The 139102-nt window shown below is 51.9% G+C and overlaps 3 protein-coding genes across 12 annotated transcripts; 2 read left to right on the top strand and 1 right to left on the bottom strand.

Moving 5' to 3' along the window:
- Positions 1-19022: 19022 nt before the first annotated feature.
- COL16A1 (collagen type XVI alpha 1 chain) lies at positions 19023-70160 on the top strand. 9 transcript variants are annotated; one of them, XM_033422326.2, is made up of 72 exons: positions 19028-19511; positions 21088-21194; positions 23118-23192; positions 23300-23417; positions 24281-24404; positions 24715-24981; positions 25600-25680; positions 25861-25986; positions 26795-26848; positions 27150-27176; positions 27723-27758; positions 28770-28796; positions 29884-29946; positions 30216-30257; positions 30359-30403; positions 30500-30535; positions 30909-30971; positions 31346-31390; positions 31475-31570; positions 31749-31787; positions 32409-32453; positions 32580-32615; positions 33113-33223; positions 33630-33665; positions 33894-33929; positions 34009-34119; positions 34477-34521; positions 36350-36385; positions 36507-36551; positions 36851-36982; positions 37763-37798; positions 38024-38131; positions 38448-38570; positions 38678-38731; positions 38949-38990; positions 39297-39332; positions 39418-39471; positions 40019-40087; positions 42181-42234; positions 42326-42352; positions 43054-43113; positions 43295-43342; positions 43475-43528; positions 47124-47177; positions 47401-47433; positions 49547-49663; positions 49749-49790; positions 49872-49958; positions 50733-50777; positions 51650-51694; positions 53421-53474; positions 54049-54102; positions 54655-54708; positions 56229-56273; positions 56384-56437; positions 56723-56758; positions 57116-57178; positions 59565-59636; positions 59846-59899; positions 60562-60606; positions 60813-60857; positions 61175-61228; positions 61655-61708; positions 63748-63798; positions 64156-64245; positions 65749-65784; positions 66362-66406; positions 67285-67473; positions 67837-67903; positions 68654-68830; positions 69011-69088; positions 69820-70160. In XM_033422326.2, the coding sequence occupies exons 2-72, from the start codon at positions 21122-21124 to the stop codon at positions 70020-70022; spliced, it is 4878 nt and encodes a 1625-aa protein (XP_033278217.1). In that variant the 5' UTR covers positions 19028-19511; positions 21088-21121; the 3' UTR covers positions 70023-70160. The 9 variants fall into 9 exon arrangements, with proteins under 9 accessions (XP_033278220.1, XP_033278219.1, XP_033278222.1 ...); XM_033422327.2 differs by having other exon boundaries at positions 19030-19511; positions 33633-33665; XM_049711999.1 differs by lacking the exon at positions 19028-19511 and adding an exon at positions 21782-21868.
- Positions 70161-76838: 6678 nt separating this feature from the next.
- On the top strand, positions 76839-93900 carry PEF1 (penta-EF-hand domain containing 1). Of its 2 annotated transcripts, XM_004266543.3 has the most exons (5): positions 76840-76996; positions 85585-85903; positions 90344-90499; positions 91024-91167; positions 92878-93900. In XM_004266543.3, the coding sequence occupies exons 1-5, from the start codon at positions 76973-76975 to the stop codon at positions 93105-93107; spliced, it is 873 nt and encodes a 290-aa protein (XP_004266591.1). In that variant the 5' UTR covers positions 76840-76972; the 3' UTR covers positions 93108-93900. The 2 variants fall into 2 exon arrangements, with proteins under 2 accessions (XP_033278223.1, XP_004266591.1); XM_033422332.2 differs by lacking the exon at positions 91024-91167 and having other exon boundaries at positions 76839-76996.
- Positions 93901-94685: 785 nt separating this feature from the next.
- HCRTR1 (hypocretin receptor 1) lies at positions 94686-105244 on the bottom strand. The gene is made up of 7 exons (XM_033422333.2): positions 104334-105244; positions 103966-104144; positions 102543-102786; positions 102054-102169; positions 99965-100191; positions 98673-98794; positions 94686-96973 (listed from the first exon to the last, which is right to left on the bottom strand). Exons 1-7 carry the CDS (start codon positions 104530-104532, stop codon positions 96783-96785), a joined length of 1278 nt encoding a protein of 425 aa, XP_033278224.1. The 5' UTR covers positions 104533-105244; the 3' UTR covers positions 94686-96782.
- Between the last annotated feature and the right edge of the window lie 33858 nt (positions 105245-139102).

The following is a 139102-nucleotide window of genomic DNA, read 5'->3' on the forward strand; positions in this document are numbered from 1 at the left end:
CTTGCTGCGTCTCTTTGGACAGGTCACTGGACCCTGTCTGACTTGGGTTTCCTTATCTGTAGTCCTGATTGTCCTTTGTTTGGGCTAATATCTAACAACCTGTCATGTCTTTCCTAGACTTGAATTTCTCATCTCATTGTCCTCCTTATTCTCTCTGCCTCCAGTCGCTACCTAGCTCTGGGGTGATCTTTCCAAAATGCACATCTGGCCAGGTCACTGCCCTCCCTGCTCAGAAGGCTTCCAAGGACCCTAGAAACTGCCTAGAATGCAAGGCCTTTAGTGATGTGGCCCTTGCCTACCTCTCCTGGCCCATCTCTCTCACCTCCATGCTTTTGCACATGCCATTCCTTCTGCCTGGAACTTTCGCCTGCTCACACTGGCAACTTCCCCTTCAGCCTTCCAGATCTAGCCCCAGTGGCCCCCCTCTGTGAAGCTGCCCCTGAGTTCCCCGCCTCAGCAGTCAGCACTCGCTGGGCTTCCACAGCCCCGGCACACGCTTTCACTCTCACACTGCTTGCACAGAATGGCTATCATCTGTGTCAGCCTGGTTTGGGTTTGTGCACTCAGCCGAGGGCTCCATGTGGAGCAGGCCTCAGTGGCTCTTTACTGAGTGAACAGATGGAATGCACACATCTCTCGGAACATTGGTTTTCCCATCTGCAAAATGGGGATACCGATAATCCTTACCCAGCCTTCCTCACTGGGTATCCAGAACATGACATGAGATTATTCCTGGGGAGGCTTTTGCAGGTGGTATCCACCCCTCCCACAGTTTTTCCTTCCTGGGCCTCTGTGCTATATATATTAGGACCCCGGGTGGGAAGGCAGCCCTGGGTGCTGTCCAGGGTGCTGAATGGGACGCTGCCCTCCCAAGCAATAAGGAGACAGACCTAGAAGCTCACCCAAGCTCACCTGCAGCCTTTCCGTGCCTTGCAGGCTGTGGCAAGGTCACGGGTGAGCAGACCACCCCTACTTTCATAAGACCATACCCTGGGGAATGTCCAACAAAAATATAATGCAAATTACATATGTAATTTAAAACTTTCCAGTAGCTATTTTTAAAAATTATTCATTTATTTTTGGCTGCTTTGGGTCTTCGTTGCTGCACGCGGGCTTTCTCTAGTTGCAGAGAGCAGGGGCTACTCTTCGTTGAGGTGCACAGACTTCTCATTGTGGTGGCTTCTCTTGTTGCGGAGCCCAGGCTCTAGGCGCGTGGGCTTCAGTAGTTGTGGCACGTGGGCTCAGTAGTTGTGGCTCCCGGGCTCCAGAGCGCAGGCTCAGTAGTTGTGGCACGCAGGCTTAGTTCCTCCGCGACACGTGGGATCTTCCCAGACGAGGGATCGAACCTGTGTCCCCTGCATTGGTAGGCGGATTCTTAACCACTGCACCAGCAGGGAAGTCCAGTAGCTATTTTTAAAAGGAAAAGATGAAATTCATTTTAATAACATATTTAACCCACTATATCAAAAATACTATCATTTTAACACATAATGAATATAGATGATTATGGATGAGATACTTAACATTCTTGTTCCATACTGTCTCTGAAACCCAGTGTGTGCATCACATGTACAGCACATCTCAATTCAGAAGAGCCACGTGCTGAGGACTCGGTAACCACGTGGCTAGTGGCTATCAAATTGGACAGCATAGCTCTAGACACAACAAACGCAGTGACCTTGGGCAAATCAATGACCTCTGAAAAGGAGGTAGGAGTACTACCTGCTTCACTGGGTCATGGGAGCGTTCATGGAGGTGATGTAAAGCAGGTTCCCAGCACAGCGCCAGCACCAAGGAGGCCCTAAGTCCGTGTTCCTGGAATCTGGGTATTCAGGGGACACAAGCGGGCGGGGAGGGGGTGTTGGGGAAGTAGGAGGAAGTCCCGAGGAGTCCTGTGCACTGGTGTCAGGTCGACCTCAGCAGGGCTGGGGGAAGGGCACCCCCCCTCACCCCTACATCACCCCCACAGCCTGTCTTCCTTTTTCCCACCTGCAGCCCCGCCCCTGGGAGAAGGGAGACAGGTTAGGAATGGCACTTGGACAGACACGTTAAACTCATCTGGGTTTAATTCACTTCCACTATGCACCAATTAAAAGGAAACTAGGTGACCCAGGTGGCCTGAGGGAGAACCTGTGTGCAGGCTGCTGCCAACTTCCGTCTCTCTGGACTTATTTCCCTTGAGGCTTCCTCTTGCCCACCCCCCGGGCAGCCCTGGGTCCAGGAGTTGAGGCTTTTTAGAGCCAGTCCCCAGTACCCCCCATTATTCCTCCCTGCACTCCTCCAAGAACACCCACCCCAGGAACACCCCTGCCCTCTCAGGCCCTCAAAACACATGCTAAGTGTCCAGGTCAGAGGAGACTCCAGTAAGGGTTTTGGCATTTCAGACTAGTGGGAAGCCAAGAAGGGTGTGGGGCAGCGGGTGGCATGATCAGATTTAATAGGATGGCTCTGGGTGGATGGGCAATGGATGGGGGGCAGTTACTGAAGAGTGAGATGGATGCAGAGAGACCGGTGAAGAGACCATCCATACAAAGGAAACTTTAACTTAGGATGCTACGGAGGGAGCATGGAATCTCTATGTATGCAATGGTGGAATTGTCAGCCCCTGGTATGGACGGTATCAGAAGAAGCCAAGGGTGGCTTGTGGGCTTCTGTCTTACACACCTGGATGGATGACCAGGCCATTGAATTTGGAGGCCAGGAAGAGGACCAGCTTTGGCGGGGGACAGTCATGACTTTCACCTAGAACATGTTAACCTTGCAATACCTCGGAGATAGTCATGGGGGAATTTCAAGTAGGAAGTAGATGGTTAGACATGTAGGACTAGATTTCAGGAGAAGGGCGGGACGAGAGTTACTGGCATGGCAGGAAGCCGTATTGGAGCAGGCTGTAGAGTGAGTGGGAGGTGAAGAAATTAAGACAGGATAGACAATTCTTGAAGTGGAGTTATGAAAAGAGGGAGAAAGGTCAGGGGCCACTGTTGGCTCTGAAGGTGAATTAGCTGGAGAGGATGATGGAATGTTTCCAAGAATGGAGAGGCCATCCTTACCCCCTCCCCAAGATCCTACGTAATGACAGACCAAAAATAACCAGCCCTACCACCCTGGGAGGCAGGATCCTGAGACCTGATGATGGATATCATCACAGAGATTGATTCTGCTCATTTGTTGGGCTGCAGGCCAGCCGCGGTTCCTGAAGGAGGGTCGGGGAGGATAGGGGTGGGCATTCAGCAAAACCGTGGCTCCAAGGTCTTCTGGGAGGGGGGAACTTTAGACTCCATAGGGAGCTCCCAGGCACAAGGTGGAGGTATAGATCCAGTGCCCTGGGCTCTCTGCAGCCCTTGTCCCTGCTCCTTCTGACCAGGCAGGAGCAGGGGTGAGCCATCCCCACAGTCTCAGCTCCCCACGGGGCCTGCTTCAGGCTGGTGTGTCCCCATCCCCTGCCGTGGCACGGCACAGCCCCAGCCATCCATCCGGTCATCCCCAGAGTCAACCAAAAAAGTCAATATTTAATTTGGGCACCATGTTAATGCCATCGATTGCCACCTCCCCTCCTCCACTTCCTCAGGCTCATTTGTCTCTTCCCACCCATGGAGTGGAGGGGGGCAGTACTGGAACCCAGTGGAGGCAGAGCTCAGCCTGGGTCGGATTGGGAAAACTGGCCTGCATGTAGGGATGCTGCCCTTAGCCACCCAGGTTCCCATTCTCCCTGAGAATCACTGACCTGCTTTGTTTGAGTTTCCTGAGCCCTCTCTCCAGTGAGGAGGAGGCCAGGAGGTCCACATTCCTCCCAGGCGGGGACTGAGCCTAACTCCTTGCAGGGTCCATACACAGAGCAGGTGTGGTTGCCATGGAGGGAAGGATAGAAACCGTGAAGTATACCAACGTGGGGGAAAAGTGAGGGCAAATCCTAAGACCCAGAACCCGAGGGCTGTGCCGGCTCAGGCTTCTAGAGCCCCTCCTGGGTGCCCACTGCTGTACCCGTGTGATGCTGTGGAACCCACACAAGGACCTTAGATGAAGGTCCATCTCTAGACCTCAGAGAGGGGCTTGGGGGAGAGTTGAGCTTAGAGGCCTAGAGCTCAGCTGGGCAGCGAAAGAGGCCGAGGGGAGGGCAGGGTCCAGCTCCACTGTTTGTTCTTGTCAGCTCTGTGGGTCCAGATACGGGCAGGTAGGCTGTACCCTTTGGTGTTCTTCCCCAGCCCAGCCCACCCACCCCCAGGAAGGGAATGGAGTCTGCTTTGGGGGCCAGGCTTGTGCTCAAACCACAACTCCATCCCCAACTTGCTGAGAGGCCTTGGGAAAGTTAAATAACCTCTCTGAGCCTTAGATTCCTCTTCTGAGAAGTTTCTTAGGGCTTGGATCACTTTTTACAGTTTCAGAGGGTCAGGGATGGGCAGGGGCAAGCCTTGGTGGCCCAAGGGGGTATTACCAGAGTTCTCACACTGAGCAGCTGCCCACTGGTACAGCCTTGAGAAGCTGCCAGCAACGCTGCTATGAGGCTGCTCGCTATCAGGCCTGGGCCACCGTGGCACCCTTGGTGCTCCTCGTTATCCTGAGCTGAAGAGCCAAGACCATGTCACCAAGGGGACAGTCAGGCCAGGCCTGCCATCTAGCACCTGGGTGACCCAACAGGCAGTCCAGCTTGGGGCACCAGCAAGGTGGCAGCAACACACGTACACACACACACACACACACACACGCGCGCGCGCGCGGGAAGAAATGCTGCTTCAGTGAACTTATCCACAGTTTTGCAATTGAAAAATCCCAAAAGAAGTTGTTTTCATTTCAGCATACACGTAAGTATTATGCTTCAGGGGTTGCTATCATTTCTATTATGAATCATGTATGGGGAGTATTACGACATCTAGAAGTCTTAGTCTGGCCCAGGTGACTCCCATCCTGAGCTGCCCAGAGATTCCTCAGCAGCCCAGCTGACCCACTCGGAGCCACTCCGTCAAGCCTTGAGCCAGAAGAGGCTGGTTTGGTCATTCATTTATTCAGTAAACATTGTCCAATGCCAAATTGTGCCAGGCCCTGAGCTGGGCACTGACAAGGTAAAGATGAGGAAGACATACTTTCTAAGAAGGATACCAAGGAGGAAGGAAGCAGGGGGAAGGGATGGATTTTGTTTTTTCTGCCCAAAACCTTCCAGGGACCTCTCGTTGCTCTTAGAATAAAAGTTAAGTTTCCTCACAGTGGCCCAAGAGGCAGGGCCTGATGTCCCTGCCTATCACTCCGACAGAGCTCCAGCCACATGGCCTCCTTTGTGCTCCTCGAACACATTTCATGGTTTCTCCCACCCCAGGGCCTTTGCATATGCTATACCTACCCCTTGAAAGGCTCTTCCCTGGTTATCTGCTTTGCTGGCTCATCTTTTGATTGAAGCTCTGATGCCACCTCCTGCATACCCCTTGCCCTTCTGGGCCATTTTCTATCACATCACCCTAATCCTTCCATAGTGCCACTTCTCCCAATGTGGAATTATAGCACCTATTTCCTATGTATTGTCTGTTTCCCCCACTAGACTGTAAGCCTCTGAGGGTGAAAAAGGGTGATAGTCACTGACATTCATACCATTGCCTGACATATGATATGAACTTCATAGCTAATGTTGAATGGATGAATGAATGAATGTGGAATTTAAGGTTCCCAGGTATCCAAGAAGCAGGTAGAGCTAAAGCTCTGGCCCTTGGTGCCCCACCACAGACCGACCATATCTGCGTCTAGACCTGGGGGTGGAGGGAGGGTGTTGCATACGCAGGCCTGGGAAGGGGAGAGCCCCAGTGGTGTCCAGCCTCAGGGCATGCATATTGCAGGAGGCTCCTTCCTTGCATATCAGCTTGCTGCTAGACTGGCAGCTCCAGCTGCTGCTGAGTTTTTCACCGTCAGGGCCAGTGGTTGATTGGAGATGAAGGCCGCGTTTACTTGAGTGTGAGAGTGTCACGTACAGCTAGGCAGGGGTTGGCTTCCATGTGGCCCCTGGGCGCTACCATGTGCAGCTGCGTGTCTGAGCAGGCTCTGCCCTTAGCTGGCACGCAGTGCACACAGGTGATTTATGTTTTACACACCATCACTTCCAAGCCCAACTGAGGGAAGGAAGGGCCATTAGAGACCATTGAGTTCCACTCCCCACATTGTGCATAGAGAAAAACTGAGGCCCATAGAGGGGAGAGGTTGCAAAGTTACATCAGGAGACCATGCGGGGTCAGGTGTAATGCTCAGTGGACAGGGAGGATTTATGGAGAACCTATGGTGTACCTGGCCCTGCTCTGGGCACTGGGGACTCATCACACTAGAGCAGCCCACAGTCCAGGAAACGGGGCTTGGGGAAGAGGGAGCCAGACCTGGACGTGAGCAATAGGCTCCAGAGCAGGAGGGGTCTCCTCTGTCTTTGTGGGGAGGGTGTCTGGGAAGGCCACTTAAAGAAGGCAACACTTGCCCTGAGCTTTAAAGACTGAAAGCTCAGCAGGCAGAGAAAGGGGAAAGGGCACTCCCAGCGGAGGGTGCCATGTAAGCAAAGGCGCGGAGGCATGAAACAACCTGGCAAGTTTGGAAAATTGCAAATCATATGGCTTGGGTGGGGCGGGGAGTGCAAGGAGGATGGGCTGCAGAGATGAGGCGGCGAGGGAGGCAGGTTCTGATCACAGTGGGCCTTGTGGGCTGCGGTAGAGGTTTGGATTTTATCCTGAGGGCTGCCGGCAAATCACTGGAACAGACTTGGGTTTTAGAAAGATTTCTGTAGCAACCGAGGATAAATGAATTCAACAAATACATTCTTTTTAAAAAGATTTCTTTTTAATGTGGACCATTTTTGAAGTCTTTATTGAATTTGTTATAATATCACTTCTGTTTTATGTTTTGGTTTATTGGCCCTGAGGCATGTGGGATCTTAGCTCCCCGACCAGGGATCGATCCTGCACCCCCTGCATTGGAAGGCGAAGTCTTAACCACTGGACCGCCAGGGAAGTCCCGCAAATACATTTTGAATGCATACTTACTATGTGCCAGGCACCATGCTGGGTCCTAAGGATTCAATTCTGAATGAGGCACACCTAGTCTCAGTCCTGCAGTGAGATACACAGACAGGTGGAGCAGGTGGGACTGTTGGCACACAGACTCAAGAAACACACTATTTCTGTATTCTCATTAAATCAGCTCCAATCTGACTCTCACTCTAGCCCTTGCCTAGAAGTTGGCAGAAGATTCAATCTCAACCATCCCCAGAGCCGTCTGCCACTTTCTCTGTAGGCTCATGCAAGGACCTGCTGTCCCACCAGGGTCTAAGTATGGAGTCCTGATTCCGGGTGCACTAGTTACACAGAGATAGATGCCCATTGTACTAGTCCATGTGGTCCCTCGAGGTTCGGCAGCTCAGCTGTTCCTCTGCCACCCGGAAGCGTTGAGGCTAGTACCTCAGTGCTTGGGCTCCAGCCTCCCCAGGTGCTCCACCAGTCCCCCAGCTCCCATCATCTGTCAGGGGAGGGACTGCCGGCCACAGATCCCCACCATTCAGATGCCCCCCACTTCTGGCTCCTCTGCAGCGAGCTGCGCTCTCTCCTTTCTCTGCCCACATTGGCTGCCCTCTTCTCCCCATCCCCTTGGGAACACCTAGCACAGTCACTTCCAGGTTAGCTTTTTCAAAATCAGGATGCGCCGTCAGACTTCAAGCAGCTTTTTATGTTCAACCCTGCACAAGTTTCCAGAGGCTAGAAAAATCAGAGGGTTCGGATACCAGCTTGAACTGGGAAGGGAGCAAAATAATTAACATTTCAATAAATTATCCTGCCACAAAAAGTGGATAGGTGATGAGAGACCCGGGCACCGGGTCCTGTGGGAGCTCAGATAAGGGGCACCTAGCTCATGCCAGAAGGTCGGGAAAAGCCTCTCAAGGAGGGAAGTTTTTGCCATATGAGTCCTGAAGACAGCGAGGAAAAGTGTTCCAGGAAGAGGGAACAGCAGGTATGAAGGACTCAAGGTAAGAGCCAACAGGGGTGTGTGAGGAACTGACAATTGCCCTGTGAGAATAGCTGGGACTGAAGGAGGTGGGGCTGGGTGAGCAGCCTCCTAAATCCCAAGAGAAGGTTTGGAGTTAATCTGACCATAAGAAGCCACTGAAAAATTTTAATCGAAGAAGAGACCCGAGCAGATTTCTGGTCTAGAAACATTTAATTGGCTATTAGTAGAAAATGAATAGGCAGAGGGTAAAATTTGAGGCAGGGGAAAGCAGTTGGTAAGAGCTGCAGGGATCCAGGCAAAGGATGGTGGCTGCCTGGACCCCTGGTGGTGGCAGTAATGGACAGAAGCATTATCCATAGATAATTATGAGGAAGAAGGGACAGGACTTGGGGGGAAGGGCGGAGGGCAGATCTTCCAATGACTATCTGGGGCAAATCCCTGAGATGGGGCAGAGCAGGATGGTGGTGGGAAGGTGTCAGCAGAACATCGAGGGAGAAGAAGGAAGGATTCGGGGTGCAATGGACCCCTCCCCCCACCCCATCTCTGCATCGCGCGATTCCCAAACTTCCCACTAGATGGAGGGCTGGTGCTGGGAGACAGGCTCCGCCTCTCATCCTCTGCCCCTCACCCCCAGTGGGATGGGCCTCCACTTGGGCCTTTCCAAACCCCGTGTCCCTGAACTCGATAGGAGAGCGGCTGTATTTGGGGCCATCAGCTGCCCCCACTCCCCAGGACTGTGGCCTCAGCCTCTAGGGCCCAGTAGTAGGGGCATCAGGCCAGAGACCTCTGTCCAGGTCCCTCCGCGCGCAGCTCTGTGCCCGCGTATTACAGGGGTGTTTCCGTGCTCCGGGCTGCCTCCACCACTTCAGCCTCCAAAACCGCCTGGCTCCCACAGATAGATACGTCCCCAGCCTAGAGACCTCCCCGTCAATGGCGCCATTGTTGCCCCCCCAACGCTCTCCTTCTCCCCGACCCCACGCTGGGGGAGGGAGAGGCCCCCATTCCTTTCACTTCTAACCAGGCCCCCAAAGGCAGGCTCAGCTCCAGTCCCAGGCTGTTAGACGCCCGGCATCTAGACCTCCCTGGACCTTTGGGACCGTATACAGGTTGGCTCCCGGCGGAGCCAGATAGGAGGCGGGGCCTAGGGTGGAGTCAGGGAAGCCACCGGGGCCGTGGGTGCGGCCCAAGGAGGGATAGGAGCGTGGCCTACGGCGGGGTGGGGATCTCCCGAACCTGGAAGCATCCTCCCCTCACCCCAGCACTCCCCACCCCCGCCGCGCCCCGCCCCGCCCCGCCCCATTCACTGCGGTCGCTCGGGAGCCCAGCCCGCTCTGGCCCTCAGTCCAATAACCAGACAGACCAGCCGTCGGGAAGCTCCTGGCCCCACTTAACAGAAGTCGTTTCTTGAGAGGCCGCGCCCAGCTCCCTGGAACTGCCAGGCCTTGTGGAGCAGGCGGGGGGGGGGGGGGGGGGGGGGGAAGGAGGATGCATTTTCTGGGCCTGCACCTCTCCCCACACCACAAGTGTTTCCGTTCTTTTCTAGATAGAATAGCTGGAGGTCCTGGGGCTTAAGTCCCGAGCTGGAGCAGCTGGTCAGGCGCCTGATCCCCACCAGCAACCCCTTCCCTGCCCCTCCACGCTCAGGCCTGGAGGCGGCTCTAAAAATAGACTAAGGCGCGGGAACGTGCCTACGCGGGAGGGGGTCTGGGAGGCCTGGGAGGCCTGAGTCACCCTGCCGGCAGGGCCTTCCCCCCATCTCGGGAACCTAGGCCGCCTTGACGGCCTGGCATCGCTCTGATCCTGTTGGCCCGACTCTGCGCTCTTGGCTGTGCCACGTCCCCCTCCCAGGCCCGGGAGCTGGCCAGGCGATGGTGGCCCAGGCTGGGTGAGCGGCAGCAAACACAGCCGGGAAGGATTAGGAGTTCCCGGGCCTGATTTATTTAGTTGTTTTTGTGTGTCTGGCGGCAGCCCCCCATCCCCCACCCGCCCGCGGGACAGTCACGTCTACACCTGCCCTTCTCTCCCGCCCAGGCCCACGGAGATGTTCTAGGCTTCTGGGTGGGGACCTGGGCTCGGAGCAGCAAAAAGTCCCAACTTGGATCTTAGAGGTTCCGGAGTTAGCATCCCCATTCAACAGATGAGAAAGCTGGGCCCAGGGGAGAGGAAGGGGCCTATCACACAGCAGACTGTGCTGTTGGTAGCCCTGGATTCAAATCCCAGCTCCGACTCTTAGCTAGCCACTTCTTAGGGCTCTTTTCCTTACTGCAAAGCGCTCAAGTTGAGGATGACACCCGTTCACCTGTGAAATGGGAATAATGATAAATACTTAGGATCGTCCTGATGATTAAAATTACTTTTTTATGGGAATTACCTGGCGGTCCGGTGGTTAGGACTCGGTGCTCTCACTGCCCGGCCGGGTTCCATTCCTGGTCGGGGAACTAAGATCCCGCAAGCTGGGTGGTGCGCCCTTGCCAAAAAGTTAGTTTTTAACAAGCGGCAATGACGTGTTGGGTGTTACACGTGGGTTCAGTCCCAGCTTAGGAAGTTAGTTATCATCTCTGGCACCTATCTTTTTCCCCTTCTGCATGTACAGAGGAGGACTAATGGGTGTGGTGAACTCGCCCTGCCCACCCTACCCCTGGGGCTCAGCTAAGGTGGTTGGAGCCTGGTCACAGGGGCACTTAGGTGAATGTGGAACACATGGGCCGGAGCGGGGGAGAGGAGGGGCAGCATCCTGGCTTTGCATGGGTCTGGCTCACCTCACCCTGTTCCCCTTTCTGAGGAGGAGGCATGTTTGGGTCATTACAGGGTTAAGAGCCTCAGACTTGGGGAATGGAAGGGACTCAAGAGTCCCTAAGATCAACTTTTCCTTGCTGGCAAAGGGCAGGGGCCCTCCTAAAGCCAAACAGTGCATCAAGGTTGACCCTGGCCCTGAAGCCAGCTCCCCAGTCCCAGGCTTTTTCTCCCCACCTTTCAACCACCTGTCCTTTGTCTTCCAACCACCAGTATCTAGCCTTTTCTGAATGGTCAAGGCTGACAATACTCAAGTTGGTTTTATTTCTTTACATATCATTTGTTATTTAGGCCACTTAATGGGGAAAAAAAAAAGTCTGATATCTGTTGGAAATGTCATTGACCTTTCAAAGCTACATGAAATCAGCTTTGTAAATAGGAAGGGGATGAGCATGGGTGTGAGGTGCAGGGCAAGAGTCCCTGGTGAATTATATCGCCCTCCCCAATAATAATAATATTAATAACGCACATTTTTGAGCATTTACTATGGACTTAGCTTAGTTTCATACATTATCGCATTTAATCCTCCAAACAATTCCATGTGGGTGGGTGTTATCATTATCACCCCATTTTACAGATATGGAAACGAAGGGTTCAGAGAGATGAAGGAAGAGAACAAAACCAGGAAGCAGCAGAGCCAGGATTAAACCCTCTCTGAGCTTAGATTTTATTTTTTGCCTTGATGAAAAAGTTTGGTTTTCACTCTGAATTTTCCCTTGCCCTGCCCACTCCCTCAGCCTCCCTTTCCAGCTAGGTTGTCAGGCCTCCCAAGCCCAGCCCCGGGCACTGCTGGGAGGAGGTGGGCTGGGCAGCAGCCAGAGCTTCTCTCTACCAGAGATTCCAGGTTTCAAAGAATTTATGAGTCCAACTGTCTGAGGAGCATGCAAAAAGAGAATCCGGGACTCCTCTCCCCACCACGCCTCACCCAGGGGACTCCTTGGCCCGCTCTCCACGGAAGGGAGTCTGTCCTGGGCCCTCTTTCATTCCTGCAGCCAGTATTTACAAAGTGCCTAGTCTCTGTCATAGGCTCTGGGGATAAAATGGTAGCAAAAACAGCGCTTTCTATGGCTTGCAGTCTAGCGGGCTGATAATTGATTACAGGGAGGGGTGTACCCTCCCTCTTCCAAGCTTCTGCTCAGATCTACCCCTTCTGGGAGACTGTTCCCAGCTGCCTTCCTCAGCCCCTATTGGGAAGGAAGGTGAAGATAGTCTCAAAGCTAAACATGTGAGGGACAGGTGGGAAGGGAAGGCAGCCAACAGATTGTGTTTGTAGTGGTGGTAAGGTTACACTCTCTCGTCGCATGTATGGAATACCTGGCATCTACTGAGCTCCAGGAACTGTGCTCAGCGCTTGAAATTGATCATCTCAGGTAACGCTCACAGCATCCCTGTGAGCCGTGGACAATTCCATTTTACCAACAAGGAAACTGAAGCTGTCTCTAAGAGATGAAGGGATTTGCCAAAAGTCACACAGCTAGTAAGTGGCAGGAATGGGGTTGGAACCCAGTTTTTCTGGGGCTGGAGCCGCCACTGTTAACCACTATGCTGAGTTCTTGTTTGACTTTTAGGTAAAGAAACTAAGACCTAGAGAGGCCTAGCGATTGGCTAAAGGTCGCACAGCATAACAGGACTGTGAGTTGAGTTGGTTGGTACCCAAAGGGTTGCTTGGGTAAGGGTATACAAACTATCCTACCAGGGCCTTGCGTGGCCAACTCTTGCCCCAAAAGGGATTATTGGGGATGGGGCAGGGCCTGGAGGAAGGCTAGGGGCCAGGTCCATCTGGGGGTCTTCAGTGCTGCCTGTGCTCCACCCTCACCCCTCTCCACAGGCCTTGTGCCACGGGGCATAGGACACTTGGGATGCCTTGGTAGATGTGGGCTACATCCCACTGTCCCTGCTGTGTTTGTTCTGAGATGTCATCTCTGTGTCCCGCTCTGTGCAGACGTGGGGAGGTGGCTGGTGGACAGGAGAAAAGGAAGTTTTAGGCCTTTGCTTAGTCCTTCACCCCTGGGAGCTTCCAGTCTGTCTGGGGAGGAGGGACTTGCCTGTGTTGGGGATTGTTATGCTGGCGAGCATTTATGAGCAGATTCGCTAGGTGCCAGCAGCATGAGTGCGCCTTTCTCAGCCATTCTCTCCCTTAATCCTTTCAGCAAACCCTAAGTGACAGATGTTGCTGTAGTTCTGATTTTCCGAGGGAGAGGTTAAGTGATACCACCAAGTTACAGAGCCAGGATTTGAACCCAGGTACAGGCGATCTAACACCATGCTCTGTTGCAGGGGTTCTCAAACGTGATCCCTGGGCTGGTAGCACCAGCCTTGCCTGGGGACCTATTTGAAAAGCAAACTCTGCTGAATCAGAAATTCTGGGGGTGGGGCCCGACAGTCTGTGTTTACCAAGTCCTCTCAGCTCCAGAGCTTCTGCTCTCTTGCTTTATAGCACCTTGACTGGGGGGGCAGGGGCAGGGGGCAGGTGTCCTGACCAAGGTCATGGGCCCTGGAGTCAGGCAGAGCTGAGTTCAAATCTCTGTCCCACCACTTCCCAGCCCTATGACCGTGAGACTTAAATCATGAATCTTTGCCTTTCTAGCCTGTGAAGTGGTGGTAACAGTGCCTCACCTCCTAGAATTGTTGCCGGGTTAAATGAGAGAGTAGATCTCATTTGACAGATGAAAAAATGGCGGCCTAGAGAGGGAAAAGGACTTGCCCAGGCCCCTGCTGTGTGGGCTCCTTTCCAGAGAGGACTCTGCCCTCTGGGTCTGTCCCAAAGTGATCAGTTCATATCTAGCTCCATCCTTGCCAGCTGTGTAACCTTGAGCTGATTCCTCGTGTTCTCTCTGCCTGTCTCCTCGGGCTTAGAATGGGGATTGTAACAGTGCCTGGGCCTCCTGCCGTTGTTGTGAGACTAAAATGAGTTTCTCTGTGTATGGTGCTGGCCAGCACTTCAAAAGGGCTCAGTAAATGTTAGCTGCTGTTATTAAAGGCAGAGGCAGGATCAATCCCTACTGTCTTCTAACAGCACCCCCCCACCCCTGGTCAGAGGATGATTAAGAGTTTAGTGCAGGTCAGAGAGCTTGAGAATTCTGAGGAGCGGAATCTTCCCCTCAGGGGAGAGCATTTTGGACCAGATAATTCTGTATTGTGCGAGACTCTTCTGTGCATTGCAGGATGTCTAGCAGCACCCCTGGCCTCTACCCTCTGGGTGCTAGGAGGTGTCCCCCCACCAAGTTGTGATGACCCAGAGTGTCTCCAGACATTGCCAAATGTTTCCTGAGGAGCAAAATTGCTCTGGCTGAGAGTTACCGAGGTAATCAGTCAAGGTGGTTTGAGGTGCTTTAACACACCAGGTGGGTTAACACGGGATCCTACGGTTTACCTCTTCGTATGGTGGGGAGGCTGGGGCCCAGGGGCACACAGTGGGTAGAGGTAGGTCTGGAATCCAGGGCTCTTGTGCCTGTCACCTCTCCACAGGTCCCTCAGAACAGGTGGGCAGAGCCCAGGGGACAACCAAGCTGGGGTCCAGGATGCCTGGAGCGTTCCCGCCTCCTCCCCCCAGTGTCTACCTGCCTGACCATTGCCACATCTACTGCAAAGCCCATCAGAGTCTGGGCTTACCTCTCCAGAAGCTCCAAACAGGTGCCTGGTGTCATGTGCTACTGAGTAAGACACCCTTGTTGGGTATCTAAGAATGCTGTTGCCAGGGCCAAAGTTGCCAGGGCTGGGGGTGTCAGTGTGGAGCTCGCCATGGCCCTGTGGGGGGAGGAGGGCATCAGCAAAGTGGAGCACCGCCCCACCTGCTGGGACCATAAAGCTGCCATCAGAGGTGAAACATGGGTCCCCCTGCCCCGGGGATGCAGAGAGCCGTGGAGACATGGTGGCAGGGCTGATTTAGAGCAAGGAGAGGGAAGGAGGGAGAACGAGAGACACAGTCAGAGAGTTAGACATACAGAGCCAGAAACAGAGACACAACCAGAGAGAGACAGAGAGAAAGAGACAGGGTGAAGAGAAGCAGAGAACACGGAAGCTCCAAGACAAAGAGAGATAGGAGATAAGGACATAAAGACGCAGAAAGTGCGAGAAACAGACCCGAGACACAGAGGGAGATGCAGAGTTAGAGACGCAGATCCAAAAACAGAGGGCAACAGAAGAGACAGAAACAGAGACAAAGAAGAGAGAGAGCTGGAGAGGGGGCCGGAGTCACAGAGAGGAAGGAAAGAGAGCTAGAGAACCGGATGCAGAGAAAGCAGGCCAGATTCAGTGAGAGAGACGTCGTGGTCTGAGCGCGGGCTGGAAAAGAATTTCCAGACACAAGGCAGAATGTAAGGAAGATAGAGTTTATTAAAGAGAAGGGTTGCTGCAAGAACAGCGGGCCGACTTCCTGGTAGCCAGGGAAAGTCGACCCTGAGCATGGGTTGCTTGTCTGTTTTTATAGCCAGGGAACCTGTTAAGTCATCTGCTGACTGGGCAGAGTATGTATACTTTCAATGTGCTGAGCGGAGAAAAACGGGGCAAATGTCTTTCCTTATATGGGATGATGGGACAGGGACAGGGCACGCTGCTTGGGAGGGCTCTGGGACATTGCAATGGTCGCACTGTGACAGTGATAGGAGTGCTGTAGCTCTTTGTTCTGGCAACATTTGCCCTTTGAGTGTATCGTGTTCTCTGTCTTGGAGCACACCACAAGAGACGAGCCGGAGTCACAAAGAGACGGGACAGAGACACCCAGAGGAACCCAAGGAGGCAGGGGAGACCTTGGTCCTCTGATCTCAGTCTCTCCTCTGGGACCCAGAAGCTGGGCATGTGTGTGTATCTCTGCCCACAGGAACATTCATGTCTGTGCCCCTGTGGGGGCTGTCCATGTCTGACTGCCCAGACAGTGCTTGTGTGCGTTCATCTGCTAATTCACCACTGGCTGCCTGTGGGGTGCCAGGCTCCTCTGCAGGGTGGTGGGTGCCAGCAGACAAGGCCCTTCCTGGAGACTCTTGCTTATTAGTAAAGAAAGACGGTACACAAACAAATGCCGGAGCTATGCAGAGATTTCGAACAGTCACGTGCTAGAGAGTGACTCAGGGTTCCTCTAGACCTGGTGGTCAGGGAGGCCACTCTGAGGAGGTGACTTATGAGGTGAGACCTGGATGTCAAAGAGCCAGCCTCGCAAAGATCAGGGACAAATCCTTCCAGAGGGATGACTTGGTACAAAAGCCCGGAGGAGAAAACCAACTTGGTGAATTCAGGACTGAGAAAGGAGGCCCGTGGGACCACAGCTTCTGGGGGTGAGGTGGCTGGACAGGAAGGCAGAGGCCAGATCCTGAAGGACTTGGTAAGGTCAAGGGAAGGATTTGGGGGTTTCTTCTAGGTGAAATGAAAACTGGAAGATTGAAGCAGGAGAGTGAAGCCAGCGGATCCAGGTTTGGAAAGGTCTTGCTGGCTGCTGGGTGGGAAGTAGGGGGTTGGGAGGCTCCTGCAATAGTCCAGGCAGAAGAGGATGGTGGCTTGGGTGAGACCGGGGAGAAGTAGGTGGATGTGGGCTGCGTTTTGGGTGTAGAATCCACAGGAGAGCAGGGATGGCAGGGGAAAGGAAGGGGCCAAGGGTGACTCCTAGGTTGTTTGCCTGAGCGTCTGAATGAACTATGGTGGTGTTTATCAGAATGAGGAAGACAGGGAGATGCAGCTCTGTGGGCAACAGTCAGGAGGTCTGTTTCGGCTAAGTGTGATACGCCCGTGTGTGTATGTGTTTGCACCTGTGTGCCCACAGGCCGGGGCCCAGGTGTGCACGTGTGCCTGTGGCGGTTCAGCTCACCTCTGCTTGGCCCGGTGGGAGCTCCTGGGCTTGACCTGGGGCCAGGCCCTGTCTTGGCTCTTCACTCTAGCCAGCACCAGGTGCTGCCCCTGCCAGCTGGGGATTCCCCAGTGGCCAGCAGGAACAATGGGGTGGGTGGACCCTTGGCACTACCGACATCTGGGCACACAACCCCAGGCCCAGGAGGCCTGGGAGCCCCGCCCGGCAGCGGCAGGCAGGCTCCGGGGCAGCTGGTGGCAATTAGCAGCGTTGATTACCTCGTGGCGATGCCATCTGGGGTGAGGGCACTGAGCCCAGCCCCACGGGATACCCTGCTTGCTGGCATGCAGGGCTTTCTGGGGCTGAATGCATGTAAGTGTGTCAGCATCTCTGCCTGCGTGTGTGTGGATGTGCCTTGGTGTGTACGTGTCTGAGTCAGGGTTTCTGCGGGAGCCGAGTCTGTGTGGCCACCTGTGTCTGTGTGCACACATGTGTACGTGCTGTGGGTCTGCAGGTTTCTGTTTGCATATATGAAGAATTATGCCTGTGGGCACAGGTGTGTGTTTCTATGTGTATGTTTGTGCACACACGTGTGTGTGTGCATGCATATGTCTCATGCGTGCATATCCAAGTAAAAGCAGTGCGAAGTACATGCATTCTGAAAATTATGCACCTGTGTTTGAGTACGTCCAGGGATATATTTCTGTGGCTTCATCTGTGCTCACACATGTGTCTCTATGTGTCTGTTTACGTGGAGGAGTATCAAGTGTGTGCATGTGTCTGTGTGAACCTAAGTGTCTACATATGCACGTGGAGTCTATACACGTGTCGTGAGAGAACCTATCTAACTGCACGCTTCTGGATGGGTGCACGTATGTGTCAGGGGCAGGAAGGGGCATAGGCCCATTTCTAGACTGCATCCAGCTGTCCCCTCCTGCCCGGGAGGGTCTGGGATATGAATGGAGGAAGGATATAGGAGTTGCCCAGGATGGCACAGTGGTTAAGAGCGTGTGCTGTGGGTCCAGCCTAGCTGGCATGGGCCCCTGCCCCACCATCCACTAACCATGCGATCTTGGGCAAGTTGAGTTGTTCCTGGGCTCCAGGTTTCCCCATCTGTAAAATGGGGGTAAGCATAGAATTCTCCTTCTGGGGCTGTTGCGAGGATGAAAGGAGCTAGCCTATGTGAAGTTCTTAGCACAGAGCCTGACCTATGGGTGTTGTCTATTCATTCCCAAGTGCCCGCCACTGGCGCAGCACGTATGGGCAGGCGGAGCCGGTGCCTGCCCACTCCTCAGGCCAAAGCTCCCAGAAAGCCCCACCCCTCCACTTCCCACCTGCTGAGCTCAGCGCTTCCCAGGCCCCACCACTGTCATAGCCACATCTGAGCCAGTTCTGCGCAGGGACCACGGTGGCCAGCGTCCCCGTGGCCGTGGTTGCGGGTTTCCGCTGACTCAGCGCCTCGGGCTCCAGAGGCGGGAAACCCCAGGCCTGCCGCCCCTCTGGTTAGATGGGGCCACAGGGCTATGACTCCACCATGTTGCTTCTCCAGGAAGCCCCCACCCCCCCCATCAGGGCACTCCAGGTGCTCCCACCACACGCATTCCTACCACTCAAGGGCCTCTTGAACCTACTTCTCCATAGTTCCTCATCCTTGGGGCCCAGAAATTTGTTTGCTGCCTCCAGGGGAGACCCTTGGGAGGGTCACCTTGATCATCCCCCTGCCTCAGGACAGAACTGGACACATTACCTGCTTCCTTCTCCTCAGAAGTCCAATCTCTCATCCAACCTCAATTCCTCTCCGTTCCTTGGCTCCTGAGTATAAAGCAACACCCTCTCCATCGCTGGGCTGGTCCAGTCTCACCCCCTCGCCCGCTGCCAGCGTTCACAATAATAATGATAATAACAGTGAATATTTATTGAGCTCCTCTTTTGTGCCCTTAGTAAGCACTTTTACAGACTAACTTGTTTCCTGCTCACAATCATGTGAGGTATATGCAGTCATTATCCCATCTTACAGATGAGAAAGTGGAGTCATAGTTAAATAGTAAGTTCAAAACCACAAAGCTAGAGCGGAGGACAGGGATTTGAGCCCTTCTAAGTTCACGGAGTCAGTAGGAATAAGGGGACCCGCTGGGTTCCACTTGTCTGGAATTGAGTCCAGAGCAGAAGGGGTTAATTTAGCTCGCGAGCGAGCACCCACCCAGGCGCGCACACACACCCCAACTCCTGGAGGGGGCCCCCTCCCCCCAGTTCAGACGGTCAGAGAACAGACTAACTGGGAACGTTAGGCTCAGAAACTGGAAAAAGCTGACCAAGGAGGCTTGGGTAGCAGCCACGTCACGGGTGCTGCGGAGCTGGGGAGGAGGGTCTCCATCCTCCCCTCCCCCCAGCCCCGCCACCCTTCTGGAGGCCCAGCGAGGGAAGGGGAAGGGGGTGGCACAGGGGAGGCCCTTCAAGCTCCAGGCCTGGCTCTTAAAGGGCCGGACTCCCCGCCCACCCGCCTGCCGCCAGAGCCCCTTGCAGGGCAACTCCGGGCACGCAGGGTCCCGCCTTGCTCGCTCGCTTACCTGGCGGGGCAAGTGGGAGGGATGGGCTTGGGAGCGCCGCCAGGCCAGGACTGGGCCTTGCGTCCTGCCGCCTCTGCCACCGCTGGAGACCCCTCCCGGTCCTCCCTCCCTCCTCCTGCCTGGCGGGCGGGTCCAGCTGTGTTCCATTAGCGGCCCTGGCAAGTCCCCAGCCCCCTGGTCCCTCCCCCTCTTCCCCCACCCGGAGTGGCCGGCAGTCCCCGGCAGGCGAGCGGGCATGCGAGCGGGGCAGCATTCAGCCCCAAAAGCTCAGGACAGGGGAAACTGGGGACCCGAGGCCGGCCAGAAGTAATCGAGGAGCTTCCAGCGGGTCTGAAGAACCCAGGCCCTGCTTCCTGCGGTTGGCTGCGTTGGGCTGCCTGGATTACACAGTGAGGTGGCGGGGATCCCCAGCCACGGTAAGTGGGGGCGGAGCGGGCTGCCCCGGGCCTCTGGACTGAAGGGCCCCTTCTGCCCCTGACTTGCTGTGTGACCTGGGGCAAGAGGCATCCCCTCTCTGGACCTCAGTCCCCTTCTTTAAAGCAGGATGAGCTCTACCTCCATTGCAGTTCTGACTCTCCCTGCCCCCAGATCTGTGCCTTCATATATGGATGGGGTCATCTCCTTGGAAGCTTCTCTTTTATCCCTGGAGCCCCCTGCTCTGGATGGGGCTAGAGGAGTGAAGTCGAGAGGTCAGGAGCAGGAAGGGGACAGGGAACACATTGAAGTTCACGTGCATTCACATGCCTCTCACAGTTGCCAGTCCTTCCACTGACTGGCAGGAGGGGGAGGTCAGGATAGGGTTTGAGAGATAGGATGTGCATGCCACCAGAATGGGGGATGAATAGGGTGGGGGAGCAGTTCTGCCCCAGGAGGAAGGAGATTGGGGTCCTATCTCCAAATATATTGAGGCTAGGGGTCCTTCCTGCTCTCATTCCCTGTCCAGAGCAGAGGGAGGGGAAACAGAATTCCTTTACAGCTGGAGGGAATGAGGTCAGACTTGCATAAGAACTTCCCGACAGGAGGGCCTATGGAGGGGTAGTCATAGGCTCGCCGTGTGCACGTGTATATGTACTAGCTGGTGTGTCTAGGTGTACCGTGAACATGTGTCTCTGTGACCATGCCTGTGTGCAGGTAGGACTGTATGCACACACGGGCACAACTATGTCTCTGTGTATATGTGCCCGTGTATCTGTGTGTGTCATGCTGACACATGCATGACTGTGTGCGTGAGCGAGCTGCCTGTCTCGGGGGAGGCTGGATGATGTATGGCTCTGCTGGCCGCTTGCTGAGCCCGCATGGGTTTATCTGGGCCCATCCATCGGGGTTTAATAAAACTAAAAGACGAGCATCCACCAGCAGGGGAGGTTGGCAACAAGGTCCTGAGCCCGTTGACCTGTCCTCCCGCCCGCTGCACCCATGGGGGAGGCTCCTTGGCTCATCAACCCCGTGATGCCTTCCAGGAGACTCAGCCCAGCTGTCAGCCCCTGACCTTGTGGGTGCCAGACAGGGCCGCCTGGCTGAGCTGGGTGCGGCTAGCCAGGTGCCAGGCTAGCATATACCAGTACAGTGCACAGGTTGATAAAATATTGAAATACTTCCAAGTGCCTTGGCAAATAGCCTCCGCCTCAAGCGTCCTCGCTCTCCCGAGTGACCTGGGCTTCTAGGACCCTCTAGATCTCTCCTCAATCCAGCAACTGTCCACTGACGCAGCCAGATGCCGCCTGGACCTGCTTTCAGCTCTCCAGCCAGCCTTCTGCTCTGGCTGGTCGGTGTCCGTGCCATACCGGTGGTTAAATATTTTGAATATCACCTCGGCCCAAATCCTAGCCCGAGGCCTGTGGTTGGGCCTCTGAGGGGGACTGACGCCTGGCTAGACCTCCTGCAACCCCAGTACCAGCGCCTGGGCCCCATGGGCCGGTCGCTGCTTGCCCACGTGTGGAATTCTGCTCTGGGAGCTCAGGAATCCACCTTCCTGCTCTCTGTGGTTTTCAGGTGCTGTGGCTGCGGCCGACTTCTCTGGACCAGGATGTGGGCATCTTGGGCTCCTGGCTTGTGGCTGCTCAGTCTCTGTGTTATCTGCAGCCACGAGGCAGATACAGGTGAGATGACGTGAGGATCAGAGTGCCATAGGCCTGCCACTGCCTCTCTGAGGTGTGGGGTCCTGTGCACATATGTGACCACGGGCCTGGGTCACGTGGGCATTTATAGGAGAGTCCAGAGGCTGGGTTCAGAGTGGCCTGAGGTGTTTGCACGCATGAGCAGTGTGAGGTGAGCTAGAGAGGATGTGTGTTTCTGTCTACATATTTGTGTGTCTCTGGGCCTCTCTGCGTTTACATCTCAGAGTTGCTGTGTGCATCAGTACCTACTCCTGTGTCTCTGTGTGTGGGAAGAACCACCCACCCTAATACATAAACCCAACCTGTGCCCCAGCTGCTGGTGGGGCCGGCGTGGTGGGCAGGAGCCGGCAGCAAGCTCTCCCTGCAGAGGGAGGCTGCATATCTCCAAACGGGCCAGGCCTCTCCAGTCCTTGCCCTGGTGGAGAATCCATCTTCCAGCCCACGTGCTCCTCCTCCTCCACGGCGATCTTGGATAAAGGGGCCGCCTCAAGGCCCAGACGCCGGATGGGACAAAGGGTGTAGCCCAAAGCCAGAGGAAGTTGACCAGGCAACTTGCCCTGCCCTGCTAGGTGCCCTCTGGCTGTGTGTCTGAGCAGAAATAGAACTCCTAGAACCCCAAATCCAGCCAAAAGAGGCAGAAAAACCAAGATGCAGATGTGAGTGGGGTACATGTGACTGTCTGTGGGTTGTGTGTGTACATATGTGTTTTTGCATGTTTGCATATATGCCTTACTGTCTTCTCCCTCACCGGGTCCCCTGGGGTTTGGGGCAGATAATTTCAACATCTGTAAGGAATTTGGGCCCATTGCCAAGGGGTGAGTCACCCTTTGCTGCTGCTGATGCTAAAGACAGTGATAGTTTTTCTGGACAAACCTGGGGCAGAAAGATTCCAGGGGGGTCACTGGGCCTAGGAATCCAGGATTCCTTCTTCCCACCAGGCATCCCAATGCCCAGCTTCTAGGAGCTGTATCCACCGGCTTGTCCCAGCTACCCCATCTGCATTGATTAAAAGGTTTTTTCTGATTCTAGCCTCCATCTCTCCTGTTGTAGCACTCTCTCATTACTTCTGCTCAATCAGCCCTAGAGAAGAGGCAGGCGCATGGCTGCCTACCTGTCCCTTAAGGGTTTTGGAGACCTGACTAAGCTATCCCCTTCTGCATGAGCCTTTACCCCCTTAATATACCCTGTCTGGAGCCCCAAGGTTCTGGTGGGTTCCTTGAGCTTGTGGTCCACTCAGGCCCTCAGTCTTTTCTCACAGTTTCATAATGTAGTTATCCAGGTGAAAAGTCAATCTGTTGACTCAGACTTGTGTCTGGCCTGTTTGTCTGTTTTGGCTGTGGAAAGTGGAACCCCACCCATTGCTGAGAACATGTGTACCAGCAGCACATGGCATCCCTGGTGGCACAGGCATCTACAACTCACACATGTGCAGACATGTGCATGCACTGGTATATAACACAGTGTGCATGGACCTGACGTTTCCTTGCCCCTGAAGTGCTCCTCTGTCTCCCACTTGGGTGTATGTTGTGGAGGGGGCATGTGTATATACACAGCTCCCCACCCCCATCTGAGCTGTAGGCCTGCCCAGAGTTTCTTTCATTCTCTTGCTGGCCTGGCCCCTGACTTGGGGGTCCTAGGGAGATTTGGGTTCTAGGAATTCTGATCTTGCTCTGCTATGAACTTACTTAGTAGCCTTGGGCCAGGCCTCAGTCTTCCCATCTGTGCATTGGCTCCCAGGGTAGCCAGGGTCAGAAGGCGAAAGGTGAAACAGCCCCAAGGCAGAGCCTGGGTAGAGATGCAGTGTGGGGAACATGAACTTGCTCCGCCCCAGGCTCCCCAAGAGCCCGGCTGTGCAGTCACCTCAGCCTGAGCCCACCAGATGCCCCACTGCCAATTCTTTTCCAGGGGAGCGGTGCCCACCTTCACAGCAAGAAGGACTCAAGTTGGAACCCAGAAGCGACTTATCGACCAACGTGACTGGTGAGTGCTCATCTCATCCTGTCGTCTCCCCTCCACCATCTTCCTGGAGTGGCCAGTATCCCACTCACCTGCCCAGCTGAGCTTTTCATCCACTGTCTCCCCTAAAGGCTTCAATCTCATCCGCCGACTCCGCCTCATGAAGATATCTGCCGTTAAGAAGATCCGAAACCCCAAGGGACCTCTCATCCTGCGACTGGGAGCGGTCTCAGTCACCCAGCCCGTGCGGTAAAGGCCCCAGTGTGACCGCTGGGAATCAGTACTGACCTCAGCCACACTCCCAGCAACTCTGCATGTGGGGCCTAAGCTCAGGGGCACCCGTGGGTCATTGTATCCTGCTTCCTGTCAGGAGTCAGCCTGGTCTCCACTCCTGGGCCTTGCAGGGTGTGCAGAGAGAAGGGGACTGGCAGGCCCACCCTGTGTCCTTTCCCCAACTCTGGCTAGCAGTGGGTGAGGACAAGTCTGCATCCTGTGGGCACCATGAGGACTCCAGGATGGAGGAGGGAAACTTCAAGAATTGTGTGTGTGTGTGTGTGTGTGCGCGCGCACCCACACGTGTGAAGTCCGAACTCCCACAATCCCTGGGTGGTCTGGCCCCTGTTTACCTCTCCAGCCTCATCTTCCAAAATGTTCCCTTTCTTTCTTGCTGCTCCAGTCGTGCTGAACCTGTTCATCGTTTTTCAGTATTTCTTTCCCTGCCCCGGGCCCGGTTATTCTCCCCAAGGCATCCTGGATTCCTTGGAAGCACTTACCACAATCCTAATGAAATAGTGCAACAGTCATTCTGAGGATCCTTTGTTTTTGGCCTTACCTCCCGCATCACCCCGTCAGACTTGAAGGCTCCCTGAGGACAGGCCTCTTCTCTGTGTTTTCACCCCTGTTACCCCCCGCAGCCAGACCCACCACTGGCACATAGTAGGCCCTCAAGAAACATCTGTAGAATGAATGGATGTGTATATGTATGTGTGTGGCAGTTTGGAGGTGTGTGCCTGTGCGTGTCTCGTGTAGGTTCAACAGTCCTGAGGGCCCAGGGTGGGCAGCAGGTGGTCTCTTACCTGAGCCTCAAGGCACCCTCCCTGCTCTACCCCCAGACGTGTATTCCCTCGGGGCCTCCCCAGTGAGTTTGCCCTGGTGCTGACACTACTGCTGAAGAAACACACCCACCAGAATACGTGGTATTTGTTTCAAGTGACCGATGGAAATGGGTACCCGCAGGTGAGCCCGCCCCCCCGCTCCACCCCCATTGCTCTTGGCCATCGAGCAGTACCAGTCCATACCAGCTTCTGTCCCAGCTTGTGATTTCTGGGGCCTCCCTGCTCCATCCCAGTGCCCACCCTCAAGGTCACCCCCACCCCACCTATCCCAATCTCTTAGGAGGTATTGCTCTGTGACCCCAGCCAGCTTTCGTCCCTTTCTGGGCCTCAGTTTCCCCTCCTGTGAAATGAGCTTGAGAGCCCTTACCTTTGTCATGCTGTGGCTTGGGGGGCTCTGATTCTCTGTCCTTGCCTTTCCCAATTCCACACAGATTTCCCTGGAAGTCAACAGCCAAGAGCGGAGCCTGGAGTTCCGGGCCCGGGGCCAAGATGGCGACTTCGTGTCCTGCATCTTCTCAGTGCCCCAGCTCTTTGACCTGCGTTGGCACAAGCTGGTGCTGAGCGTGGCTGAACGCATAGCCTCTGTGCATGTGGACTGCACATCAGTCTCCTCCCGGCCTCTGGGGCCCTGGCGACCCATGCAGCCTGTGGGCCATGTTTTTCTGGGCTTAGATGCTGAGCAGGGCAAACCTGTCTCGGTGAGTGCTAGGTCAGGCTTGGACTCTGCTCCTACTTTCTGGGAGCCTGAGTGAGCTCCCGGGAACCTATATCTGACCAGGACTTTCCCTTGCTCAGAATCCTCTCATGGTTCCCCATTGACCTCCAGATGCAGCCTGAACGTATTAACCTGGCATTCAAGGTCTTTCATGATCTGGTCCCTATAAATGACTGCAGCAGCATCTTCTGTTCCATCTTTCCATGCAGCTTTTGCTCTGGTTGATTCCATCCCAGACATCCATCTCACCTAATACTTTCACACCACCAGCCTTTGCCTATGCTGTTACCTCTGCCTGGAATGCTTTTCCTTGTATACCTACCTGCTGAATATCTACTGGTCCTCAAGGCCCAGCTTGAATGAAATCTCCTCTTCCCCTTTTCCTCTGGGCCAAAGCGAACATTTCTCCCCCCTCTCCCTCTTTCTTTCGTGTATAGTTTTGTTTTGCTTTTTGTGACAGCTGTATTCTTGATGGTCTCCCAGGCCAGACTGGAAACCTTCTGAGGGCAAACTCTGGGATGGAGCCATCTCTGTGCCTCATTAGGGTCCAGGACTCAGAGCTATTTGCTAGAATGAAGTGACACTTGTGTGTCCCTTGCAGTTTGACCTTCAGCAGGCACACATCTACTGTGACTCGGATCTTGTGCTGGAGGAGGGCTGCTGTGAGATTTTGCCGGGAGGGGTGAGTGGCCTGGCCCCAGCACAGCTGGGAGGGGTTGGGGCACTGTCCAGGGACACAGTGTGCTGGAGATGGAGGACCAGGAAGGCGATGCCTAGAGATCTTAGGATGATGAGTGGGTGAAGTGGGGTGGGGGGAGTCTGCCTTCTGTACTGACCCCAACCCTTCCCCCACACTGGGCAGTGTCCCCCAGAGACCTCTAAGGCCCGCCGGGACACCCAGAGCAATGAGCTCATCGAGATCAATCCACAGACTGAGGGCAAGGTCTACACCCGCTGCTTCTGCCTGGAGGAGCCGCAAAACAGCAAGGTGGGTAGGCAGGGCAGGCAGACATGGGCATAGACAGGCACAAGTGGGCCTGCCCCTCCCCTGACCTGACTGGGGCCTGCCCCCAGGGTCAGTTGACCATGTGCCCCAGGGCAGGGAGGGCACTGGAAGCCCTGCTTCTTTGCTTCCCACCCCTATTGGATTCTGGTAGGCAGAGAGACAGCCCACTGTAATACCCTGTGCCCGCCTGCCTGCTGGCATTGAGAGTTGTGCCCATCTAGCTCTGGTACTACCCACACCCTCACTGCTACCGTCCCAGACCCTAGTGAGGGAAGGACCAGGCTGGCACCCAAAGGCAGTTTCTCCAGGACAGGGATATCTGGGGTCAGAGGCCGGGTGCCACACTGCTTGCCTTGGGGCTCACTCATTGTCCTGGGCTCAGCCCGGGCAAGTGCCAGGCTGGTTCCATGCCCAGCACCATGGCCAGCTGCCCTGCCCGCTTTAGGTTCTTCGGGGGCGGCAGGGAAGCCCAGTGCCTCCCGTAGCCCCACACCGTGGCAGGGCAGCCTCCCTGCCCGCCGGGCATCTTGCCCAGCTTTTGGCTGCAGGAACACAGGATCCCATTGATTCGTGGTCTTGTTTTCTCCGACATCACGTGGGTGGGGTGAAAAGGAAGGCGGGGGGCCTGTTGGGGTGCCAGGGGCCTGAGTAGGCTCTTGATGACCTGGGAACTGCCGGATGTCAGGCTGAGGCATCCCAGGGGTCCATGCCCCTGCCTGGGGGCCCCTGTCTAGTGTGGGCCCCAGAACTGCCCCCTCCTCAAGATTCCCTCCTTATTCTGTCTGCTCAGGTGGACGCCCAGCTGACGGGAAGAATCAGCCAGGAGGCAGAGAGAGAAACAAAGGTAGAGACAGTGCGTGGGCGGAGGAGCCAACAGTGGCCTCAGGCTGCCCTCCCTGCCCTCCGTAAACCCCTTGAGAAAGAGACTCTCCCGCCCATGCTCTTCCCACCTGCCCCCACTCTCCTGGACAGAGCTTAGGATTTGTAGGTGCCAGCTCTGAGAAGGAAGGATGAACGGGAGTGAGACAGACAGTACCTGGCACTATCTAGGGCACCCGCTTCTGGTGGTTCTTGGGTAGGGGTGTTGGAAGCAGTGCTTTGTCCCCTCCATTCCCCACCCATTCTCATGCCCTCCCTCTTCCCAGGTCCACCAGGAGACAGCAGTGGATGAGGTAAGCCTCCCATCTAGACTGGCAAAAAGAGCTTGGTTGGAAAGGTGCCAGCATGAGCCCTTCGGACAAGGCTTTGGTGCCCTGGAGCCTGGGCATGGGGGTGTGGGATGACCACACAGCTCCCAGCATTCCTTGGGGACCTGATGCTGGACCCTGTCTGCCTGTGCTTCTCCTTAGGAGCGGGGTGTTCAGCCCTGGGCACTCCTGCTGAGTTGGCAGCAAATGGCCACGGGTATCCTGGAGAGGGCCCAGGCCTTGGCCATGGGACCCTGGATTCTGGGCCTCACTCTGCTCCAGCATGCTGTGTGACCCAGGGCCCACTGCTATTCCTCTCTGGGCTTCAGTTTCCTCATCTGAGAAATGGCTTGGCTCTGGGTCGGTGGCAGTTGAGGGGTGAGGCCTGTTTGGCAGGGTTTCCATCTTTATGCTCCTCAGCTCCACCCAGACACCTGTGATGCTCTTGGTGTGTGTAAGGGGGCCAGTGGGGTGGAGGGGGCTGGTCCTGGGCTCGCAGACCTGACCTCCAGGCCCATTCTTCCCTTTCAGTGCCCGCCCTGTGTCCATGGTGCCCGGGAGAGCAACGTGAGTGAAGAGAGAGTGTGCTGGGTGGGGTGGACGGGGCCTGGGAGTGGGCGTGGCCTAGAGGTTGGCTTGGCGGCTTCCTGGTTCAGGACAAGGGGGTCTTTGTGCACTTTCGCACTCTCTGCCTGCCCGCCCCCCAGAGCTGGGCTTGACCCACACCCGCAGTCCCACCGAGCCAGGGCCCCTCCAGGGTGGAATGGGGCCGGGGTGGCGGCTGGCAGAATCAGAGCCTTGGGTGCTGACCCCAGCTTGGCCCTCCCCTCAAGGACTCAGGCCTGCTCTCCTTGGAAGGCTTCCCATGTCATCTTAGAGGCAGAGAAGGGGAACGGCTGGCTCAGGGTGGCACAGCCCAGCATGGCCCCCCAAACCACGTGTTGGCTCAGGGCCTCCCCTCCTATCCCTCTCTAGCTGGTCCTGGCCCATCCTCCCTCTGGGGTCCAGAAGGACAAGGGAAAGGGGCTCAGTGCGAGCCCAGCTGGTACCCAACTGCGTCTCTTCCGTGGGCAGTATGAGTCACCACTTTCCCACAGCCTGACATTCTGAGCTGACATTCTGCATTGATCCACAAAGTTGACATTCTGCACAAAGGGCACAGCCCCCGCTCCCCTCGGCTCTAAGCTCCTGGCCTTGGGGGACATCAGGAAGTGCCCCCTCTGCTGACCTCCCCTGTTTCCGTCCTGCCCTCCACCAAATCCAGTAAAGCTGATGGTTCCCAGAGATGCAGGGGTTACCATGGCAACCAAGCAGCCATGTTATCCTAGCAACTGCGGGGTGGAGCTAGCCAAAGCCAGTCAGGTTAGAGAAGGTAGGTCAAACCCCTCCGTAAGTTTGACAGCTTTGGGAAATAAAATCAGCATGCTGGTTGGCCTGGGAGACAGAGCAGGGGCTGGGGTTCGGGCTGTTGGTTCAGCCACCCCTGTGTGACCCTGGCTAAACTGCTTGCCCTCTCTGGGCCTCTGTTTTCCTCTCCCTCCCTGAGATGATTGCATCCTCTCTCATCTGTCCCCTCAGGTCACAATTGGTCCCTCTGGCCCCCAGGTGAGTCCCAGATGGAGAACAGGCCACCTCTGCCCTCTTCAGTGATGCTAGTCCATCTCACGGCATGTGGCCCCTTGGCTGTGTGTATATATCAGGGCTACCCAAGCCTGCGTATATGTGGGGTGATTAGATGTGTGTGTGTGTGTGTTGGAGAGAGTAGGGGGTTGTGTGGATGAGAGGATGTTAAGAACTGCCCTTTTCTGAGGGCCTACTGTGCATCAGGCACTGGGCCACCCATTGGCACCATGACCTTCCTGAACCCCCTCAGGCATCTTGCAGGGTGGGTACTATCATTTTATTTCAGGGAAAACCGAGGCCCAGCTGTGCCCACGTGGGTGACTGGTGTGATTTTGTGTGTGTGTGTCTATGTGTGTGACTACGTGCATTTCTGGATACATGTTTGCACATGTGCAGGGGGGTGAACCCATATACCTGTGGGCCTGGCAGGATCACAGAGCTTGTGGGTGATGTGCAAGTGTGAGATTGCACACTCCTGTGTGCCTGTGAGTATATAATGTCATTCTTGGAGCCACCTCCACGTGCGTGCTAAGTGGTGCACACTTCACCTGCAGTGTCACATTTCTTCCTCACCGCAGCCCCTTGAGGTAGGTGCTGACATGAATCCCATTTTATTGATGAAGAAACTGAGGTTCAGACAGTTCACATAACTTGCCCTGAGACACATGCTTGTAAGCGGTGGAGGTAGGATTTGAACTCGGGCAGCCTAACACTCACCATCATGGGTGTCTTCCACTGCACATGTATGTGTCCACGCACATGTGTCCCTGTGCCCCTGGGTGTGCTGTGTGTGAGCTAGCATGCTTGGGTTGGAGTGTGGGAGAAGAGATACCTTCTGCCTGAAACTACGGATTTGCCAAATATGGTCTTTTGGGGTGGGAGGCACAGGCGGATGAGTGCGTATGGAATCCATATGCTGTGTGTGTGGGGGCGGGGGGTTGGGGCAGGGCTGTGCTCACTTACACACCCGTGTGTGGTGGATGCGTGGAGAAGACCAGGATGGGGAGAGCTTCTTCAAGGCTCTCATGTGCTCCTCTGGTCCCAGCCCTTGCTTTGGTCTCATCCACAGAGAGAGAAAGGTGAGCAGGGCCTGCCTGGTCCATCAGGACCCAAGGGAGAGAAGGGAGCCCGGGTAAGTGCCCCGGCCACGTCCACGGCAGAACGTTCCCACCTGTGCCCTGGGGTTGGGCCGGAATGTGAGCCATCATCCCATCATCTCAGATGGAAACCTGCAGCCTGGTCCAAACAGGGGATGAGGGACAGGGTCTCTCTAGGGGTTAGTGTGCGGAAACCTGTATCTTCTAGGGGCACCTGCGACTATGGGATTCTTGGGCCCATCCTCCTCAAAACAGGTCTAGGATGGCTCCCCTAGGAGGCTGATCCCTTGCTCCCTACCTCTAGGGCAATGACTGTGTTCGAATCTCCCCGGACGCCCCGCTTCAGGTAAGGCCTGGAGGAGAGACCTGCTTTAGGGCCAATATGGGGTCAGCCCCTGAGGAAGGGGCGACCCTGGGCCCCTCTCAACACCTCATCTCCCTGTTCAGTGTGCAGAAGGCCGAAAGGGAGAGAAGGGGGAGTCGGGAGCCTTGGTGAGTATGGGACCAGAGACAGGGCAGGGCAGCGGGGTCCTGGCCAGCCTCCCCCTCCTTCCCTCACCTCTCTTTTGTGTCCCCTCCTTATCTCAGGGACCCTCAGGACTCCCCGGCTCCACAGGCCAGAAGGTAATGGGCCAGGATTTTGAGGGGTGGGTGCCAGGGGTCTGCGAACCCTACAGACAGGAGGAGGGAGGTGTCCAAAGTCATCCTAGGGGATGGTGTCATTGGGCCCAGAGCTGGTAGTACTCCCGAAGCCTCCCAGTCCTCCTGCCTTGTCCAAATTCCTGCCAGACCTGGAGAGAAAAGCCACAGACTCCCTGAGCAAGTGGCCTGGCTGGTGGCAGTTCTTCCTGTTGTCTCCCCTCCTGTGAAGCCATTTCATCTCTGGGGAGGCTGAGACCACAGATCTAGAGAGCAGTTGTCCCTCCCCAGATGCAGCAGTCCTGGCTCTTCTAGCCCCTTCTCTCAGCGCCGGTCACTTTGCCTCTTCCTTCTTCAGGGCCAGAAAGGCGACAAGGGAGACGGAGGCATCAAGGGCTCGCCAGGAAAGCCAGGCCGAGATGTACGCTGCTTGGAACCCTTCCTCAGCACGATCCCCACGTCCCTCAGCACATGGTCCTGAAATGCTGGACTATAAGCTTCGGAATCTAACCCACTACTCTGCTCAGACAGAACAGAGACCCAGGGAGGGGAGAACTGTGCCCCGGGAGGGGGCAGAAAAGGGCCTGACCCTGGGCATCCTGACTCCCAGCCTAGGAGCCCCTGACCTCCAATGTCCTGACGTTAACATCTAATGACCTCGGGGCCCTGGGTGAAGTCAGCCTTTGGGACAGGGCAGGGAGGGTGGGCAGCTGGGTATTTACACGTCCCAGTGGGGCTGCTGTCCCTGGGAGGTGCCAGGCCTCAGCCATTCTTAGACCCTCCCCCTGCCCACAGGGCCGGCCAGGAGAGATCTGTGTCATGGGGCCCAAAGGGCAGAAGGTGAGTGTGGGTGTCTGAGGGGTGAAGAGTGGGTGATGGGGCTGAGGCGGTAGCTCTCTCATACCCACCTTCTTTCTGTGCCAGGGAGACCCTGGCTTTGTTGGGCCTGAGGGGCTGGCGGGAGAGCCTGGGCCCCCTGGCCTCCCTGGGCCCGCTGGGATAGGACTTCCTGGGACCCCGGTGAGTACCCCTTGCCCCTTCTGCCCTCCTTTCCTCAGAGACCCTTCTCCCTCCTGGCCAGGGGTGGGGAGGTAAGGCTTGGTCCCAGGGGGCCTGGTTGGGGGAAAGGGCCAGAGTGGATCTCACTGTAATGTGAGGGCCCTGGGAAGCCCCTGCCTGACCCTGTTTCTGCCCTCAGGGGGACCCAGGTGGCCCTCCAGGCCCCAAGGGAGACAAGGTAAGTGCAAGCAGGAGCAGGGGCACATGCGGGAGGCTCCCTGCTTAGCAGGAGGAGAGAGGAGAATGGGGCCGGGGTGGCCGGGGCAGCAGGGACAGCAGTGGGGAGGAGGGAGGTGGCCGGCATGTTGGGGAAGGGGCTGGGGGGCTGGGCCCCGCAGTGGGCAGTGTCCCCATCCCAGTGCTTGCTGACGTGGGAGCCTTGGCCTGGGTTGCAGGCACAGGGACGGGCAGGCCTAAGTCTGGTAATGACCGGAGTGGCCTAATTGGAGGGCCCAAGCTCATTTTAGGGCCTTATGCCTTGACAAGCAGAAAGCCCTGGAAATGTCTTTCTGCTGTGGTTCCTCTGGGGTCACCCGTGTCACCTCCAAACGTGCTGCACTGGGGAAGGGGCACATAGAGGCCTCATGTTCTCCCTTCCTCTGCAACCAGAAGGACTTGGGTTAGACATGGAGAAGGACAGGCAACAGGAAGGGAGTGTTTGTTGACAAAACCGACTGAGAGGAGATGGGAGATTTGGCAAGATTGTCCTGCTGTCCAGAGAGGGAACTGGATGGCAAAGGGGTGCATGGGCTGAGGTCACGGCCAGAAACCTCCCCCTTAACCCTTCTTCTGACCACAGGGCAGCTCCGGAGTGCCGGGAAAGGAAGGTCCTGGTGGGAAACCTGTGAGTGACCCCAATCTGGTGGGGGAGGGGAGCTGCTGCCCACCATACCAAGTCCTCCAGAGAGAGAGGGGCTAGGTCCTCGGGCCCTCTCTGCTGTGGCACTAACGCTCACTGCTTCTCCAACAGGGGAAGCCAGGGGTTCCAGGGCTGAAGGGAGAGAAGGTGAGTCCCAGGCTTGGTTTCCCCAGGTTGGGATGGGACGGCAAGCCTCTCTCTGAAGGTGACACTGAGCATCAAGTGCGCTGGGCCTGGGACCCTCCTGGGGGGACCCCCACCCCTTCTTTGTTGCTATGATGTGCGTGTGATTACTAAAGGTCCTGGCTTTGGAGTTACACAGACAGGTTCAAGTCCCACCTCGACCACGCACACGAACACAGCAAGTCAATGAGGTTTTCCCTTTGCCCAAGTTGCCATACTGCTAAATGGGACACAGTGATTTCTTATGGCTTGTTGTGAGGATGTAGTTTTTTTTTTTCTTTTGAGGATGTAGTTTTTGATGTCCAGGAATCGTAAGCTGAATGAATGAGTCGGTTGAGTGGAAAGCCCCCTCAGTGTTCCAGCTGTCCACTTGGCCCTGGCCCACCCCATGCCTAGAGCTCCTTGTCTTTCCCAGGGTCTTAGCCCCAACTTGTCCATTCATGCTCTCTCCCTTCTGCTAGGGTGACCCCTGCGAAGTGTGCCCAGCGCTGCCTGAAGGGTTCCAGAACTTTGTGGGGCTCCCTGGAAAGCCAGGGCCCAAGGGAGAACCGGGTGTTCCTGCACCAGCCAGGGTGAGTGCCCAGGGTGGCCCTTGTGGGACTCCACCAAAAAACCAGGGGGCATAATCATGGAAAGGTGTTGGGCAGAGGGGCTGGAAACTTCTCATGGCCATAGAGACAGTGTGGGCAGAGAGTCTAGGCTCTTAGCTCCATGGGGGTGGGGGCTGAACCATAGAGTTTAGGGCTGGGCTAGAAGGCCACCCCAGGTCTCCATGGCAACCAACCAGGGTTCTCCCAGCCAAAGCTTAAGATGCCTTTTGGGCAAGCTGGGGTGGAGCCAACCCTTGTAGTGAGTGAGATTGTGCCCTCCTCCTGGGATTGGGTATTGGCTGGAGGTGGAGGAAAGGAGGGGGCAGGGCTGGGTTATGGTCCTGGGCTGGACTCTGTACCCCACCCCCTCACTGACCCTTTTTTTCAGCAGGGCCTGGGAGCTGGTGGACAAAAGGGTGATCGGGTATGTACCGGCACTTCTGGCGGGGTAGTTTAGCCTGGCCTCATTTCCTCCATCTGTCACATGGGTTGATGAACCCCGGCTCTGGGGTGCTGACCTTGAATCCCCTGGGACCCCTGGGTGTTTGAAGCGTTTGTGGTGTGTGACATTGCTGTCCTCATATATGGCTAGGAAATTTGGGGTGCCCCAACATACCCAGTCTCTCAGCCCATAAACCTTTTCTCCCTGCAGGGTGACCCTGGCATCCAAGGCCTCAAAGGAGAAAAGGTGAGGGAGGGACCCTGTTCTCTGGCTGGCGCCTTCTGACTACTGGGAGCCTTTCTGATCCCTTTTCTTCCTTCCGCAGGGGGAGTCCTGCTTGTCCTGCAGCTCACCCGTAGCAGCCCAACATCTTGGGCCCTCTATAGGGCCCAAAGGAGATGTGGGCCCTCCTGGCCTCGGTCTGCCTGGCCTTCCGGTGAGTGACTGCTGCCTCCTAGCCAGGCCAGGCCAGCCCATCTTTGCCACACTGGTGGCCTCCCTGGCTCCTTAGGCTCTGGGTCTCAAGGCAGAGACCAGGAGGGAGGCCCTGAGGCAGGTTCTCCAGGCCTGTAGCCCGGTGTCTCCCTCCACCCTTGCACTGCCCCGGGACTCCCTCTTAGAACCTCTGAGTGCCCATCTGTATAACAGAGGTAGTTGTCCAGCTACCTGCAGGGTTGTGGGATTTGTAATTCTGAGCTGGCCTTTCTCTTTCTGGGTGGACACTGGGACCCATGGAGTCTTGGAGGGATGGGAGTGGGGGGGATGCAGTGACTGTGACTTGATTGTTTTTCAGGGGAAAGTTGGGGCTCCAGGGCCAACAGGGCTGAAAGGAGAGAAGGTGAGACCTGGTTAGATGTCAGGAACACTGGGGTCTTCTTGGCCGGGAGGCAGGGGAGGGGGTCCCTGGACGGGGAATAGGGACAACATAGACAAGAGATCAAACTGTAAATCCACAGAGAAAGAAATTCATCAGTGTTTTGCAGACTGGAGTCAAAGAATTGATTTCCGAGAGCCCGCATGTTCTCCAAGAAAGTTCCTTAGTGTTGTATTTTTAATTTACTGATAATCCAAAACAATTAAGTACATTTAAGACTACCTTATAATAAAATAATAATAACCCTTCTTTACCACTTACTTTGTGCCGAGCAGCATTCCAAGGGCTTGTAGGTGTATTGACTTGTTTCCTCCTCCCAAAACCTCATGGGGTAGGTACTCCATTATTCCCATTTTATGGATGAGGAAACAGAGGTCCAGAAAGGCCAAGTAAATTGCTCAAAGTCACATGGGTGTTTGGGTGCAGACCTGGGACTTGAGTCCAGGGAACGTGGCTCCAGAGTTGGTCATCTTCCCTACTCGGCTGGGTTACTCGATTTCAGTGCCATGTGAACGTTTGTACTTGTGGTTGCATTGGAGACAAATGACAGCGTTGAACTAATAGTGCAGGACGTTCAGACTCCGCTCTGCCAGGCAAATCGCGCCTGTCATTTCTCAGAGGAGCTTTGTGCCCCCGCCCCACACTTGTTTCCTCTTCCGGTCCCCCCATCTCTGTAAATGGCATATACCGAGTTCCTCAAACCTCCTCAAACCCCAAACAGTGCAGCATCCTTGATTCCTCCCATCTCCACATCATCTCCTCCATTTGACAGTTCTGCCACAGCACCTCTCTCAACTCCACCTGCTTTGCTCACCTCCACGACCGCCACTTCGTCTGGGTCCCATCGTCTCTCACTGGGATGGTGGCAGCAGCCCCTCAGCTGGCCTGCCTGTGGCCACTGCAGCTCTTAAACTTTTTCATCCAGTAGCTAATGGGGCTTTGTTAAAAAAGAACAGAACAGAACAGAACAAAACAAAACCCTCAGGTTACATTACTTCCTTGCTTAAAACACTTCTATGACTCGACTTTGTACTGAAGGCCTTCTATGCCTAACAAGACCCTGGACACCTGGCCCTGCCTGCCTTGAAGGTTCCTCTGGTTTTCCTCTCCCCACTTCCTCTGCCTTAGATGTGCTGCCCTCCTTACTTTCTGGAATATGTCAAGAATGTTCCCACCTCTTAGATTTTGTACTTGTGCCTCCCACTGTCTAGAATGTTTTTCCTCTCTACCTCCCCCTATTGTTTCATTGGTTGGCCTTTGTCTCGTTTTTCTGATAATAATTGTGGTTAACACTTCCCAGACCATCCTGTCTAAAACGGCTTCCCCCGCCTACTTTGTCTCATCACCCTGTTTATTTCCTTCACAGCACTCATCGCTATTCAGTTACAATTATTTAAAAGTTCTTGGTGTCCCTACAAGGGTGTAAGCTCCACAAGTGTGTTTGTCTGTGCTGTTCACTGCTACCTACTGGCACCTCGCTGAGTGCACAGTGGGTACAGGCATCCAGCGAGTGACTGTTGGATAAATGAATTCGTGATCTTTGCGTGCTGGGCCAGAGCTGAGGGTGGGGCTGGGATTCTGCAGAGTGAGGCTGGGGACAGAAACAGGCTGGCCACAGACTCCCCTGGGGACCTTGGGGAAATCCCTTTCCCTCTCTGGGCCTCAGTTTCCCTAGCCAGGAAATGAGGGGGGTAGTTGGGGGTCCCAAGGGGTTATTTGTGTAGTTTGGGGTTTGGGAATGACCTAGAGTGGCCTCCTCACTTTGACCCTGTGTTCTCTGCTTTGCTCTCAGGGTAATTTCGGGGAGGCAGGGCCAGCTGGCGGTCTGGTAAGTGAGCTTTGGATGCCAACAGCTCTGGGGAGAAGGACAAGGTGGGACGCGGGGAGATGAGAGGCCCCAGCACGGCCCAGGCAGATGCTGGGCATCACACACGCTTCTTATCACACAGGGGCCTCCAGGGCCAGCAGGACCCACAGGCGTCAAGGGGGAGAAGGTAAGTTGAAGACGTTCCCCGCGCCGCAGCCAGTGCCAGCTTCCCAAACACACGCGTATCCTGCTCTACTTCAAACCCTCCGAGGCTCCCCACTGCCTGAGGGTAACATCTGATCCCTTAGCATGATGTCAGGACCCCCGAGGCCTTGGCCCCCACCTTCGTTTCTTACCTGTTTTCCCACAATGTCTCCTGAGATATCCCTTGGCAAGCACAGGTGCTACGTCAGGCCGGGCTACATTCCCCAGCCCCAGATTCCAAACCTGCCTGGGGTCCCCCAACTCAGTGTCCTTGCTTGGCAGGGGGAGCCTTGTGAGTCATGCAGCGCCCTGTCCGAGCACCAGGAAGGGGACAGCCACGTGCTGGCCTTGCCTGGGCCTCCCGGAAAGAAGGGGGAGCCTGGGCATCCAGGCTTTGGCCTGCCAGGAAAACAGGTGAGTTCTGGGGCCTGTGGAGGGGGGATACAGGCAGGGCTTAAGGGGGACAGGGGCTGCCTGGGTCTCTAGGCTCCCTGTGCAGTGGGGAGTAGGTGAGAGTGTGTGGAGGGGTCAGTGCCTCTGCCCCCAGAGGGAGCTGGCCTGACAGGCCTCTGCCCTTCGTCCTGGGACACAGCATGGCCGGCTGTGCAGAAAGACCACCAACCTGGAACCAGGTGGACCTGGGTTCGAAGTCCAGATCTGCTTTTTACTAGCCCTTTGGCTTGAGCCAGTTACTTCCCCTCTCTGTGCCTCTGTTTCCTATGCACGGTGTGGTTGTAAAGCCTAGGAACGATGTGTGTGAAGAACTTAGCAGCACACAATAGGCATTCAAGAAATGATAATTACCACTGTGGCAATTATTATTGTTACTGCTTTACTAGTAGCAGTGAATGCTGACATAGCGTACTTCATGAGCCATGCACTGTTTCATGCATATCAGCTGTATCAGCTTGTCTAACCTCACAAGAACCCTACGAGGGAGAAGCCTGTGCTCTTTTTATTGTCCCCATTTGACAGATAAAGAAACCGAGGCACAAAGAGGTTAAGTAACTTGCCCAGGATCACCCAAGCAGGGATCCTGGCTCAAGTCTCTTCTCTTGAATATCGCTTCACTAGAATGAGAGCAGAGATTTTGATCTGTCTTGTATATTGTATATTCCCGGAGTCTAACACAGTGCCAGACACTTAAGGGTGTCTAGTGTGAGTGAATGGGTGCTGGAAGTGCTTTCTCCTCAGGGCAAAGCTGGAGAGCATGGATTGAAGGGACAGAAGGTAAGATAATTTGGTGGGCACGGGTGGGCACCACCTCCTCTCAGATGCCCTCCCCACCTCCTATTCCTGATTGCCCTGTGCCCACTCTCCACTCCCTGCCCAGCCCCCAGCCCCAGTGAAGGGCTCTGAGTGCCTGCAGGTCCCAAGAGGGCACCGTGCCCTGCCCTCCTTGAACCCTACTCCAGCTGGATCACCCCTGCCCTCTTTGAACCCTACTCCTTACAGGGCGATGCTGGGAATCCCGGAGATCCTGGAACACCGGGCACCATGGGGCGGCCGGGACTGTCGGGAGAGCCTGGGGTTCGGGGCCCTTCAGGGCCAAAAGGAGAAAAGGTCAGTCAGGCAGGGCGCAGTGTTTTGCATGAGCAGAAAGAGATTAGGCTGAGAGCTAGTGAGGGGAAGGACTCGGGGTCAGGCTGTGAGCCTCAGGGGATGCCAGAATCACTGGGTGGAGGCGCCTCGGCTATTCTCCGAGGCAGGGAGGACAGCTAGGCGCGTCAGGGGCCGATTTTGATATCCCAGGCTGAGGAGGGGTCAGTGGAGGGGCAGAGCTTTCAGAAGGGCACAAGGATCCCCTTTCCGATGTCTCCTCCTGGCTTGGCTGCCAGGCCTGGCTCACGAGCTCCTGGCTGTGCCCCTCTCTGACCAGGGTGATGGCTGCACTGCCTGCCCCAGCCTGCAGGGCGCGTTGACCGACAGGGCAGGACCGCCTGGGAAGCCAGGCCTGAAGGGAGATCCGGGGCCGGAAGGCGTGGGCCGGCCTGGTAAACCGGTGAGTTCTGGCTACCTGCCCTCTTGTCCTTCCCTCCCTGGGCTTTCCTTCTCTCCCTCCTGCCCCCTTTCCCCTGAGGGGACCCATGGCTCACCTGTGTCTTTTAGGGCCAGCCTGGTCTACCAGGAGTTCAAGGACCCCCAGGACTGAAGGGCATACAGGTGTGTGTGAGTGTGAGGGCCTGGGCTGCAGCTCTGTGTGGGTGAGGGCGTGGATGCGGAGATGCGCCTGGGGACGGAGGGCCTGGAGAGGGGAATGGAGATCAGCTGCAGAGCAGGGAGGGGGCAGAGGTGGAGGAGGTCCAGGAGGAGGGGCTGGGACAGGGGAGAAGGGTGAGTGGGGAATCTCAAGCGCAGGCTTGTCCTTCTGCCTCTTCAGGGAGAGCCAGGGCCTCCAGGAGTGGGAGTCCAGGGTCCCCAGGTGAGTCTCCAGCCTTACGTATGCTTGCTTGCCTCCTAGCACTTCCCTTAGCCAGCTGCTCACTCCCACCTGCGCCCCAAACCCCAGAGCTCTGCCTGCCTCCAGACGCTCAAGGGCACAGCCCTGGCCTGTGGTTGTTTCTGTTGGGACTTTGGTTTTGACCCCCTGCCCCTCTCTGACCCTCAGAGTCTCCTTGGGGAGCTCTCCTGAGTTTGGGCTGGCCGACACCCCACCCCAGACCAGGTCTGCCGGCGGGGCAGGTTGGCTTGGGCAGCTGTGGCCCAGTCTGCCTTTTCTGACTTGCAGGGGGAGCCTGGAGCCCAGGGTTTGCCTGGCATTCAGGTACGTCTGCTTCGGGCCTGGAGGAGATGGGCAGGTGAAGGGGCCACTCTAGGATAGAGGTAACTAAGTGTGTTTCCATCTGCAGGGGCTTCTGGGACCTCGGGGGCCACCTGGCCCTGCTGGAGAGAAGGGTGCCAAGGTGAGCCTCTGCCTGCTTGGGCTCTAGACTTTTTTTTTTTTTTTAATTTATTTATTTTATTATGTATTTATTTATTTATTTAGGCTGCGTTGGGTCTTTTGTTGCTGCACATGGGCTTTCTCTAGTTGCGGTGAGCGGGGGCTACTCTTCATTGCGGTGCACGGGCTTCTCATTGCGATGGCTTCTCTTGTTGCGGAGCACGGGCTCTAGGCACATGGGCTTCAGTAGCTGTGGCACACGGGCTCTAGAGCACAGGCTCAGTAGTTGTGCCGTACGGGCTTAGTTGCTCCGCAGCATGTGGGATCTTCCCAGACCAGGGTTCGAACCTGTGTCCCCTGCATTGGCAGGCGGATTCTTAACTATTGTGCCACCAGGGAAGCCCTGGGCTCTAGACTTATAACACTTCGGAATGTCCTGGCAGTGGGCACAGGGGACATGGGAGCTGAGGGATGTTCGTCAGAGGGCCGCCCAAGGCCTGGTCTCACCTGCTGGATTGTAGCTAGCTTTAAACTCTGGCCCTGCAACCTTTCTACCCTCTCTTCCACAGGGATCTCCAGGGGTGAAAGGAGCCACTGGGCCTGGGGGACCTGCTGGTGCCAGTGTCTCTGGGCCTCCGGTAAGGGCCCGCCCCCTGCGCTCCACACTGGGGATGTTGCTTGGACCAAGGGCGTTGCCGCCAGGAAGAGGGCATGGGGCTGACCCTGCCCATCCCAGCAACATGGGGGACGGGAGGAGAGAGGCCTCAGCCTGGCCCGGCCTGGGAGAAGGAAGACCGCCCTGTATGGGGGGAGCCCCTGAAGAATGATAGTATTGAACACCACCAGTTTTTGAGCAGTGATGGTGCTGAGGCCCTGTGCTAAGCTCTAAACAAACAGAGATTCACTTAATCCTCACAACAGCCCCGTAAGGGAATGGCTATGATTATCCCCATTTCACAGATGAGGAAACTGAAGGCCAGAGGGTGAGGAGACAGAGCCGGGACTTGAACCCAGGTCTGTCTGACTCAAAGCCCATATGTTCTGCCCGCCACCCTCCACTTCAAACCTTGGAGTCATTTGGGATCGTCTAAAACAGTGCTGCCCAATAGAACTCTCTGCCCTGCCTGAGATGTGGCCACCAGCCCCACATGGCTGTCGAGCGCTCAGAATGTAGCTAGTGTGACTGAAGAGCTAAACTTTAGATTTATTTTTTATTTTTTTGCGGTACAGGGGCCTCTCACTGTTGTGGCCTCTCCCGTTGCGGAGCACAGGCTCCGGACACGCAGGCTCAGCGGCCATGGCTCATGGACTCAGCCGCTCTGCGGCACGTGGGATCTTCCTAAACCGGGGCACGAACCCATGTCCCCTGCATCGGCAGGCAGACTCTCAACCACTGCGCCACCAGGGAAGCCCTAGATTTAATTTTAACTATTTTAAATTTAAGTAGCCGCATGTGGCTATTGGCTACCGTACTAGCCCGCACAGATCTATCTAGACCAGCAACACTTTCAACCGTGTTACCCTCAAGGACCTCCCTTTATTGCTGTTCCACCAGTGATTCCCATGCTCTGAAAGATGTGTCTGTTGAACAAATTGCATAGATTAGGTAATAATATACGCACTTCCTCATTTTTATTCATCAAAGACCTGTATAATAGCTAGCTTCGACTCCACATGAACACACTAGAATTTTTAAGATGACATAATTCTAGCCTAAATCAAAGAAATGCTACCTTTCAGCCAGCCTGTGCCATGCCAGGTTGTGGGCAAATGTATAATTTTTCCTAGGCTTTTGGTAATGTTGAAAATAGCCCGTGAACTGTATGTTTTCTGTCTTTATGGATCCCTAGAGAAATTCCAGGCCCAGTTTGGGAATCACAGATGGATTCCTCCTGAGGGTGCGCTGAAGCCCAGAGGGGCCGCAGCCTTGCCCAAGTCCCCACCGTCCGTGTGGTTGCCTAGCACAGCTGGGTAGTCAGTGTCCCCGCCTGTCCCAGGGAGCTCCTGGTAAAGGCAGAGGTGAAGGTGAAGGCGGCCCTGGTCCTCAGGGAGCTTTGAGTCCCACGTGCGAAGGTGGCCTGTCCCGCAGGACAGCAGCCATCAGAAAGCCCTGCTGACTTCTCCAGACCGTCTTCCCTCAAGTTGAATCCCATCCGGGATGTTCCCCAGTTCTGGCGCCACACTCACTCACTGTGTGACCTTAGGCCAGTGACAGCCTCTCAGGGCCTTCAATTCCTTGTTGACAAACCGGGGCTGAAATTCCTGTCTCCTCCTTAAATCAACTGAGAGAACTTTTATGATGGAGAGAATTGTGTCAAACACTAAAGGGTAAGAGGACAGAGCAGGGACTTTGGGCCGCACAGACCTGGGTGCAGCCGTGCTGTTGGGTCTGTTACAAAATGTCTTTAAGCCTCTGTTTCCTCACCTGTATAATGGAACAATACCATCCTGCAGGGCTGGGAGTAGGGATTCCATCCAGTGTGCCCTGACAGGTGCTTGGCCCAGTGCCTGACACCCAGAAAGTGCTGGGGAAATGCCAGTGTTCTTCCTCCTTCCTCCTCGCCTTGTCTCTTGGGCCTCAGTCTCCTACTCTAGGACATGGGCACTGGGATGTGGGTTCCAGGGGAGCCTGGCGCTGCTTCTGTTTGTCCTATCACCCTCCCCTGCTGGCAGGCCAGATGGCTGGCTGCTGTCCAGCCTCATCCACTGACCCTGGGCTCTCTCCCTTCAGGGGCCTGCTGGGCAGCAAGGACAGACTGGACTTCCAGGAGCCAGAGGGATGCTGGTGAGTACCGTGTCGAGGGGCAGCAGGAAGCCACAGCTGGCTCTTTCTCCACACCCCTATCTACTCATCCCCCTGTGTTTCTTCCCCACAGGGTGAAAAGGGAGCGCAGGGAGAAAAGGTAAGTCCCAGGGACCTGTGACCAATACTCTGGGGAAATTAGCAGCCCCTGGAGCTCTGCCACCCAGGGTACCCTCTGCACTTGGCTGTAGCCCTGGCCTGAAGGATGGGTGCTGAGGAGTCATCCTGGTCTCCTTGCCACCCACTAGCTCCCTCGTTGCTGGCCCAGGGCTCAGTCAGGATCCCAGGAGACCTAGAGAGCTCCAAGGCCCCCATGCGGGGAAGCTACATTTTCAGATGGACGCTGAGTTAGAGGACAGGGGAAGGAACTGAGTTCAGAAGGACTAGTGAGAGGACAGGGATATGAGGGACCAGGAGAGAAGGGCATGGAAGCCAGGCTGGGCCAAGGGGAATGGGGCTGAATACTTACGCAGCAGCAGATAATGATGAAGCTAAAAATGCAGTAACACCAAGAGCTGTTGATGGCTGAGTGCTTGGCACATGGCAGGAACTCTATAGACATTCATCTGTTCCATCCTCATGACAGTCTATGCATTTGGTATTATTATCCCCATTTTATAGATGAGGAGACTGAGGTTCAGAGAGGTTGAACAGATTGCCCAAGGGTACCGTCAAAAGAGGCCGATCCTGGATTTAAACCCTGCCCTCTCCATCTCTAGAGCCTGCCCTGCCTCCCAGCTGTTGATTTCCAGGGGGTCCTCCATCCTCACCCCCTGCTGACAAAGGCTCTTTTCTTTTCAGGGTGAGCCAGGGGAGTGCTCCTGCCCCTCCCGAGGGGACCCCATCTTCTCTGGCATGCCGGTAAGTGGTGCCGAGAGCCTTCCCCCCCCCCGGCCTGGGGGTGAGGCCTGGCTTCCGGCCTTGTGCCCAAGACGCATAGGCCCCTGCGCCCCAGCCAACTGCGTCCCCACGCAGCCCTGTGCTTGGTGTGGACGTTGCCTATAGCCTCTCCCCTTCTTTTGTGATCCCCACTCCCACCCAGGGTGCTCCGGGACTTTGGATGGGCAGCTCCTGGCAGCCGGGCCCGCAGGTGTGTGTCGCTTGTCTCCTCCGTCTCTCCTCTTGTCCGCCCGCGCCTCGAGGCTTGCGCATCCTAACGCCGGCACCCCCAGCGATGGGGCAGAACTTTCTTCTGGGTCTGATGGTTTCTTCTCTCCTTCAGGGTCCTCCGGGTGTTCCCGGACCACCAGGCCCCCCTGGAACGCCTGGGCTTCAGGTAAAGAGGGAGAAGAGAAGAGGGGGGTCAAGGCAACAGGGCGCATGCTCTGTGCTGGACCCAAAGTGTGCCGCTCCCCTGCCCCAACGCTTGTATGTGTCATTTCTCACTCCTTGTGCTCCCGCTTCCCAGAGTGGTACGGAGGATGCACTGGTCCCTGAGGGCAGGCTGTGTGTACTCCCAGACCTTTTTTGAGGAATGCCCTGTTGTTGTAGCCCAGGTACCCCACTGACACCTGTGTCAAGCTCAGGCCTTGGTCAGCTGTCAGGAACCCAGAACCTGGGTCAGCTAACAATCCTGGACACTGGTGCAGAGCTCACCATTTTGGAGCAGCGTTCAACATTCATTCATGCAACGAAATTTTGGCACACCTAGCATTTTCCAGGCACTGTTTTAGGTGCTGGCAATACAGCAGTGGACAGAATGAAATCTCTGCCCTCTGGGAGCTTGCATTCTAGTAAGAGAGACAGGCGATAAGCAAGAGAAATAAATAAAATATAGTATGTTAGAAAATGATATGTCCTGATAAGAAGGTTAAAGCAGGGAGTGAGGATAGAAAATGGGGAGAGCCCAGGGAAGATATCTGAGAAAAGTGTTGAAAAGAAGGGGATGTTTAAATCAAGACTTAAAGGAAAAAAAGGGAAAAAGAAAAAATCAAAAGACTTGAAGGAAATGAGGGGAGAGCCTGCAAAGGAGAGTATTCCCGACAGATAGACAAGGGAGCAGGTACGAAGGCCCCAGGGGTGGGAACATGCCTGCCGTGTTTGGAGAACAGGAAGGAGGCCAGGGAGCGAGGGGAGAGCAGTAGGAGTTGAGGTCCTTGTGGCATCATGATTAGAGTGTGTGTTCCAGGACCAGGCAGCCTGACTTTGAATCACAGCTCTGTTACGTGTTAGCTTTGTGATGCTGGGTAAGTTACTTACCCTCTCTGTGTCTCAGTTCCTTCGTCTGTTAAGTGGAGATATTGTAATTACAGGACCTACCTCATGGGGCTTTTGTGAGTATTAAACAAGTGAATGCATGCTACATGTGTAGAACCTTGCCTGGTGTATAGTGAATGCTCGGAAGGCGTTAGCCATCATTATGACAACAACCACTGTTATGATCTTACATCCATTCTCCCGCATTTGTTTGAGCCTTACATCAACTCCAATAGGAAGGCGGTGGATCCCTAAGTCACAGCTGGGCACGCTGAGTTTCTGGGAGGTGAAATATCTTGTCTGAAGTCATCAGCTACGAATTGGCAGTGCTGGGCTGGGGCTTTCCCATGCAGGGCACTTTCTTCTGCCCTCCACTGCCCTGCAGGGTGGCTCCCCAAAGTTTGCACGCCAGGCCACACTTCCCAGAGGCCCTAGGAGGCATAGACAGTAGCTTCTGTGTGTCTGGCTCCCAGCTCCTGGAAGAGTGAGTCTCACCCGAAAAGGCAGAGCAGAACTGCATGGAAGCTTTTAACAAACTACTCCCCCCTGCCCTGATGATTTTATATATACCCCCTTTCACCCTGGGCTGAGAATCTGCTCTGGTGGGCCCCCTTTGCTGATGGGAGCCTCTGTCAGTATTCCAATTCTCTGTCTCATTGAGAGCTCAGAATTAGAGCCAACTCTGTGTCCCCCACAGGCCAGCCACACCTTTACCAAGTGTCCAGGCTTTCTGCTGCACTGCCAGGAAACAGGCATCAGGCTGCAGGGGGCTTGCGGTTTGCCTGGAGAAGCGTGAGAGTCATTTCAAAGTGACCCATTAACAAGCGCACGCAGATGTCACGTGAACCCTGCCAAGACATGTTGGGGGAACGAGGCAGAACGGAGTGACCGCCACTGAGTTTGGTCCCAGGCACCAGAGTCCTCTTCTGGCACCAGTGCCGGAGACCAAGCCGAGGCTGCTGTTTGCAGACACCTGCCCCGTGCCAGGCAGGGTGTTTCAAGGAAGGGAGGGCCCAGCAGCTCCTCTCTTCAGGTGCAGGAACGGGCTCAGAGATAGACAGCAACCAGAGCTCCAGTAATCCCCATCCACTCCTACAGACGTTAAGAAGTGTGCGGCTCTATGGCTAGTAGACAGTGCACGGGTAGCTCTTCACTTCTACAGTAGAACAAGTGGGAGGTATAGTTCTGGGCGCGCAGGAAAAGAAAATCACGAAGTATCCGGCTTGAACTAACACAGACAACGGAGAGTGGGGCAGGGGGTGAATGATAATTTAGGGGCATAATTAGAATTAACACGGTCACGGTGTTTCCCCTGTGCCAGGGGCTGTTCTAAGCACTTTGCCTTCTTAACTCATTGAGGACTTGGAATGACCAGGGCTGGGTGACGGCACGTGGAGGTGCAGGAGGGGCCGGGGGAGACGGACTCCAGGTCTGACTCAGGCCTGGTGGAGCCTGGCCTGAAATCAGGTGGGCTGCCAGGGAGGGTAACATGTTCTATTGCTGGGAGCTGGGACTTGAAGGGAGGCCAGCTCTCAGAGCGGGCCAGGGAAATCCCGTGTGCGGAGTGAGCAGCAGTGCGTTCCCTCAGCATGTATGGGATGCAAGCCTCCTCCAGGTCGGGCACTGGGGATTTAAAACCGAACGTACTCCCTGCCTCCACGGAGCATTTAACATGCAGATGTGCATTGTGAGTCTGTAAGGGGAACAGAGTCTGGGTGGTAAACACTTAACGTGAGCATCCCTCGTGCCATGCTCTGTACTAAGCTCCTTAGAGCCGTGATCTCCTTTAAGCCTCAGCACAAACTACCACTGTTTTACAGAAAAGGAAACTGAGGCACAGAGATTCCCCGCCCCCCACCTCCCCGCAAGTAACCTGACAAAAGTCGTACAGGTAGTTAGTTAGAATTTGCACCTAGATGGGTATGACTCCCAGGCCTCTACCCTGTGTGTGCATGAGTGTTCTGGGGAATGTCTTTTGAGGAATGATGCAGAAATAGTGGTTAAGAGAGGGGTTGAAGCCAGTGCTCCTCAATCTGAATGTGACCTCTGTACCCTGCTCGTCCTGTGACCTTGAGCAAGTTGCTCGCCTCTCTGAGTTCTTCGTCTTGTTTTTAAGATGGAGATAAACACCTCACCAAAACGACTGTGGTGATTACATGAGAAAATATAGTGAGAAAATATAGGAAAAGTACTTAGCACAGAAAGAAATAGTAGTTATTTACTATATAGAGGACCTACTGCCCTAACATGTAGGGGAAGAAATCATTTGGACTGGTTTTGGGGGGGTGAGTCACACCTCTGGGCCTCCTCAGCTCCCCCTACAAACAGTCTGGAGACTTTTTTTTTTTTTCCTGCGGTACGCGGGCCTCTCACTGTTGTGGCCTCTCCCGTTGCGGAGCACAGCGGCCATGGCTTACGGGCCCAGCCGCTCCGCGGCACGCGGGATCTTCCCGGACTGGGGCACGAACCCGTGTCCCCTGCATTGGCAGGCGGACTCTCAACCACTGCGCCACCAGGGAAGCCCCTGGAGACTTTTGAGCTGAGAATAGATGTCAGCCAGGGCTCTCAGCTCTTCAGGATGAGGGGGAGGGGGAGTGGCGATTGTGAGAAAGAATCTGGGTGGCCTGCGGGCTAGAGAGAGGTGTCCACTCACCCGCGTCTCTCCTTGGCTGCAGGGAGTGCCTGGGAACAACGGTTTGCCAGGACAGCCTGGGCTGACTGCAGAGCTGGTAGGTACCGGCCTGGCCTCACTGTCCAGCGCCTCCCCTGCTCTTCCCAGGCCTGCGCTTGCCATGCTAGCGCCCTTAGCTGCTGTGGGGGTCCCTCTTCCCTCCGTCTTCCGAGGCTGGGAGAAACCTGGATGCCATGTGGCTTCCTGAGGCTCCACCAGGTGCCGTAAGTCTCCGTCCCCCTTCCACTCGCCCTCTGAGCCCTCGTGTCTGTCTCTTGCAGGGATCCTTGCCCATTGAACAGCACGTCCTTAAGGTAAGAGAGTCAGAGGGAGGGCGTAGGAACCGGCAGGGGTTCCCCTAAGGGGATCGTCGCAGTAAGCGCTCAGCTGCGTCACACCACACACAGAGAACTGCAGATGGGGCTGTTTGTGGGGACCGTGCATGCCAGGCACCTGGCTGAGGGGACCTAGTCAGGGGCCGGCTCGGAAGAGACCCCCAGTCAGTGTTTGCTGAGCGAGTGTTTGAAGGGATCCTGTGAAGGCACCCAGGTGGCCAGGGGTGCTCTGGGCAGTGGGAACTCAGAGACCTGCCCTCAGCAGTTGCCAGTGAGGTCACGTGGGGGCAGGGCAGGGAAAGTGAATGTGCACCTGGAGGGCAGTCAGGCAGGGATTTGCGAAGGTTATGTTCTATGATAGGACTGGGTAGGGGCCTGGAAGAAGGCTCCGGCTGTCCTCTGCTCAATCCAGAAAGAATCCAGGGAGGAGAAGGGATTTGAGAGGTGATTCTAGTGGGGCAAGAAAGGGGACTTGGGGCCTGAAGGGAGAGTCGGCTTGTGCCGGGATCTATCAGTAGCGTTAAGACCACGCTCGAGGGCTGTGGCCTGGTCTGATCTCCCACGCTGGGTACCACAGGTGACACAGCCCTTCCTTGCCCAGTTACCTCTAGAGACCAGATCAGGACTCTTCCCTCCTCCAGCTCAGCATCCTTTGGGGTCCCTCCCACGCCTTGGCCTCCAGAGCCCCTGTCCTGGTCACCCGCTTCTAGCACTGGCTGGTCAGTGCCCTGGAGTTCCCACGACCCCAGTGGTCCTGGTCAGGGCAGAGCATGGGGACCGCCTGCCCTGCCCCTGCTCTGCACAGCAGTCATCTCCAGAAGCAGCCTGAGGTCGGGTTATCCTTCCGGCAGCAGTTACGCGTTGGATCACGGCAGGGTTGTGGCAGTGAACCCCAGCTCTTCTGCCCTAGGCCTCTGGCGAGCCAGGGTTCCCCAAGTCCTGCCCCTGGGCAAGTGATTATGCGACTCCAAATGCAGGATTCGACATTTCTCTGTGTAACATGTCGTCTGATGGCTTCTTGATCGAGTGCTCCATGGAGGGCCCCCCACAGGAACTGAGTGTGGTCTGGAGAAGGGGTCAGATGGGCACCGACAGTCCAGAGGAAGCCTGGGCCTGTGGACAGAGCGCTTCCTTGGCCCTCAGACAGGCCAAGGTCCAATCCAGGGCCCCACTTACCTTAGACAAGTCATGCTGTCTCTTTGAGCCTCGGCTTTCTCATCTCCAGAGTGCTTGTAAGACGGCCTGCCTCGTTGCACTGCCAGGGTTGAATGTGATAATGTGCAAGGCCTGCCACCATCGCTGGCACCGTGGGTGCTGAGTAAATGACAACCATCATCATTGAGCTTTGCAGCGAACAGTGCAGGTGGAGCAGCATCTCCTCTAGGGGCCCATGGACGTCCCGCCAGGCCGTGGATAGATGCCAGGCTCCCGAGTCCTCTGAAATTGTAGTCTAGCTTTCACTAGTAGGTTTCGTTTTGAGGGGAAGCGGACTCACAGCTTCCATCAAACTCTCAGAGAGGTCTGTGACCCAAAGAGGTTAAAGCCTCCAGGTAAGAGGAGGACTTTCTTGTCAGGAAGACTTCAGGCCCGGCCCACTGGGGAGCCTGTAACAGCCGGGGTCCCCTGGGAAGTGCAGGGCAGGCCCCATCCCGGAGGCTGTCTGCGAAGGGCCTGGCTCCTCCTGCAGCTGTTTGCTTTGCTCCCTTGGGCAGAGAAGCTGGTGTTTGGAGCTGCCCTTTTCAGTCTAAATCCTCGTGGCGTGTCCTCACACTGGGTGCAGGTTGCAGGAACAGCCGGGACAGATGGTCCCTCCGCGGGCCCCTCCGCCTCCTCCCACACGCCTGTCTAGAAAGTGGCGTTGGCTTGGCCCTACCGGAGCTTCTTCCTGGAGGAAACTCAAAGCCAGTGTTGGGATCGGGTCCCTTGAGGATACAGCAGAGCTGCCGCAGACATGTGGCTGGGGAGGAAGAGCGTGGGTGGGTGCCGGGCAGCAGGATGCCACTGGCTGAGTTCGGAGTGGGTATCCCCCATGCGGCCCACCCTGGCCTTCTCCGACCCGGGCCCCACGCCACCGCCCCCTTTTTCTCATCAGAGCATCTGCGGGGACTGTGTCCAGGGGCAGACGGCCCACCCGGCGGCCCTCCTGGAAAGTGGAGAGAAGGGAGACCAGGGCAACCCCGGCGTGCCAGGCCTTGACAGCTGCGCCCAGGTAGGAGGCTGGGCTCGGGGTGGCCTTGGTGCAGGGCGAGCTCCCGGCTGCCCCTGCTGACCGGGCCTCTGGCTGTCGTCCGCAGTGCTTCACGGAGCGGGAGCGGCCGAGGGCTGAGGAGGCCCGGGTGAGTGGGGCTCCGTCTTCTCTTCACCCCCCGCCCCGAGCCCCATGGGGCTTCTCACACTCACCGTCCATCCCACTCCAGGGAGACAACGGCGAGGGAGATGCGGGCTGTGCAGGGAGCCCCGGCCTGCCTGGTGCTCCAGGACTGCCCGGCCAGAGAGGAGAAGAGGTAAGAGCAGGGCCCTTGCCTGGGCTGGACCCCGAGGCAGCTGGAGTCTCCACTTAAATGGCTCTCAGTTCCCGAGGGCAGTTTCCTTCCTGCCGAAAGCCTTCTCGGGCCCTCTGAGGCCTGAGGTCACCGGCGCCCCTCGCTGCTCTGGCCTCACCTGCTCTCCTGGCACCGGGCCTCCTCGCAGCTCTGGGCCCTGGGCCACTCTTCCTCCCCTGGCCTTGCTGCTTCCTCAGCCTGCAGCTCTCCTCCAAGGCCCACTCCTTCACCCCTTCAGCCCTTTGCTGACATATCACCTTCTCAGTGAGACACTCCCTGACCACCCTCTCTAAAATAGAACTCCCACAGCCGTGCTCAAAGCCCGGTCCCTCTCTCTGCCCCACGCTCCGCACTGTCTGGCATCCTGTGTATTCCCTTCATTTGGGAGCACGCCGCAGGTGTCTACTGAGCACCGCCTGTGTGCCAGCCTCTGTTCTATGCATTACTGTCCACCTCTCCCTAGAATGTAAGCGCCACAAGGTGGGGATTTCAATGTTCCATTTGTCATTGTGTCCTCAGCCCCTGGACCAGTGCCCAGTACGTAATAGCTGCTCGATAAATGTTTGTTGGATGATTGAATGAACCGAATGAAAGGTTTAACGTCAGCTTTAACATCCTGCTCTGACAGCACTGCCTGTTGACTTGGTCTGTGGCAGGCTGGGAGGAGGGCTGCGGAGACCTCAGGGCGCTGTGGGCCTGAGCCCCTTCATCCATATTCCCTGGCTTCCTTTGCAGGGTCCGCCCGGCATGAGGGGCTCCCCGGGTCCTCCAGGCCCTATTGTAAGTATCTGTGGGTTTCCTGGCCTGCTTGAGAGGCTCTCAGAGGGGTTGTAAAGCCAGACACCGTTCTGCTGCCTTGGCTCCGGGAAGCTGGGCAGGACAGAAAGAGGGAACTTCCTTTCCCTCCCCTTTCCCTCGTCAGACCATCTGCGGGGACTGTGGCCTCCCACCTCCGAATCCCCAGCACCGACCTGCTCCGCCCGCTCTGCCTGTGGTCCTGCTTAGAGGAGGCCCTCAGGGCGCATCCTTGTTTCTGCAGCCCCGTCCCTGCTGTGTTTTGCATTCATGGCTCATGGTCTGGGCAGCCAGGAAAGCGTGTGGCAACCTTCAGACAGGGGCCAGGGGCTGAGATGGAGCGGCCCTCTATCGCTCTGTAGGGCCATCTCTAAGACAAGCCTACAAAGGCTAGACCAGGAGCATCTACCCTGGAGTCCTCTGTGGTGTTGATATGGCAGGAACATAGAAGTGACTAGGAAAGCCTGGAAGAACTGAAAATGCTTTCTTTGGAGGAAACAAAAATAGCTGGTGGGAGCCTCTTAGAACCAGGGAGCCCCCACCTGGGGGCTCATGGAGGTCAGGTAACAGGCATGATGGGCTTCCACTCTGGCACCAGGAGTCACTCGGACTCGGGCAGACTTGGGCAGGTGGTTTGACTCTGGGGGCTGTTGCGCATCTCTACGGATGGCAGAGCCGTTCTTCCTGGAGCCGAGGCGAGGAGCAGATGTCTTCTGGGCCAAGACTTGGGATGAGTCTCTTTTCCAGCTGCCTTGAAAATATTCCCATGACTTCCTCTCCCCGTGACCTCTCAGCCCCAGACTGTGGCCCAGGGTTACTGTGCTTGTGAGTTGTGACCTGCCTGTTTCTCCCACCAGGGCCCCCCAGGTTTTCCTGGTGCTGTTGGCTCCCCCGGATTGCCTGTAAGAACCTAGCGCTGCTCGACCTCCCCTTCCCCTGCCAGCCAGGTCTCTGTGGCTTTTGCTTGTCTCCCTTCCTGTCGTGCCCTGGCCTCCCCCCTCCATGTTTGTCGTTGTCCCCCTTCAGGCTCGGTAGCTAACGACACAGGTTCCCTGAGGTCCCAGCAGCTTGGACGGCCTCCCAGTCTCTGACTTCTTTCGTTTCTCCCTTCTCCCTCTTCTGCTTTCTCTCTCTCATCTTCTCTCTTCTCCCCCCTTCCGTTTCCCTTTTTCTCTCCCACAGTCACACATCACTCCCCCTAAATCCTCCAGAGCTATTTTACCTTCTTATTTTAAGCTGGTGCCTCTAGGGGCCTCTTTATCCCTGCCTTCTCACTCTGCCTCCTGCTTCTCCCACCTTTGGTGTTGACTGAAGATTTGCTGAAAGTAGTTCTTGAGGCCCTGCCAGCCACCTGGCCCAGAGCCCGGCAGAGATGCCAAAGCTTTAGGGCTTCACACTGCAGGCTGGCACAGGTTTGCTGCCCTGCTGCTTGGCAGGGCTGTCCAGAGGCGCCCCAGGGATTTCAAGGCGGCCACGCTTGCAACTTTTCCCATCATCCTAGAGGAAACTTCCTCCTCTTCCTTTCCTCTTCTTTGGCTCTGGTCCCAGTCTGCTCTGAGGCTGGGCACGTGATGCCAGCAGTAGGGCTTCTGGGTGTCGTGGGGCCCTGCCCCTCTGTGCCCAGTGTCTTGGCCACCTCCTTCTGCCGGGTGTCGTTAATTGCTCTGCCTTCGTCATCGTCAGAAGTATGTTTGAGTCGTCTTCTTCCTCACTGTTGCTCCCTCCTGGGTCATGGAAACTAACCTCCTGTTTGTCAGAGTTCGTGTTCCTGGGGCCTGGCTCCTCTCCTCCCGGGCCTGGTGAAGGAGGCTCAGGGAGCAAGGCCTCTCCTTGTCACAGCTCCATCTGTCCCCACCTCCTCATCCTGGCCGGACCTTGTCTGTTTCTGCTTGCTTGGGTGAAGGGGCCATCTGTCCGTCTAGCCATCTGTCTTGTGTTGTGGAAAGGTTTGGGTGCCGTTTCTTGAGGGCACGAGGGAGAAGGGGCAGACACGGCCCCTTAACGGTGCGGTGCACCCGCGAAGGCCAGGGCGAGGAGTGAGGAGGGATGGGGGCTCTGGCTTTGATTGAGATGGATATCCCTTTCCACCTAGAAAGTGACAGGGACTGCTCTGGAGGGAGCCTTCCCGTGTCCCTCCCCAGCATCCCTAAAAGCATGTGATTTTTGGCTGGGGTGGGGGGTTGGAGAGGTAAGTGTTGGGAGTCTGGTGATACATTTTGGTGGAGAGTATCACTCTAGGGACACCTCTCTGGACAGTTGCCTGTCAGGGGGAGCACATGTGTCACCCTCCTAAAGGTGCACCCCGGACAGTGGTCACAGTAGGGCACACCAATGGCAGCCACCTGAGAAGTCCCACCTGAGAGTCACCCGACTGGGCGGGCACATCTCTGTGGTGACCTGTCTTGGGGGGCTTCTGAGAGGCACCCTTACATGGGGATTTACACCTCTGATAGTTACCCTTCTGGGCACACCCCCTATGGTCACTTTGCTGGGGACACTAGGGGGGCCACCAGTAGCCCCCCACCTTTGCCTAGAATGGGGACAGAGGGCTGGGGGGCTGCAGGGAGGAGTCAGGGGCTGAGTGGAGACTGCCCTCTCCTGCAGTTTCTCATGATTTTTCTCTCCAAGGGTCTTCAAGGAGAGCGAGGCCTCAGGGGCCTGACAGGAGAGAAGGGGGAACCGGTAAGCGGAGGCAGCAGGGGATGGAGGTAGATGAAGAGCCCTGGGGAGACGGAGGTTGGGCCCCCTGGGATGGCTGCTGCGTGGAAGCTGGGAGGTGGACTCCTTCTCTTGAAACTCTTTGCCCCTCGGCCCTGATTCCCTCAGTATTGGGGGATCCCTCTGGATAAAAGGAAGTTGATCTCCATGTGCCCTGACTCCCTGTAAGGGGCAAACACCTCCATCCCTGGGGGCTTTCTCCCTCCCTTCTCCTGCAGCGTTCAGCATGTCCCTTCCACTGCCCCCACCCGGGTCTTCATCATTCCCTGTCCTGGGCCTTCTCCTCTGGCTCAGCTCCGCTAGAAAGTGACAGGCACTGCTCTGGAAGGAGCAGTCTCAAGCAATCAGCATCCAGGACTGTGGTGGTGATCACAGCCGAAGGGAGCCGGGTCTGGGGGACATGGCCCAAGGTGGAGGCTGTAACCGGGGCACCTGCTGAGGGGCAGCTCCAGACTGTCGGGCCTTGGCCGCCCTCATAGCCAGGGATGGGGACAGAAATGTTCGGGAGCTGGTCCATCATGTCTCCCTTTCTTTGCAGGGTCCTCCAGGGCAACCTGGCTACCCAGGTGCCATGGGCCCCCCGGGACTGCCTGTGAGTAAGGGGAGCCGGGTCTGGGGGTACCCGAGCCGTGGGGTGGTGATCGGGACCGGCCCAGGCTTGGGCATCCTCAGCGGGCTCCCTCCTTTTCGAGCATTTCAGCTGGTGTCTCTGCCAGGCTGTCCGTCCAGGGCACCCCCCACCCCATAAGCCCCCTTGGTAGTGGAGCTTGGCCTCCCTCTCCGCTTTGGGGGGCCCACCACAGTCGCTGCACATCAAGGGCCAGACTCTCAGAGCACCCGGAGCCTCCCAGACTAGGAGAGGACAGAGGTCTGCCTCCCCAGGGGCGGGGGAGAGTTGGGGAGATCCAGCGGAGGCGCCTGTTAGGAGGACGTGACCCCCGTTCCACTGAGTGGCGGTGGGAGGCCGCAGAGGCGCCCCCGCTCCGCTCCGCTCCGGGAGCAGCACACCCCTCGGGCCCCCCAGCCTCGCCCGGGCGCCTTCTGCGTCTAAGTGTGTGTGCCAGCTGCAGTCTCCACCCCTCGCATCGGTGCCCCTGGCGGGCGGACCACGGGGCTAATTCCCTCTCTCTTTGCTGCCTGTCAGGGCATCAAGGGGGAGCGCGGCTACGGGGGTTCCCCGGGAGAGAAGGGAGAATCGGTGAGTGCGGGAAGGCAGCTCCCTCCGCGGGGGCGGGAGGAAGGGCTTCAAATGGCCGGTGTCTCTCTGCCGCCTGGAGAGCTTCCCAGCCGCCCCTGAACGGGAGACGTGACCCCGGCCCTCCGGCCCCCTGAGTCGCTCCAGCTGCGTCTCAAGCAGTCAGCGCTGCCGGCTGGTTGCTGCGTGGGCGGAAGCTGCGGGGAGGAGAATCCCGGCAGATTTCGTGGAGACTGGCGGAGGGGCTGCCTGGGGGGAGGGGGCCAGAGTCAGCGGGCAGGGGACCTCCTCCCCCGCCCCCAACGCCCACAGGCCGGAGAGCCAGGCCCCGGACTCTGGACCCCACTCTGCCACCCGGCCTGTCCCCAGCCCCACACTGAGCACTGGAGCTGGGGCGGTCATCAGATGGGGACACGGAGGCTCACGAAGTGACGTGGCTCACCCAGGGTCCTGCAGCTAGTTAGTGAACTAGGGCCCAGCCTGGACTTGAACCCAAGTCTGTGACAAACCTCCCAAGTCTTTGTCTTACCTTCCCCCTCGCACATGCTGGTGAGGCCCCGGTGGGATGCAGCAAACCCCATTGTGCATTTATTCAATAACGAATCTTTCTCGTGGGCCTTCTGGGTGCCAGGCTCTGTTCTGAGGATGCCTTGGCGGATAAAACAGGCAGTTGAGCCCCTGGTCCTCAGGGAGCTCACGTTCCAGTGGGCCAGGTAGATAACAGATGAGTAAACAGCTACATATAAATTATGAGAGATAGGACCGGTGGAGAAAATCAAGCCGGGTAAGGAGCTGGAGCCATGAACGGGAAGCATTAGACAGAGGGTCAGGGAGGCCTCTCTGAGCGGGTGGCATTTGAGCTGAGCCCTGAATGGAGCTGCGGGGGTGTGTGGGAGCACAGACGACCAGCACATGGTTGTCTGTGCTGGGGAATCGCAGAGGGAGAAGCCGTGCGTGAGGGTACCTCAGGGACAGATTCGAGCCATCGAATGATTTGGTAGGGTTTCAAGAGACCTAGAAATGGTGGGGGATGGTGGGCATTCTAGGTAGAGGGGACAGTTGTGCAAATGCCCAGTGGTATGATTGTATAGTGTTCAGGGAACGGCAGTCTGACCAAGCCAGGCAGAAGATAAGGAAAGGGGAGGGAAGTGAAGCAGGGAAGGGTGGTTGGTATCAGATCACAGGATGCCTCAAAACCCAGCATTCAGTTGGCAGAGGGGCCCCATGGAGGGTGTTGGAGCAAGAGAGTATTATAATCAGAGCTGTGTTGAAGCAGAGGAGATGGCAGCCTCTTGCTGGCTGGATTAGAGCAAACCAAGAGATGGCAGAACTAGTTAAGAGGCTGGTTCAGTAGCTCAGGCAGGGGAAGGGAAGCCTGAACAGAGCAGGGGGAGGAATCCTGCCGCTTAGAGGGGCGTCCCACCACCTCCCTGCCTCTGCTCTGTGCCCCGTCCCCTGCCCCATCCCCTGATCTCCCACCTCCCGCAGTCAGAGTGACCGATTCTTCTCCTTTGTATCACCAGGGCCCACCAGGATCTGAAGGCCTCCCAGGTCCCCCAGGCCCAGCAGTGAGTGGGGAAGGGGACAGGGAGATGTGGACATGGGGATCCCTGATCCTGCCCTGGGGTCTGGGGACAGGAAGGTTGGGTTCTAGATGCATTGTTCTCTGTGGTGACAGGGTCCCCGAGGAGAGCGAGGACCCCAAGGGAACTTGGGTGAGAAAGGTGACCAGGTGAGTGGTGGCAGGGCCCTATCTAGCTGTCCTCCCCTGATGGTCACCCTCATGTACAGGGGGGGAGGGGGCACAGTGACCAGCTCTAGCCTCCCACGCCCCCACCATCCTCGAGTTGTAACCTCTCACCTCGTGCCCAGAGCCTCACCTGCTGGCCCTTTGGGGCAGAGCGGAGGACAAGGCCCATGACTTGAGGCAGCCTCACGCTGTCATTCTTTCCACCTGGGTAGCCAGGCAGGAGAGAGAGGGTGGCACAGCAAACTGTCCCTTGCTTTCTTCCCCTAGGGATTTCAAGGCCAGCCAGGCTTTCCAGGCCCACCGGTGAGTGCACACACAAAGCCAGCTCTGTCCGACGTGATCCCATCTGCGAGGGGCAGGCCTGGCCAGGCCAGGCTGGTTGAGGGTGGGCCTAGGGAGGGGAGCGAAGAGGCACGGGAAGAACGGAGGAATGGCCTGGGGGGCCAGGCCTGATTCCAGGAGCCAGGACCTGGAGAGCAGGGCCTCCTGGGTGGGCCCCAGCCCAGCCGCCCAGCCTCCCAGCCAGACGTAATGCTCCTGGGTGGTGTTTCTGGGAAGTCAAAACGCATCACATTAACAGTGGTGAAGCACACCCAGGAGGAAGAAGGAAGGGGAGCTGCTTCCAGCCCCGCCTGCATTCCTGCTTCTTTGTTGATTTAGGGTCCCCCTGGATTCCCAGGCAAAGCTGGAGCACCTGGCCCACCTGGCCCCCAAGCGGAGAAGGTGAGCAGGACCCCAAGTTGGCCACAGCCACAGCTCTGAGCCATCAGAAGTTCAAGGACTAATTCAGTTACATCAACGGGGGGCAAAGAGACCTCCAGGATGAGCCCAGCAACTGCTGTAGGGCAACAGGGCCGGGGCAGACCAGTGGGCCCCTAGGGCTGACAGCTGGGCCCAGGATGCCCACCCAATGGGAGAGTGGGTGGGGAGGAGGCAGAGGGGTGTAGTGAGAGGTGGGCCACTAGATGCAACGGGCCAGCCCCGGCCAGCTGCAGCTCCTCCAGGGCAGGGCGAGGAGTTGAGGGAAGGAGGGAAGCACATCCACGACTGGGCACCCTGGGCCCTTCAGCAGGAGGAGGTCTGGGCATTTGCCTTCTGGGTCTGACAACAGCAGGAAAGAAGAATGGGCCTCCTGGGAGGCCATGCTCAGGGTGTCCCCAAGGGCCAGAGAGGGCAGGCGTGGCCTGTGACCTGGTGGCAAGGGTGGGAAGGAGCAGCAGCTGGGGAGCCCCCGCACTGGCCACCCCTGGGTTTGGCTATAGATAAACTTTGGGACTAGCTCTGCCTTGCTCTGGAGGCTGACATCCTTGTCTCAGCCCATCCTCTGGGCTCTCCAGATGTGACAGGTGGGCAATGTAATGAGGCCCCAGACTGACTTCTAAGCTTGGGGTACAGGGAGGGGCAGGAGAGCTGCAGCTTCTTGGGGAGCCTCTTTCCTCTGAAAGCTGGAAAGGACTTCTAGAAGGGCCCCCTTGGTCTAGGTTCTCACTGAAGCCTAGAGAGGCTGGGGGCATCCCAGGGGTGCACAGCCAGACAGTGGCGGGGCTGAGACTTCCCTCCCAGCTCAGGAGAGCCCTCAAGCCCCTGGCTGCGCCCCGCCACCCCAGAGCCAGCACCTATCAGCTATGACTGAGGCAGTGGCGGGTGCCACCTCCCTTCACTTCTCTGTGGGGCACCTGAGTGGCGGCCCCTGCCAGAGGCTTCCGCGCTGCCTCTGTGCCCCAGTGCAGCTTGCTCTCCTTAGGCCGATCTTTGCAGAGACTCCCAAGCCTCTGGCCAGCGGTTCTCCGTCCTGACTCCCTGTGGGGCTGCCATTTCCTGGGGCTGTGCTGACCCCTCCTGGTAGCTGGTGGCATGGCAGTGCCACCCAGAGCCCTTCCCCCCCCCCACCCCCCTGTGGGGTCTCTAGCTGGATCCCTTCCCCTTGGTGACCCCCACAGCCACTGCTCCAGGTCAGCCACCCTCTCCCCACTGGGGAAATGCTGCCGCCTCCCCACTTAGCTACCTGCCTCCCCCTCTCTTCTCTGATAAACATTCGAATTCACACGTTCGCTCTCATCATTCCCCTGCTCTGAACCATCAGTGGCTCCCCAGTGCCCGTAGTGGTGTTTTCAGGCTTTATTTTGTAGTTCCCAAGGCTTTTTGTCACACAAAATCTCATATGAATGCTCAGTCTATAAAACAGATGCAAGTGGAGCTGCTCTGGCTAAGGCGAGGGTAGGGGTCCTGGAGTCCCACCCCCTTGGCCTCCACTTTGTGCCCCCAGCCTCTCCAGGCTCCTCCAGGAACCCTCAGGCCCTGAGAAGTACAGTTTGAAAACTAACGGTCTGTTTGATAAAATCTAGTGCAGGGTTTCAGGGCCCTCCTCCAGTCTCCTCTCTGCCCCCCACCCCCATCACACGGGCTCCCCAGACACCCCAGCTAGACCAGGCATGTGAACACCGCCAAATCTTTATCCTTCTCTGAAGTCCTCTGTGGCATGCCCTTTTCTCCTAAACCTACCCAAATCCCAGCCGTCCTTCAGAGCCCAGCACCTGCTAACTCTTCGGTGACGCTTTCCCTGCCCCCGACCAGAGTGAGCTGCTCTCTCTCCCCAGCTCCCAGGGCCCCTTACTCACACAAGGCAAATCGACTGTTGCGATGCCCTTGATGGTCCTGGGCCTGTGACTCTTGCTGGGCTGTGAGCTCCTCGAGGGCAGGGCCCACCCTTTTGCCATCTGGGGGAATCAGAGGCCACATGGTGGTTGGCACCTTGCTGGGATCAATGTGAATTGAATGTGTGCCCTCCCTTCAGCCCACATTACTGAGCACCCACCAGGCCAGTCCTTGGTCAACCCCGAGGAAGGCGCTGGACCCAGAAGGCTCTGTTTCCTCTTCGTGGAGCAGTGCAGAAAGGGGGATGCTTGGCAGATGAAGACAGACTTTCACGGGGGAGTGGTGTGTGGGATACAGCCAGTTAGGCCAGAACCGAACTGGGGTTCGAAGCCAGCTGTCCTGACTTCCAGTAGTCACCAGCCCCTGTGGCTGGGGTCTCTTGTCCTGCTGGTGTGTGTCAGCGGGAGGGAGGGGGGCAAGGCCCCACTGACTTTGCTGGGGGGCTCATTTCCAGGGCAGTGAAGGGATTCGAGGTCCATCAGGCCTGCCTGGTCCCCCTGGACCACCAGGATCTCCCGGGATTCAGGTGAGCTTGTGCCCGCTTAGCCTGACAGGTGTGTGTGTGTGTATGTGTGTGTGCTCATGCATGCATGTGTGTGTCTCTGTGTGTGTGTTTTAGGGGTAGGAGTTGGGTGAGGGGTGGAGGCGGTGAAGAGGGTGGAGGGGCTGGGTTGGGCCTCCCACCTCCTAGGGCTCCAGCACAGGCGTGCAGGAATGCCTTTTTCCCATTTCCAGGGCCCTGCCGGTCTGGATGGTCTAGATGGGAAGGACGGCAAGCCTGGCGTGAGGGTGAGATGGTGGGCCCAGGAGGGCACCCCCTTCCTTCTACCTCCTTCTCCAAGAGCCAAAGTCAAGGGAACCCTGATGAAGGGAATTGAATTCCACTGCCCCACACCTCTTGCAGGAGGTGCCCCACCTTCCCTCGGTCTGCCTCTCACCGCACCCCACTTCTCTAATGGCACCAGAGCCCCCCGATTTCTCTGTTCTCCCAGTTGCCTTAACCAGGTTGGATGAGCTGGGTCTCACCAAAGGCAGGCAGTGAAGGGAGTAAATTTATACCCAGAAACTCAATCAGCTGAAGAAACTAGGCTGGGTGTCAGAAAGAATAGGCTGCAGACAGGGAAGGACTTGAGTGGCCCTGGCTCCTTGGATCCGATTTTGCTGGGGCATCTGAAAAGGATGGGGCCATGGCAAAGGGCAGAGCATCAAGGTCAACCCCCTTCTGTACCCAAAAGAAGGAAAACTGAGGTTCAGAAAGGGACAGGAATTCACTCAGCGTGCACAGCCAGTCAGAGGCTGAGCCCGGCTTGGAATCGTCCCTGTGCCCCACGTGACAATCCCTCCATCCTGGGAGAGCTGGGGGAGGGGCTGGAGAAAGGGGGAGACTGGTGAATGAGTGGGTACAAGCTGGACAAAGCTCTTGTCTCAGTGCCCCTGGTCTCTTTCCCTAGGGGGACCCTGGTCCTGCTGGCCCCCCCGGACTCATGGGACCCCCGGTAAGTTGAGCTGCAGGAAGGAGCTGGGAGCTGGGAGGTTGCAAAGCTGGACGGGTGCCCTGATGGGTGGGGCAGCTCAAATCCACATCCCCTGTGGACATGGTATGACTTTGGATGGATTTGACTTGTTTAACCTGAGGAAAGAGGAGTGGGAGGTGGCCTCTGCTTGAGGTGAGGGACGTGGCAGCTCCTGCTTTTTCTTCCAGGGCTTCAAGGGAAAACCGGGCCATCCCGGCCTCCCAGGACTGAAGGTAAGGGCCTGGTGACTTCTGCCAACCGGGTTTTCTCGGCTTTTCTCAAGGTCTGACCCCGGGCAGATGTGGCAGTCTGGCTGGAGTGGAGTGCCACCTGACCCTTGGCTAAGATGCCATCCCAGCATCCAGGCCTTCTGAGGCCACCGGTGCCTGGCAGACTGTGTTGGGGCTTTGCCATCTGCCAGCCCGAGGGCATCAGAGAGCCCCTGGCCGAAGCCGGGGCATGTGGCAGGACTCCTCTGATGTGGGGTCGGCTTGGGGTGTGGGAGCCAAATGGCGGTCTGGTGAGCCTCAGTTGCCCCTCCCTCCTCCAGGGTGACTGTGGAAAGCCTGGTCCCCCGGGCAGCAGTGGCCGCCCCGGAGCAGAGGTAAGGGCCCGGGGTCTGTGCGTGCTGCCTTTAGACAGCCTTGGGTTCTGCTGAGTCCAGGACGCGGCCACTCCCTCCCCCTTCGCTGGCAAAGTGGCAGCCTCCTCTCCTTGCCTTCTGGGGGAGGTTTTGCCCAACACTGCACATCTTGACCTTCCTCCTCTTAAGTTTATAACCGATTTCCTCTCCCTATGGGCTATTGGGTTATTAACCCATAGAGGCCTGGGCTCTACCTTCCCCCTCCAACCATACTCATGGGCAGGGCTGGTCCCCTGTCCCCAGAAGGCTTAGGCCTAGAGGCCAGGACTCAACGCAGCTCTTCTGGCCATTGGTGTTCCACCTGCTGTGCTCAGCGTTCTCCTACTTCACAGCCTGTGTGTGTAAATCTGTTTCTGTGTTGTTTCTTCCTCTTTCTCCCTCCTGTAGGGTGAGCCTGGTGCCATGGGACCCCAGGGAAGACCCGGCCCCCCTGGCCACGTTGTGAGTTACTCTGTTTTTGTCTCTGTCTCTGTGAGAGTTCAGACTGTGTTGGGCTGGGTGGTGGTGGGCAAGCTGGTGATGACCCGAGAGAACTGACCGCAGCAGCAGTGCCAGCCACGTAGAGCAGTAAGGGGCTCTGGGCTCACCCATCCAGCGGTTCCCCGGCTTTTCGCCATTTTCTGATATTCTGGGCACATTCGAGTTTGCTTATCAAACAAAGATCATTCAGTTATTCAACAAGTAATTATTGAGCACCTGCTCCACACCAGGCACTGTTCCAAGCCCTGGGCTATGGTGAGATAGACAAGGTCCCCTGATCCCAGAGCTTCCACACAGGCACAACAGACAGATTAACGCGGAAGGATCAGGCAGTGATGTGCTGTCATAGAGGGCCTGGGAGGCGACTTTACGGGAGAAGTGGCCTTTGAGCAGGGGCCCGAATGACAAGAAGGAGCCAGCTGTCGAGCAGTCTGGTGGAAGAGCATCCCGGCAGGGGTGCATCTGCTGCAAAGGGCCTGAGGCAGGGAGGGCTTGGGGAGCTTCAGAGTCAGCGTGGCGGGAGTGGAGTCCGAGGAGGGTGTGAGTGGGAACGGGAAAACTGAGCTGGGAGAGGACCTGATGCAGATGGTGGAGGACCTCGGGGGCGTGGGCAGGAGGGGGTTGGGTGCGCAAATGACATCAGAGATATCAGCGGAGGGATGATGGCAGTGGAGCTGGTGGCAGTGGACAGATCCCGCAAGTGTCTGGAGGTAGATAGAGGACTTGCTCGTGACCTGGATGGGGAGGGGGCAGGAGGCGGTAGAAGGAGAGGAATCGAGGACGACTCCTGTTCGGTTCGGCTCGGGCAGCTGGGTGAGTGGGTGGTGTATTTACTGAGAAAGGGTGACTTGGAGAGGATGTTTATTAAGCAATAATGGCTTTCCCGTCTACTTTACTCATCTGTAACACAGATGACTGCCCGTGGGCGTCTTTGATCAGCGTGACCATGCCGAGCTGGTGGGGTTCCAGAGAGCCCTGTTGAGGCTGGCTGTACACTTTCCAGAAGGCTCTTGGAAATGTTAAGAATAGTGCAGAACCCCCAAAAAAGGAATTCTCGGGTCCTCATCACTATTTTTATGGATCTCAAGGTGTCCAGAGACCTTGGACTGGGGACCCCAGGTCTAGTCCGGTCCCCTCCACGTTACAGATGAAAGAAGGAGTCACACACTCTGAATTGTGTCCGCATCGGAGACCCCCTGGGGGGTTGGGGGGTGTGCAGGGTTCCTCTTCCCACCTCTGTCCATCCAGCCCAGCCCCCTGCTGTGTGCCAGTCTCAGTGCTGGACATTCCTGCCTTAGGAGGCTTGAGATGAGTAGAACAGAGCCTTTACTTTTGGAATTTTCCATCTGGGAGCATGGAGGGAAGTGCTCTGAGAGAGACCTGTGTGCCCTGGGGTTCAGGGAAAGGGTAGCTCTGACCACCAGGGCGGTGACACTTGAGCTGAGCCTCAGGGGCAGGATGTGGAGAGATAGGGCAGGCGGGAGCCCTCCTGCATGTTTCAGGCTCATCGCCCTCCAGCAGCAGGTGAGCGGCAGGAGACCAGGGAGCTTGGGGCTTCTCTGTGAGGGCGTTGGAGTCGGTGCTGAGCCCTTGCCCCTCACCCCCCGGCTGCGCACAGGAAAGCTTCTGGTCTCTGCTCTTCCCAGAGAACAGAAGGAAGGCGGCAGGGGGTGTGGGGGGGGTACTCAGAAGACACCCAGGCCCACGTAGCATGTACCTTACTCCCTCTGCACTTGGCTCTGACTCCCAGATCATCCCCTCCGTGCGGGCCCCAGAGGTACCACTTGGCCTGCGGCAGGCATGAGGGTCTTGTGTGTTCAGGGCCCCCCAGGCCTCAGCTCTGACGTAGGCCAAGTGCAAGAGCAGAAGGAAGGAGGGTTCGGGGAAGAGAATGGAGCAGTCATGACAAGGTTAGGGCACGTTCTTGCTGTTGGTCCTTCGCTGCCTCCGGGGCCGCATTACTGGATCCTCTTTCCGTCCCACTGACTGGCTCTCTATAGGGGCCTCCGGGGTCTCCAGGCCAGCCAGGCCCAGCTGGAATCTCTGCAGTGGTGAGTGGCGTGCTCCCCTTGTCCCTCCCTCCCCGGAGTTTGGCCCTGCTCTGCTGCAGGCTCCTCGCAGAGGGAGCCGGGCGGGGTGGGGGGCGAGGGCTGGAGAGCAGCGTGTCCGCAGCCCCCCTCCTTCCCTGGCATCGGCCTCTCCTGCGTCCAGACATCTCCCTCACTGGCCTGTGGTGAAGACCTTTGGAGAAGCCTGGAGGCCATCCCAGGGTCCTTCCCCAGGTTCAGGCAGCGCCACCTCCCCGTGTGCGGCCTTAGGGTGGGGGTCATGGCCCCTGGCGCACAATGTCTGCCTCTGGCTGCGTGGGGTTCACTTTTCCCTCTCACCATCCCCGTCTTTTTCCCTAGGGCCCGAAAGGAGACCGAGGATCCACTGGAGAAAGGGGCCTTTCAGGTCTTCCGGGCCAGCCTGGTCCCCCTGGACACCCTGGCCCCCCGGTAAGCCCCCACATCTTGCGGCACAGCCCGGGGGAAAGGGCCAGTGGGCTTTGTCAGTTGCACGCAGCCCTGCACTTCTGAGGCCTCCAGGGAAGGGGAGGCATTTAGCACAGACGACGGCAGCTCGGAGATTGTGCCTGAGGATCACGTCCTATTTAGAAAGAAGGACAAGCTGTACAAGCCAGCACTGGGCTGACCACACAGCAGACCGCTGCCTCCAGCCGTGCACCGCTGTACAGATCCCCCCACTAGGTGTCGGACAGGGGAGACTGGCCCCTGTTCCACCCCCGCCCCCTCCCCAGGGGAGTCTGTTGGTAACCACAGAAAACCTGTAAATGTCAGGCACCAGAAACGCTGCGCTACTGCTGGAGCTCTTGCAACAGCTCAGAAACCACTCCTTAGTTTCAGCTAGAGTTTATACTAAGAGCTGTGATATATTGGTCACTGACAATGTGACAATGCTGAATGGTGACCTACAAATGGTGACCTACAAATGTGCTTGACATTTTGTCATTTAATCTGTACCACAACCCTATTTAGTAGGTCGGATTGTCCCCATTTTACAGATGAGGAAACCAGGGCTCAGCAAGGTTAAGTAGGTTGTCCAGAGTCACACAGCTAGTGAGTGCAAGAGGCTGCCTGACTGCAGAACTTGCGTCCGGATCCACTCTGCGATACTTTCTCTTTCAAAGGTTCCAGACAGGTGGCCACATCAGGTGGAACTGACTGCCAATCTCAGGGATGAAAAATCTCCCCGGGGACTGAGGCAGGGACCCATGTCTCCTAGTCCCCAGGTCAGGGTGTTTTCCACCCAAGCAGACTTCCTTCTGGGGAGCAGTAGCAATGCCCCTGGGGCTGGTGCCCTGGAATGGGGTGGATGACTCTAGCCCATGCAGGAGTAATCGGACGGGCCGAGTCTTGCCTCCAGCTCATCTGATTCCTGCTGCAGACCCTGGGCAGGCAGGTCCCACCAACCCTCCATCCCTCCTGCCTACAGGCTCAGGAGCCTCCAGGGTCCCCGGATGAATGTGTCAGTTGCCTTGCAATCACAGATTCCTCTTCCCCAGCATCCCACTAGAAATGGCAGGGCCCTGGAAGCAGCCTCTCCTGTTTTGGGGAGGGAGCGGACACTAGGCTGCCCTGGCCGATCTCTGCGACCTCATCAAGGCCAGAGATTCCGAGTTCACACCTTCATTCAGCAAACACTGAACATACACTCAGAGCCAGGGAATGTGCGAGATGCCAGGATCTCAAGCAAAGAGCAGGGCAGGTGCAGTCTGCTCTTCCCCCATAGAGCTCAGTCAGTGGGGCGGCCGGGAGCAGGCTGGAGGGTGGGGTGGGGTCTAAGTTTCCACAGCCTGTGCCTGGAGCGTCGGAGGGAAGTGGGGAGGATCGTGACTTCTCGGTGGAACTGGGGCTGGCCATGCCTGGTGGGCGAGGTGAGGCATGAAATGCCCAGCTGGCTTGGCACTCACCACAGCTCCATTGCTCTCTACTCCCCAGGGTGAACCTGGTGCAGATGGTGAAGCTGGCAAAGAGGTACCGTTGTGCTGGGCTCCTCCTTTTCTCTTGGGGATGCTGCTTCTTGCTCCTAGCTTCGCCCTGACCCCTCTTCATTCATTCAGTGAATGCTCCCTGTATGCACAGACTGTCTCTGGACAGATATACAGGAAACGGGTGCCCTTGTTCTTCTGGGGAGAGGAACTGGGGACTAGGGGAAAAGGATGAGAGTGAGCCTTGCTTTTCACTTTTTTTTTTTTTTAACCATATACTTGGTCAAAAAGAGCCAATAATCATAATAATACTCCAAATAAACATTTCTTGGGCACCAGCTCTAGCCAGGCCCTCCCTTTCATTCTGACTTCTCACCTCTTTTTGTCCGTGACAAGAGACCCAACCAACACAATCATACACGGCCACACCCCAGGAACATGAGTCTCCCTTCCAGATGTCCCCGCTCTTGTTGGCAGGGAGGTTGACATCCTTTCTCACACAGAGCCCAGTGGACACGGCCTGGGGACCTAACACTGTGGGAGGTCCTTTCACGGCACCTGTCTTTCCTGGACAGCTTGGAGACGCTGCCCAGACTTGATCCCTGACTTTTGCTTTCTTCTAGGGACCCCCTGGAAAACAGGGAATGTACGGACCCCCTGGTCCAAAGGTGAGTGGGCACTGGCCGGGTTTGAGAGGAGCAGCTCATGAGTTGATTAAGCCCAACTCTAAGCTCTGACTTTAGCCATGGAGAGGAGACACAGGAAGGCCAGTGGGCAGGGAGAAATGTGGGCAGAACTTGGAGCAACCTCGTCTCTGACAACTTCTCATGAGGGGCTGTTCCAAGGTTCATTCACTCCTGATTGATTGATTGATTCATTCATTCATTCTGCGAGCATCCGCTTGGCCTTGCTTACCCGCCAGGCCCTCTGTCCTAGCCTTGGGCAAACAGAGGTCCCTGAACAAGAGGTGCCCACTTAGTTCAGTCACACTTACACTGGAGCGTGGCAGGTTTTACTGAGGAAGATTAGACGTAGCACCGTGGGATCAGAGGGAGGGAGCAATCAGCTCAGCTTAGGGCGTCAGGGAGGCTGCACAGAGAACAGGGACATTTCAGCTGAGTAGGAGGAGTGCACCGCGGAGAGAGGAGGGGAAGGCAGTCCAGGCAGGGAGGACTAAGACACACGGCCGAGTCAGAATTACAACCAGTGAGGTGTGGCTGGAGGTGCAACGAGGCTGGAGAAGATGTGGTCAGGACCGCCTCATGAATGGCCTTGAATGCCTGGCCAAGGAATTAGACCTTTATCCTGAGGGCAGCTGGGAGCCATCAGAATTTCTAAGTAGGGAGTAACAACATGAAAACTGTCCTTTAGAAGGACTGCTTTGGGGGCAGCGACATGGGGCAACCTGTCAAGATCCTGTGCACAGTCCAGAGGGAGACGCCGGGGGCCAGGTAGGGGGCTGAAGACAGGAGCAGATTGCCGAGACATCGTGAGGTAGACTTGACAGCACTCGGCAATGCTGGACTGTGACTTCCTGTCCTTGCAGGGTGACCCGGGACCTTCAGGGCAGAAGGGCCAGGCAGGGGAGAAGGGAAGAGCTGGCATGCCTGGCGGGCCTGGCAAGAGTGGCTCCATGGGACCTTCTGGGCCGCCGGGTCCTGCAGGAGAGAGAGGCCACCCTGGATCTCCGGGACCTGCGGGGAGCCCTGGTCTGCCCGGGGTGCCTGGCTCCATGGTAAGGCGGGGAGGCTGGCAGCCACGGGCACTGGCCCACAGAGCAGGCCTGCGGGGTAGAGCGTGGACCATTTTAGAAGCTCTTGCTGACACTCTACAGGAAGGAGCATGACCCCCTTATGGGTGGTTCTTAACTGTGTGGGCGAGTTGAGGGGATTGGGGACCCTTTCCCCAGAAAAATGCACTGACTCTCGAAATGTTTTGTACCACTTTAGGGGGTTAGGACAGTGGGTTAAGTATCTGTGGGAGGCTCCTGGGACCCTTGCCTCCCTCCCCATCCTTTACTTCCACGAAGTCCATCCCCAGGGGAGATGAGCCCCAGGCTTGGAAGTATCACTGAGGCAGGTTTCTTCTCTCTCCTCAGGGAGACATGGTGAATTATGATGAAATCAAGAGGTTCATCAGACAAGAGATCATTAAAATGTTTGACGGTAATTGGCAGCTGGCTGGGTGGCAGTGGGTGCTGCTCGCCCTTCCCAGCTGCTTCTCCACCCCGCCCCGGCCTCCTTTTCCTTAGAGCTCAATATCCACCTCCCCCCCCACCCCTACTTACCCTGCTCTCCCACTTACAGGCATATGTTCAATTAGGCTTCAGCCTTTCCTGCCACCTGCTCTGTTCAGAGACAGAATGATTCCCTCCTGCCCTCCCCAAGCCCCCGCTGGAGCAGAGGAGACAGACGAGAAAATTGATATCAAATGAGTCTGCATAGAGTGAGCTCTAAATAAAGGGGCAAGCAGCAGCGCTAAGAAGGCTGCTGTGGTTTCATTTTAAGCTTTTTTTCCTGTTCATTTGTTTGTCCAACATTGACAGGCTAGGGACTGGGGAAAACATGGACCTTTCCGGAAGGGGCTAGACATCTTGCTTGGGAAGCAGACCTTGAATGCCAAGCAAGGAGTCTGGACTTTATTCTGAAGCCAGTGGTGAACTCAGGAAGGCCAATGGAGAAGAGAGATGCTGTAATCAGATCTGTGCTTCAGGAAGCTCACGGTGGAGAGCGAGGAGCGAGGTGGGGCTAGGGCACAGGAGACCACTTAAGAGATCCACCCACACGTTCCTTGCTCTGACATCCCTCTGAAGAAAGGCTGTCTTGGATTCCATGCTGGGGGCCTGTCTGTAGCATCTGCAGTCGTTCTGAGTCCCTGGGGGGCACCCTGTGACCTGTCCCTGACCTTTCTTACAGAGAGGATGGCTTACTACACCTCCAGGATGCAGTTTCCCATGGAGATGGCAGCAGCTCCGGGACGACCAGGGCCCCCAGGGAAGGATGGTCCCCCGGGCCGGCCAGGTGCCCCGGGATCACCTGGGCTCCCTGGTCAGATTGGCAGAGAAGGTCGGCAGGGCTTGCCCGGGATGAGAGGTAGGTCTGCCGTCCGGTTACTGAGGTGCATACCTAGCTCTTGGGGGCAAACACGAGCATTGCGTGAGGTCTGTTGTGAATATGCCATTTGTGTGTATACGTGTGTTTCAAATAATCCTGCTGGGTGTGTCATTGTTCTACTCAGGGATGGGGCCTCTTATTTTATTCCTTTTGTTCCAGGATTGCCTGGTACCAAAGGTGAAAAGGGAGACACTGGTGTTGGCATTGCAGGAGAAGTTGGTCTCCCCGGCCCCCCAGGTAGGAAAAGCCAGCCTTTGAGACCATGAATCTGGAGCATTTGAGATCGCCTTTCTTTATGTTCCTTCTATAACATAGTTGTGTAGAACCTGAAGTAACCACAGGCCTACCAACCATCATTTAGAGTAATGCCACTGCGTGTAAGATACTCTACGAGGGCGTGTGTGAGAGTGTGCGTGGGGAGGGGGGCGGGTGTTGGGGATGCGGTGGAAGACCCAGTGCCTGCCCGCAAGTCCTAACCTGGGCTAGCACCACACAGTGGAAGAGAGCTCGATGTGGTGGGGCCAGGGAACGCAAGTCCAGGTCCTGCTCATCCTCTTACTGGCTCTGTGACCTTGACGAGCCTAAGAGGGAAATGGCTAAAGCTTCATAGCCTGGCTCTGAGGTGTAGCTTCACCACTTACCAGGTGGGCGACGTCTTTGAGCCTGTATCCTCGTCTCCAGAATGAGATAATAGTTTCTTTCTCATGGAATTGTTGTGAAGATTCAATGAATAATGCAGAAGAAGCACTTGCCTTGTGCCTGGCACGTGGAAACTCTGAATAAAACTAGCCAGTAGTATTATTGTTATCGTTAAACTAATGTAAGGATCAGATCAGGTCTTCATGAAAATATGGTGTAACTGGAGAAATATTTATCAAATGTAAGGTATTATTTACCATGACTATTATGTTTTCTTTTCTTGTGATCTGGGTTTCCTGATTTTCCTTCTCTGACTCCTTCCTCCCTAGGTCCTCAAGGTCCTCCAGGATATGGCAAGATGGGTGCAACTGGGCCGATGGGCCAGCAAGGCATTCCTGGCATCCCTGGCGCCCCAGGCTCCATGGGCCCACCGGGCAAGGCCGGCCACTGTAACCCCTCTGACTGCTTTGGGGCCATGCCAATGGAGCAAGAGTACCCACCCATGAAAAACATGAAGGGGCCTTTTGGCTGAAATCACCATTTCCATCAGATGAAGGACTCCATTGGGAACAAATGGCTAAAACTTATAGGATTCTGGATGGGTTGTGAATGTTTTGGGTTTTTAATTGCTATTAATATTTTTTTATCAATAAACAAAGAAACAAAACTATCTGCAATCTCACTTCCAGTGGGGTTTCTCTGGGGCTGCAGCTGCATCTCCCTGTCATCCTCCTCTTGTCACTTGGTCCCAGGGTCAAAAGAGGGCATTTCCTTCATCGTTTGTGGTCAACCAGTCAAGCTGTGGGATGCTGCTGTATAGGTGGCCCCCAGCTCAGCTCTCCTCTCCAGATACTTCTGAGTCAACCTTTGGGCCTCTGGACCTTGTGTCCTATCCTTCATGGCACACTTCTCCAAGTCAGAGACGGGGCATCGCTCAGCCTCTTCCCATGGGTGAGCCAAAGGTGGGTTTGAAGACCCTGCTTGCAGCTCATAAAGGCCTCTCCCTATTTGCTTCCCTTTAAGAAACCAGTGTTTGGTACCCCACCCACCTCTTCTTGGGTGTGACCCAAAGCCAGTCCAGGTGCACCTTGGGAACTGCCACTTGCTGCTGAGGTGCATTCATCTGCCTGGCGGCACCTCCAAGCACACATGGTTCTCTTCTTGCTGCTCCAGTAATTCCATGATTAGAAAGCCTGTGCAAACAGGAGGAACGATAGGTTGCAGCCCCTGGCCCAGGCAACGAGGGACTGCTGCTTCTCCAGGAAATGACATGGAAACTCCTGCCTGTACCAGTGCATGGCCCTGTCACCAGCTCTCCTGGACGGCGCATGACATCTTTTGTTATTCTTTGTTAATCTAGCTCGTGTGGTGCTTTTCCTGTACCTCTTAGTCTAGGCCTTCAGAAACAGATTGCATCAGTGCAAAGGGGTCATGGGCAAACCACAATCAGATCTGAATTCATTGTCCTCAAAGTCCACTGGGACTTTGCTGATCTATCTGCTGCCTCCTTCTCCATATGTAAAAAGGCTAGGAAGAAAAAGAAAAAAAGACAGCAAGTTGAATATTACAGAAGCATTCTATCTCAAGCTTCTTCCTTTTCTGCTTTTCAGATCTCTTGTCCTGATGGGCTGGTTGCTCTGTGAGAAATCAACAGGGCACATCCAGAGGGACTTCCAAAGAAAGGTTTTTTACTGGCCCCAGCTTTCTGGAAGGTTTATTCAAGTTGGATAAACTTCAAAGGGATCACAGAGCAGGCTGAGAAATGTACCCAGAGTCCAGATGCTTATCCAAACTGCCTGAAGCCTTCAAACTGGCCGTAAAATCTCTCCTGAGCTGGCACTTCCAGCACAGTTTTGAAAATTCCCTTCTCCCATTGAGCCCCCAATACCGAGAGGTTTTCAGAACCTTTGCCCTATTTTTTTTCCTGCCAGGGGCAGAGGTGTGCCGATGGCCAGGGAAATGAAATCAGGCAGACTCCTGAGCATGCCAAGTGCCTCACATGATGTTTCTAAAGGAGCCAATTCTTATTTTATCTCTCACCAGCAATTCTCAGTTAACCCTGAGTCTAACATAAAACATTAAAAAGCAAACTCATCCTCTTTGCATTGAAGTAGCAGCCAGTTTTGGACAGCGGATGAGGACAGATGTTAAAGTGCTCCCATTGGAAGGCCAGCTTCCTTTCCACCCAGTCTGTGAAGCACTAACCGATGATGGGCCTCGTGATAAGAAGCACGTTGGTGTGAGTAGAAAGAAAGGGAAGCAAGGACCAGCTGTTGAATTGAGCAGGTTGGCTTTGAAGGCCAGAGGGGGAAAATCGCTATGAGGAAACATCAAACTCAAGCCCTCTGAGGACCACCAGGGAACCGATCCTTACAGAGTAAATGATGTTTTCTTCACTTTTCTTCTTGAGTCAAATTCATACTACTCTTAGGGGGCTCTGCGACAGGCTAGGTTTAAGCTTTCATGATTTGAGTGTTTGTCTCCCCGGAGTTTGAAATTGCTGTATCCTCTTGGACCATGAAGAACCAGATGGAAACCTGAATTTTATAGTCTCTGTTACCATGGTCAGCAAAAAAAAAATCCGTGGATTTTGCTGGTAAGTTCAGGAGCTGGGTAAGCTTTTAGAGAAAGGAAGGAGGGGTGCACCCCTTCCCCTCCTTTCAGGCAGCTCTCTCACTTTCCCGTCTGTCTTCATTTCTTAGTGTAGTTATTCCAGGCTTTGCAGGCAACACACAGATCATTCAGATTGGCAATATCTAACTTGATGAGTCCATTACCTCTTTCTACTTTGTGCTCGGAACTGTACCAGGCTCTGGGGATTCAGAGGCAAACTAGACAGACAGGATCCCCGCCTCCACAGTGTCTAGGTGGAGAGCAGAGAGTTAAACAAGCAGTTACAATAACGTGGGATGATGGGGCAGTACCAGGCGCCAGGGGAGCACAGAGCTGAGAGACCTAATCTTGTCTAGACAGAGATCTATGTAGGCAGAGGGAACAGCACATGTCAAGGTCCAGAGATGACTGAGGACAGCACGCTGAGGGATGAGAGACAGTGCCTGTGGTTGGAATGTGGAGTGCGAGCGGGAGAGACAGTGGGAAGCAAGGGTTTCACGTGAGGCTGTGTCGAGCCAGGTTTGCCTAACAGGGAATTCTTAATTTGAGAAACCCTCTGCTCTGTAAGATGGAGAAAAGGCTGCTGCGTGTTTATTCTGCAGAGAAAAATCCCTGACTTTGATGCCTTCTGGAATTTGTCTTCTTTTCTGTCTGAATATTTTTTCCCTGTCACCAGAACTCAACAGAATCTATTTAGACTCTTCACATGTGGTCCGTTAAGCCCTCTGTAAGACTAGATCATTTTGTCGTTGTCCTGAATAGTTTAGGGGAATAGAATGTATCAGTGCAGCCTCCATATGATCCTGTGTTAGGGGAGTGTGGCCAGTTGTCTGCTGTTCTCATTTTTCTGTTGGTTCTGTGGAAAGCTACAAATCACCCTCTGATCCAAGGCATGCAACTGGAATTTAAATTTTGGAACTGGATCTAGTCGGAATCAAAGAGAATTAATCCCATGGTAATTAAGTGGGTATTGGTATTCCCTCTCAGTAAGCAATACTGGGGCTTGGTGCTGAGACAGGAGGCCTGGAGGGAATGATGTGTCTCCAGGGGTGGCCATAGTTTCCGGTGGATGGTCCTTCCATGACCAAGCTATGCCTCACCTCTAATGGGTCAACCATGGGGCTTCCATGAACTCAGGAAAGTACTCTGTGCTCTAAAAAGGGCTGGAATCCAAGTTTCCCCCTTTGGCTAAAGCTGAAACAAAAACAGGAACTTCTCCACCCACCTCTGTCTGCCTCAGGTAGCTGAGGTTTTGGAAATTAGTTAATTGTTTTTCAGTCTTTGGAAGATCCTGATCTCCATTTTACCCGGCCCTCTCCAAAATTAAAACACCTGGTCCTGCTGCAGGTCTTCCGAGGCACAGCGCTGGACTTGGCTTTGGCTAGCCTCTGACTGCCTGAGAGACGACTTGGATACCCTTGCCCCCAGATAGCACAGACATCCAATAGAATGTCCTCGTATGGGCCCTGTGATGGGCAGAGCCCCGGGCTGGGGCGTGAAATTCTCATAGCTTAATCCTCAGCCCCTAGAACAGAGCCTGGCAAATGGTGGGAACTCAACAGGTTAATATGTTTGTGGAGTAAAATGAGCGTGCCTCACACTGCTCCAGTTTGCAAGCCAGGTGTCACTCTTCTCTCTCCCTTGACCTTCAACCCAGACCGCAGGGCTTCTTCCTGAGATTTTGCAGTTCGATTCCACCAGTTTTTTGAACTATGTGGGCGGGGGTGGGGGGAGGCTGGTTTACAAAGGTAAAGAAGATAAGACCTACCAACTACTAAGTACTGAGTAGTTAAAAGGTTGTGGACCTGCCTTCAAATGCTGCCTTCTCCATTTCCTTCTGATAGTTGGAAGTCACTTAGCCTCTATCAACCTCAGCTCCTCATTATAAATGGGTAATAGTATCTATGTCAAAGGACTGTGGTGAAAATGAAACAACACACTGTACTTAGCACAATGTCTGGCACCTAGTAAGCATTCAATACAAGATACTACTACTAATAATAACTATAATAGTCATTGAACGCATGCCAGGCACTATTCTAGGCACGGAGGATAGAGGAGTGAATAAGAAAAGGACAATCCTACGATATACATGTAAACTTTAAAGAGAACAATTCAAGTAATGACAAGTGTTATGAAAGAATGAGACATAGTGATACCATAGATGACTAAAATGTGTGTAGGGGCAATGCTACTGTATTTGTGGTGTCAAAGAATGTCCCCCTCCCGCACGCAAGGAGGGGATATTTGAACTGAGACCTGGATGGCAAGGAGAAGCTAGCCAGTGAAGAGCCAAGGGAAGGGCATTCCAGACAGAAGGAAGAGCTAATCCAAAATCTAGAGGTGGGAATGAGCTTGGTACGTTCCAGGGGTGGAGACCAGGCCAGCATGGTTGGAGTGACCTGAGGACTGCTGTGGCAGGAAGTGGGGCTGCAGACGCAGGCAGGGTCTTGGTTATGTAGGGCCATGAAGGTCATAAGGATGAGTTTAGATGTTCTTATGAGTTATTGGAAGCCTCTGAAGGAGTTTAAGTCCAGGAGTGACATTATCTGATTTATATTTAAGACAATCGTTCTGGCTGCCCTGTGAAAAATAGAATGTGGGGGAAAGAGTGAAAGCAGGGACGTGGATCAGGAAGCTATGGTCATGATCCAGGCCACAGATGACGGTGTCTTGGACTAGGGTGACAGTGCAAACCTGGAGAAAAGAGCAGATATGGGTCTATTTTTGAACTAGAGCACAGGGAAGTGGGAGAGTATGTGGAGAAACAGAGGCCACACAAGAATGATCCTAGGTTTCTGGCCTGAGAGGCTGGGCGGATTTTTGGAGATGAAGGAGAGGAACAGGTTTTGGGAAACATATCAAAGAGAACTCGTGTACAGGCAGGCTAGAATATAGCACAGTGACAGTACCAAGGGCACTGGGAGGCAGGCGAGAGCGTGGCTAACTCTGGAGCTGCGGGGAATGTGGGGCGGCTAGATGCAGGATGGGATTGGAACTGACCTTTGAAGGACTGGACTTGGGAGGGCTGCTGGTTCCGGGAAAGGAGTGGTTTGAGCATAAGTCTGGGCATGAACAGGTGCCATAAGCTCATTTTTTCGGATCTCTTTACATATTGGTTTCTGACAGCTGAGGAAACTGAGACTCAGAAGTTCAATCACTTGCCCAAGGTCATAGAGTTAGCAAGGGGTAAAATCAAGATCCCCATTCCAAAGAAAGGGGGCTGAATGGTGGAACTGAACACAGGAGCACAGAGCAGCAGACAGACAGGGACTGTAAGACAGGATTGAAAAAGTGAAGGTTGGGCCAAATTGTGAAGGGCCTGGGGTGACGACGCAGAGGCTGGGCCTTATTTTGCAGGTGGAGATGAAGAGGAGCCATTGTAGGCTCTCCCGTGGGCAAGCAGCATGATCAGCACTGTGATTCTGGAAAGTGCCTGGTGTTGCCTGAAAAAAAGGCACAGCTTGAGAGTTGTGAGTTAAGTTTTATTCGGGGCAAAATGAGGACTACAGCCCAGGAGACAGCATTTCAGATAGATCTGAAAAACTGCTCCAAAGAGATTGGGGGGAAGATCAGTATACATGTGATTTTGGTGAAGGGGGAGTACACACGGTCAAGCACATGTTTTTTGCAGAAGGTTACTGCTAGTCATGAGGGGAAGATGTCACCATGGAGGATTTTCCTGCTTTTCTAGATACGAGGAGATGAAGAATTGGGCTCATAAAATCGTCTCCTCTATCTGAAAACCCGTTCTGCCAGTTTTTCCCAGAGCACAGAGTGCCTCATTCCTGATCTCCACTCTGAACTCCTTTCAGGGCGTGTTGAAGGTCAGCAGCTACAGCAGCTCTTAATCTGATCCTTGTAGAGGTAGTTGGCAAGTGCCAATCTGTAGGTGACACTGGCGAGATGGTTAGATGGGCCAGAATGGAAAGCACCTCATAATACTATTAATTAATTTTTTAAAAATACAGGTCCTGGAGATATAATGACAAGCAAAACCTGACACAATCTGTGCCCGCATGTAAGAAGTAACAAATTAAATGAGCATGCAAACAAGTGGAGAGCCTGAACCACGAACAGGCAAGTACATGACTATGAGGTCACTTAGTCACCAGGATTTTACTTACTTTGGCACCAGTCCTCAAGACTTCCCTGATGAGAACTGGGACATTCACTGACCCCAGTTCTAGGTTACACTCTGCCCCTAACCCATACTGAACTAGGGCAAGTCACTGCTTCTCTGGACCTCAGTTTCCCCATTTATGAAAGAAGGGGCCCTAGATGATCTAATTTCCCTCCCATTCTGACGGTTTGGAATTTTCCTGTCCAAACACCATAGATCCCACTCCAAAGCTGCTAACTGACACGTGGTGCCTGACATTAGAACGCAGTAACTTCTCGCCCTTGCCTCTAGCCTTCCCCGGAGGCCTCCATCTGTTCCCCGTCGTCACGGTAACCGCCTGGGCCTTCCTCAGCTGGAAACTTTGAGTGACGACAGCAACTACGCCACTATCATGCGTCCCATTTGCCAGGTTAAAACATGGCCACCGCTGCAACACACCACCCAAGCTTCGCCCTAAATACCCGGGCCCGACCAGCCCTGGAGCCTACTCTAGGGCAGGAAAGAGAGGAACAGGTGCGCCAGTACAGCGAAGAAGATTTCTGGGAACGCCTCCGGATCCTTAGCTTCTCTGGCGTCTCTGGGAGGCACCAAATCGCCGCCCTATAGCGTCACTTCCGTCGACCCATGCGCCTAGGATTGATAGTTGCGGACATCCAATCAGAATAGGTCCCGCCCCCACGCCCAGGAGGAGGCGGGTTTGAGACGGAAAGTCCCGCCCCACGGCGACGTGAGACGTCAGAATCGCCATGGCCAGCTACCCCTACGGGCAGGTGAGTGTGTGAGGGGCGGGCGAATCCAAGTGGGTGCCTCGCCAAGTCCAGGCCCGGGATCCCCTGCTTCTCTTTCTCCCCGCCTCCTCCGCGCCTTTCCCACGCTGAGGTTGGCTTCAACGAGGTTTCGCGCAGGAGAGAAGGGAAAAGGGATGGTCGGTCGCGCCTGGCTCACGTCACGCAGGACTGCACGTCTGGGAGGTCGTGTCGCGCCCCCTTTGACGTCGTGCACGGGAAGATTTGGGGTTCTTGGACCCCACAGAGTCAGACTGAGCTTGGCCTGGGCCCCATATTTTCCCAGGATCCCGCTGGGGCCACAGGCGGGGTCATCAACGCCAACAGAACGTTTAGAGCACTGGTTCTGTCGGTATCTTTTGGGGAGTTGATAAAAGTACACCCTTGACGTACTGCATCTGAATAATCAGGAGAACCTGTGGGTTTAGCAGGCTGCGCAAACGAGCTTGTTCGACTACTGACTGAGTCCAACGCTTCCATTTCACACACAGGAAAGCGAAACCCAAGGAGACATGGAATTTATTTGAAGTCACCAGGCAGTTAGGCAGCAGAGCCCGGAGCTGTCAGCAAATGCCTTTTCTCCACTTGCCAGCCCATCTTGATCCAGGCAAGAACACCACAGCAAGGCGATTCTGTGGCCAGAATCCGTTGTTGGCTAACAAGAGCGTTAGAGTAGTGAAGTGCAGTCTGGAGTCAGAGGAAGGTTCACACCTTGGCTCCATCACTTAAATAGTTTTGAGCCATTGAGCCCTTTCTGAGCTGAAGTTTCCTCCTATGTAAAATAGGGCCAAATAATAGGATCTACTTCATAGAGCTGTTACGAAGAGTAATGGAGTGATGCTTGTAAAGCATTTGGTACTATGAAGAGTGTGACAGGTGTTACCTTTTAGTACTTTGATTTTTACTAGATTCCTTGAAGGCCAGTGCTGGAAGGGCCCTCAGAAGAGTCCCTTCGTTTTAGCTCAGAGAGGGCTCCTGAGTTGCCTAAGATCACACTAATTTAGGAGATAAAACCCATGCAGGAAAAATTGGAAAACAAGGTCCCATGGGATTGCTAAGCGCTGGGCTGAGTGTAATCACATATCAGAAGATGTGGCAAGAGCCCTCGTAGGGAGTGCAGCCCTGTACAGTTTTTGCACACAGTATTTGGACATCCGTTATCTCAATCGTGAAGGCTCTGTAAGCAGGCTAGCAGGGATTATTCCCCCAATTTATAGCTGAGGAATAAGCCCAAAGAGGTTAAGTGGCTTGCCCAGGGTCACACATGGCAAGTGAGGGAGTGCCCATGCTAGAACTTAGAGTTTCTGTCATTGCATACTTAGCAGAGGCAGGAAGGAGAGAGGCCCGCCTGGGCTGGGGTTAGGAGGAAGTATAACCTAGCAGTGTTTCCCAAGCTCAGCTGCATTTGCTGAGGCTTGTGAATGTTAGTAAGTATTGCTAATAAAGGAGTATTCTGTGGTTAAATAACTTTGGGAAATACACTGTTAAATACAGCTTAATGAGTTTTGTTAACCTGTTAACCACAGGCCATCTCAGAATTCTTAATTTGTTAATAGACATTGTAAATTTGCCAGAGAGGCAAAATTTGCCAGAGAGGGATAGAATATGAAGTGTTTCTTAAACTTACTTAACTATGGAACCCCTCACCCCACTTATATGACATAAGTCTGGTCATATGTTGGTGACACTGGTATTCTTGAGGAACACAGTTTGGGAAAACATTGCCATAGTACATTGTTTCTCAGTGGATGGTCTACATCAGAATCACCTAGGAGCTTGTTAAAAAAGCACATTTTGGGGTTCCACCTCAGACCTGTTCTGTACCCAGGAAAGGCCCATGCATCTACATTTTAATAAGCTTTTGGAGACAATTTGTATGCATCCTAGAAGCAGTGACTTGGAAATTAAGAGCCTGAACTTCCAGGTTAGACAGAACTGGGCTAGAATCCTAATTCTATTTAATAGTTATACACCCTTGGACAAATCATCTAAGGGCTCTGAGCCTCGGTTTCTTCACTTGTAAAGAGGGAGGAATAGTACTTCATAGGGCTGAAAAGAGGATGAAATATGATAAAGCCTGTAGGGAGCTTGGCACATTGCTGATACCTAGTGTGTGCCAGAGCGTGGTGGCATAGCTCTTGCTGCTGGGGTCACTGTTATCATGCCGTGCTGCCTGGGCTTATGCTCAGTGAAATATTGAAAAGGAGCACAGAGAGGAATGTGTCTCTAGTAGAGGAAGAAATGCTTGTCTCCCATCATACCTTCTTCGTTCCTCCTATCCAGCTCCTGGTCCACAGTGTTCCAAGAAAGGAAGTGGGTTGTCTGAAAGCATCCAAAGGCTTAGTCAGTGCTGCCTCCCCTCCACCCAGTACATAGCCCTGGAGGATTCCAGCCTCTTGTTAGGAGTCAAAACTCCTGTAATTTTCTGCTGCATCCTGCCCCAGGGTCCTCAAGCATGGACTGGGTGTTGGAGGAGTAAAACTCAAGTACCCTTTGTTCCTGTGGGGGAGCCAGCCTGATGGATTTCAGTGCTTAAGAGCTTGGTCTCTGAGGCCAGCGAGATTTGGCTTCAAATCCTTGCTCTGCCATTTCCTTGCAGAAATTTCTTGCAGAAGTCTGAGGCTCGGTTTCCCCCTTTTTAAAAATGGGGTGGTAAGAGTACCTACCTCAAGGGTTACTGCAAAGATTAAATGAGATAATCCACATAAAGTGCTTGATATGGTGTTTTGGCATATAGTAAATACTCCAAGGGGAAGAGTAATACAGACACGTACATTGTAGAATCTGTGCGATGAGTATTAAATGGGAGTAAGTGTCAGGCTAGCACAGGAGGGACCCCTAACTTAGTCTTGAGGGAAGGAAGTCTTGTTAAAGGAGGTGACATTTAAGCCAAAAACCGAATCTCCAGTAGGAGTTAGCTGGGTGAAGAAAGGCATGGTATTCCAGTGGAGGGAATAGTATTCACAAAGCCCAGGAAGCAAGTAAGAGAGCCCAGTATTTTGGAAGAATTTAAGGAGATCGGTCTAGTTGTAGTGAAGAGGAGCGGGGGAAAGGGTAACAAGACCAGAAAGGCAAGCAAGGACCAGATCCTAAAGGGCATTATGTGCCTTTTTGAGGAGTGTGGACTTCATCCTGAGAGTTGTTGGGGAGCTCCTGAAGAGTTTTCTCCCATTCGTGCTTTGAGCTGTGACCGTGGGGCACTGTCACGGGGTGTTGAAGCAGGAGAGACAAGGCAGGAAGACCAGTTTCAAAGCTGTTGAAGTAATCTAGGTGAGAGAACAGTGACCTGGTGAACATGGAGCTGGGAGGTGGAAGTGAGAAAACTTGGTGCCTAATTGAGGTGACGGAGGAAAGGAAAGAGGAGGTGTCCAGGAGGGCATCAGGGTTTCCCTTCACTGCAGTGGGAACACAGAAGGAGGAATAGATTTGGAAGGTCCAGGAGGTTGTTGGATATGAGGACTGCAGCTCATGAGTGATGAAGCTGGAGAGAAAGATTTTGGAGTGTCAGCACAGAGGTGGTAATTGAAGTCTTGGGACAGTTCTTGGCTCGCTGTTTATTGGCTGCAGATTTCTGGCCTTGAAATATTTTAAGAGGTTCTGCTGGTGAATGCCCAGACCACTCCTTCTGTAGTCTTGTGATTGTTTAACCCCTTAGAATGGGCTCTAACCTCCTCCAGCGGGCTGGGGGCTAGCTCCAGAGCACAGGCTTGTGTTTGAAACACAGGCTTGTGTTTCCCCTCAGTACTCAGCATGGACCAAACTTTGACACCTCTGGGCTTCACAAGGGTCTTGGGGTAGAAGAATGAGCCCTCAGAGCCAAAAGAAAATGTAAGACTTTCTGAGTGGGTTATTTGGGAGGGGGTGAACTCCCCACCACTTGCGGGAATGTAAACAGAGATTCCAGATGGTGCTGCAGAGATTCCATCATCGACTGAGAGATTGGACTGGGAGGTCTTTGGGGTCTCTTACAATACTGTGGCTCTCGAATTGGGTCTAGGTGCGGGGGTGAAAACAGAATAAGATTCTTCTGAGTCTCCCTAATTTCTGGGCTTGAAGCCTCTGAAAGATTACCTAATCCAACCCTTTCCCCTTCAACCCCTTCCACTGTAGAAATCCATCATATCTGACACATATATTTAGGACAGTCTCTGGCACTAGCATGTGGTAGACACTCACTCATTTATTGGTGAACACCCAGAAGAGGGTAGAGTGGTGGAGTCATGCAGACCCTGTTTTGAAGCTTACCAGTTCTAGCTGCGTCATCACAGGCACATGATTAAACTCTGCACCTTAATTTTCTCATCTGTAAAATGGGGATCATAGCACTTACCTCATAGGAATGAGGATCAGTGAGAGCCTTAATAAAATGTTAATTGCCCCTTCCCCCCATCCAAATTTATCAAATGTAATTTGCAATCAGTAAAGACCTAGGGTTAGTTTTCTGTAATGTTTTGGAAACCACGATTGCTGAACTCTTCCTGTCTTTTTTTTTTGACAATCTTGTGTTTATCAGCATGAAATGCTCTTGGAAAAACTCTTCAGAGGGTTGGCAAATGGCATGGAGTAGTATAAAAGAACATGGAATCAGGGACTCTGGTTTTCATTTCTGGTTCAGACATTTACTAATAACTCAGTGTCCCTGGGAACCCTCTTCCCCAGCCTGGATTCTTGTGGTTTTACTCTCTTCCCCCTCTGGTGCAAGCTAGAAACCTGAGTCATTCTAAACACTTCCCTTTCTTCACTGCCCCCTCCATCGCTTCTCTAACCTAATTAGTTGCCAAGTCATGTCTAGTCTATCTCTGAAATAGCTTCAGAATCCATCCCATTCTCTCTGAGTCTGCTGTCTGGTTCAAGCCCTGCCTGTCCAGCACCTGGGCTGCCGTCTCCCCCACTAGTTCATCCTTCACACCCAACGCTGCTTAGTTCTCTAAACAACGCCCGATCACGTTTCTTCCCTGTTGGAAACCCTTCTGTACGCTCTGTTTCCTCCGGCATAAAGCTTCAAATCTTTTGAGTGGTATTCATTTGTTCACATTTTTATGGCGGCTTGCCGGTGCCAGGCTCTGTGCTGGACCCTGGGCTACCGTGATGAATGAGGCCCACTGTCTGCCCCTGGGGAGCTCACTGCTGTGTGACAGAGAGAAACTGCTCTAAGATGCACCAGCTAACTGAAATGCAGCAGGACAGGTGATAAGACAAGGAGCATGTAAAGAGCGTGCCTTTCTGAGTTCACTCTGTGTTCTTGCCCCAGCCCCCTGCTTTTTAGCCCACTCCCTGACTACTCCATGCTCACTCATAGGTCTGTGCGTTTGTCTTTCTTCTTCCGTCTGGAATGTCCTTTACTGCCTTCCTTTTGGAGAATGCCTGTGTATCCTTCAGTGCCAGTTCCAGTATTACTCCTGCCTCTTCCAGGAAGCCTTCCTTGACCCACTGCCTACATGTGTTAATTTGATTGCTCATTTATCATTTGACAAACAGAAACAATTCCTCTGCCCATGCCTTCTTAATAGCATTTAAGTAGATTTTTCTGATGACACTGATCAGATTGTATCATAATTATCTGGGGCTCCTCAAGGCCAGGCCCTGTTTAGTTTCGTGTCCCCTGGCCTAGCACAGAGCCTAACACAACATTGTTGCTCTGTAAATGCTTGCTGAATGAATGAAGTCTTTTTACAGTTGTGCACCTCAGTTTCTTCATCTGAAAATAGGCCTACTAATACCTTCCTTTTTTCTGTTGGAGGATTGTTGGCAGAATTTTGCCAGTAGCATTTGTATGTATGTGAAAGTGCTTTGTAAACTGTACATGTAAGGGCTTTAATGCAGGGCAGAAAGGAAAGGGTTTAGTTGCGGCCAGGCTGCACCAGACCCCTGGATTGTGATAGGACCAAGGTCAGAAGACCGGCCGGCAGCACTAGCTTGGTTGTCGTGGGGTTGTTTCCTGGGGGAAGGGCTGTGCCTCAGGTGTCGTAAGCCAGGAACAGTTGATGGCTTTGCTCACACGACTTCTTGTGGAGCAGCAACTTCCTGGCTTGGTGTCCAGCCTGTTCTTCGGGTGTGCCCAGACTCTGCAGAGTCCCCATCCCCTTTTCTAGCCTACACTGGAATCCTGTGCCCTGTCGCTTAAGGAAAGAGCACCCTGGCAGGAGATGGTGGGAGTCAGTGGACTGGGATATGGACAGGGAGTGATCTGCCTCTGCCTTCAGCTCACAGTGTTTCTTAAGCCAGTCTCTTCCCCTCACCTGGCCTTAGTTTCCCGTCTGTAAACTGAAGGGGTTAGGTTGAAGAGGTCTTCTGGGCACCTCTCCCATCACACCTCTCCAGCTCCCTTGGGAGTCTTTATTCTTTAAGTCCTAATCCAAATGCTGCTTTCTCCTGGAAACCCTCCCCGGTTTCACTCTCCTTTGTGGTCCCATGGCACATGGCTTATGTGTCCATTTTAAACACCTGTTTCCTTATGCTGTTTTGTTAAATGTTACAGAGTGTGTTTCAGTGCCTCTCCTATTAACTGAGCTCCTTTGAACATTTCACTCTCCTTTATACACATCCCCCGCCCCAAGAGCTTACCTGGCCTAGGGCATTGCTGATAGCAATAATAATAATTAATATAACAGTAGAGCTACGATTTATGCTGGACGCTGTTGTAAGAACTGTTTCTTGTATTAATGGTTTTCAAACTGCCTTTTGAGTCACTGGGGGGTTTCTGCAGGGCTCACTCACAGCCTAGCAGGGGAGGGGCCTATGTGGTCAGGGCTCTGGGACTCCCACCTCCAACCAGAGCAACTTTCTCTTGCCAGTTTTTAAATATTTTTATTCATCAAAAGGTTCTTTAGGGAATTCCCTGGTGATCCAGTGGTTAGGATTCGGCGCCTTCACTGCCATAGCCCGGGTTCAGTCCCTGGTTGGGGAACTAACATCCTGCAAGCCGCATGGCCAAAAAAAAAGGGGGGGCGGATGGGGTTCTTTAGCTAAAAATTTAACTAACAAAATTCTGCTGTATACATTTCTTGTAGTCTGCAGAACAATTCAGTGAGGAAGGGATTATTATATTTTCCTTGTGAGGGAACAGGCCACTGACCCATGGTCATGAGCTCAGCTGATGAGAGCAGAGTTTTGAATTGAGATTTGCCTGTGACTTCATTATCTGTGAAGGAGTCTTGCTACGAGCTGTGGCAGCTTCCAGGGCAGAAGAGGGTCCACGATGCTGAGTGGGGAAGGTGGAAGGACGTGCTTCCTGCCCTCCCTCAAGAAGCCTCTCCTCCCCGAGCAAGCAGACTCTCTTGAGATGAAGTGTGACTTTGGCCTTAGCCTTGAGGGTAACTGTCCTGGAAGCTATCAAACGCAATTAAAAGAGGAAATCCAGGCTCGTACTGGCTAGGCCACTGGTGTGCCTTACAGGTTGATCTAAAACGTGTCCAGATGGTACCGTCCTCACAATGCTCGGAGCCAGGCGCAGTTGCTCTCTGTGCCCTTGAGCTCACTGCAGATGTGTGGAGGCTGTGGTCCACTAGGCCATTTAGGGAGATGGAGCCGAACACTCTGAGCCTCAGGGATCCCTGGCTAGTGGCGTGGGGACAGGGACAAGAGAGGGAGGAGTGCTCCCATGTATGCTCTACTGTTCACATGGCCTGGGCTTAGCAGCCAGGAGACCTGGATTCTGGCCCCAGCCCCTCCACACGGTTGTTGTGTGATTTTTCTGGACTTGAGTTTCCTCCTCCGTAGAAGAGTCCTACTGTTAATAGTTACTGGGTATTGAGTGCTTACTTTGTGCGAGGGCCTGTGTCAGAGCCCTTTACGTGACCGGCCTCATTTCATTCACATACTAACCTGGAGGTAGGCAGGCACTCTTAGAGCCAAGGATATTTAGGCTTAGAGAGGGTAAGTCATTAGACCAGTTAGTAAGTGGCAGACCGCAAGCTTGAACTGGTCTTTTTCACTCTTAACCATGGGCTATATTGCCTTAGGAATAGGGTCTTGCCTGCCTGTCTCACAGAGCCATGAATGAGGCTGGGGAAATGGTTTTGCATCATGAGCTAGAGTAGGGTAAGGAAGACATGCTGTGGATGAATCCGTGCTCTAGATACATCATTTGTGACTGAGGAGGGTCAGGGGCATGGGCTGGAGATCACATTTGCACTGTGAATTCTGCGGATAGAGATGGGGGTACCACAGGGGTGGATTTGGAATTCAGTTTGATTAATTTGCCCACTCATTCATACAATAAATATGTATTGAGCATCTGTTCTGCACTGGGGGCTGGGGATAAAGGGATAAAGTGGCAAACCAGACATGATACCAGCCCTTGTGGAGCCCCTTGGTGTGCAGGGAAGGGCAGCCAGGAGGGCAGGGTTCCAGCCCTACCTCTGCAGGTCAGTGGCAGTGTGACCTTGGGTAAGTTGTATCTCCTCCAGAAGCCTCAGGTTCCCCATCTGAGCAATGGGGTCATGATTCAGTCCAGTTCAGCCCATAGGATCAGTTGAAAGAAAGGCAGTGGCAGTGCCTTATAACTGTCAAGTTCCATACTGTGGCTAGTTTCTGACCCTGTCATTCTGACTGATATCTTGCTCTTCTTGCAGGGCTGCCCAGGAGCTGGAGGACAAGCACCCGGAGCCCCTCCGGGTAGCTACTACCCCGGACTCCCCCATGCTGGAGGGCAGTATGCTAGCGGGGTACCCCCTGGTGGCGGATATGGAGGAGGTCCTGCCCCTGGAGGGCCTTACGGACCACCAGCTGGTGGAGGGCCCTATGCACACCCCAACCCTGGGGGGCTCCCTTCTGGAACTCCAGGAGGACCGTATGGTGGCGCGGCCCCAGGGGGCCCCTATGGACCACCACCGCCAAATTCCTATGGTGCCCAGCATCCCGGGCCTTATGGACAGGGAACACCTCCTCCAGGTAAGTAGGGACCTTGGACTCCAAGTGCCTCTGACCTTGTTCTGAGTTATCCAGGGCCCTTCCTTGCCCTCCTTGTGGATGTGTAGGCAGCCTGGTCTCCGGCACCTTAGCATCTTGTCTCTAGCTTAGCTTGCATTAGTAGAATGAGAAGTCTGTTAGTTAGCTTTGCTGTGGTAACAACTCCTAAATCTCTGGCTTACAGTGGCAAATGTTTATTTCTGTTCCTTACTCACACTTATTTACTCTTGGTTACATGTCGGCAGCTGCAGGCTTGGCTGCTGAAGTTCTGCTCCACGTGTCTTTTCTTTCCAGGATCCAGGCTGGAGGAGCAGCCCCTATTTGGGATATACTGTTTTTGTGGCAGACAAAAAGAGTAAGAGAGCTAGCAGGAATGCACGATGTCCCCTAAAGCTTCTGCTTTGAAGTAGTTTATACCTCTTCCACTCACGTTTATTGGCCAAACCACATCCTCTGGTCAAGCCTGACATCAATAGGATGGGAATGGATACTCCTCTCACTGGAGGGGCTCTGCAGGCTGCCAGGCAGTGGAGAGGATGTACCATGCTCTTGCAGGGAAGCAGGGGAGGGAGTGGATTAGCAAATGATTGGAGATAATACTACAGTCTACCGTGGGGAGAAACCCCATTTCTGTGTAAGAGAGACTGACTGCTATATGTAGAAAGGTAAGATAGCATAGTTGTTGAAAGCTTGGGCTCTTGAGATCAGATCACTTACTGACCTGACCAAATGACGTCATCTCGTTAAGCCTCAGTGTCCACATCTGTAAAATGTGTAAATGTCACTACCTCACAAGTTTGTTAATAAAGATTAAATGAGAAGTTGCAGGTAAACACTGGGCACAGGGTATGGCAAATGGGAGGGGCTTAGTAAACAGAGTTCTGTGAGAGGACTCATTCTGGAACATTCTCAGCAACGAGGTATGTGGCATTTAATGTGATAGCAGATATGGCAAGGGCCGTACCACTGAAAGATGCCGAGGCAGGCAGGAGAGTGATGGGATGAGATAGGGGAAGGATAAAGAGCAGAGACGGTAAAGCTGAGGTACTGGACAAATGGGGGCTGGGGAGGGGGCTTGGCAGCTCAGTGGAGGCAGAGAGTCTTAGGTGGGGCTTCAAGCTCAGTGAAGATTTCTGAATGGTTTCAGACAGGGGGTTGGGGAAGGTGAGATCCCAGACCCCTGTGTCCTCCCAGGCTCATTCAGTCAGCCTCTTTGCAATGCTTGTTCCCAGGAGACCACACCAGCAGCGAGGCAGCCTGGAACCATTCTGATGCACCTGAAGGGCCTCCAGGGAATGGTGCTGCTGGGAAGCTGTAGCATCTTAGCATACATACCCAGCAGGTGGCCGAGGAAGAGGCTCAGACCTTGGGGGTTCTAAACACTGTGAGCCAGTGGCATTTATCTTATCAGAGCTGGGGCTGCTGGCTGTTTGCTTTCAGCTCAGAAGCTTCCTGGTGGATTTCCTCCTCCTTTTAAAATTTTGTTTCCGAGCCTACATGAGGTCACTGCAGGGAAAGAAACCCCTGGCTGTGAGGCTTATCCCTCCAGGGCCTGAGGCCAGAGATAATGGGGCTGCAGTGGAGAGGAGAAATGTGCTTCAGTCTCTTAACTGCTCACCCTCTGCAGCTTCCTCTCTCCTCTCCAGTGCCGCCGGTGAGCCCCTGGAGCAGTGCTTCTTTTTTCTTTTTTTTTAAAAATACTTATTTATTTGGCTGTGCTAGGTCTTAGTCGCGGCACAGGGTATCTTCGTCGCAGCGTGCAGGATCTTTTTTTTCAATTGTGACATGCGTGCGGGATCTAGTTCCCTGACCAGGGATCAAACCCGGGCCCCTTGCGTTGGGAGCGCGGAGTCTTAGCCACTGGGCCACCAGGGAAGTCCCTGGAGCAGTGCTTCTTAAAGTATGATCCATATATCGCCTGCAGTGGAGTCACCTGGAGGCCCCACTAACTTAACCCCGCTGAATACAGGGTCTAAATGTTGAACACCATGCTCTGCAAGAGAGGTTTGACCCTTAAAGGTGCCTCATTGCCCACAGGGAAGATCCTAAGGGCACTCGATTCCCAACGGGCCTTTCCAGACCCTCTCTCCCATCAACCCCAGACCCCTTGGAGTACTCTGAACACACTCTGTGCCTTTGCCACATGCTTTTTCTTTTCCCCATCGTAACTCTTAATCATCCTTTGAGACCAAGTTTAAATAGGCCTTCCTCCGCGAAAATGTGACTGCACACATTCCAGGCCCTCTGTGAAAACTTTATTTTGCTGTTATCTCATTTAATCATCACAGCAACCCTGGGAAGTAGGTCTATTTTAGAAATGGGGGAATCAGTACTCAGAGAATGAAACAATTCCTCTAAACCACACAGGCTAGTAAGGATCTTTGCTCTCTTTGCTTCCAGAGCCTGAGCTGTTCTATGCTGACTGCGCAGACCACATATTACAGAGACTCTCCTGCCTGTGGCTGTGACCTCCTCTCCGCCATGGCACAGCAGCTGTTTTAGGAAAGAGGGTGGGGCCTGTCTGGATTTCCCATCCGAGGAGGTCAGACTAGTCCCTCAGTCAGGCAAACCTTTATCCTTCTGGCCTTACTTTGGGGACTGGACAGTGGTTTCTGTGCTGTCTCTGATACTTAACATGTGTGAAGGAGCCCTCAGTCAACTCAGCAGGTTTACCAATACTGTGTAACTCTGGCTTTTTCCCAAGACGGTCTTCTGTGCTTCTCTGCTTTCATCTGCCACCTTCTCCCCTCACCCCCAGCCCACCCTGCATGTCTTTCCAAATGAATGATCCTTTCTTCCATCTGACGTACACACAAAGCTCCCAGACACACAAAGCCGTTTGAACCACAACAGCAACGCTAATAATCAGCAGGTATGAAGTGCTTGGACAGTGCCAGGTGTTGATCTAAGGGTTTTCATTTAGTAATTATATCTTTATAATAACCTTATGAAGTAGATGCTGTTGTGCTTGTCATTTCACAGGTAAAAAAACTTAAACACAGAGAACTTCAATAACTTAACCAAGGCCGCACATGGGAGAGTTGGGACTTGAACCAGGAGGTCAATTCTAGCATGAATTGAGCACCTCCCCCTTCTGTGTCCGGCTCTGTGCTAGCCCCTGGGGATTCAGAGATGAGTTAGGCTGGGATCTTGCCCACAAGTTGCTCCAAGTGTAACCTGGAAAGAGTAGGAAAAAACATGTACACAGTGGAGTGATCAGGGCCATAGAGAGGAGTACAAAGGAGAGAGGAAGGAGGCCTGTCCAGGGATGGAAGAAGAGGAAAGGCTTTATAGAAGGAGCAGCATTTTATTTGGGTTTTGAAGGGTGGGTGGGAAATGGATGCAAAGAGATGAGGGAGAAGAGGGTATGAGACAGAGAGAACCTGGTGAGGTGAGTAAAGGCTTCATAGGGAGCTGTGAAGGTCTGGGTAGGACCAAGTGTCTTACTTACTGCACCTAGGCTGGAACAGAGGCGGAGGGGGACAGAGTGGGGATAGAGTGACAGGTAGATGGGGGTAGACCACATTGTGGGGAAACTGGAATGCTGTTTTAGGGATGCTGGACTTTATTTTGTAGACAGTGGGGAGCCTTTGAAGAGTTTTGAGTTGAGGTGGGGGGAAATTGGTGAGAACAGAGTGGAATTTTACAAAGATTACTCGGCAACAAGTGCTAAGTGGTGGAGAGTCGCTGTCATGAGGATTTGGTTAGGATTTTGGGTTTGTTCCACAGTCAGGTGAGAGGTGTCTGAATCAGGGCAGGTGCAGTAGGAACAGGGAGGAGTTGATACCTGTGTATGGAACTGGCAGCTCTAGGCAGCTCTTTGGGTGTGTGGGGTGAGGACGTGTCAAAGATGTCTGCAGGGAGGTTTGGAGATGGGGACAGGCATCGGAGGTGATGGGGAGGGAAGAGACATGGAGCTCTGTGGCCACCCACATTCTGGTAGCTCTTGATAGAATATACCAGCTCTCCTGGTGCCAGAGATGGACCAGACCTGGTTCCCACCCCAGAGAGCTCCCTGCTGCCTGACTCTCAAAATGCTTGTCTCTGGGCTGTGCATGTTAGGTGCTCAGCAAACATTTTTGGGGAAGAGATGATCCCCCTTTTCAGAGAATTCTTAATCTGCCGGACAAGTCCTTGTTCCTTAGAAACTTAAAATCAACTAGAGAAGTGGCTGGAGCACCATAGGAAAAACCTGAAGGATTTGTGGAGTAGAAATCAACCACAAATACTCGTGAGTTTACACAGAAGGTCCTCTTCCATTAGAGTAAGGATGTTGTCTTGATGGAAGACAGGGAGTGGGTAGGCAGATTTGTGAGACTTTTGAGGTAGCTGGGGGGCACTGAGGCTGACCCTTCCCAGCATTTCTGTGGATTGGTCTTGAGGCCTGCGTCTGACTCCCCTGGTTGGCACCCCTTCCTGCAGGTGGCACCCCTCCCAATGTGGATCCCGAGGCTTACTCCTGGTTCCAGTCAGTGGACTCCGATCACAGTGGCTATATCTCCATCAAGGAGCTGAAGCAGGCCCTGGTCAACTCCAACTGGTCCTCGTTCAACGACGAGACATGCCTCATGATGATAAGTGAGTCCTAGCCCTTCCTCATGGGCTCCGGCTGGGGCAGAGCCACCTCCTGTCTGACAGTAGGTGGGTGGGAGGCCATTCTGAGGAGAAATCTTTTGGCCAGGGAGGATTTCTCACAGGAAACTGGGTTCAAGGTGAGATCCCTTAGAGAGCTCTTTTCCTTAGATCTTTTCTAGACCTTGCTGAATCATAGGCCAGCTCAGGGTCTCATTCTGCAGAATGGGACTCCCTGTCCTGGTGGGAGATGGCAGGGTGGGGGTCATTCTGCAGAATGGGACTCCCTGTCCTGGTGGGAGATGGCAGGGTGGGGGTCGGCTGCCAAGCCTGCGGACAAGATGCAGTTCTGGCAGGGGTGGAGGCTGGTATCGTACTTGATGAGGGAGCATCTTGGGTACCGGCATCTGGGCCTCAGGCCTGTGGTTCTGTGGAGTGTCCTACTCCAGCCTGGGGAGAAGGGAGCCTCAGTGGTATCTGAGGACCCTTGGCCCTTAGTCTTGAAGCCTTCTTTCCCTCCCCCACCCAAGACATGTTTGACAAGACCAAGTCAGGCCACATTGATGTCTACGGCTTCTCAGCCCTGTGGAAGTGCATCCAGCAGTGGAAGAACCTCTTCCAGCAGTATGACCGGGACTGCTCGGGCTCCATTAGCTACACAGAGCTGCAGCAAGGTGAGGGCCTGGCAGGGACTCAGCGCACAGGCACAGCCGGATGTTTCTCTTTGCCCCCTAAGACAGAGCAAGGGGTTCTCTCTAGCCTCTGGCTACCACGTGTCCAACTGCACTGCAAAATGCTGCCCTCAGCACAGGCCCTCTCCCCACCCCTTCTGTGACCTGGCTGGGCTGTGAGCCCAGTCCAGGGCAGGGAAACGATCGGGGCTGGACTCTCTGGCGATGGGATTCCTGGCAGCACTAGGTGAGACAGGCGTAGCTGTCAGGGAGCCTTGGGGATGGAAAGTCAGCAGCCGAGGGCACTTTGAGACTGGTCCATGTGGCTCGTGTGGCTCTTTCCTCTCTAGTTTCTAGCATGCAGAATGGAAAGAGCCCTGTAGAGGGGCTCAGAAAGGTGGCTTCTGTTGCTAGCTCTACTAGAAGGCAATTTCACTCCCAGCTTTGGGACCCAGGCCACTCTAAAAGTTGCAGTTGGGTAAGATGACCTGAGGCCACAGCTCCAGGTCTGGTTCCAATTCTGACTCCAGAGGATGGTTGGTTAGTGTGGGGATGAGAACTGGATGGGGAGCTTTGCCACCTGAGAGGGAGAAAGGGCTCCCCACAGAACCCAGCCCCTCGCCCTGGCCATGGATTTCAATCAGACTAAGGAGCCTGGGGGCGGGAGCAGGGGGAAGGGGAGCTCCCTGGTGGAAGGGAAAGGAGGTGACCTGTTCTGAGCACCTACTCTGTTGTCAGGTAATGGTCCGGTGATGGATATTTGTAAGGGTGATATTATCACAGGAAAGCTAATATTTATTGAATGCTTGCTATGGGCCAGGTACTGTAATAAGCTTTTTTCATATATTACATCATTCTTTCTCTGCATGTGATCGGTACTGCTTCTTATTCCCCACGCTTAGATGAAGGATCTCTTATTATTACCCTTTTACAGGTGAGAAAACTGAGGCTTAGTCTAGGTGACTTGCCCAAGGGCCACATAGCAAAAGGGGAGCTGAGACTTTAGCCTGAGCTGGTAGATTATAGAGAGGAAGAAGGAAGCATCCCAGGTGGAGGGACAGGAGGAGCAGCGTGGAGGCTGTGGGCTTGGAACTGCCCAGCAGCTTCGCCTGGGGAGATGGTGATGATTTTATAACTTTTAGCAAATAACACTTACTGGGTGCTTATTATGTGCCAGGCACTACACCAAATCCATTGCACGATCACCTCCTTTAATCCTTACTAGAACCTACAAGGTAAGTATTATCCCAATTTTAGAGATGATAAGACAGAGGATTAGCAAGGGTTAATGAGCAACTTGCAGAGGGGCAATCTCGACTCCAGAGCAGGCCCTCATAGCCTCATGCTGAGCCACCTCTCATGTGTGTCTGCTTGGGGCAGGGTGACCCGAGGGGGCTCAGGCTCCTGTCTGTAATAGAGACGAGTCAGAGATGAGCATGGACAGACTGGTGTCATTCTGGGACCCTGCGGGCCCCTAATTGAACAGACAACAGAGACTTTGAGAAAGAGGGATGGGGGCCTTCCAGCCCAGGGGAGCATCCGGAGCCCCTGTTGTGCTCCTGCCGTTTTGGACAGCCCCTCGGGACATCTGTCCTGTTTCTGCTTTGGTGCCAGTCCCCTTGAAGTTCCTGAACTGCTGTACTCCGTGGAGCTGGTTGATGGCGGTGCTCACGGCAGGTTTTTGTGTCTGCTCTGTGTGCCCCTCCTCTCCAGCTCTGTCCCAGATGGGCTACAATCTGAGCCCCCAGTTCACCCAGCTCCTGATCTCCCGCTACTGCCCGCGCTCTGCCAGTCCTGCCATGCAGCTAGATCGCTTCATCCAGGTGTGCACCCAGCTGCAGGTGCTGACCGAGGCCTTCCGGGAGAAGGACACAGCTGTGCAGGGCAACATTCGGCTCAGCTTCGAGGACTTCGTCACCATGACAGCTTCTCGGATGCTATGACCAGCCCATCTGTAAAGTGGGGAGTGCACCAAGGGACTTTTCCTGGCTCCTAGGGTGGGAGAAGCATGTGGGCCTCTCTTCATTTCCTGCCCTTCCTAGAAAAAGAATTCTCCCCTGCCTGATTCAGCATTGTTCACAAAGAGGGCTGGGAGTCTGCGTCATAGCCACCAGGTAGTGGGGACCTGGGCTGAGGCCACACAGGTAGGGGCCTGACCTAGGAGAGGACCGGAAATTGAATGTCCTTTTACATCCCTGAGTATTTAAATGGCACAGCCTTGCGCCAGGTGCCAGAGATGCTGGTCATTGCAATGGAGTTAGTGTCCAGTCAGCTGACTCCAGACTCTAGCTTTTCCTTCTGTGCCCTGACGCCAGCGGTAAGTGTTCATCAGCCTCTTAACCGTTAGCACCTGTGTTCCCTCACCCATGCTGTCTTGTCAGATGAACCCAGTTTCTCCAAAATGGAATCTGACCAGGGTGAGAGATTTGCCCATGGGTCCAGCGGCTTGGATTCCACCCCCCACAAGTCCGTGTGTGTTGACTTCTAGCTGCCTGTTCAGGGAGCTTGGGCAGTCTGCTCTCTGGGCATCTTTGGCCAGGCTACCCCTCTGCAGCTTGGACCCCTCATACTTGCCTGCCATCCTCTGCTTGGCTTCAGTCCCCAGGGGACAAGTTGCTACCTCCCACTGCCAATGCTTTTTTTTTTTTATTTGTGGTTGTTTTCATTTGGGGCCAAAAGTTTGGTGCAACTGTAAGCTTCAATACAAGAATAAAACTCTGGAGTTCCACATTTTCCACCACACCTTCCCAGTTACAGGTTCATATGCTTATCCATTCAGTCACTCATTTATTCTTTCATTCAACGAATATTTAAGTACATAGTATATACCATGCCATGCAGAAAGAAACAGCTCAGGGGGACATGCCTCCACAGGGCTGCTCTCACTTACTGGGTTGAAGTTAAGTGTAACTTAACTTCAGGTTAAGTCTAACCTTGCCAGGTTCAGTCCAAGAAGCTGACCGTGTGTTTTATAACAGCTTTAGGGCTGGCATTCTGGGCTAGAAGCAGCCACCCCAGACTTTCCACAGCCTGGCCTTTTTATTATCTCAAACCCTAGTTTTAATCTTCCAGACAAACTGCATTTACGCAGTCATAACTTTCTCCCCATTTTTATTAAGTGCAGACATCTGTACTTACCAGCTGGATCTTCACATCAGCTTGATAATCAGTCTATACCAAACGTCGACAGTGATCTGACAAAATTTCAATCTGAAGCCAAGACACCAGACGTTTTGGTTTGATTGGGGGACCTTATGATGGGTAATGGTGAGCTAATCCTTTTGTTTTGGGGGATGAAGATAAGAAAACAGGCTCTCCTCCCTGCTTGGTTGGGGAAGCAGCTCAGTGAGGCCTCGCAGGTTATGTCAGGCTTAGGCAGTTCAGCCCCGGTTCTCCTCTGGGCTGCTGTCGTGCTAGAATCCTAGAGTTAGGTGGAATCCAGTTCCCAGAGGCCAGCCCCCATGCAGAGCTAGAACCCCTTCCATTACCCCACTTTGAGTCTGGCCTCTGCTTGCCAACCTCCAATGACAACTCAGTGCCTTTCCACGCAGCCCATTTCCTCCTGGACTAGTAGGGACTTCTTCCTGCTGTGGATTCCAAATCCCACCACCTTGAAAACACTACCCATTGGCTATGGTTTTCTCTCTTGGGCCACCGAGAACATACTCCACCCCTTCCTGCATGCCAGTCCTCTAGATATCTGGAACCTGCCACCACATTCCCCCAGGTCCTCCCTTCCCTAGGCCAGATAGTCCCAGGCTCTCCAGAAGCTGTTCACTGAGCTTCATTCCATGGCATCCTGTGAGTTCATCTGAGTCCCCCAAAATAGAGGCCTGAGGCCCACCATGGTGCTGGGTTCAACTCGCAGAGGACAGAGTAGAACTGCAGCCATTAGGGGAAGCTTTTGTGGTTTCTTCCCACTGAGCCAAGTGTTTACTGAAACCTGTGTCTAGAACAGTGTCAATCATACTCTGTCACCTTTGTGATCAGCTGGGGCTGAGGAACCCAGGACCTGGGTTCTTCCTTGTGGACATGGTTGGTTCTGGGCTTGGGCGTCAGCCCTCACACCTCATTCCACACACTGCCCCTCCAAGCCTGGCTACAAACTTGACAAACAGCTTTGGATCCTAAGGCTAGCGGGAAGGGAGTGGAGAATGGGCGGGACACCCTGTACCCTCTGGCAACAGCTGCACATCTGTGGCAGTGTTCACGTGAGCTGGGCTGGCGAGTCATCTGGAGAGCAGGATGACATGCTCAGACCACTCCCTCCACCTGCTCTGCCTACGAGGAGGGGAGCTAAAGCATTCCTGGGCTGGGCCCCTGGCAGGAGCCGCGGTTTGCGGTTTGCCCCACTTCTTGACGGGTGAGGTCATTAATCAGGTTAAGCAGACCCAGCGGTGCGCATGGCCGAGCTGGCCTCTGCCAGATGTCTCCCGCTCGTCTCAGCAGACAGTCCTTCAGACTGCTTCCCACCTCCTGCTCTGGCAGCAAGGATCAGGGCCTCTGGCAGCCCTCTAATCATCTTGGTGGCAGATGGAACACGTCTAGCCCAGTCTCTGGCTTTCTCTTTTTAATCTGTGAGTTCATAGAAAATAAATGCAAGCCCTGATTTCCAAGAAGGTGAAGATAACAGTAAATTGGTCTGTTAACCCTGCTGTCTGCCCACCCTACCCCCCTTACCTTCCATAGACTGCTGGGCTCATGAGCAGACAGATGTGGCCAGGATCGAGGTCCTGGCATCAGAGGATCGGAGCCACGTGAGGGGGCAGGAGCACGTGTGCTCTGAGACCTGCCCAGGAGCCATCTGGGATCCCGTGTGTTAGGGGACGAGAGGTGGGAGGGGTCAGCAGATAGCTGCATTTCAGCACTGTCTTCTCTCCTCCCCCAGCCTCCCCACCTTCTCACTCCTAACCTAAGAAGCACAGATTTTGTGCAATGACAAGGAGAGGGAACATTCAGTGCCAGGCTTTTAATTACAGTTGCTTCAGGCTGCTGGCCTCCATACCAAATGGCCTCGTGGAGAGTGTTCTACCACTGCACAACCAACGGGGTCCAGTCTGTGGTGTGTGCACTTGGCACCTGGTGAGGGTGGGGCTCTGTTCCCACTGGGGAGGGGCTGGGCTCAGATTAGTTCACATGGGCCTCAAGGAGCGCTGCCAAGTGCAGCCTGGGCTTTAGAGCCCCTGGACCAGATGGAAATGCCTGCTGGGACCCTTATAGCAGACTCCAGGGAAGACCTGTGATTGGGTAGGAGAGGGGTCTTTGGGAGGAGGGCCAAGCTCTGGAAGGATGATAGTGATGGATGGTACTGTGCGGTATAGCCAAGTGAGAGGAACACAACGTTAATCTTGTCCTTAACACTTTACAGTTTACAGAGAGCTTTCCACTTTCTTGAGCGTGCTTAATCCTCACATGAATCCGCTTAGGGGACGCAGCTCAGAGAAGGGAAATGACACTGCCCAGAGTTAAACAGGCAGAAAACGAGGCGAGGAGCCCCGGCCTCGCACTGCAACCAGCAGTCTTTCCATGAGGAGTGGGGGCAGCTCCCCCAGTAGCCAGAGGAGCAGCCCAGGCAGGGGATAGGTTGCACCCCCTTTTGCCACCAGGATGGCCCTCGCTCAGGGCAGCACCGTGGTGACACTGGTGAGCACCACGTGCTCCGAGACTTTGGAGACAGAGCACCGGCTCTGCAAGGACAAGGACTTGTGGCTGGCAGAGGAGCGAGGGCTGGGGGCCTTCAGAGAGCCGCAGGGACCCAGGCCAGGCAGGCAGCAGGAGAAGGCGGCCTTAAACTGCTCCCGGAATTTGCCTTGGTTGAGAGACAGAAGACACAGCCATAAGGAGACAGAAGCAGCAGGAAGGGGCCTTGGGCCCAGGGACACCCACGCAGCTCCAGCCAAGCTGCCTGTGAGGGGGTGGGAGGGAAGGGTAGAGCTGGGCAGGAAGGAGCCCCAAGGCGACCTCTGTCACTGCCAGGGAGAGTGAGGACAGAGGCCCTGGAGCAGGTTCCCAAGGAGAAATGCAATTTTCATCTGATTCCTTGACTGCGCTCTGGCTCTGAGCCTGGCTGAAAACGTTTTGTCTGGCTCAGGGAGCTTAGGTCACCTCTGCCCTCGTTGGCGGGCAGGTGGAGGGGCTCACGGCTCACCATCTGTGGCTAGGCTTTCCCCATCTCTGCCCCATGGTGATGAAAATACAGCGGCAGCAGCCCTTGCAAAGGCACTGTGCCGGGCATCTGAGTTTGTCGCCCAGCTCACCCCAGCACCCTGAAGGCCTGGAGTCCTCTAGCCTCACTCCACAGAGGCACACAGAGGTGCAGTGGCTTGCCCAGGGTCACCAGCGGTCTAATTCCAAAGCCTTCGCTTAAAGGGTAGGGAACAGTGGGGAAGGAGGGATCACCACAGCCATCTGTACAGTCAGAGGACACCAGGCAACAGATTGTGCTGGAACTGAACAACCATGTTTCAATCGCCCCGCAAGCCTGGCCGGTGCCCAGCAGAGGGCCGAGCACACAGCAGGCGCTCAGTAAATGTAGACCAAACGAAGAAATGCACGTCAGGAAGTCTGCCTGACGTGTCCTCTGCCGTTGCTCGTCTCTTCTGTTCTCCCCTCTGAGCTGGAAACCACCCGGCTAGCCTCTGTTGAGTAATTCTTTAGTCTCAGTGAGGGTTACAGCATTGACCCCAGCCCCTTCTTTAACCTTTCAGCCTTTTCTCAAAGATTGTCCAGGCTTGAGCAGTCATCTGGTCAGTTCTCTAGGCCTGGTCCGAGTCAGGTCTGGTGAGTCACACTCTGCTGAGCCCAGGCGGGGGCCCGGGGTGGGGCCTTTCCACCCTGAGACCGGGAGGTAGTGGAAGGGGGTGGGGGCTATGGGACAGTGGACAGAGGAGGCCTGGGCGGGGGGGGGCAGGGGACCAGGGATGCCTGGACTTGCAGAGGGGAGAGTGGGAGGGCTGGTGCTGGAGGCAGGTGGATTCAGGGGTAGCCCCCCCAAATTCGGGCCACTCTGCCAGCACGTGTCTAGCTGGGCATGGGGAAGCTGCTTCCCGGCCCTGGGCTGCCTCGCTGGTGGCCCTCCCTTCCTCCTGATGCCTCGATTATGCAGTCATCTTCTCAGGCAGGGGCTCCATCTGGAGCCTGTGTTGACCAGACTGGCTGATTGGTAGTCCTGCTGTGCGTGCATCACGCAGGGGTGGAGGTGAGCTGGCCCAGCCCCTGCGCTCCCCCCCACTCAGTGGTCTGCATAATCTGCAAAACTGGATCCTGGAGCTGGTCACCTTCTTTGGCCACTATTGGGAGTGTGGCCTGTCTCCCACTCAGACCAGAGCTCTTGGGCGGGGACAAGTCTTCCCCCTGAGTGGGAGTTCCCAGAGCAGGGTCCTGATCCCCAGGAGGCAGCAGGTGTATTCTTCCCCGCATGCTTTATTCAGCCTGGGTTGAAGATGGGGAGACCATTGTCCTGGGGACTGTTGCCACCCTCAGTTACTCTGCGTCCCCAGCCCACTCACCACTGAGGAAGTTGTAGATGATGGGGTTGGCGGCACTGTTGGCGTATACCAGCCAGTGGGAGAAGGTGAAGCAGGCATAGACGGCTTCTCGGTCGCTGGCTTGGCGGAACATCCCAAACACCCTAGGACCAGGGGGCAGGACACTCAGAAATGGGAGAGAGAGAGAGAGAGAGAGAGAGAGAGAGAGAGAGCGTGTGTGTGTGTGCGTGTGCGTGTGTGTGTGTGCGCGTGCGTGTGTGTGTGTGTGTGTGTGTGTGTGTGTGTGTGTGTGTTTATGTTGGGCAGCAGTTGCTGTCCTCATCTACCAGACAGGAAAACTCAGAAAAGGAAGGCGAGTTGACCAAGGTCACATAGCTCATGAATGGCTGTAAAGTACAAGAGTCCCACTGCCCCTTCTGTGCACCAGGCAGCCCTTTCCTGGGCCTCTGAGTCTGGGGTCCTGACCACAGTTTGGGGTTCTTGGGTGCAGAAAGTATGACCAGAGTGGGCCTAGGAACAGGGACCAGGGTACCTCTGCTCAGTCACCAGCCGTGTGACCCCCTGGGGCTCCCCCTCCACTTTATCATCCATCCCCGTAGCAGCACGATGAGTCATAGACATCATCCACTTTTTAAATAGGGAAACTGAGGTTCAGAGAAGCAAAGTGGTATGTCCAAGATCACACAGCCAGGAAGTGACCAAGCACAAACACACTGAGATTGTCTCATGGCAAAGAGCCCAGGGTCTTGCCCTGCCCCCCTCCCCACCCCCACCCCATGGCCTCTCACAGGTCACCCCAGACCCCTGTGGGTGTGGTTGCTCCCTTCCTTCAAGTCTCTGCCAGATGTCACTTCCTCAGAGAGGCTTTTTTGTTTTTAACCATTACATCTAAAAAACATTTATTTTTAACCCCACCAACCTCTGTCACTGTCATTCTCTATCCCCTTTCCCTATTTTTTCGTCAAAGCAGTTATCACTGGCTGACATTGTAGTACATGTCCATTCTCTCTCCCGTCAGATGTCGCCTCCACGAATGCAGGACATTGTCCCGTGCACTCGTTCACTCCGTTCCCAGCCCTAACAACCTGATGATTGAGTGTCCAGACGAGAGAATTTTCACGAGAGCTCTAGGAGGCAGGCCGGTTATTCCCATTCTACAGATGAGGAGATTGAGGCTCAAAGAAGAGAATTACTCCCACAAGGTCACACAATGGATGAGTGGTGGAGCCAGATCTTTCTCTGAAGCAGAGAGAGCTCCTTCCTCTGACCCCACCACCTCTCCCCATCCCCAACCACTCCCCACACGCTCTCACCTCTTGAGGACATTGAGGACACTGATGGGCAGGTAGCAGAGGGCAAAGACCAGCAGCACCACCATCAGCATCTTGGCCGTCTTCCTCCGAGCTCGCATTTGCTTTACCTCGGCCAGGAAGGCACGGGCCCGAGGCGGGGGCTCTGCGCCCACGCCCTGCCCCTGGTCCTCCAGCTGGTCTGAGGGCCTCTTCCAGTTCCTCACCAGGGCCGACGTGGTGCCGGGGATCTGTCCAGCACACACAGACAGCAGCGGTGGGTACAGCTCCTTGGGAGGGTCGTTCTGCTTCGCTGGGCCTGCTGGACCCTGGGGCAGGGAGGCGGGCAAGGGAACAAACCCTTGCAGCAGGAAGGAGCCTAATATTCATGATAAAGACCAACACTCTGGACTTGAGTGGACTTCTGTTTTCCATTAGCTCATCGTGAGACCACCCACAGTATGTCTCTTGGGACAGTATTATTCACCCTTAGTTGTAGATGAAGTAGGGGACCCTTGACAAGCCCCCAGGTCACAGCCTGGGGCCTGAACATCCTTCCAGCTACCCACCCATCTTCCTTAAATCACCACCTCCATCTGTGGCGACAGGGGTGGTTGGATGACTTGTGCCTCCCCCGGTCCTTGCCTGACTGGGAGGCCTGAGCAAGGGGCGTGCAGGTGGACAGCGTGGAATGGCCTGGGCCTCAGAGCATAGGTCCCAGCCTAGGTCAGTGCCGATAGGCCTATGGTGGTTCTAGGCACCTGGAGCAGCCACAGATATTCTCAAAGCCTCTCTCACACTGGACACCTGAATCACCCCACAACAGAAGGGCATGGGGCTAGAGTTCAGGAAACTTGGGCTCTAGGGCCAGCTCAGCCATTCAAGAGCTATGTGACCTTGGTAAACTCACTTTTCTTTCCTGAGCCTTGCTTTTCCTGTTGGATAAGGATAGCGACTCCTGCCTTGTGGACCGGGGCATTGTGAGGAGCAGATGGCGAGCGCTGGTGGAGCGCGAGGCTGCTCGTGTTCCGGCCAGCCTCCTCTCCCGGCCCGGGCGCTGATCCAGGACTCACCCCGCTAGTGCCAAGGGCCTCTGAGCATGCCCTCCCATGGCAAACCGCCCCCCTCCAAAAAAAACCCCTGCTGTTGGTCAGTGTGTAATAGAGGAAAGAAGGAAGGCCCTGGAACCAGAAAGGCTCTGCCACTCATCAGCCGTGGCAGATTGGTTGCCCTTACTCAGCATTTGTAAAGTGGGTAATATTGCTTCTTTGATTAGATAGTTGTGAAGACATTGCAAGCAAAGTGCCTAATTTGGACAGCAACACGGAGGTGTTATTGTTGTTGTGGCACTGAACCGAGCATTGGAACCCCACAGACCTGGGTTTTAGTCCCTGATCGTCCACTCGCTGGTGAGGGATTTGGGAGAAGTTGCTTTGCCTCTCTGGGTCTCAGTTTTCCCATATATTAAGGTGGGGATAGGGACTTCCCTGGTGGCGCAGTGGTTTAGAATCCGCCTGCCAATGCAGGAGACACGGGTTCGAGCCCTGGTCCGCGAAGACCGCACGTGCCACGGAGCAACTAAGCCCGTGTGCCACAACTACTGAGCCTGCCCTCTAGAGCCCTCAAGCCACAACTACTGAGCCCCCGTGCTGCAACTACTGAAGCCCGCGCGCCTAGAGCCCGTGCTCTGCAGCAAGAGAAGCCACCGCAATGAGAAGCCCGCGCACCGCAACAAAGAGTAGCCCCCTCTCGCCGCAACTAGAGAAAGCCCGCGTGCACCAACAAAGACCCAACGCAGCCAAAAAAAATAAAATAAATAAATTTATTAAAAAGAAAACAAAGGGGATAACGTATGGTGGTGAAGAGGATGCAAGACTAGCTGGGAGTGCCTGGTGCAGTAACTGGCAGCTACTGATATTAGAAGGATGCCAGTTACTATTCGGTTCCAGGGCCGGCACTAGCACTTTCGGCCTTGAGTTTGACGCATGCCTAGGCCTTGCCTCTCTGGTTGCAGCCAGGATGGCATGTTCTGAAGGCAGAGGGCTGTCTACTCCCTCAGACCAGTACCCCTGTCCCCTCCCAGCCCACACAGTGACACCAGAGTGGGCCTCACCTGGCGGCCCCAGAGCTTGCGGAAGATCTGGAAATAGGCCATTGCCATGAGGCCTAGTGGGGCCAGGTAGGTGACAATGAAGAAGCAACTGTGGTAGATCTTGGGATAGAGGTCATCTGCAGGGGCCAAGAGATGCACGGGTTGGGCTCAGTCTGGGAAGCCCCAGCCTGCCCTGCTTAGCAATACCACCCTGCCCTGACTAGGGCCAAAGTAAGCAGCTGGGCCCCATACAGGTGCCATGGCAGAGAGACCCTGGAGTTGCCCAGCCCAGTGGTCTCCATCCTGGAGGGACCCCTGGCCGATGTCTACACTAGAGAAGGTACCCACACCAGAGGTATCCCTGCTAGATGCCTGCTCTAGGGTATCCTCCCAAGAGATACCCACCTCTGGGTGCCCACCCCAAAAGTGCCCTGATAGATGTCTGCTCTGGGGGTGTGTGCCCCGGAGGTGCCCACTTCAGGGACACCTGCCCAAGGCTCCCGCCATTACCTGCCCAGCGTTCATCGCAGACAGAGAAGAGCCGGGTGCGGTTGGCTAGCTCGGGCAGCACACTGCTGCATTCCATGACAGCAGCCTGGGGCACCATGACAGCCAGCGACACAGCCCAGATGCCCAGGATGGAGCCACGGGCACGCCGGGCAGTGCTCTTGAACAGCAGGGGGTGGCAGATAGCATACCAGCGGTCCAGGGCGATGAAGCTGAGAGTCAGCACTGCCACTGACACAGACACGGCCTGCCCCATGGGGACACAATGTCAGTCCTTTTGGGGGCCACCCAGAGACATGGGGTGAGTGATGGAGCTCACAGCCCAGAAATACCAGGCAGCCAGGTGCAGTGCAAATCCTGACTCCACCACTTACTGCCTGTGTAGATTTAGGCAAATCACTCACCCCCTCTGAGCCTCGTATGCAGAATGGGAATGTATCATCCACCTGGCAGGATTCTTGTGAGAATAAATGAAACTATGGATGGAGAATGTCCAGCTTGAGACCCGGCACATAGTAGGTGCTCCCCTACTATGGATAATAATTTACACTTTAGGAAATAACTACATGCCGGACACTGTTCTCGTTATCCTCAGAACAACCCTTGAGGTGTGTCCTCTTACCCCCAAGGTACAGGTAAGGAAACTGAAGCAAGAAAGATTAAATAACTTGCCTAAGGTGGATTTCCTCACCTGCCTGTCTTTATTCTCAGGGTTGCCAAAGTTAATGGGTTGAGTGGGAAACCTCCAAATAATGGGAAATCCAAGAGGCATTTCTCTCTGCCCTGGGATCCCATCCCTTCCCCAGGCTGTGAGGAAAGAGTCCTCATTCTGGGAGGCAGAGATGAACCTAGGCCAGAGACGCAGGGGCACTGGCTCCAGGAGTGCCCCCTGCCCTCTGGGGTACAGGGAGAGGGTCGAGGGATGCAACCCTCTGGCCAGCTCTCCTTCTGGCCCAACAACCGTACAGGACAGCCTGACACCCACCGCTGGGAGAGGGAAGGCCCCAGCCAGGAGCGGAAGGGCCGGGGAGGAGACTCTTGCCAGCCTGCCACCTCAAAGCTGCCCCCTTGGGGTCAGGGAACAGGCCCATTCTCTGTCACGGTGGGCTTGCGCCTCTCTCCTGCACTGTGTGCCCGTGTACCTGGAAGTGACTGTACATGTGTCCGAACATGCCTCTGTGAATGTCTATGAGTGTGACCTGGAGGGTATCTCTGTATGAGTATATGGGGCTGTGTCTGTGTCTGTGTCCTTGAGTGTCGTGCCTGACGGCCTGCCCTTGCTAACAATAGAGCATGACACTGCCGAGGTACTGAGCCATGTCCTGTCTAAAAGGCAAGTTTGAGGGTCACTGAGACCTACACAAGGCCATGGTTTTTGTACTTGGTATGACAGGGGGGTCATGAGGGGCACCCAGGCAAAGCTCACCTGTAGATAGGGGATGACCTTGCAGAGGGCATGGCCGAAGAGCCAGGATTCAGTAATGTCTACCAGCAAGCTAGCCGGCAGGCAGATGGCCGTCACCAGAACGTCGGCCAGGGACAGGTTGACGATGAAGTAGTTGGTGACCGTCCTCATGTGGTGGTTCCGCCACACGGCCAGGCAGACTGCAGGGTGGGAGCAGGATGAGATGAGGCCGGTGGCAGAGCCACGCCCAGTCTAGCTGGGTCCCATCAGTGAGACCCTTCCCCCACAGTACCCAGTAGGGACTTGGGGGAGGGGGAGAGAAGCAAGGCCCAGGACCCCTCCCAGTCCCCAGGGGAAGCCTGAAGCACCACAGGGACCTAGAGACCTACCCAGCGTGTTGCCCACCAGGGCCACGAGGAACACAGCCACATAGGCGGCGATGAGGACCCACTCGTACTGCTTCGGGTACAGATAGTCACGCCACAGATAGCGGAGAAACTCGTCTTCGTAGTCTGGAGGCACCGGGGACGGTTCCCCGCTGTCAGTGGGGACCCCCATCTGGGGCCCTGGGGTGGCCGAGGGCTCCATGAGCTCAGGAGCCACTACAGCTGATGGACATCCCAGGCTCCCCCAAGGGAGGGGCGCCCCTGGGCCAGGCCTTAGCCCACTTCCCTCAGGGGACCCAGAGTCTTGCACTCAGGTGTTTGTGGTCCCAGCCTGAAACCTTCTGAAGGAAGGAAAAGGGAACATTAGGGAGAGTGCCAGGCAACTTGCAGATGAGCTTCCTCTTAATTCTCACAGTCACGTGGGTTATGGAGAGCCTGAAATCGATGGAGAAGGACAGATCTGCCTTGCCTCCCAATTTCATACCAGTTGGGTAACTTACCTCACCCCTCTCAGCCTTGGTTTCCCCATCTACCCCGTGGAGTAATAACTGAGCCGGCCTCACAGGGCCTCGCTGAGGAATAATGAGCTCTAATGAATGCCGAGTGCTTTACCCAGAAACTGGCACCGGAAGCCGGCTTCACGGTCATTGCCGGTTACCACTATTAAGAGCCCTGCTTTGCAGAGGGGGAGATAGAAGCTCAGAGAGGTTGAGCCCCTTGCTCAAGGTCACAAAGCTGTTATTCCAGGTCTGTCTGAGTCCACCAAACACCACAGATTGGAGAGGGGAAGCCATCCTGATTTAAATGTTCTCTCCTGAGTCAGTTCACAGGCCTGAATTTTTGGTTGAAAAACTGGTCAAGGGAGGCTTTTGAAGACCCACGCCCTGCCCACAAGACCTGCCAGACCCTCCCTGGTGGGGCACACACGCACGCACACACGCACGCACACGCGCGCGCGCGCACACACACACACACACACAGTGTGGGTAGAGGTGCAGGGAGGAACTGACAACCTCTCCGAAAGCGAGGGGAGAGCCCCAGGCACAGGGGCTGGGCCCGTCAGCCCCCAGCCCCCGCTAGTCCCCCCTTGAATCCCGTGGCCGCGATGCGCCCCGGTGGCCGCCAGGGGTCGCTGGACCGGCGTGCGGGCCGCCCTCTTCATTCATAAATCCGGCCTCGCACCCCGCCCCTCCTCGCTCGCTCAGACCCGTCCTTTCCCCGGCTGAGAAGGGAGGACCCCGGACGTATGTAGGAGGGTTGCCGATCCCTGGAGACCCCCCGGGGAGCATGAGGGGTCTCCTTCACACCCCCAGCGGGCGCCGGCGGACCCGCTTCCTCAGCGGGACCTCCCTGCATCTCTGGGGCTGTGCGGGCTGCGGTGCGGGGAGCGAGGGCGCGAAGCATTCTTTAGGAGCCTGCCTGCCGGGAGGAGGGCAGAGCATGCCGGGGACCCAGCCTCCAAGCACCCAGGTTATCTCCCGAGACTCTTGGCTCCCGCCGAGGGTCCTCTGAAGTCCCCCACCCCGAGCCCGGGGGTCCCCCAAGCCCCGCACCTGTTGGCTGCGGTTCCCCGGCGTCCTCGGCTGCTGGTCCCCCGATCTTGCACCGGGACTTTGCCTCCCCGCCCCGAAGGCCGATCTCCGGGGACTGGGGTTGGAGGGGAGGGGGCCGGGGCAACCCCCTCCCAAGGATGTGCTGCCTGGGCTCTCTCGGCTGGGCGCGAGCGCTGGCTCCGACGCGGGCTGTGGCTGGGCGCGGGCTCCGCCAGGCTGCGCGCCGCGGAGAGGGGGGAGGCCGGGGCGGGAGGGGCAGGGAGGGGAGGGAGCCCCGGGCCGGTCTTGGCTGCAGGTCTCCCAACCCAGAGATCGGGAGGGAGATGCTCGTTCCTCCTCGCCCCAGACTTCAAGCGTCCATCCCACCTCCATTCATGTTTCCATCCGTTCATTCATACCTTTCGCATTCATTCAACATTTCTGCCTCCGGCTACTCTGCTTTCAGAACGCACCTACTGTGTGCCGGTGGGCCCCAGGTAGCTTTGAAGAGCCACAATGTAGAGGTGGATCCCAGCTCCACCTCTTCCCGCTGCCTCACCTAGCTGATGAGGATGAGGGCACAGGTGGGTCACTGCACCGCCTCCAGCCAGGCTCCGGCTGTTGCTGGAGCAACTAGCTCCCAGCGATGCCAGAAGGCCCTGATCGCCCTTCTCCCAGCCTCCTGTTCCATCTGCCCTCCAATCCTTTTTGTTCATACCTACTTTCCCCCCTCCCAAGACAGGGACGGTAGGTGGGGGCAGGAAGGGGGGGCACCAGAAGGGCTGATGAATTCAACTAACATTTTCCAAGCTGTGTGCCAGGCAGTGAGCTAGAATAATACAGCTGCCATTTGTACAGTCCCCACCATGTGCATGATCTCATTTAATCTTCACATCAACCCAGTGAGGCAGCTGTTACCATCCCCATTTCACAGATAAGGACCCTGGACTCACATGGTTCAGTGACTTGCCCAAGGTCACACAGCAGAGGCCGAGATGGGACTCAAACCTGCACTCTTCTCCAGGTCTACCTTCCTCCCACGCCAGACGGAGGCTGGCTGGAGCCAGGTGGGCTCACAAACAGGCAAGTCCTCTATAGAGTGAGGAGAGCTGCCAGGGGGCCCAGGAGCTGGGGGGCACAGGACAGATTGATCCAACCAGGGCGTCAGGACAGGAACACACCAGAGACCTAAAGAATGAGAAGGAAGGCCTGCAGCCAGTGATTCAAGGCAAAGAAAACAACAGGGGCAAAGGTGAGGAGGTTGGCCCTTCCCGGAGTCACAGGTGGGTGAAGGGTGACCTTCTGAGCATCAAGCCATCACCTTGGCTATTATCTGTCTCAGGATGGGACCTTCCTAAAACATCAGATTCACCCTCCCCTTTGACCCTCGGAGAGTCACACCCCTTCCCTCCTGGGAGATGACTCCTGAGATGGAACTTCCATCTTCCCTGTTGCAGCCAAAGCCTTTTTCCAAAGGAGCTAGAGATGTACCATTAGGCACAGAGTGTGCGGGAAGGAAGTTGGGGCAGCCCAGGGGACGGGTCAGGGACCTCCTTCACCTGTCCAGGGCAGGAGGAAGGACTGAGGCTGGCCCTAGGGCAGAACCCTGTCCCTGGGTGGCATCCGCGCAGTGAGTGATGGGTCAGAGCAAACTTGCAGTAACAACACTCTGTCCTGCCTGCCCTAGGTGCCGGCAGAGGTAAGGGAATGGATCAGGGGACGTGTGTGTGTGTGTGTGTGTGTGTGTGTGTGTGTGTGTGTGTGTGTGTGAGAGAGAGAGAGAGAGCGAGCGAGCGAGAGAGAGAGAGAGAGAGAGAGAGAGAGAGAGAGAGATGGAGTTAGTGTCTGTATTTAGAAGTAAGGGCTGTGACTGTGTGTCTGGGGAATCCAGTGTGTTGCTGTGTGTGTGTTTGTGTCTCTGAGCCTGCATGTGGGTAGGGACAGGCTCTGGGCTGATGACTGGGGGGCATCCTGGGTGGGATATGTCTGTATGGGTCTTGATTTGTCTCTGTGTGTACTGGTGTTTGTGTCTATGAGGGATGTGTGTGTGTGTGTGTGTGTGTGTGTGTTGGGGGGTGTCTGTCTCTCGGTGTGTCTGGGTGTGTGATTGTGGCTTTGACTAGCATTGGCCTCCCAGTGTGTTCTCTTGTGAGTGTGGGAATGTGAGTGTGGTGTGCCTTTGCGTCCATGGCTCTGCGACCGAGCGTGCGTGCGTGGAACTCAGTATGTCTGCCCCCACGGGGATGACTCATCTAATCCCCCACGTGAACCACCCCCCATCTAGAGCTGTGACTGTTTGCTAGGGGCTGGGAGGGGGCCGCGGCACACGCGGGGAGGGGAGGCACAGAGCGCCGGACAGTCAAATGACAGCTGCAGCCGGCGGTGTGAAAGGTACAGACCCCTCTGTGCCTGTGTGGGTGGTGGGCACCAGCTGAGCTCAGCACAGACCAGGCTTAGAACCCAGCCCAGAGCTCAGAGTGCCATGATTCAAGGCTTCCCAGACACCCTGGGTTGGAGTGATCAAGCGGCTTCCCAGGTGCCCCCAAGTCATTATAATGGGGGTGCACCTGTCTGTGTGGGGACGGAGTCAGGCGGAGAATCCACCCCCACCCCCGCAAAGCCCAATGTCACAGAGCCAGTCCCGTCTCCCTTTAAGAGGATTCCCACTCGCCAAACCCTCTTTTCATCCCTTGGTACCCCAGAGATGGCTGCTCCCCAGGACAAAGGATCCTGAGTGATTCCTTGTACCCTGAAGCAGCAGATATTTTTTCCTCCCCTATCAGACCCTGGCCAGGGAGGAGGCTCTGGGTCCTCAGGTCCTGAGTCTGGCTCTGTTAGCCACGGCCTGAGAGTAGGAGAAGCCAGTTGTTTGTCCTCTGCGGGCTTGGGGTAGAGACCCTGGTATGCCTGCTCAGAGAAAATCCTGGGGTCCCAAGGGGGCCAGTGATACTCCTGGACACCCACAAGAAGCTGCAGTTGCTTGGTTTGGGAGCTCAACAGCACTGGACTCTGGGAGCTTCTGGCAAAGCATCTGTGCCCAGGAGAGGGACCCCAGTGACCTCATATCCTCCATCTCCAGGCTGGGCCCTCAGCCTGGCATCTCCTTCTCCCAGGGAGGGCCAGCCTGAAGCCCTTGCTTTGCCTGAGCTGAGGGTCAACCGAGACCACACGACCTCTTTCCTGGAACCAGCCAGCTCCAGCCTTGTTGATCTAATCCTGAGCCTCTGAGCTACAGGTCCCTGTCACATCCATCTTCAAGTGTCAGCCCAGGCACTGGCCCCAGGTGCTGCCTCCCCCTCCCTCCCAATTCCATTGTGACTTACAGTAACCTCTGTCTGGCCAGCACTAGAATAATCAAAATGTAATTGCGTTTTCAACTTGCTAACGGCTGCTACAGGCCCAGGATGGAGATGGGAACACCCCAGGCAGGAGAGAGGTGCTTCTTAGAAGAACAGAGATCAGAAAACAAGCAGAAGTGTGGGGTGGGGCGAGGTGTGGGCCAGCAGTGACTGGGCTGTGAGCCCAGAAAGGGGGATTCTGAGGGCTGAGTCCAGGCAAGCCACTGAGGCAACTGGGATGTTTTGGTCCTTGGGCCCAACAGTACTGGCCTCTGGAAGTTCCTGACAAAGTGCCGTGCTCACGGGATGGACTGAGGGACCTCATGTCCTCCATCTCCAGGCCAGGCACTCAGCTTTTGTGCCCCTTGTCTTGGGGAGGGCTGGCCCTCCTTCAGGGTTTGAGTGGCTGGAAGGGAACCAACATCCACCAGGAGAATGAGGGGCCCAGGTCCCGAGGTCAGGCATCCTCGGTGGCTTCACAAACTAGGGAGCATCTTCAAGCCAGAGGCAGGAGCTAGAGGGAAGGTGCTGGAGACAGCAGTCTTCTGTCTGCTCACTCACTCATACACCCACTCAACAAGCACTGGTGGCAGGTAGGTTGCAGAGCTGGGGTCCCTCCTGGTTAGGCTGGGGAGACCCCATGTAAACCTGGGTGGGGGTGGGTATCAAATGCATTAGAGTGGGAGCCTTTAGAGTCAGGGCCAGGGGTAGGATGGGGCTGGGACCAAAAACAGATAGTGCATGTGGACCCAAAGGAAAAACAAACAGACCCCTCAGCCTGTTAAGCCTAGTGTTGAAAGAAGGTTTGGAGCACAGGCTCTGGAGCCAGAAGGAGTTAGCGTGGGCTAGAGTCCTGGCTCTGTCGCTTATTACTGTGTGATCTTGGACTAGTCACTTCACTTCTCTGGTGGGCTGGGTCATGACCCTCAAAGATATCCATGTCCTAATCCCCAGAATCTATAAATGAGTTACAAGGCAAAAGAGGCTTTGCAGATGGGACTAAGTTAAAGATCTTGAGTTGGAGAGAGTATCCTGAGTTACGCAGGTGGGCCCAGTATAATCACAAGGTCCTTATAAGAAGGAGGCAAGAGGGCGAGGAAGAGAAGATGTGATGACAGAAGCAGAGGTTAGAGTGGTGCCAATGCTGGAAGGGTCCACAAGCCTCTAGAAGCTGGAATAGGCGAGGAACAGAGTCTTTCCTAGAGCCTCCAGAAGGAACGCAGCCCTTCCAATTCCTTGACGTTGGCCTCATAAGACTCATTTTGGACTTCTGAGCTCCAGAAGCATAAGAGAAAAAAATTTGTGTTGTTTTAGGCCACTAAGTTTGTGGTAATCTGTTACAGCAGCAATAGGAAACAGTACAACCTCTCTGTGCCTCATTTCACTGGTTATGAGACCAACAGGAACCTTCACCATATAGAGCTGTGTAAGGATTCACTGCAAACAGGCAGGTGTGCAGAGCAGCAAGTGCTGGGCACCAGCAAGACAGACAACCACACGTTCATTCATATGATATTTTAAAAATAATTTAGTATTTTTAAAAATCAGAGGGGTCTTCATGGGAAGAATCAGGACTTTGCCAGATATCCTTATGCTTATCCCGTTATTTGGTATTGTTTTTATTTTGAGTCATGTATTGCCGCTGGAGGCTGTTAAAAGATCCAATTCCTAAAATAATAAGTAATATTAGTAATAAACAATGATCATAGGAAATGTGTGCTGGTGTGGTTATTTCAACACAGGAACATACAAGGAGAAGCAAAAGAAGGAGATGCCTGATCTTCCTGGGAGGGATGTGAGTGAGTGAGTGAGTGTGTGTGTGTGTGTGTGTGTGTGTGTGTGTGTGTGTGCAGACTGGGGGTGGGGAGCAAATTAACTATGACCTGGATCACCAGACATTTGAGGAAAATCTTAAACATGACACAGAAAAACCAAGATAAGCAAAAACGTTTCAGAGGCAACTAGGGGCTAGGTCTTGAAGGATGAATAGGAGTTCACAGGTGGGTTTTGAGTGAGACATGCTGGGCAGGAGTGAGAGAGGAAAAAAGGGCAGGATTCCAGGCAGAGGGGGCAGCATGAGGGGTGGGCATGGCCAAAGGTCTGTTCTGGGGTCACAGTAAACGCTAGTTTGGCCTGAGGGTGATCCCAGGAAGAGAACCAACGAGAAACGGAAAGATGGGTGAAGGGCTCGCTTTCAGTCTAGGCTGAGGAGCTCGGACTCCATCCCAGAGGCAGTGGAGTCCCTGAAAGGTGTGAGTGAGGGTATGATGTGGGCAGATTGGCAGCCATACCCTCCAACTGGAACACATTTGAAATGAATAAAGAGTACGTTTTCCTTGTAAAAGATTCAAACCACTCAGAATAACATAAAATCATTATTTTTAATTATGTAGAGTAGCTATCGATTCCTGTATAAGAATATAGCTACTATAACAAAGATTCCCCAAATGACAGTCCTTAGAAAGATGGACATTGACTTTTCTCTGCAGGCTATCCAGGGCCGGCAAGGTGACCCTACAATCATCAGAAACCCAGAATTCTGCCAGGACAGAAAAGTATCCCAGTTTTTTTGTTTGTTTGTTTGTTTTTGCGGTACGCGGGCCTCTCACTGTTGTGGCCTCTCCCGTTGCGGAGCACAGGCTCCGGACGCGCAGGCTCAGCGGCCATGGCTCACGAGCCCAGCCGCTCCGCGGCATGTGGGATCTTCCCGGACCGGGGCACGAACCCGTGTCCTCTGCATCGGCAGGCGGACTCTCAACCACTGCGCCACCAGGGAAGCCCAGTACCCCAGTTTTGAGCACAGGTTCTGGTGCCAGACTGTCTGGGTTTAAATCATGGGTCTGCTGCTTATGAGCTGTGTGACCGTGGACATACTAAACTTTGTGCTTGAATTTCTTTGTCTGATAAATGGGGATAATATAGTTCCAGTCTAAGATAGGGAGAATAATATTCCCCCAAAGATGTCTACGTCCTAACCAGTAGAAGCTGTGAGTGTTACCTTATATGGCAAAAAAGGGCTTTGCAGAAGAGATTATGTTAACAATCTTGAGATATTATCCTGAGTTGCCTGAGTTGGCCCAATGTAATCACAAGGGTCCTTCTAAGAGGAAGGCAGGAAATCAAAGTAGTAATAGGAGATGCAATGATGGAAGCAAGAGACTGTAGTGATATGATGAAGGGATCACGAACCAAGGAATTGCAGGTGGCCACTCGGAGCTGAAAAGGCAAAGAAATGGATTCCTCCCTAAGTCTCCAGATGGAAGGAGCCCAACTGACACATTGCTTTTAGACTTCTGACCTCCAGAACTATAAGAGTTCTGTTTTAAATCACTGCCGTAATTTTTTTTAATACTTTTTTTTGTTTGTTTTTTAACTTTTAAAAAATTTGTTTTTAGCTGCATCGGGTCTTTGTTGCTGCACGCGGGCTTTCTCTAGTTGCAGCGAGCGGGGGCTACTCTTCATTGCGATGTGTGGGCTTCTCATTGCAGTGGCTTCTCTTGTTGCAGAGCATGAGCTCTAGGAGCGCAGGCTTCAGTAGTTGCGGTGTGTGGGCTCAGTAGTTGTGGCTTGTGGGCTCTAGAGCAACACTGCTGTAATTTTTACAGCAGCAATAGGAAATACACATCCTCATTAGGTTAAATGAGTTAATACATTCAAAGCACTTAGAAAAGTGCCTGACACAAAGCCTACACATAAGCCTTAGCTAGTATTATTAATGGAAACACTCTTGGCTTGGGTCAGAGATGGCCAGTCCCAGCCGTATTCCAGCTAGTAGAGGGGACTATCACTTCTGTTACATCCAGTTGGCCTGAATTTGGTCACCTGGTCACATGTAGCTGCAAGGGAAGCTGAGGGATATAATTTTTCTCTGAGTAGCCATGTGTCCGGCTGAAATGTAGGGGTTCTAGGACTAAAGGAAGGAGGGAAGGTGGCTATTGAGGAGTTAACAGTGTCCTACTTTGAAAGATGAGAAGTTTAGCAAAGGTACTTTCCCCCCAGAGTTTGGATAGCTACTCATTTTCCAGCTCATCTGTTTTGTGTTCTTAATTTTATGCAGTATCTCTTGACTCTTGGCTGTGTAAGATGAGATGTCCTTGATTACTCTTTTCCTCCCTCTTCTTGCTAAACCATTACATTTTCATCTGGTCCTGTACCCATAACTAAAATGTTCTGTTTTTTTGTGTTGTCTATCTCTGAGCTTCAAGAATTGAAAAATCAATAAGGTGTCTTTAAAAAATATTATGACTATGTAAACATTATTCTCTGCAGAGCTAACTAGCATCCTGGGACCTATACAGAAGGAGCTATAATCTTATGGTTTAAATGCTCTTGAAGAAGAAATGCTCCAGGCTCCAAGTTCAAATGTATTTTTCTACATTCCTTCAGATACTCAAAGTCATGTTATATTTTAGTTTGCTTCACGTTTGGGCCATGACTTTCTTACACAACTTTTTGTTCTCCCGGAGTTTTTAACTGCTTTTCTCTTCTCTTCTTGTGAAAAGAAACATATGCCTTTTTAATCAGGTCATTAAAATCTTCCAGCTTCTTAATTACATTATTGTTGAATGAAGCCCATTTTCTTCTTAAGTTCATTCTTCTCCAAACCCTCTGACTTCCTGTTCTAATTTCGACTAATGGTTTTATGGACCTCTGGTATTTCTATTCACTGCACTCCTGGGTTAATTCCACTTTTTCATGAATCTATTAGCTCTCTCTTTCTTGGGTTTTGTCTCTGTTTTACTGGAGTATATCTTCAAATAACATTTTTAAAAGGGGTACCTGGGAGAAAAGCTCTCTGAATCTTTGTGTGTCTGAAAATGTCTTTAATTTGTTCTATGCTTACTGAACGGGGAGGTCAACCAGCAGGCTTCACTTTAGGGCTTGTGGAAGGGAGGCAAATAGGAAATTAGACACCGGGTTCCCACCCTGGGCCAAATAAGAAGGGATTTACTCTAGACCGTGATACTCTGAATAGGAGCCCTGGTCATTTTTTCCTTTTTAAAAAACTTTTTACTTAATAAAAACTGAGATATAGTCGATGTACAGTATTAAAAGTTACAGGTGTACAGCAGAGTGATTCACAATTTTTAAAGGTTATAGTCCATTTATAGTTATTATAAAATATTGGCTATGTTCCCTCTGTTGTACAATATATCTTTGTAGCTTATTTATTTTATACATAGTAGTTTGTGCCTCTTAATCCCCTACCCCTATCTTGCCCCTCTCCCCACTGATAACCACTAGTCTGTTCTTTACATATGTGAGTCTGTTTCTTTTTGTTACATTCACTAGCTGCTTGTATTTTTTAGATTCCACATATCAGTGATATTGTACTGTTTTTGTCTTTCTCTGTCTGACTTATTTCACTAAGCATAATACGCTTCAAATCCATTCACTTTGTTACAAATGGAAAAATTTCATTCTTTTTTATGGCTGAGTAATATTCCATTGTACATATATACCACATCTTCTTTATCCATTCATATGTTGACAGGCACTTAGGTTGCTTCCATATCTTGGCAATTATAAATAATGCTGCTATGAACATTGGGGTGCATGTATCTTTTCAAATCAGTGTTTTCATTATTTTCAGATCTATACCCAGGAGTGGAATTGCTGGATCACATGGTAGTTCTAGTTTTAGTTTTTTGAGAAACCACCATACTGTCTTCCACAGTGACTGCACCAATTTACATTCCCACCAACAGTGCACAAGGGGTCTGTTTTCTCCACATCCTCACCAACATTTGTTATTTGTGGTCTTTTTGATGATAGCCATTCTAAAAGATGTGAGGTAATATCTCATTGTGCTTTTAATTTGCATTTCTTTGATGATTAACAATGTTGAGCATCTTTCATGTGCCTGTTGGCCATCTGTATGTCTTCTTTCTCTCTCGCTTTTTAATCTGTCACTCTCCCTGTATGTTCCTGATGTGAGTGCATCTGCAGGGGAGAGCTGGTAGCTGACACTGGCTCGTTATTTACTAAACAGGCCTTTACTTGAATATTTTCCAGGCTTTGGTTATTCACATACCACCATCTCATTTTTTGCCATATCTTCTTACTATCTGCATTATTATTTACTTATAGTATTATTTTTCTTTAAATTGACTGTCCTAGTTCTACACTATGCCTGTAAAATTGCAAGTGTGATGTTATAGTTATATCTCTTATTGCTTGTTATATATACAGTTATATCTTCTAATCTATATGAAAATAAACACATAACTCTTAAGATAACAGAAGTTTACATAGTGGAAAAGAATATATATATATACACACACATATACATATATATGTATATATATAAACTGAATCACTTTGCTGCATACCAGAAACTAACACAACATTGTAAATCAACTATACTTCAATAAATAAAAATTAAAAAAAGATAACAGAGGTTTATTTATTTACCACTAAATATCATCCTCAGCAGTGGTGCATGTACCATACTTTAGGAAATATTTCTTTAATTACCATGTTGATTACCTTCTAATCAATTGTCTGAGCCTTCTCTGTGTACCCGCCAGTTTGGGTCTCCAAGTGGGGCTCCTTTAAAGAGTTCCTCTCCTCCTTGGCCTGATTCTGACATGCTGGGGAATAAAGTAAAAGAGTAATTATGGGAGACAAAAGATCACTTTTATTGTTGATGATGTAAAGTGGGAGGCCTCAGTTTAGGGTGTGAGTTGAGGGATCTGCTAATTGAACACTCGTCACAGCCGCCATTGCGTGATGAATAGATGGTTTGACCCCAATTTCCCATGTCATAGGCTCGGAGTCTCAGTTCTTTCTCTCCCTTTTACTCTTAGTGGCATGTGACTATGACAGCCAAGTTTCTTGGGCTCAGGTACATATTCAGAGAGCAGAGAGTCCATAACGTATACCAATTGCTTCAAAAAATTTTTAACAAGAGAGAAAAAACAACCCACTACGTTTTATGTGTCTAGAAGAACCGTGATACTCAACCCAGGCAAGGACAGTTTGAGACAGAAAGGTCTTAGGTCTGTCTCAATGATGGATATAGATGCAAATACCCTAAGTACAATATTATCAAACTAAATACAGCAATATATTTTAAAAAACATAATGACCAAGTTGGGTTTATTCCAGGGATGCAAGAATATTTCAACATTTGAAAATTGTCATTTTAAGTCCCAGCATTAACAGGTTAACAGACACAAAAATCCTATGATCATGTAAAACAGATGGAGAAAAAGCATTTGATAAAATTAAGCAATTTATTAAAATTCTTGGCAAACTAGGAATAGGAGGGAACTTCCTTAACGTGATGCATAATAAAGGATCTTTCTAAAACCTGCAGGAAACATACCACTTAATGATAAAAACTTAAAAAGCATTCCCTTTAAAGTCAGAAACCTAAAAAGGATGTTCACTATCCCTCTTTCTCTTCAAAGCTGTACCGGATTTCTTAGCTTATGCAATAAGAAAAAGAAACAGTAAATAAATGGTATAAACCATTGAAAAGGAAGAAACAAAATAGTCATTATATATTTGTAGGTCATGTGATTGTCTACCCAGAAAATCTAAGAGATCCTACAGACAAATTCTTAAAACACTTGAGAGAATTCACATTGAGAGGCAATTTTCCACGGGTCTGTTGCATTCCTGGATGACTTCCAAACAGAGGCACTTTGTTTGGTCTTTTTCTTGACAATCTCTTTAAGAATGTTTGTATGTCAACCATCTTTGGAATACAGAGTAAGTGTCTCCTTCCGGAACAGAAGGCAGATTTGCTTACTGTCCAGTGTAATGAAGATAATATCTCCCTCTGCAGCAAAGATCAGACATTTGGGTCCCCTCAACTCAGGGGTCCTCGGCAATTATGCAAACGCAATCATTGCATGAGCTGCATCCTTGTGGGACTTCGAAGGCAAGTAGAACCACTGACTTAAACATGAAGCTAATGCTGCTTGCTGAGCCACAAGGAACAAAGTCCTTTGTCTCTGACCCAGGAGTCTCACGTCTTCAGCCAGCATCCAGGACACAGTGGTAGCTAAGGGTCTGAGTAGTGCGAAATCCCAGGCCCTTCACATTCTTGGCAGTTCTGCCATCTCATTTCTAAATACTTGCAACATACAGAAAATGCTATTTATAAAAGATACCATTCATAAAAGCACATAAAACTCTTAAGTGATTAGGAATAAATCTAAGAGATGTGCAAGATTTTTATGGAGAAAATTAGAAAACTTGATTGGTGGTCATTCAAGAGACATAGATCAATAGAGAGTATAACTTGCTTGTAGAAGGAAAGACTCAACAGTAAACATGTCAGTTCTCCTCAAATTAATCTATAAATCGATTTCAGTTTCAAAGGGTTAAATAAAATGTTTTTAAAATTAATGTTTTCAGGGGCTTCCCTGGTGGCACAGTGGTTAAGAATCCGCTTGCTAGAGCAGGGGACACGGGTTCGAGCCCTGGTCCGGGAAGATCCCACATGCCGCGGAGCAGCTAAGCCCGTGCACCATAACTGCTGAGCCCGTGCTCTAGAGCCCGTGAGCTCCAACTACTGAGTCCATGCTCCACAACAAGAGAAGCCACGGCAATGAGAAGCCCGCGCACCGCAACGAAGACCCAACGCAGCCAAAAATAAAATAAACAAAATAAATGAATTTATTTTAAAAAATTAATGTTTTCAGAAAAAAATGCATTCAGAAACATGTCAAGCTTATCCTGAAGTCATATGAAAGAACAGCCAAGAGTAGCAAAGGCAAATTTGAAGAAAATGAACAAGGTGAGGAGAATGACCCTCAGATAATAAGACTTATTATACAGCTAAAGTAGTTAAGACAAGGAAAGATTGGCAGAATGATGTACAAATAAATAAATGGGGCAGAATTGAGAGCTCAGAGGCAGAGCGATGAAGACTGGAGGTTCAACATATGTTAGAGATAATATTTAAACCAGTTCCCTCCAATAAATGGTGAGAATTTGGTTTTCCACGTGGAAAAAAAGAAACTTGCACCCTCCTATCATTCTGGTTACCAAAGTCAATGCAGAGGGATACTAAATATGAAAAAAAAATTTAAACATTTTTTTTTTAATTTTTATTTATTTATTTTGGGCTGTGTTGGGTCTTTGTTGCTGTGCGCGGGCTTTCTCTAGGTACGGTGAGCGGGGGCTACTCTTCGTTGCAGTGCACGGGCTTCTCATTGTCATGGCTTCTCTTGTTGTGGAGCACGGGCTCTAGGCGTGCGGGCTTTAGTAGCTGTGGCACGTGGGCTCAGTAGTTGTGGCTTGTGGGCTCTAGAGCTCAGGCTCCGTAGTTGTGGAGCACAAGCTTAGTTGCTCCGCAGCATGTGGGATCTTCCCCGGCCAGGGCTCGAACCTGTGTCCCTTGCATTGGCAGGCAGATTCTTTTTTTTTTTTTTTTTTTTTGCTGTATGCGGGCCTCTCACTGTTGTGGCCTCTCCCGTTGCGGAGCACAGGCTCCGGATGTGCAGGCTCAGCAGCCATGGCTCACGGGCCCAGCCGCTCCGCGGCATGTGGGATCCTCCCGGACCGGGGCACAAACCCGTGTCCCCTGCATTGGCAGGCGGACTCCCAACCACTGCGCCACTAGGGAAGCCCAAAAATTTTAAACTTTTAAATGAAAATCTTTTCTAGACGTCATGATGTAAAGATTTCAAGCTACAAGAAGCATAAACAAGAAAATACAAGGTGAGGAGAATGACCCTCAGATTAACCCTCAGATAAATTTGACTACATTCAAATTCCAAAGTATTGTATAGTAAAAATATAAACAAAATTAAAAGCCAAGACTCATGGCTGGGAGAAGATGTATATATATAGATATATGTGGTTCATACAACAAAGCATTAGTATCCATGTTACATAAAGACCTACAGATCAATAAAAGATTATAAACAACTCATAAGAAAAGTGAGTAAAGGACATAAAGAGGCAAACCACACAAATATATAAAATGTTTATAACCTTACTTGAAATTTTTGGAATACAAATTAAAGCAACAATGTGATATAATTTTATATCTCAAACTGGTAATGTGAAGATTGGCAACGTTTTCAGGCTGAATATATTGTGTTGGTGAGCGTGTGGAACAATGGGCATTCCTGTTAATGCTAAAGAGGGTTTAACTTTTAACCACTTTGGAAAACAATATGGCAAAATCTAGTAAAGTTCAACATGTGCATACCCTCTAACCTAGCAATTCACTTCTGGAAATAAATTCTAACTCTTGACAAGAATAAGAATGTTCATTACAATGCTGTGTGTAGTGAAAAATTAAAAACAATAGAATGGTGCATAACTAAATCATATTAGAGCTAAAAAAAAAGATAAAGATGAATGCACTGAAAAATCTATATATGTATTTATTGACAGGCCTGCCCCTAACATTTATGAGGCCAAGGGCAAGAATAATCTGGAGGCTCAGGACACATGCCTCTTCTGTTCTCACTCTGGCTCCATCCCACACAGTGAAGGACCTCACACATCAGTCAATTTGTCTAAACTCTGTCCACCAAACCCATCCCCCCAAAACAGCCACCCTGGACACCCCTTAGGATTAGGGGGTACATGGCCTCATGGTCAACCTCAGGAGAAAAACTAGCGAAATGACTGCTCTGGTCTTGGAAACTGGTTCTGGGCCCCTGGAGCAAGGGAATTCCAGGATCCTGGGTACCCAGACGTGGTTTAGAAGGGCGAGGGAAGGCTCCTGGTTGATCCTTGACACTTTAACCCCTAGAGGAGGGCCTGAATCTAAGGGAGGTGCTGTGTGTTAACTTGGGCAAATCTCACCTGTAATACTGAACATAAAAGGCAGAATGATATGTGCCATGTGATAACTTTATATGAGTTTTAAAAATAAGTAAAACAATACTATCAACTTCTCAAGGATAAAAGAAGAAGAGAAAAATTATAAAAACTCAAATAGGAAGGGCATTGTATATTCTTGCCTCCTTTGTCATAGATTAGGTGACCATAGGTGCGTGGGTTTATCTCTGGGCTTTCTATCCTGTACCATTGATCTATATTTCTGTTTTTGTGCCAGTACCAAACTGTCTTGATTACTGTAGCTTTGTAGTATAGTCTGAAGTCAGGGAGCCTGATTCCTCCAGCTCCGTTTTTCTTTCTCAAGATTGCTTTCACTATTCGCGGTTTTTGTGTTTCCATACAAATTGTAAAATTTTTGTTCTAGTTCTGTGAAAAATGCTATTGGTAGTTTGATAGGGATTACATTGAATCTGTAGATTGCTTTGGGTAGTAGTCATTTTCACAATATTGATTCTTCCAATCCAAGAACATGGTATATCTCTCCATCTGTTTGTGTCTTCTTTGATTTCTTTCATCAGTGTTTTATAGTTTTCTGTGTACACGTCTTTTGCCTTCTTAGGTAGGTTTATTCCTAGGTATTTTATTCTTTTTGGTGCAGTGGTAAATGGGATTGTTTCCGTAATTTCTCTTTCTGATCTTTTGTTGTTAGTGTATAGGAATGCAGGAGATTTAACCTCTTCAATAAGTGGTGCTGGGAAAACTGGACAGCTACATGTATAAAATGAAATCAGAACACTACCTAACACCATACACAAAAATAAACTCAAAATGGGTTAAAGACCTAAATGTAAGACCAGACACTATAAAACTGTTAGAGGAAAACATAGGAAGAACACTCTTTGACATAAATCACAGCAAGATCTTTTTTGACCCATCCCCTAGAGTAATGAAAATAAAAACAAAAATAAACAAATGGGATCTAATTAAACTTAAAAGCTTTTGCACAGCAAAGGAAACCATAAACAAGATGAAAAGACAGCCCTCAGAATGGGAGAAAATATTTGTAAATGATTCAATGGACAAAGGATTAATCTCCAAAATATATGAATAGCTCATGCTGTTCAATATTGAAAAAACAAACAATCCAATCAAAACATGGGCAGAAGACCTAAATAGACACTTTTCCAGAGAAGACATATAAATAGCCAAGAGGCACATGAAAAAGTGCTCAACATCACTAATTATTAGAGAAAGGCAAATGAAAACTACAATGAGGTATCACCTCACACTGATTGGAATGGCCATCATCAAAAAATCTACAAACGATAAATGCTGCAGAGAGTGTGGAGAAAAGGGACCCCTATTACACTGTTGGGGGAATGTAAATTGATATAGCCACTGTGGAGAACAGTATGGAGGTTCCTTAAAAACCTAAAAATAGAACTACCATACAACCCAGCAATCCCACTACTGGGCATATACCCTGAGAAAACCATAATTCAAAAACACATATGTACCCCAATGTTCATTGCAGCACCAGTTACATTAGCCAGGTCATGGAAACAACCTAAATGTCCATTGACAGATGAATGGATAAAGAAGATGTGGTGCATATATACAACGGAATACTACTCAGCCATAAAAAGGAATGAAATTGGGTCATTTGTAAAGATGTGGATGGACCTAGAGTCTGTCATACAGAGTGAAGTAAGTCAGAAAGAGAAAAACAAATATCGTATATTAATGCATATATGTGGAATCTAGAAAAATAGTACAGACGAACCTATTTCCAGGGCAGGAATAAAGATGCAGATGTAGAGAACAGAAGTGTGGATGGGGGAGAAGGGGAGGGTGGGATGAATTGGGAGATTAGCTTTGACATAAATACACTACCATGTGTAAAATAGACAGCTAGTGGGAACCTGCGGTTTAGCATGGGGAGCTGAACTTGGTGCTCTGTTATGACCTAGATGGGAGGGATGGAGGAATGGGAGGGAGGTCCAAGAGGGAGGGGATATATATATACGTATGGCTGATTCACTTTGTTGTACAGCAGAAACTAACACAACATTGTAAAGTAATTATACTTCAAAAAAAAAAAATAGGACATCTACTTCCGGCAGTACGGTGGACTAGGTACTCTGAAAGGCCTTCCTACTCCAAAAGAACCAGATGCTGCAAACAAGCAAACAAACAAAACCCAATAACTTGTTATTTTACAACCCAGCAAGTGAAATCCCTAAGGAGATGAAACAAAACAAAATTGTGACCTGAACGCACATCTATGAGGGGTACACATTTAGGGAGGGGTGATATGTAAAGGTGAATGCCTATTCAACACCACAGTCAGGAGCACAGATGGGGCCAGTAGCAAGTGGGGAGACCTGAGTCTGAGATTCCAGCTTGAACAGGGACCCTGGAAGTGTGTTAAAGTGATTTCAGGTCAGCGGCTCTCCCTAGTTCCCAGGTACAATTATCTCAAAATAAACATTAAAATAATTCGCCACCAACAGACCAACATTAAAAGAATGTCTAAGTGTGTACTTTTTCGGGGGGGGGGCGTGGCTTGTGGGATCTTAGTTCCCTGACCAGAGCGTGAACCTGGGTGCACGACAGTGAAAGTGCTGAGCGCTAACCACTGGACAACCAGGGAATTCCCTAAAGTATGTACTTTAGAAAGAAGAAAAATGATGGAAGAAGACAAACCTGAGATGCAAGGAGGATTGTTGAGAAAAGAAAATGATAAACATGTAGATAAATCTAAAGAAATGTTTTATAATATAATGAGCATGATGGCAAATTTGTGGGCTGAAAAAAAAAAGGACAGACTGAAATGAAACTTGATTGCAAGGTAGAAGGGGACAGCCATTGCAGTTAGAGTATGCCAAGGTTCTTGTATTGTTTGGAAAGTGAGCTGGAATATTAAATTCAGGCTTTGTTACGTGTGAAATGTAAAATTTTAAAAATAAGCACTCTAAGAATAGAGTCAATGATTTCAAAGGAATGAGAGTTAATTTCCAAGCCAGTAGACAGGAAAAGTGGAGTAAGGAAACAGAAACTCAGGCTGTGGCCAAGATGATGGAGTAGAAGGACCCTGAGCTCACTTCCTGCCACAGGCACACCAAAATTACAACTATGTACAGAGCAACTGTCGATGAGAACAACCTGAAGACTAGCAGAAAAGATTTTCCACAACTAAAGATATAAAGAAGGAACCACAGAGAGACTTGTAGGAGGGGTGGACACGAGGTACAGTCAAGACCCACACCTCCCAGTTAGGCGACCCACAAACAGGAGGATAATCACAATTGCAGAGGTTGTCCCCGAGGAGCAAGGGGTCCAAGCTCAAGATCGGGCCCCCTTGCCCAGTGTTCCCACTGGGAAGACGAGCCCCAGGACATCTGGCTTTAAAGGCCAGTAGGGCTTGTGTACAGGAGAGCCAGAGGGCTATAGGAAATGGAGACTTCACCCTTAAAGGGTGCACACAAAATCTCACGGGCTCAAGACCCAGCACAAAGGCAGGAATTTGAAAGGAGCCTGGATCAGACCCACTTGCTGATCTTGGAGACCCTCCTGGAGAGACAGGAGGCAGCTGGGACGCCCCCTGAGGACACAGACACTGGCAGCAGTCATTGTGGGGAGCTTGTTTTACTGCCAGGACACTGGTGCTGGCAAGGACCATTTTGGGATCCTCTCTCTAGCTCATTAGCACCAGGACCCAGTCTTGCCCACCAGTGGGCCAGCAGCCTCCACACAAGGCAGAACCTGACAGCCAACTGGTCCAGGGGCCAGCCTCACCTACCAGTGTGCCTACATCAGTCCCACCGCAACAGAAGGGCCCATGTAGCCCTCGTAGGGGGCACCACTGGAGCACATAGCTTGAGTGACCAGAGGGAGGGTGCTGCTGAGCCACATAAGATGTCTCCTACATGAAGGCATTTCTCCAAGATCAGGAAATGTAATAGACCTACCTAACACAGACAAATAAAAATAGAGGGACTTCCCTGGTGATCCAGTGGTTAAGACCCTGCACTGCCACTGCAGGGGGCATGGGTTTGATCTCTGGAAATAAGATCCTACATGCTGCACAGCATGGCCCCCCAAAAAAAAGAAAGAAATAAAGAAAAATAGAGAATTAGGCAAAATGAGGCAACAGAGGAATAGGCTACAAATGAAGGAACAAGATAAATCCCCAGAAGAGCTAAGCAAAGGGGAGACAAGCAATCTACCCAAAAGAGAGTTCAAGGTAAGGATCATAGAGATGCTCAATGAATTCGGGAGAAGAATGGATGAACGTTGTGAGAAGTTTAACAAAGAGCTAGAAAATATAAAGGAGAACCAAGCAGAGCTGAAGAATACAATAACTGAAATGAAAACTACACTAGAAGGAATCAGTAGTAGATTAGATGATACAGAGAAACAGATCAACAAACTGGAAGACAGAGTAGTGGGAATCACCCAAACTGAATGGAGAAAAGGAAAAAAAAGTTCTAAAAATGAGGATAGTTTAAGAGAACTCTGGGACAACATCAAGCATACTAACATTTGCATGATAAGGGTCCCAGAAAAAGAAGAGAGAGAGAAACGGGCAGAGAATTTATCTGAAGAAATAATAGCTGAAAGCTTCCCTACCTTGGGAAAGGAAACAGACATCCAAGTCCAGGAAGCACAGAGAGTCACACACAAGATGAACCTAAAGAGGTCCACACCAAGAGACATTGTAATTAAATTGGCAAAAATTAAAGATAGAGAATCTCAAAAGCAGCAAAGGGAAAGCAATGAGTTATGTACAAGGAACACCCGTAAGGCTATCAGATGACTTTTTAGTGAAACTTTGCCAGCCAGAGAGAGTGATGTGATATATTCAAAGTGATGAAAGGAAAACAACTACAGCAAGAATATTCTACACAGAAAGTCTTTCATTCAGATTTGAAAGAGAGTTAAAGAGTTTTATAAACAAGCAAAAGCTAAAGGAGTTCAGCACCACGAAATCGGCTCTACAAGAAATGTTAAAGGGACTTCTCTAAGTGGAAAAGAAGATACTACAATTAGAAATATGAAAATTACAAAAGGAAAAATCTCATTGGTAAAGGCAAACACAGTAAAGGTAGGAGATCAACCATTTTTAAAAAAAATTTATTTATTTATTTATTTATTTTTGGCTGTGTTGGGCCTTCGTTTCTGTGCGAGGGCTTTCTCTATTTGTGGCAAGCAGGGGCCACTCTTCATCGTGGTGCACAGGCCTCTCACTGTCGCGGCCTCTCTTGTTGCGGAGCACAGGCTCTAGACGCGCAGGCTCAGTAGTTGTGGCTCACGGGCCTAGTTGCTCTGCGACATGTGGGATCTTCCAGACTAGGGCTCAAACCCGTGTCCCCTGCATTAGCAGGAAGATTCTCAACCACTGCACCACCAGGGAAGCCCTAGATCAACCATTTTTGAAGCTAGTAGGGGGACTTCCCTGGTGGCACAGTGGCTACGAATCTGCCTATCAAAGGAGGGGACACGGGTTAATCCCTGGTCCAGGAAGCTCCACATGCCGCGGAGCAACTAAGCCCGTGCACCACAACTACTGACCCTGTGCTCTAGAGCCTCCACACCACAACTACTGAAGCCCACACACCTAGAGCCCATGTTCCACAACAAGAGAAGCCACCACATGAGAAGCCCACACACTGCAAGGATGAGTAGCCCCTGCTCGCCGTAACTAGAGAAAGCCCGCACACAGCAACAAAGACCCAACACAGCCAAAAATAAAAAATAAAATAGAATAAAACAAATAAAAAATAAAGCTAGTAGGAAGGTTAAAAGACAAAAGTAGTAAAACCATCTATATCTACAATAAGTAGTTAAGGCATATGCGAAACAAAAAGATGCAAAATATGGTGTCAGAAACATTAAACGGGAGTAAAGATGCAGAAAACAGAAATTCAGTCTACTCTTAAAAAAATAAGAATGGAGAAAAAAAAAACAGAGCAAAAGTGGGACAAATAGAAAGCAAATGGTAAAATGGTGGAGACTCAAATACGTTCGTAATAATAGTAAGTCAACAATACACAGTTTGAAGTGGGATAGTTCAAAACACCTTTCTCCATTATTGACTGATATTTCTAACTGGAAAAAATTTAGTAAAGGTATGGAAGGTCTAAACAATGCAAGTAACAAGCTTGATTTATTGACACAAAGCAGCTCAGCACCCAGCACTTATTCTTCCCAAGCACGCATGAAACAGTTACAAACACTGACCACATACCAAGCCATAAAGCAAATCTTACTGTCCAGAATCAGTCATACACACCATATTCTCTGACCAAAATGCAATTAAGTTAAGAATTGATAACAATAAACAATTCCCACATGTTTGGAAATTTAAAAACACATTTCTGGAAACAACCCAAATGTTCATCAACATATGTATATGTATAGCTGATTCACTTTGCTGTGCAGCAGAAACTAACACAACATTGTAAAGCAACTATACTCAAATAAAATTTTAAAAAGTTAAAAATAAATTTAAAAAAAGAAGAACGAGGGCTTCCCTGGTGGCGCAGTGGTTGAGTCCACCTGCCGATGCAGGGGACAGGGGTTCGTGCCCCGGTCCGGGAAGATCCCACATGTTGCGGAGTGGCTGGGCCCATGTGCCATGGCCGCTGAGCCTGCGTGTCTGGAGCCTGTGCTCTGCTACGGGAGAGGCCACAAAAGTGAGAGGCCGGCGTACTGCAGAAAAAAAAAAAAGAATGAAAAAGATATGATAACTACGCATCCAGGGGAGATTTAAAAGCTGAAAAACAGAACAATCTGAACAACTATTTCTTTAATATTGTCATTTATTCTCATTTCCCTTTCTTAAGTCAGTTTTGATGCTATATTTTATAGACACTTATCTATTACATGTACATTTTCAAATTTATTTGCATAAAATTATTTCTTACGGTTTAAAAAATCTTGCTCTAATTAATTCCCTCTTTTCATTATTTATTTGGGCCTTCTGTCTTTTTTCTTAATCAGTCTTGCTAGAAATGTATCTATTTTATTAGACTCTTGCTTTATTGATCTGTATTGTTTCTTTGTTTCTGTTCTTGTTATCAATTTTTCTCTTATCTTTACTATTTTCTGCTATTTTTTAATAACTATTACTTTGCTCTTTTATTGAGATATAATTGACAGATAACGCTATATTAGTTTTTTTAGCACTTTTTTTCCACACACACACACACTGTATTTTATTTTTACAAGAGATAAATAAACTGACACCAAGCATTGTAAATGGATGACCACAACAATAGCAGCAATGATTGCAATTACCAAACACGAAACACACTCATACTATGTCATAATATTGACATTCAGTCCAGTAATCCTCCACCGTAACAGCTCCTTTACATTGCAGTGAAAATTGATTTGTATATTTTTTGCCTCTGAGTCCTTGTGGGATTTCTTCTTTTATTACTATTCAAACAGAAAGTCACAAAAATTATAATCATCCTCATCAGTTCACTCAGTCCCATGTAATTAATTTTTTTTTCATCTTGATCTTTTGTTAGCACTTTTTTTTTTTTTTTGCGGTACGTGGGCCTCTCACTGTTGTGGCATCTCCCGTTGTGGAGCACAGGCTCCGGACGCGCAGGCTCAGCGGCCATGGCACATGGGCCTAGCCGCTCCACGGCATGTGGGATCTTCCCAGACCGGGGCACGAACCCGTGTCCCCTGCATCGGCAGGCGGACTCTCAACCACTGCGCCACCAGGGAAGCCCTGTTAGCACTTTTATAAATTCGTCAGTTTTCCATTAGAGTTCTGAAAATGCTTATTCATTCAGTTCAGCAGTATAGTCAGTTACCAGAAACCTGTACTTGTCAGAGTCTTTACCATGAATTCCTTGAAGATGGAACCCTTTTATAGGAACATATTTGTAAAAGCATCAGAATACACCCAGAACTGTCTGCAAATGACAAAAGACTTAAAAATGACCACGGTTAAAGATTTGATGAAAGTTCATAATAATGCAATTGACAAGGAAATTTAGTTATTTCTGAGATATACAGTTTAAAGTAATAACTGGAATTATGACTTATAACATTATACTGGAACATATAAGATTTTTAGAAATTTCATGTAACGTCTGAAACATTTATATTAACATATTTCCATACAAATAACCCAAAGAAAGTTTAGTATTAGTTGGTTTTGTTTGTTTGTTTGTTTGTTTTTTTATACTGCAGGTTATTAGTCATCAATTTTATACTCATCAGTGTATACATGTCAATCCCAATCGCCCAATTCAGCACACCACCACGACCACCCCCACGCAGCTCTACCCCCTTGGTGTCCATATGTTTGTTCTCTACATCTGTGTCTCAATTTCTGCCCTGCAAACCAGTTCATCTGTACCATTTTTCTAGGTTCCACATACATGCATTAATATACGATATTTGTTTTTCTCTTTCTGACTTACTTCACTCTGTATGACAGTCTCTAGATCCATCCATGTCTCAACAAATGACTCAATTTCGTTCCTTTTTATGGCCGAGTAATATTCCACTGTATATATGTACCACAACTTCTTTATCCATTCATATGTCGATGGGCATTTAGGTTGCTTCCATGACCTGGCTATTGTAAATAGTGCTGCAATGAACATTGGGGTGCATGTGTCTTTTTGAATTATGGTTTTCTCTGGGTATATGCCCAGTAGTGGGATTGCTGGATCATATGGTAATTCTATTTTTAGTTTTTTAAGGAACCTCCATACTGTTCTCCATAGTGGCTGTATCAATTTATATTCCCACCAACAGTGCAAGAGGGTTCCCTTTTCTTCGCACCCTCTCCAGCATTTGTTGTTTGTAGATTTTCTGATGATGCCCATTCTAACTGGTGTGAGGTGATACCTCATTGTAGTTTTGATTTGCATTTCTCTAATAATTAGTGACGCTGAGAAGCTTTTCATGTGCTTCTTGGCCATCTGTATGTCTTTGGAGAAATGTCTATTTAGGTCTTCTGCCCATTTTTGGATTGGGTTGTTTGTTTCTTTAATATTGAGCTGCATGAGTGGTTTATATATTTTGGAGATTAATCCTTTGTCTGTTGATTCATTTGCAAATATTTTCTCCCATCTTGAGAGTTGTCTTTTTGTCTTGTTTATGGTTTCCTTTGCTGTGCAAAAGTTGTTAAGTTTCATTAGGTCCCATTTGTTTATTTTTGTTTTTATTTCCATTACTCTAGGAGGTGGATCAAAAAAGATCTTGCTGTGATTTATGCCAAAGAGTGTTCTTCCTATGCTTTCCTCTAAGAGTTTTATAGTGTCCAGTCTTATATTTAGGTCTCGAATCCATTTTGAGTTTATTTTTGTGTGTGGTGTTAGGGAGTGTTCTAATTTCATTCTTTTACATGTAGTTGTCCAGTTTTCCCAGCACCACTTATTGAAAAGACTGTCTTTTCTCCATTGTATATCTTTGCCTCCTTTGTCATAGATTAGTTGACCATAGGTGCATGGGTTTATCTCTGGGCTTTCTATCTTGTTCCATTGATCCATGTTTCTGTTTTTGTGCCAGTACCATATTGTCTTGATTACTGTAGCTTTGTAGTATAGTCTGAAGTCAGGGAGTCTGACTCCTCCAGCTCTGTTTTTTTCCCTCAAGACTCCTTTGGCTATTTGAGGTCTTTTGTATCTCCATACAAATTTTACGATGATTTGTTCTAGTTCCATAAAAAATGCCATTGGTAATTTGATAGGGATTGCATTGAATCTGTAGATTGCTTTGGGTAGTATGGTCATTTTCACAGAATTGATTCTTCCAATCCAAGAACATGGTATATCTCTCCATCTGTTGGTATCATCTTTAATTTCTTTCATCAGTGTCTTATAGTTTTCTGCATACAGGTCTTTTGTCTCCCTAGGTAGGTTTATTCCTAGGTATTTTATTCTTCTTGTTGCAATGGTAAATGGGAGTGTTTCCATAATTTCTCTTTCAGATTTTTCATCAGTAGTGTATAGGAATGCAAGAGATTTCTGTGCATTAATTTTGTATCCTGCAACTTTACCAAATTCATTGATTAGCTCTAGTAGTTTTCTGGTGGCATTTTTAGGATTCTCTATGTATAGTATCATGTCATCTGCAAACAGTGACAGTTTTACTTCTTCTTTTCCAATTCGTATTCCTTTTATTTATTTTTCTTCTCTGATTATTGTGGCTAGGACTTCCAAAACTATGTTGAATAATAGTGGTGAGAGTGGACATCCTTGTCTTGTTCCTGATCTTAGAGGAAATGCTTTCAGTTTTTCACCATTGAGAATGATGTTTGCTGTGGGTTTGTCGTATATGGCCTTTATTATGTTGAGGTAGGTTCTTTCTGTGCCCACTTTCTGGAGAGTTTTTATCATAAATGGGTGTTGAATTTTGTCAAAAGCTTTTTCTGCATCTATTGAGATGATCATATGGTTTTTCTTCTTCAATTTGTAAATATGGTGTATCACATTGATTGATCTGCGTATATTGAAGAATCCTTGTATCCCTTGGATAAATCCCACTTGATCGTGGTGTATGATCCTCTTAATATGTTGTTGGTTTCTGTTTGCTAGTATTTTGTTGAGGATTTTTGCATCTGTATTCATCAGTGATATTGGTCTGTAATTTTCTTTTTTTGTAGTATCTTTGTCTGGTTTTGGTATCAGGGTGATGGTGGCCTCATAGAATGAGTTTGGGAGTGTTCCTTCCTCTGCAATGTTTTGGAAGAGTTTGAGAAGGATGGGTGTTAGCTCTTCTCTAAATGTTTGATAGAATTCACCTGTGAAGCCATCTGGTCCTGGACTTTTGTTTGTTGGAAGATTTTTAATCACAGTCTCAATTTCATTACTTGTGATTGGTCTGTTCATATTTTATGTTTCTTCCTGGTTCAGTCTTGGAAGGTTATACCTTTCTAAGAATTTTTTCATTTCTTCCAGGTTGTCCATTTTATTGGCATAGAGTTGCTTGTAGTAGTCTCTTAGGATGCTTTGTATTTCTGCGGTGTCTGTTGTAACTTCTCCTTTTTCATTTCTAATTTTATTGATTTGAGTCCTCTCTCTCTTTTTCTTGATGAGTCTGGATAATGGTTTATCAATTTTGTTTATCTTTTCAAAGAACAAGCTTTTAGTTTTATTGACCTTTGCTATTGTTTTCTTTGTTTCTATTTCATTTATTTCTACTCTGATCTTTATAATTTCTTTCCTTCTGCTAATTTTGGGTTTTGTTTTTTGTTCTTTCTCTAGTTCCTTTAGGTGTAAGGTTAGATTGTTTATTTGAGATTTTTCTTGTTTCTTGAGGTAGGTTTGTATAGCTATAAACTTCCCTCTTAGAACTGCTTTTGTTGCATCCCATAGGTTTTGCATTGTCGTGTTTTCATTGTCATTTGTCTCTAGGTATTTTTTGATTTCTTCAGTGATCTCTTGGTTATTTAGTAATGTATTGTTTAGTCTCCATGTGTTTGTGTTTTTTATGTTTTTTTCCCTGTAATTCATTTCAAATCTCATAGCATTGTGGTCAGAAAAGTTGCTTGATATGATTTCAATTTTCTTAAATTTACTGAGGTTTGATTTGTGACCCAAGATGTGATCTATCTTGGAGAATGTTCTGTGCGCACTTGAGAAGAAAGTGTAATCTGCTCTTTTTGGATGGAATGTCCTATAAATATCAATTTAATCTATCTGGTCTATTGTGTCATTTAAAGCTTCTGTTTCCTTACTTATTTTCATTTTGGATTATCTGTCCATTGGTGCAAGTGAGGTGTTAAAGTCCCCCACTATTATTGTGTTGTTGTCGATTTCCTCTTTTATAGCTGTTAGCAGTTGCCTTATGTATTGAGGTGCTCCTATGTTGGGTGCATATATATTTATAATTGTTATATATTCTTCTTGGATTGATCCCTCGATCATTATGTAGTGTCCTTCCTTGTCTCTTGTAACATTCTTTATTTTAAAATCTATTTTATCTAATATGAGTATAGCTACTCCAGCTTTCTTTTGATTTCCATTTGCATATTATAGCTTTTTCCATCCCCTCACTTTCACTCTGTATGTGTCCCTAGGTCTGAAGTGGGTCTCTTGTAGACAGAATATATATGGGTCTTGTTTTTTTATCCATTCAGCAAGCCTGTGTCTTTTGTTTGGAGCATTTAATCCATTCACATTTAAGGTAATTATCAATATGTATGTTCCTATGACCATTTTCTTAATTGTTTTGGGTCTGTTTTTGTAGGTTATTTTCTTCTCTTGTGTTTCCCACTTAGAGAAGTTCCTTTAGCATTTGTTGTAGAGCTGGTTTGGTGGTGCTAAATTCTCTTAGCTTTTGCTTGTCTGTAAATCTTTTGATTTCTCCATCAAATCTGAATGAGGTCTTTGCTGGGTACAGTAATCTTGGTTGTAGGTTCTTCCCTTTCATCACTTTAAGTATATCATGCCACTCCTTTCTGGCTTGTAGAGTTTCTGCTGAGAAATCAGCTGTTAACCTTATGCGAGTTCCCTTGTATGTTGTCATTTTTCCCTTGCTGCCTTCAATAATTTTTCTTTGTCTTTAATTTTTGCCAATTTGATTACTATTTGTCTTAGCGTATTTCTCCTTGGATTTATCCTGTATGGGACTCACTGTGCTTCCTGGACTTGGGTGGCTATTTCCTTTCTCATGTTAGGGAAATTTTCGACTATAATCTCTTCAAATATTTTCTCTGGTCCTTTCTCTCTCTCTTCTCCTTCTGGGACCCCTATAATGTGAATGTTGTTGCGTTTAATGTTGTCCCAGAGGTCTCTTAGGCTGTCTTCATTTATTTTCATTCTTTTTTCTTTATTCTGTTCTGCAGCAGTGAATTTCACCATTCTGTCTTCCAGGTCACTTTTCCATTCTTCTACCTCAATTATTCTGCTATTGATTCCTTCTAGTGTAGTTTTCATTTCAGTTATTGTATTGTTCATCTCTGTTTGTTTGTTCTTTAATTCTTCTAAGTCTTTGTTAAACATTTCTTGCATCTTCTCAATCTTTGCCTCCGTTCTTTTTCTGAGGTCCTGGATCACCTTCACTATCATTATTCTGAATTCTTTTTCTGGAAGGTTGCCTATCTCCACTTCATTGAGTTGTTTTTCTGGGGTTTTATCTTGTTCCTTCATTTGGTATATAGCCCTCTGCCTTTTCATCTTGTCTATCTTTCTGTGAATGTGTTTTTTGTTCCACAGGCTGCAGGATTGTAGTTCTTCTTGCTTCTGCTGTCTGCCCTCTGGAGAATCTGTGGTTATTCCATGCAGGTTATTCATAAAGGCTAATTGTTCAATCACTTCAAACTCAGTATTGACTCCTGAGGGTGAGATGGCTGTGCATATATTTAGAATGTTCTTCTTTCTAGGAGCTCTTGGTTTCAAATTATCTCCTCTGTTCACAGCAATTTACCTTTGTGAAGTGACTTCCAACAATTCTTCTCAGTTTTCATTCTCCTTAACGTGGACTGGCCTTTCCTGATAGATTGCCATTGTGTAAAATTCTCAATAATATTCCCCTGGAGGTTTTTCTCTCACTGCTCAGAATTTGTAGCTGCAACTGCACATGTAGGTGGTAACCATTCTCAGCAGCAGCATCTTCAAATGCCAGAGACCAGTGACAAATGCATGAAGTATGTTTGTCACAGTTAGAGACCAATGATTTCCTAATGTCTGCTAGTTTTGGAGGGTCTCCTGCAGAGGCGGGGTGGGGAGGGCTGTGGCTCACCGTGGGAACAAGGACACTGGCAGTAGAAGTTCTGGGAAGTACTCCTTGGCATGAGCCCTCCCAGAGTCTGTCACTATTTTCTGCTATTTGAGAGGATGTTATTATGTTTTTTTTCCAGTTTCCTAAGTTGGATGCTCAGCTCATTAATATGAAATCTTTACTAATGTGCAATCCTTAATAAATGTATTTAAGAATATGCATACCCCTCAAGGATTGCTTTAGCTGCATTCAAATTTCAAAATGTAATGCTTTCATTGTCAGCCAATTCCTAATTTTGTATTTTTTCTTTGTCCTATTAAATATTTGGAGGTATGATTTTAATTTTCAAACTTAGGGTTATCTTTTTGTGATGGGTTTCTCATTTCATTTTATTGTAATCATAGAAGATGGCCTATACAATATCAGTTCTTCACTCTGTGGGCAGACTTGCTTCATGACTTAGTATGTGATCAATTGTTATAAAATTTCCCTTATTGTATGAGAAGAATGTCAATTTTCTGATTGTTTGAACAAGCTTCTTAATTATGCTATTCAAATTTTCTGCATATCTATTAATCTTATGGCTGCTTGATTTAGTAACTATGGAGAAAGGAAAGATAAAATACTTGGGAGGGTTGCGAATCCATTCATCTTTCTTTGAAATTGTCTCAAGTTTTGCTTTGTATCAAACTATGGTATGTGGACCAAATTTGGCCCACTCCTTGTTCTTGTAAATAAAGCTTTATTGGAGCACAGCCATGTTCTTTTGCTTATGTGTTATCTGTGGTTGCTTTCTTACTACTATTGTGAAGATAAGTTGAGATAGAGACTGTATTACCTGAAAAGTCTAAAATATTTACTATCTGTCCTTTCATAGGAAAAATATAATCTGAGGGCCATGCTGTTAGATTCAAAGAAGTTCAGAATTATATCTCCCTGGCAACATTTACTTGTTGACCATTATGTAATGATCCTCTCATCCTCAAAATCATGCCTTTTGACTTAAAGTGCATTTCATCTGATATTTCTAAAGCTACACCAGTTTCCTTTGGCTTATTATTCATCTGATGTGCCTGTTAGGAATGCATTTAGCTGCAAATAACAAACCTCAACTACAAAGGCTGAAACAAAGTGGGGTATATTTCCTTTAAACAACAAAAATTCCAGAGTTAGACTCCTGTTGGCATTATTTTAGCTGCTCTGTGATGCCATCATGTACCCAGGCTGGCTCTGCATTTCTTCTTCATCAGCATTAGCTTGTGAGCCTTTGTGCTCACACGCGCTATGTCAAGATGGCAAAAAGACTGCTACTCATTCAGACATTGTGTCCATGTATCAGGCAGGAGAAAGGTAAAAGGACGGAAACATTTCCCAGAAGATTTCCCTTATACATCTCATTTCCCAGAACTGGGTCACATGAGCACATTTTCCCTAATCATTGACCAAGAGAAATGAGATTCCACAATTGGCTTAGACCAAATCATGATACATCTTTTGGAGCTGGTACTTTTACACTACAAGAAATAAACTGGGGGGCTTCCCTGGTGGCGCAGTGGTTGGGAGTCCGCCTGCCGATGCAGGGGACGCAGGTTCGTGCCCCGGTCCTGGAAGATCCCACATGCCGCGGAGTGGCTGGGCCGTGAGCCATGGCCGCTGAGCCTGCACATCCGGAGCCTGTGCTCCGCAACGGGAGAGGCCACAACGGTGAGAGGCCCGCGTACCGCAAAAAAAAAAAAAAAAAAGAAAAAAAAGAAATAAACTGGGTACTGTATAGCACCGGGAAATATACTCAATATTTTGTAATAACCTATAAAGGAAAAGAATCTGAGAAAGAATATATACGTGTGTGTGTGTATGTGTGTATGTATGTATGTATATATATATATATATACACATACACACATACACACATATATATACATATGTATATTTCAGATATATATACATATATATTTATCTGAATCACTGTGTTGTACACCTGAAACTAACATGACATGTAAATCAACTATACTTCAATTTTTTTTAATAAAATTTTTTATTTATTTATTTTTGGCTGCGTTGGGTCTTCGTTGCTGTGAGCAGACTTTCTCTAGTTGTGGCAAGCGGGGGCTGCTCTATGTTGTGGTGCGCGGACTTCTCATTACAGTGGCTTCTCTTGTTGCAGAGCACTGGCTCTAGGTGCACGGGTTTCAGTAGCTGTGGTGCGTGGGCTCAGTACTTGTGGCTCGCAGGTTCTAGAGCACAGGCTCGGTAGTTGTGGCACATGGGCTTAGTTGCTCCGCGGCATGTGGGATCTTCCTGGACCAGGGCTCGAACCCGTGTCCCCTGCATTGGCAGGCGGATTCTTAACCACTGTGCCACCAGAGAAGTCCTACTTCAACTTTTGAAAAGAAAAAAAAAAAGAAATAAACTGGCCTGGGGTAAAGGCACTCCTCCTGGACCAACAGATCTCTGCCTACTGCCTTAAAAAAAAAAAAATCAGGATTGTACAGCAAAGAGCAAAAGATTTGGGGCATGTTGTTGGTCAGAAAATAGACTGTGTCTGTTATACCTGGGGTATATTTTTTCATATCTTTGCTTTCAATATTTCCATATTTTTGTTTTAAGTGTATCTCTCATGAACAGCATGTAGCTGAATTGTGTGTTTTCATTCACACTGATAATCTACTCAATGATGAAATCAGTTCATTTACATTTAGTGTGATCGCCAGCACTTAAGATTTTATTTCTATATCTTATTTTGTGTTTCCCATTTACCATGAGTATTATCAATTGTTATTGATTGCTCTGTAACAAATTACCCCAAAACTGAGCAGCTCAAAACAACAAACATTTACTATCTTACACAGTTTCTTGGGGTCAGGAGTCTGGGAACCATGTGGCTAGATGATTCTGGCTCAGGCTGTCTGGGAGGTTGCAGTCAAGCTGTCAGCCAGGGATGCAGCCATCAGAAGGGTCTGTTGAGGATCAGCTTCCAAGTTCACTCACATGGCTGGAGGCTGGAGTCTTCAGTTCCTCACCACATGGGCTTCTCCGTAGGGTAACTGATACATGTCTTCCCCAGGGTGAATGATGTGAGAAAGGTGAGAGAGATAGAGAGCTCAGAGAAAGAGCAACCAAACTGGAAGCCACCGTTCCTTTCTAATAGGGTTGCCAGATTTAGCCAATAAAAACACAGGATACCCAGTCAAATTTAAATTTCAGATCATATTTCAACATTTGTATGGGACATACTTATACTAAAAAATCATTCATGCTTATTCAAAATTGACTGGGCTTCCTGAATAACATCTGGTAACCCTTTTTATAATCTGATCTTGGAAGCAAAACTGGCTACAAAATTTGGGAGGCCCCTTATTTAAAAATTGTTAGGAATTTCAAGTCAGTGAGAGCAGAACATTAAACAGAGCATGGAGCCCTTCTGAGGAAGTTACACTGTGTGAGAGCACAGGCTGTACTCCCAGAAAGCCAGCCCTGCTTGGAAGTGACATACCATCACTTCTACCACATTCTGTTGAACAGAAACTAGTCACTAAGTCCAGCCTACACATTATGGGAGGGGATAACATGAGGGTATGGGTCCCAGGAGGCAGTGATCACTGGGGTCATCTTGGAAACTGACTACCTTTGCTTCTTCCATTTGTCATTTCCTGCCTGGGGGTGAACTGATTGGACTGTCTGCATTCCCTTTGTTTCCTCTCTGCTGGTTTAGAATACATTCTATTTCTGTTCTTTCATTAGTCATCCTTAAAATTTTAACGTGCATACTTCAGTTAATAAAGTCTAAAGTTAATCAATTCTTCTAGAACAATCAAGGACCTTAGAATGCTTTTGAACTCTGATCATAGCTTCCTGCCTATAATTTGATTGTTTTCCAGTTTTTAGTCTACCTTGTTTATTTTATCCCCCAAGTCAGCCTTTAAAATTATTTTTTATAAAGTCCATGCTTGTTTGAATTTCCCACATTTAATCTTTTTTGGTTCTTTGCTCCCACTTCTTGTAATCTATTCCATCCTCTGGGTTTACTTCCTGAGTTTTTCATATTCTCTTAATCTGATATCTTGCCAGAACACTAGGTCCTCATGCGTTTTTTAGTGATTTTTTTAAAACCTTGGTTGCATCTCTGGTCATAGCCTTCTTTTGTTCCCAATATTGTGTATTTTGTGCTAATAATTTATTTTATTGACTTTTAAAGAATTAGTTCAACTTTTTGTTATTTTCCGTATCATTATTTTCTGCTTTACTATTTCCTTTCTTCTACTCTCTTTGGGTTTTCTGACAGTCTCTTCCTAAAATCTTGAGTTGGATGCTGAATTCATTTGTTGCCAATCTTTCCTGTTTTTTCAAAAAATATATTTATTTATTTATTTGGTTGCACCGGGTCTTAGTTGTGTCAGGTAGGCTCCTTAGTTGTGGAGTGCCGGCTCCTTAGTTGCAGCATGTGGTTTCCTTAGTTGTGGCTCCAAGCCTCCTTAGTTGCAGCTCCTGGCCTCCTTAGTTGCGGTTCACGTGCTCCTTAGTTGTGGCATACAAACTCTTAGTTGCAGCATGCATGTGGGATCTACTTCCCTGACCAGGGATCGAACCCAGGCCCCCTGCATTGGGAGCACGGAGTCTTATCCACTGCACCACCAGGGAAGTCCCAATCTTTCCTGTTTTTTTTTTTTTTTTTGCGGTACGCTGGCCTCTCACTGTTGTGGCCTCTCCCGTTGCGGAGCACAGGAGCACAGGCTCCGGACGCGCAGGCTCAGCGGCCATGGCCCACGGGCCCAGCCGCTCTGCGGCATGTGGGATCTTCCCAGACCGGGGCACGAACCCGTGTCCCCTGCATCGGCAGGCGGACTCTCAACCACTGCGCCACCAGGGAAGCCCAAGAAACGAGTTTTTAACTTAACATATTGGATTTCCTTGGTCAACATTTTATTGTTGGTTTCTAATTTTATCATATTGGGGCTAGAGAACATGACTGAATGATATTGATTCTTTTTTTTTTTAATTAATTTATTTTATTTATTATTTATTTTTGGCTGCGTTGGGTCTTCATTGCTGCGTGCGGGCTTTCTCTAGTCGCGGTGAGCGGGGACTACTCTTCGTTGTGGTGCATGGGCTTTATTAGTTGTGGCTTGCAGGCTCCAGAGCGCAGGCTCAGTAGCTGTGGCACGTGGGCTTAGTTGCTCCACGGCATGTGGGATCTTCCCGGACCAGGGCTCGAACCCGTGTCCCCTGCATTGGCAGGCGGACTCTTAACCACTGCGCCACCAGGGAAGTCCCAATGAAACTGATCCTTTAAAAAAATTTTAGACTTCCTTTATGGCCATATATGTGGTATTTTTAAAAGTGTTCCATGTGAACTTGAAAACAATGGTTATTCTGTGTGTAAGGAGGTGTAAAGTTTATGTTTATCTAGCAGATGATGTTCTTCATTACATTGTCCTAACTTCTGTAT

This window comes from Orcinus orca, chromosome 1 (assembly GCF_937001465.1).
Source record: "Orcinus orca chromosome 1, mOrcOrc1.1, whole genome shotgun sequence".
Classification (NCBI taxonomy): domain Eukaryota; kingdom Metazoa; phylum Chordata; class Mammalia; order Artiodactyla; family Delphinidae; genus Orcinus; species Orcinus orca.

What these genes read in the sequence shown, in the direction of transcription:
- COL16A1 (XM_049711828.1), top strand. Translation starts at nt 21,122, where the DNA reads ATGTGGGCATCTTGGGCTCCTGGCTTGTGGCTGCTCAGTCTCTGTGTT. An exon ending in GTGAGATTTTGCCGGGAGGG is followed by an intron (nt 25,681 to 25,860) that starts GTGAGTGGCCTG and finishes CACACTGGGCAG; the next exon opens with TGTCCCCCAGAGACCTCTAA. An exon ending in CTGGGCTGACTGCAGAGCTG is followed by an intron (nt 47,178 to 47,400) that starts GTAGGTACCGGC and finishes TGTCTCTTGCAG; the next exon opens with GGATCCTTGCCCATTGAACA.
- PEF1 (XM_004266543.3), top strand. Translation starts at nt 76,973, where the DNA reads ATGGCCAGCTACCCCTACGGGCAG. An exon ending in CCAGCTACCCCTACGGGCAG is followed by an intron (nt 76,997 to 85,584) that starts GTGAGTGTGTGA and finishes CTCTTCTTGCAG; the next exon opens with GGCTGCCCAGGAGCTGGAGG. An exon ending in CTACACAGAGCTGCAGCAAG is followed by an intron (nt 91,168 to 92,877) that starts GTGAGGGCCTGG and finishes CCTCCTCTCCAG; the next exon opens with CTCTGTCCCAGATGGGCTAC.
- HCRTR1 (XM_033422333.2), bottom strand. Translation starts at nt 104,532, where the DNA reads ATGGAGCCCTCGGCCACCCCAGGGCCCCAGATGGGGGTCCCCACTGAC. An exon ending in CCTGGTGGGCAACACGCTGG is followed by an intron (nt 104,145 to 104,333) that starts GTAGGTCTCTAG and finishes CCCACCCTGCAG; the next exon opens with TCTGCCTGGCCGTGTGGCGG. An exon ending in CATCTACAACTTCCTCAGTG is followed by an intron (nt 96,974 to 98,672) that starts GTGAGTGGGCTG and finishes CTCTCAACCAAG; the next exon opens with GCAAATTCCGGGAGCAGTTT.